This window comes from Hyaena hyaena, unplaced genomic scaffold, assembly GCF_003009895.1.
Source record: "Hyaena hyaena isolate Hyena2069 unplaced genomic scaffold, ASM300989v1 scaffold_304, whole genome shotgun sequence".
Classification (NCBI taxonomy): domain Eukaryota; kingdom Metazoa; phylum Chordata; class Mammalia; order Carnivora; family Hyaenidae; genus Hyaena; species Hyaena hyaena.
This window is the reverse complement of record NW_024080937.1, coordinates 166,778-289,881: the sequence shown is the minus strand read 5'-3', so window position 1 is coordinate 289,881 and position 123,104 is coordinate 166,778. Positions and strand designations below refer to the sequence as shown.

The 123,104-nt window shown below is 40.3% G+C and overlaps 1 protein-coding gene, 2 non-coding genes and 1 pseudogene across 3 annotated transcripts; 3 read left to right on the top strand and 1 right to left on the bottom strand.

Annotated features, from left to right (window-relative positions):
* Positions 1-19,408: 19,408 nt before the first annotated feature.
* FREM3 (FRAS1 related extracellular matrix 3) lies at positions 19,409-106,837 on the bottom strand. Its single transcript, XM_039248211.1, has 8 exons — positions 101,656-106,837; positions 99,529-99,618; positions 52,000-52,146; positions 47,977-48,207; positions 45,146-45,271; positions 34,413-34,664; positions 23,157-23,306; positions 19,409-19,964 (listed from the first exon to the last, which is right to left on the bottom strand). The coding sequence occupies exons 1-8, from the start codon at positions 106,835-106,837 to the stop codon at positions 19,723-19,725; spliced, it is 6,420 nt and encodes a 2,139-aa protein (XP_039104142.1). The 3' UTR covers positions 19,409-19,722.
* Positions 61,480-61,590, top strand: LOC120242444. Its single transcript, XR_005531075.1, has one exon. It is a non-coding gene; the product is annotated as a U6 spliceosomal RNA (small nuclear RNA).
* LOC120242445 lies at positions 65,521-65,617 on the top strand. The gene has a single exon (XR_005531076.1). It is a non-coding gene; the product is annotated as a small nucleolar RNA SNORA15 (small nucleolar RNA).
* Positions 75,040-75,311, top strand: LOC120242426 (annotated as a pseudogene).
* Positions 106,838-123,104: the final 16,267 nt, after the last annotated feature.

Below are 123,104 nucleotides of genomic sequence, written 5' to 3'. Positions count from 1 at the left end.
AAAAAAAAAAAAAAAAAGGCAGGGTTTAAAAGCCTAGGGAATAATGAAGGGTCAACAAGGGCTCTTCTAGACAGTGTGTTTTCTGAGGAGGGTCCATTTAAGCAGAGACGTGAAGGGAGGGAGGGAGCTTTGTGCAAATAACTAGGTGAAGTGTGCAGGCAAAGAGAACAGCAAGTGTAAAGACTGAAGTCAGAGGAAGCTAGAGTTATTGAGAAACAGCAAGCTAGACCTTTGTGGCTAAAAAGAAATAAGCCAGGGGGAGAGCAGAGTTGAGGCTGCAGGTTTGGGGACTAGATAGTGTAGGGTCTTGTAGGACATGGTGGATGTTTTTATTCTGAGTGATAGGAAAAGCAATGGAAGAAGTTTGAAAAGAGCAATATGAATTATCTGTGGTTCTGAAGCCAAGCTTTTTGTTTTAGTCTTCAAAATTCAATTATTCCAAAATAGAGAAAAGTATAGTTTGTATTTTTCTCAAAAAACATTTACACATTCTCAAATTACTAAGATCACTGCAAAGCCTTAAATACTAAAATAGTGATTAAGGATACCTTATAGTGCCGGTAGCTACCATAAATTATGAAATACTGTGTTGGAAACTCTTTGACATACTTAAATTGAATGGATTCTAGGTTATATATACTCTTAAGAGTATGCAAAACACACTAAAAAGCACCACTCTATTGCTAAGTCCTTCATAAAGCTGAGAGATGTGATTCCGAAGCCTGGAGTACTTTGAATGTTAATATAGGCTGGGTACATGAATGGATTTCTACTTGGTTATATAAGTTATCTTTTGCTTAGGTACATTTCTGAGCTTCAGCTTTCTAAAAAAAATATAACTTATTGTCAAGTTGGCTAACATACAGTGTGTACAGTGTGCTCTTGGTTTTGGGGGAAGATTCCTGTGATTCATCACTTATACACAATACCCAGGGCTCATGCCAACAAGTGCTCTCTCCAATGCCCATCACCCATTTTCTCCTCACCCCATCCTCCCCGTCAACCCTTAGTTTGTTCTCTGTATTTAAGAGTCGCTTATGGTTTGCCTCCCTCCTGTTTGTAACTATTTTTCCCCTTCTTTCCCCTCACAGTCTTCTGTAAAGTTTCTCAAGTTCCACATACAGGTGAGAACATAGGAGATCTTCCTCTGACTGACTGACTTCACTTAGCACAATACCCTCCAGTTCCTTCCACATTGTTGCAAATAGCAGGATTTCATTCTTTCTCATGGTCAAATAGTATTCTACTGTATATATAGACTACATCTCGCTTATCCACCCATCAGTTAATGGACATTTGGGCTCTTTCCATAATTTGGCTGTTGTTGGAAGTGCTGCTATAAACATTGGGGTACATGTGCCCCTGTGAATCAGCACTCCTGTATCCTTTGGATACATTGAGCCTCGACTTTTAAAAACATAAAATACCACTTTGGTTTTCTAGAAAAATTGAGTAAAAGGAATAAAAGCATTCATTTATTTTTCTACCCCTTTTTAGCCCAAAACATCTCTTTGAGATCATAGGCTATATGTCAAATCAGTTGGTTTAGTGTAGAACATGTGTGTGGCCAGATACTCCTAAAAATACAGGGATTAAAGGAGGAGATCCAAACAAGTGAATTGATAACCCAATATGAACTGGTAAATCTAAACTAAGGACATGCCAGAAGGCATGTATTAACCTAGCAGAAACCTTGAAACATAGGTCAGAAGAGGCTGTTACTAAAATATCCTTGCCTATTAGAACCTGATGTCAAGTTCAAAGTGAGGAGATCCTTTAGGTAACAGATAATAGGTAAAATGTTCTTGGTGTGGAACAGCGATACATGGAATTAACTTCACTGTATACATACCAGAATAGTCCCGTATCTGTTAAGGTTTCAGGACACAGGCTCTTGCAGCACTAACTTTACCATGATGATCAGAAGAGATTATGTGGTTAGAACCAATATTGTAGGGAGAAAAAGATGAATGGTGGGATTCCAAATGGGAAAATCAGGAAGTGAGGTAATGTATTGGTACACACAGAAGTACAGGAGAACATTGTTTCAGGAGTGGACTGGCATCTCACCTTCTCTGCCCAAGTCAAGACTGGCAACATGGGGATCCCCTGTGTCTGAAGAGGCCCCCCAGCTCTGATGACAGACTCATCTGGGAGTAATGAGGCTATGAGGACCAAGGATCTAGGTGGTCACCTCTAATTCTATGGCATCCTAGATGGATGGCTCTTCTCTCTGGGACATCATCGTTTCATACAGCATAGCCTGGATCTCTAGTACAAAAAGGCTCTTGGAATTTAATTAAAGCTAGTGGCTTTACAGTGACAAAAAGGGCTTTAATTAATGCTTGCAAAGTCCGATCAATTATCCACATGTTTTCCTTGCTAAAGCACATTAGCTTTTTTGAGGTCATATTTTACAAGTTTTTTTTTAAATCAGTTTTCATCACTGAAGAACCCAGGGTGTGAAAGCCATACTTGATGATAGAAACTTTGTTCTTATCCCAGACCAAATCCTGTCCTGAAAATCAAATTCACTGGGAAATCAGAGATAAAGCTCCAGTGCTATGCTGGCCTATGCAAGGTGGAAGGTGGGTCTCCTCTTTAAGAGGCTCAGAGTGAAGGGGATATCAGGATGGTGTGCAGATACCACTGGACAGGACAGAGAGGTGCCAAGTGGTTGGGGAAAGGGTCTATCATAGACAATAGAAGCACCTTTCCAATGCTCGGTTACAGGGGGCATCACTCTTACTCATCAGACATACTCTTATTTCAGAAAGGTTAGAGAAATCCAGCAGAGAATAAGCACTGCTTCTACCAACCACTGGTATTTCTCTATAGTGGATATTTGAATTTTTGCCAAAGCTTCTCATGCAGATTAGCAACTTTAGGTGAGGCGGGTATGTTGCTTAGAAGCAAGACTTACCCTGATTAGACATTCCAGCTGTCCTTGGAAGCAAACCTCTCCCCTTAAGTTTACCACCAGCCTGCTTTTCCCATTGATGCTCATGTTGGTTAGGAATATGGTGTCCAAGTAGAGGGGGAGAAATATGTTGATATAGCTTTACCGTGAAGAGGAAGAGTTCTTCCCCGCTTTTCTTCATGAGAGGGTTGGAGATCAGTAGACTTTCTAACCCTTTTATAGGAGCTGGCTGGGGGTCATTTGGTATCCTGGATTTGCAAGCTGTAACTTAACTCACCTTTTCATTTTAGATTCCCTTTAATCCTAGCACACGAATTGCTTTTTAGCAGGTTTTCTGGTTGTAAAAAAATTTTTCCTCTGGGTACCTTTTCTCCCCCTCCCCATTTCTTTATTAATTTATTTTTTGAGAGAGTATGAGCATGAGCAGGGGAGAGGGCAGGCGGTGGGGGGTCGGGAGGGAGAGAGAATCTCAAGCAGGCTCCATGCTCAGTGTGGAGCCCAATGCGGGACATGATTCCACGACCCTGAGACCATGACTGGAGCTGAAATCAAGATTTGGATGCTCAACTGACTGAGCCACCCATGTGCTCCTCCCCATCCTATTTCTTGCCTCTCTCTTTTCCTGGGAGCCAGTTTAAGGAAATTCACGGCACATGTCCTGCAGGATGCTTCCGCCCATCTGTTTTTAAGTGTTGCAGACGCAGTTTTCCTTCTCACCCTTAATAGTTAAAAGACAAGTGAGAGGGAGTTCCTTCAAAAGTGGACTGAAAAGAGTCTATCCATAGCAGAAATAAGCCTTAAACAAAAGCTGGGGCACCTGGGTGGCTCAGTCGGTTAAGCATCTGACTTCAGCTCAGGTCATGATCTCATGGTTCGTGGGTTCGAGCCCCACATCGGGCCCTGTGCTGACAGCTAGCTCAGAGCCTGGAGCCTGTTTCGGATTCTGTGTCATCCTCTCTCTCTGACTCCCCCCCCCCCCCCCCCGTTGCTCATGCTGTTTCTCTCAGAAGTAAATAAAACATTAAAAATTAAAAAACAAAACCCCCTCCCCCACCCCTGCGAAGCCCTCATTTGCACCTGCATTGTACCTGGGCCCCAGTGCTTGATAGAAGAAACAGTTTAGTAGTTAAAGTAAAATTTCAAATGCCCAGCGAGGTCTCCTAAAGGCTCACCTGGAAGCTCAGACTCTGGGGCTCTGCAGACCCCTGTTCTCCACAGGATGGCCGTGTATCAAACGAAGGGGAGCTGTACCTCTGATTGCTGGCCACCAATGCAGACTGGGGTGTGAAAGATGCTGGAGACCAGAGGGGTGCACACAGTCACGTGGGACTGGAGAGGGTTTCAGATCTGAAAAGGGAGGCTAGAAAGTGAAACTCTCTTAAGTACACATTGGGAACATTTTCGGTTTTCTAGTAGCAAGACTTTTTTTTTTAAGTTTATTTATTTTTGAGAGCAAGACAAAGGGCAAGCAGGGGAGGGGCAGAGAGACACAGAGACACAGAATCCAAAGTAGGCTTCAGGTTCCTAGCTGTCAGCACAGAGCCCGACTCTTGAACCAGCTAGGACATCATGACCTGAGTGGAAGTCGGAAGCTTAACTGACTGAGCCACTCAGGTGCTCCTAGCACCAAGACTTTAAAAACACAAAACAAAAAAAACCCCAGGGAGATAAACCATCCCTTTGGTTACTAAATCTCCTTCAGTTCAGAGCTCTTGATACTTTATTTCTTTTGCTTTTTCCAATGCTTAAGCTTCACATGATGGGTTGAAGGCACCAACGACAGCACTTGCAAATACGTTTTTCTCTTGAGTGGTTGACTCTGCTTGTTTTCAGACTTGTTGCCGATCTCAGTTCTGGATACTTCCCGACAGAAACACATACTCCAAGGAGAAGCACCTTCTTGCCATTTTAGGTGCCAGGCAACCAACAAAGAGTAGGGTTAAAGTATTTCCTGGTTATATTATAAATAAGCTGTATATGGTAATTTGCAAGGCTTTTTGTGTCTGGATGTTAGTGCTCTAGATTGGTCTGACCTGCTGCTTATTTGCCCCAAAGGAGCATATAAGGAAGCTCTGGGCTCGCAATAATGCACAGAGGTCCATCTCAGCAGTGAAGATGCTGGATCAGGTGAGGGTATCTGTTTGGCTTTTACACTTGAGCCCATCAGAACACTGTACAGTTGAGCCTTGAACAACATAGGTTTGAATAGCATGGGTCCAGTTAGATGTAGATTTTTTTTTTAATCTAGTGCAGTACTATAAATGTATTTTCTGATTTTCTTAATTATTTTCCTCTAGCTTACATTATGCATATATAACATATATATATATATATATATGAACATACAAAATGTGTTAATCGACTGTTATCAGTAAGGCTTTGGTTAATTTTTTAATCCCCCAACTTTGGGTCATTCCTCACTTATGAGGAAATTGGGATGATGATCATTATAGTTTAGGGGCCACTCTTACCTGAAGTAGAGCAATTGGCAAGGCTTTTTCCAAAGTTGGTTTCTTGAAAAGCTTTTGCTGAAGATTCTTCCCCCACCCCCATCATTTTTTTGTTTTTGCAGTTTATTGGGCTTTCTGGGAAGCTTTTCATTAATGCCCAAGGCATCAGACACTGTTTGTGTGACCTTTTGCCACAAACGCTACTCTGATTAGCGGCAATCCAAATCAAGCAATAATTTTGCTTAAAGCTGTTCTGACAACTTCTGAGGCCTTCTCTGAAGGTGTGGAAAACCTTCAACCCAACCTGTAAAGGGGTCTGCAAGTACTAGCAAATATTGAAAATTACTATTTTCTTTTTAGTCAAGTCTACCTGCCGGCCTTCTCCAGGTTCGAGCCTCTAAGCTACAGACCTTTCATAACTGGTGGAGATCCTGTCTCAGGACTGTTTTTAGTCTAAAAATGTGACATTTATCCTATCTTTTGAACAGATGGGTGTTTTGGGAAATCTGACTAATTGTTTTTTCCAGAAGATGTTCTGGGTTGAGAATGATCCCTTGTTAATTATATTTCCAGCGGCTTTAATCCCAGCATAGTGTCCAAATCACCATTCTGCAGCTCTTCTTAAGACTTTTGAAGTGGATATTGAGTTAGGTCTAGGTCTGGTACTAAACATCATACAGGGTCTTGTCTTGACACAAGCTGCCAGCTTGGCAGCTTGATTTGCCTGACTGCACAGATCAAACCACCCAATTTCTAGTGTTTTCGGCAATGGACAATAGCTGATGGGTCACCAATGTGCCTAGCTCTTTGTTGTTCTGCATCTATAAAACTACTCTCCTCTGTGACCATTAGAAGATCTGGATTTTTGGGGCTCCTGGGTGGCTCAGTTGGTTAAGCATCCAGCTTCAGCTCAGGTCATGATCTCACGGTTCATGGGTTTGAGCCCCACGTCAGGCTCTGTGCTGATGGCTAGCTCAGAGCCTGGAGCCTGCTTCAGACTCTGTGTCTCCCTCTCTCTCTGATCCTCCCCTGCTCACGTGGTCTCATGCTCTCAGAAATAAACATTAAAAAAAAAAAAAAAAAAGAAGATCTGGATTTTCCCAGTAGCAGATCCCAATGGCTGGGATTGTTGTTCTGAGAGGCCCACACAGCAACAGGCATGAAGATGGTCTTAATATAGGCCAATTGTGGCAATTTTCTATGATCTCGAGTGTCTAGCTTCAGTTTGCAGGACTTCAGGAAAAGGAAGTTTTAGTTGTCAGTTATTCCAAGCCATAGCCAGATAGTCAAGGAAACCAGAAGTCAGCAACCAGCCCAGTTTTACAGGCAAACAAAACACTCAAAGACAGTTACAACGGAAATCTAACCTCCACAAAGGTGTTACTGAAGTAATCACTCTAAAATCACCTCCATTTCCATGAAAGATAGCCAAATTAAGATTATCTTGTTCAGTTTTAACAACCTTGGCCTAATTATTTATAGAAGCACAGCAACAGTGATTGACTATGCAGGTTTTTAAAATATCTGTTTTTAATCTGCTTTACTAGAACGTTTCAGAAGGAATTTCAGATCGAACCTTTGATTGCCTCTCAAGGCTAAGAAGCCAAGCCAAATACCTGCCATCAGACACCACCTGCAATACCTGTAGGTTTTGGTGAATTCCTCTCTTCTCCACATCCTCCAAATATCCTGAAGTTCCTGCACCTGCCAGGAAGTGACCTTCCTTACCCACCTGGTAAGGCTTCTGGAACCCTGTAAGCAAGGTACCCAGGTCATTTTTTCCAAGGGGCTTCATTGGCTCCACAGAGTCAACACTATTAGTTCTTTAAAGTTGGAACCAGACCAGTTGTCTGGTCATATCAGAGTCTCTGCGTATCTTCCTCAAATAGGACATTCTGGTCAAAGCGTTGATAATATAACCAATATTTACAATTGTGTCTTGCCATTAGGAGAATAGATTCTTACTGAACTTATGCAAATAAATACATTGCCATGAAAATGAAGAACATTCCCTGGGAGTTTCTGAATTCTGCAGGGAATCAGGCAGGGAAATCCTTTGTAAACAAATATGAAACATTTATCAAATTTCAGTAAGTCATAAATAGCTTAAGAAGAAAGGTTCCCTTAAACCTGGAAAAGCAAACATTAGAAAACCAGGAAAGCTTCAGATAAAAGCCATAGAATCGCCTGCCTTAATTCATTCAGTCCCATGTTATTAACTCTTGTTCTATTTAAATATAGTTTTTCAATTAGTTCCAGAAATTCTTACTCTGTTTACCTTTATGATCTTAAAGGTATCAGAGACCTGTATTTGTCATTACAGTGCAACTGACAAGGAAATTCTGTGACACACACTTCAATAGTTAGAATTACAAGTAACGACACACCAGGATAGATCAAAGTCTTAGGAATTTTGTATAATTTCTGGAATAGTTCTAACAATCAACCATACTATATAATCTAAGGTTTATCGCTTATTTGACAATGCCTCCCATGTTAATTTGACATCCCAAGTAAACAGGCCTAAGTAGTGAGAGAGATTTCATTTAGGAGTTGAATGTTGTGAAGTCTGTCAGAGAGATCAGGTTTTTAAAAACATGCCCAAGTAGGCTTATAAATCATTGCAAAAATCTAATACTTAATGTATTTAGGCAAGGTGGCAATAAGATTCTAAAGGCAAATGCAGAAGGTTACACAGTTGTTTCAAATTTAGTCAAACACCTGGTAAAGACAAAACAGATTTTTCTAGGCAGATTAGGTTAATGATAAAAAAAAAAAAGCCTGTGTATAATTTAGACTAATCTAAGAAAATTGTCATTTTAAGTGAAAACCCAGATTCCAATCTTATACTGGTGTACTTATGATATTAAGACTCATTCAGTCCAAGGAGATGATTTTTAAAAATGACACAGTCTCTCTTTTTTTCTTACTTGTCACCTCCCATGTTGATGTGGAGACCAGGAGGTCCAGGGCACCCTGTGGATCGGATTCCTGTGGCGGGTGCTGGGATGTGCCGACCCGAATCCCCATCAGGAATGTCGGCCTCTTGGCTTCAGGAACACCACCAACGGTCCCCAACTCTCCAATGCCATCGCCCTGACTGAAGACAGCCGCCTTGCCAAGGGCATGCCCTCCTCCCAGGTGCTCACATCCAATGACTGTTCAATATGAGGGTGTAACAGTCCAGTCCTTTTTTCCCAATTTAGGAGGGTTCTGAAGGGCAATCCTACATTTGGAACTCCTCAGCGAGTCAGCTAAGGCTTCTGTTGATGTGCCACCGCTCAGCTCCAGCTTAACCTTGTTCTTACCCGCTCTTTTCCTCCCCAGGTCCTGATCACTCCCCAGCACACTGGTTTACACACTAATGTCCATAATCTTAGTCCTGACCGTGCACAAAATTCCCTTCCAAAGATAACCTTCTCCAAACCTTCCTTTTACACTCACTCGGGTTTTGTCCTATGCTTTCTCTCTTTAAATAACCAGTCTTGCTCTCTTTGCATACAGAGTTGTTTCTCTTGTTATTTCTAGTCCTCTTTAAAACTTGGCATGGAACCACCTGACTTTCAGTAAACACAGGCAGAAGTTCTATATCGAATGCTAACACCCATGAAGACCTATTCGTTTTCATTAAACAACCTTAAGTTATCCTTTATATCAAATGTCTCCCAGATCACACAACCTTAAACATTTGGCTTTATTTCCATTTTTCTGAGTTTTAGAATGCCCAGTTATCCCAAGGGCTTGCCTTTAAACCAACTAAGCAGAGCACTTTTACAAATTAATTTCCACAGTACCACCTGGAGGTAGAGAAATTACCCCCCCCCCCCATTTACAACATATGTGGACACAGGTACAAATATGCAAACAGGATGCAAACATGATCTTATAGCCTTTGTTTTACTGATATCTAGTGAGAAAGCATTAAGGGCCCTCTTTTCAAATCTCTCCCTTTTACAAATCTAATTACAAGACAGTATTAGGATTTATGGGTATGTTAGTCATTTTTCTTCAGAGTCTAACAAATGTGGCCAAGCAAGGTAACAACAAAACCATCTTATTTTTTTCATGGGTTCATAACTCAACGTTCCCTAGTTTTGGAGGATACAGCCCCAAGGGCCGCATTTGGGAATCAAATGGTCATTTCCTATTTTCCAGTTAGAACACAGCTGGTTTTATCAACAGCTACCCAGAGCTGCAGCAGCAAACAAACTAAATGAAGTCTAGGGTACCTCTGCGAGCATCGTTTCTTACCCAAAGGTCAGGGCTTCACCGATGGAACCAAACAGCTTCCTGGTCACCACTTTCCGAATCGCAAGGAAAAGGAGGGTAAGAAAGCCAAGCCAAACAGGAAGAAGAAATAAACTCGGGTGCTGTTGCACATGAAATACTCACCGAGAGAGGTCTGTGAAACGGAACCCGCACACTGCTCGCTGCAGGAGTTGACGCTGTGGCGCCCAGTAGGGGTGGCCCTGGACGGCCTCTAGAACGCAGAGCAGGGGGGTGGGTGGGGAGGGCTCGCATGACCAGCTGGGGGCTCACAACACGCTAGCAAAAACTCACAGGCAGCTCCGCAGCTTTGCTACCAAACCCGGGTTCTCCCGCCCAGTGCCCAGCAAAGCCAACCACGCAGACATCGAGGGTGCAGCAGAGAAAAGCCTTATCGGAGAGGCAGCCAAACTAGGAGACGGGAGAACAAGCCTCCAGACCCCCTCCCCGGCAAGCAGGAGAGTCGGGGAAATTGAAAGGCGGCTGGAAAGAGGGCTGAGTGCAAAGCTGCAGCTGTGCTTAGTAGGCGCATTAACCCTTTGGTTACCGGCTTTAAGCTCACCGTATGTATCAAAGCACTTTTGCCCATACCTTTCAGTTGAATCAGTGCAAGCCTCCTTGTCCTCGGCTTCCAGGATTCCTTGCTCAATTCCATCCCTACCAGCTACGTGTACATGCTCATCGCTCCTGCTGGCACCTGAATGCATGCCCTGCCTACGATAGGGAGTGAGATGATGTAGGTTCAGGTCTTAATTCCGCCCCTATTACCTGAGTAACGCAGGGTTTCTTTGTTTCTTTTTAATTTTTATTGTAGGGTGTTTTAAAATATTTTGCATGTGACGAAGGATTAAATGAGAGAAAGATTTAAAAAAACATTCTGTCAACTTCAAATAAGGCAACTAGTGATAGTGTATGACGATGGTGTCTGAAGCTCATTTGGGATTTTGGTTCTGGAGCAGCCTCACTAATGAACCAATTTAACCTGGGATCCCCGACACTTAGGATTTCTCCAAGCCTTGCATGGCTTGTCTGTCCTTGGTCACAGGGCCTGGAGTGCTGCCCGGTCCCTTCCCAGCAGAGACTCTCAGAAGCCTACCTGGTCATTAGCACACTCAGCCAGCAATTTGGATGCATCACAGTAATGGCTTATTTCTGGTAGAAGTGGAGGGTGCAGACAGTTCCCAGGGAGGTGCAGTACTGGTAAGGGGTGCTCTGTCCATGCCTGGCAGGTGTTGTGGTGAAGCCACGCTTGGTGAAGCTCACTGTTGCCTACAAGATTGGAGCACTTGTGATTGCCCACACAGGTGCCATGAGGACTGAGCGTGAGCTTGAAGTTGGCCTAAACCCATGTGCGGATAACAGGCAGCATTCACAGAGAGGTAGTCTGCATAGTTCAGGACTCAAGGATGGGCACCTGGGTCCCAGCTCTATCTCTAGCTCTTCCAGTGGCCTGTGGCATGGCCAGGAGGGCCCCCCTTCTCTTCCCAGTGAAAGCAATAATTAAAGGCACTTGGGTGACTCAGTTGCTTAAGCGTCTGACTTTGACTCAGATCATGATTTCATGGCTCTTGAGTTTGAGCCTTTGATTTTATGGGAATGCTTACCATCTGGGTTAAACTTCATCACAATTAGGGGTAATCAGGCCCCATCCCCATATTGAATCTTGGATGTGGAAGTTTCAGTTTCTTCTGTGCCAGCAGATGGGGCTGACAGTGACCTGGAGAAACAGATGCTAATGGAAACATAAGGGACTGGATAGTCCAGGGTTAATAAGAATAAGGAAAGAAATAGTAGTTACAATTTGTCAAGTGCCTAATAGTTACCAGTGTACATACATCATCACATTTATTCCCAACAATCCTACAAAGAAGATACTCTCATTTTGCAGATGAGGAAATAGAGCCACTGGTAATTTTTTTTGGAAAATATTGACTTTTGTATTACAAGGGAAAAAATCTTGGAATAAATTGATTAATAATAATCTTTTAAAGTATTTTTAAAATTTAAAAAAATGTTTGTGTTTGAGAGAGCGAGCGAGCAAGCATGAGTGGGGGAGAGGCAGAGAAAGAAGGAGACACAAAATCTGAAGCCGGCTCCAGGCTCTGAGCTGTCAGCACAGAGCCTGATGTGGGGCTTGGACTCATGGACCAAGAGATCATGACCTGAGCTGAAGTTGAACACTTGACCAACTGAGCTTTCCAGGTACCCATTAATGTATTCTTTTTAAGTTTGTTTATTTTTAAGTAGTTTCTCAACTCAATGTGGAATTCAAACTAATGACCCTGAAATCAAGAGTTGAATGTTCTTTCACTGAGCCAGCCAGATACCCCTCTTTTAATGTATTTTTATCAAATAATTCCTTGTCCAAAAAGGTTTGATTTCTTGTTTCGACAAGATGCAAATATGTGGAACACTTTCCTCTATGGAGGCACTCAGCTGACCCTCCGATTGATTTCTTTTAGTCCTTGAAAGATAGGATTATAGACATAACAAATTATAAATACACATGAACACAAACACCTGCTTAGTGAAATTATTTTTTTATTAGTTGATTTGTATGTAAAACACACAACAGATCAGATTCAGAATGACTGAAGGAGGAGGAAGAAACTCAAGTATACTTGTTGCCTACAATGGCTAGACAGCTGGGGATTTCTTAGGGGGCTGAGGAGCAGGGAGTCTGGACCCAGTGGAAAACCACATTAAGTTTAAAAATTGTTGCATGGAGTTTGCACTGATAGGAGGTCCAGGCTGTTTGTAGAAGCTTCCTCCTCACGGGAAGTCCCACCCACCAGCCCTGATATGGACCACTGACACACATTATCTCACGAATGGGGTGTTCTATCTTAGACAAAGTTGCTGTCCACTTCACACGCTGAGACTGGGCATGCATTCTGTGACCTGAAAGTGGCTATCCCTTTGATTTAACATTCATTTTATGGGTATAAAACCTCTTCCCTCTGACAACCACTAGTTTGTTCTCCATATTTATGATTCTATTTCTGTTTTTTGTTTATTTTGATTTTTAGATTCTACATATAAGTGAAATCATACAGTATTTCAGATATCATTCTCTGTCTGAATTATTCCACTTAGCATAATGCCGGGTGGGTCCATCCATGTTGTTGCAAATGCAAGATCTCATTCTTTTTTATGGGTGGGCAATATTTCACTGTGTATGGAATCTTCTTTTGTCCCTGGATGGAAACCTGGGTTGCTTCCATATCTTGGCTATTGTAAATAATGCTGCAATAAATATAGGGACACATATAGCTTTGAATCAGTGTTTTCATTTCCTTTGCGTCAATACTAGGTAGTGGAATTACTACTGGATTGTATGGTATTTCTATTTTTAATTTGGTGAGGAACCTCCATACTGTGTTCCACAGTGGCTGCACCAATTTATATTCAAACTAACAAGTGCATGGGGGTTTCTTTTCTGGAAAGTTTAAAAAAAATCCATTTATCTTCCATTTGTCTCATTGCAGTATGGAAAAAAAGTGCAAAATGGATGTAAAAAAAATCCCTACCCCCAAACCTGGTTTAATGTGCTCTGAGACATTTTATATATATGAGAAGTCATGTTATTTCATTGGGAAAGAATTAATATGACATGGACCAACTTCCATAGGTTTCAAGCAGTTATAATTTTCTCTTTCCATTATGCAGCCCTTGTGCCAAGCAATTTCCTTTTGGGGTAACTACCACTTCCCATCCTCTTTGTTTACAATGACAACTGGACTTAGAGGTGTAAGCCCCACATCACCACTGGTCCTGACGGCTTAAGTGGTCGCCGTCCCTTTGAGCCGGCTTGGACGGAGATGGGGTCAAGTGTGATGGAGTTTGTGTCAGTGAAGAAAGTATTGCAGTCCGCTTCCTGCAGTCCCCATCACTGCTGCTGGGGGCCCCGGCCACCCAGCCCTACAGGGTTAAGGTGTCATTAATGTTCTCATCTGAGAACAAATCTTGTAATTGGAAGATCTGGGGATTACAGGCTTAAGATGAGACCAAAAAATGGGAGGAAAAGACGCATCCTTTCAGGTTATGTCTGTGTGGATCAAATGTTTCTACTGAGTAGCTCTGACTGCCAAAAGGCCAAATACATGTCATCTTGGGGAGCTGAGCAAGAAGCAGAAGTGAGAAAACAGTTTCAAAATGTGTGGCTTGTCTTAATAAGAACAATTTTCTATTTTAGTCCATACCATATTTGCTTTCATTAAAATAGTTCAAATACATGTCACTAATGCTTGAGGGAGAGGCATCAAATTTCCCATTATGACCTGGTCTGGCACATCATGACACCCAGTCAGGGACCTGTTGGCAAGTACCCATACTCTCAACTGGACAAGAATCATCACCTACAGACTGAAACACCAAAAAATACCAACATCAAGGTTTTAAGGTAATTCGAGCCCTATGGAATTTCAGATTACAGAGAAATAAGAATAAGCTAGAATAGGAGACTCACAGATTTTTGTCTATGGCACGGCTGTGGCATTTGTTAGCTAGGAGGGCAAGTGACCATTTTGAGGGCTCTTGTGTGCTGGATCGAGCAGAGCACTGAAAAGTGTGTCCTACGGTCACATATACAAGTGGGAAACCAGCAGAAGTCTTTCCTTGTTTTTGGTGGCTGATGTGTCATCATCAGTGAGAAGAGACATCACTTGGGCACAGCTGGAAAGGTGACATCTGCAACACTATGCATTTCTTCAATGCACACAATAGCTCTGGCCATCTGAAATAGAGATATACAAATGTCATTTCAAAAGCAGCAAAATGGGTAAGATGAGGTCCCAGGGCACTGCCATATTTTTCATTAGATTATCTCAGTATTCCGCTCTGGGATGTTTACTGACAATCCTAAAGTGACTGTATCAAAGAAACTGTAGTCCTTATTTATTGCATTAATTTGTCGCTTTGTCCTTCAGATTCAGATGTAGAACACCCACCTGGTAATGACAAACTGAGCTTCCTTATGAGTCAGAGGCCCATAAGTCCCAGAGAGGTTGAATGTGTAGTTCACTTGTGAGCTGGTTATAGTCTCTGTCTGTCTCCTCCAGATCCACTGTCCCTGATTCTCTGGTGCCCCGGGAGATGACGCCAGTGGACGACGGCCCCTGAACTCCCTTGTCCTCTGGCTTCCTGTTAGATCTGCTTGATGGGAAGCACGCTCAGGAGAGCAGGGTGGGGGAGCAGAGGGAGCTTAGGATACTGATTCCCTGGCTCTCCCTGCACATATGGCTCCTACTGGGTGGTTCTTCTCTCTGTAGGGTTCCAGCTGCTGTTCTTTCCAGGGTCCGGTACACTGCTCTGTCCTGGTCTCTTCAGGTCCCATGGTGACGACTCCTCATTGTCACTGCTCCGTCAGTGCTTCTACACCCCTTTTGGTTGCCTTAATCCTGACCACACCTTTGCAATATTCCCCTCATTGAACACTCCAGTTAAATGCTTTTTGGTGTGCCATGACTTTCCTGCTGGGACCCTGACCCAATAAAAATTCCTTTAGGAAGAACAGCACTTTATTATTATTTTTAAATGTTTATTTATTTATTTTTGGGAGAGAGAGAGAGAGAGAGAGAAAGAGCAGAAGCAGAGAGAGAGGGAGGGAGATACAGAAGGCTTCAGGCTCTGAGCTGTCATTGCAGATCCCAATGCTGGGCTTGAACTCACAAACCATGAGATCATGGCCTGAACCAAAATTAGGCGCTTAACTGACTGAGCCACCCAGGCACCCCAGAAGAATAGTACTTTAGTCATATACTTAGAGTCATCAATTGATTTGCTCATTTACTTGTAATCTTGAAACATAATCCTCCACATAATGCCAAGTGTGTTAGGTGCTGGACAAAAAAAGAGTAACGTGACATAGACTCAAACTTTCTTTCACTGAAGATGTTTTAGGAATGTCAAATGCATGATCTGCGTTCAGTCATTTATGTGGGTGCTTCAGGCTAGTCACATTATGAGGCCCAATGTAGAATGTCCCAATCTTGTTTCCTTACAGAGCACTATCACATCCACATCTTTTACAGCAGCAAACCGGTTTTTTTTTTCATGCATCCTAACATTTACCAACCAAATAGATCATATTATGAACAGTAAGTAAACTGCTAAATTTCTAGAAAGATGGATTGAGTGGTTCCTGTTAATTAAACTCTTTGGTTAGTAGAGATTACCTCATGAATCACCAATTTTTACAGAATTATAATATTTTTAACACAAAATTATGGTAGACCTTTGTCTTGGTTATAATTTTGAACCCAAATTCCTCATTTAGCCTCATAAATGTGGGGGTGGGGTGGAGAAGGCAAGCTTTTGTGATGATTCCTGGCTGCCTATCATGCTTTTAAAATTGATGTTCCATCGTAGAGTCAAAAGAACAAGGCTTCATAAAAACTACAGCATGTTTGTGTTTGCTCTCATCTGAATCCAGTTGACATATCGGAAGTGTCAAGAAATGCCTTGATACTAAGAATGGAGGGGTCTGAGGCACTGGTCCTTCAAATGACAACATGAACCTCAGATCAAGAGAGGCTGGTGAATGAGTAAAGAGAAAGGAACACAGCTGCATATATGCCCCCTGCTCTGAAAATATTCTTTCAAGGATATGAAGATCACATCATTACTTGCCCTTCATCTGAGCACTATGAACTTGACTTACAGAGGTATACAAGTATGTATTTCATACAAGTATGAAAGTCGGAAATCAGTATCACTGGGACAAAATCCAGGTGATGGCAGGTGGCACAGCTCCCAGGGGCTCTAGAGGAAGAGCCACTTCAGTCTCTCCCAGCTTTGGTGGCTGCCGGCCTCCCTTGGCTTGTGGCCCCATCGCCCAATTTCTTTTCTTCTACGTGTGGTCCCCAGCAACTCTCTCTTATAAGGACCCTTGTGATCACAGTTAGGGCCTACCCAGGAGGGTCTTCCCATCTCAAGATCCTTAATTTAATTTCATGTGCAGAGATCCCTTTTCCATGTGAGGCAAAATTCATGCACTCCAGGCAGGACCGGAATTCCTTGGAGGCCATTTTCAGCCTGCTCCACCTGTCAGATGCTGTCTGTTTTGTTTCCTTGTCTCTGCCTCATCATATTTAGAGACACCTTTGGTGAAACCCAGTTTTGCAACTTGATTTACCTTTTCCTATTCACTTCTATCATATTTAGTTTGGGTGATACCTCTTCGTATCCAGCTCATTTTTCTAAAGTCAGGGGTAATATTCCCAAGGGACCCAATTTGCCTTTGTCATAAATTGTAATAATATAACAGAATGAAGTCATTATAACCTGCTTAAGTTTCTTTTTTAATAAAAATTTTTAATGTTTATTTATTTTTGAGAGAGAGAGAGAGAGACAGACATTGAGCAGGGGAGCATGAGCAGATACAGAGAGGGAGACACAGAATCTGAAACAGGCTCCAGCCTCTGAGCTGTCAGCACAGAGCCTGATGCAGGGCTCGAATTCAGGAACAATGAGATCATGACCTGAGCTGAAGTCAGATGCTTAACTGGCTGAGACACTCAGGTGCCCCTAACCTGCTTAATTTTCTTAATTTCATAAGTAGCAACAATGTGCTCTTGAACACATATATTTACCAATGTAACTATACAGTACGTTTGGGAAAAAAAGGCTGATAATCTCATTAACCTAAAACAAAGTTATTATCCCTTCTAGGCACATCCTTTTTACTCTTTTCATAATTTTAAATGTTGCAATAACAACATGATCACTGGGAATCTAGAATTGATATTATTCTATCAAGTAGATATCCCACAATTCATTTAACAATTTCCTAGTAGGGAACATTTAGGTTGCTTATAATTATTCATTATAATAATAGGATTAGGAGGTGCAACATTGTGGTGTCTCATGGCAAAAAATGTGCAGACTGCTTACCTGGTAGAAAATGGATTGTGGAGTCATCAGTGTTGGGCTGCTCCTCATGGTGCGTCATCACCTGGGCTGAGGCCTGGTGGGTATAGCAGTGCATGGACTTCCAGCTGGTGTGTCTTCTGCTCCTGTAAATGACCGCCCTTGGCTGCCTGCTTTTTTAGGCAGGGCTCCCGTAAATTGGGCTCTGTAAATTGGACTCTGGATACTAGAATAAAATATACAACACTTTTCCACTAATAGTTTAGGCAGTAGCAGCAACATCTTGAATGCATCTGGAATATCTCCATTATGCTTTCTAAATCCCTAAGAAAACTGAAGTATTAATGAGAAAAATATGTATATATTTTTATTCCCTAATAATGTTAGCATGAGGAAAGAATAGGTGAGGAATGAAAATGAGGCCATTTTCCTATAGTGTGTCAGTCCATTCTTGGTAGGAAATTGGGCATTTTTCACTCTTTTAGATGGTTAGATCACTTTCCGTATGTACATTCATTGAGTATTGTATAGAATACACCAGGTTTAATCCTAGAAGCCTAAAAAAAGTCATTTTGCTTCCCTGGCATGTCTTCCTGAGAGGAAATTAGGAATGGAACAGACGGACTTCACAGAAAGCACTGTTGGTAATGTTACCCAAGAGAAAAGATACAGTCATAAACACTGCATTCTTCTCAATGGAGTTCCTTCACAAAAGGCAGAATGAGAGAGAGAAGGGTTGGGGGAAGAGGGAGAGAGATTGTCTGAAAAATACAGAAAGACTGGGATTAATTTCAGGTTCAAAATAGAATCCTCTATGGCTTTCTCTACAAGGCTGACAATGTGGACTCTTCCTGGGCACAGAGGTACTCAGTGGAAAGTTTAGGATGGTTGGGGGATTGTTGGGTATACCTGGCCAATATATAGTTTTTTCATTATTTTTTCAAAAAAAATTATGAAGGGTTCATATCTTTCTGACACATTGGAGAAGCTCCATAAATATCTCTTGAGTTAAATTGAGTTTAAAAGATTTTTGATCCTGGTAACTAGGCAAATTATAAGATGAGGGAGAATGATTTTCTGTTGGTAGATAAGTATTCAGACAGGAATTAGAACTGGAAATCAAGTCCAAGTTTCTAATTTTAAGGAGAAGTGAGGTCAAGAATTATAAGGTAGCTTGGGAAAATCTCCTCTCTGGTTGGAAAAGCTGATGTTGTCTAGCAAGGAAACAAAATCCACACTGATAACAGATAGGGCTTCTTTACCTACATATTTAGACCATATGGCAGCCAAGGGCCTTTTTCTTGCCTTCACTGTCTCTGGGAACAGCTTCTTGAATTTTTTTTTTTGAAATGTTTTTTTATCATGTGCAAATTGTTAAGGTTAAGTCATACCTGAAACACAGATTTAAAAAGGGGTTGTCAAAGAAATGCCTAAAAGATATGACAGGAACAAAGATATGTATTTCAAAATAGTTGGGAAACTTGGATTTATGGGGTATTCACTAAGGTATGCTATCAGTAATTTATATTGCCAACTAAACTTCCTTAAGAACTAATTGGGTATTTTGGGGATAATGCAACTCTTCAACTTTTCTTTCTTCTCTCTTTTAAAACTTGCATTAAAAAATCATTTTATTGTTTTTTTTTTAATCCTCTATAAAAAGGCTTTTGCAAAAGAAGGGAGAGGTGATGAAAGGATTTCTCTACCTAAGTGGCTCTGATAAAAGGACTTGTAGAGGAAAACTGAGGAACTGGCAAAAAAGGAGCTTTCAGCTTATGGGCAAATTTCAGTTAGGGCACTCTTACTTATCACGATAACCTGAAAACATGGAAGACGGTGACAGTATGTATGTGGTTGAAGGGTACTTCACGTCGAGCATCAATTGGCCAAGAGAAGCTGACCCTTTTGTTCTTAACTTTTGATTTAATTGATGACAATGGTTTTCACAAGCTCTAGAAACAAAGTAAAAGAAAATATGAAGAGGAAAACAAGAATACAGTCTAATCTTTTGTGGGCTCAATCCTTTCTCTGTATATGTGCATATCTCTCCATATATCCATACAGTCACATAAACTATATTTGCAAATATCACCATATATATATAACACCAGTAACAGTACAATATCATTGATATTCCAGAGTTGCTAAGCTGTAAATACAGTACAGTTTCATTCTGTTGTTAGGAGACATATTTTGGCTGTTAAAGTCTTTAGTCTTTCAATCAAAGGAGCTACCAGTATTCTGCTTATAGTCAGTGATGGTGTCATTGATGAAAATGGTGGTTTTATTTGGTTCTCCAAGCACTGCACCCACCGGCATCTGGAGTACTAATTCAAACCTCTCTGGACCCTCCAAGATAGGCTGTGCCAGGTCATCAAGGATTGTCACTTGGAATATCTGCATATGCACTCCTGGAGCAAAGTCCAGATTTCGGCTGATTCCAACATAATCTATTCCAGCTAGTGGGAAAGGAGAAGTCAAAAGTGAGACTGTAAGATTCACTGTCCCAAATTTTCCTTCAAAGAAAAATTTCCTTCAGGGAAAAATCACATTCTCCTATGTACGCAGCATCCTCAGAATCATATTTTGTGGCTCAACCCCCAGAAAGAGAAAGCTTCCGTATTCTGTTTAATGCCATGATAGTCTCTCATCCATGAGCATAGGCCATCCTCATTAGTGTTCTCCATGTTGATACCAGACACATCACTTTCTAAGTACTTCCACAAAAATCCCACTGATAGACTGAAGGTTATCTGAAGGCAACTTCAATTTGTAGTGAAGAATTTATCTTTTTAACTTTTAATTGTTAAGGTAACTATCACAAATTTAATTTTCATTAGGTTTCACTCATTCACCTTTGTCAGATATTTGGTTAATCTTATCACATTCTGCTCAATTTTACTAAGGCATGGAGTTTGTGTCACATCCTGCATTATTAATTAGTCAGTTGGTTCACCTGATCATATAGTTTCTTTGCTACTTATTTAAAAAAAAAGTCATCAAATGTAAAGACAGCAATAAATTATAACCAATGGAATGCAATAGAAAACCCTAGGTGATATAAAGACATTAATAAATCAAGGAACAGAATATTTATATTGTCTCAAGGTATCTCTCCATAAAATACTTATTAATTGCAAAGGAAGAAAAATGACTTCATAGGTGGGGAGACCTGGAAGATACCACTTAACCAAGTGATCAAAGTTAATACCACCGTTAATGGGATACATGGAAATGGTGTGACATTGGATTGAATTCAGTGAGAACACAGTGTCATCTCTGCAACTTTCCTGCCAAAGATGCATAGCCTGAATCTAATTATAAGGGAACATCAGACCTGGTGGATCTCGAATGAGGTGTGAGGATTAAACTGAGGTAATTTTATCAAGTTAATTTCCTGATTTTATGTTTGCATTGTAGTCATAGAGGAGAATATCTCTGTTGGAATGGCATTCTAAGTTTTCAGAGAGATGGTTCCAAATTTATTGGCAACCTACCCTCAATGATTCAGGAAAAAAAGTTCTTTGCCTGTACTTGTCACTTTTAAGATTGTTGCAAAGGTATTTTTTAAAAAAGCCATTAAATAATTATACTTAAGAAAGACAAAACAAGATTATGCTGAAAAGTACCAGGGCAGGAGAATAAGGAAAAGAGACCTTTGAATCTTTTGCACTTTTGTTTAGATCTTGAGTCCATTGCTTACTTGTACCAACTATTGAAACTCTCTGAGTATCCATTTCTTTAATTGCAAAATGTGATAATTATTGCTATTTTACAAGGTTGTTGTGAAGATTAGAGATGATATAGCAAATATTCTAGTATGGAGTCTGGCAAATGGAGTACTAGGCATCTAGTACAAAGGGCTTATAATTATTATTTATGTAACAAGTTATAATGAGATAGTATAACTATGTATGCATAATTATTATTGCTAATTACCAAAGCAGATGGTATTCTTTTTTTTAAATGTTTATTTATTTTTGAGAGACAAAGAGAGATAGAACACAAGCAGGGGAGGAGCAGAGAGAGAGGGAGACACAGAATCCAAAGCAGGCTCTAGGCTCTGAGCTGTCAGCATAGAGCCCGATGTGGAGCTCAAACCCATGAACTGTGAGATCATGAGTGGAAAGTTGGACACTCAACCAACTGAGCTACTCAGTTGCCCCACAGATGCTTACTTTGATTAGTCCATCCCTACTTGGGAGCTAGCAGAAGGGTCATTACTTGTATGAAAAGGGATTTATCTAAATGAACTCAAATTTTATTTTCCCAACCACAAGGAAAATAGTCCAATAAGCCATTTAGTCTAGTTATTTTTGTTTCCACAAATGCATAGAGAGTGAAAAATGACCTTCTCTGAAAATGAAGAAAAAGAAAGAAAAGTAAAAGAAGCAAAAAAAAAAACAAAAAACAAAAAAAAAAAAACCAAAAACAAAAACAAAAAACTAAACAAACAAGACAAAACCCCTGTAAAGATCATTACTGGTTTCATGTACCATGTGCTATGATATATTCACTAGAGAGTTATAACATGTGAATTCTTGCAACAGCAAGGACTGTGCTCTAAACCTAATTATCTTTATTTTCCTGAACTGTTTATGGGTATACACTGAAACTGAGTTTACAATTTCAGAGGTAAATATATATTTTATTCTCTTGATGCCTCATTAGTTAGTGTAGACTTTCATATTGCTGGGTTTTATTTGTAGGGTGTGTGTTTTTATTTTAAAATATTCTCATGTGTCTTGGATGTATATGACGCTAGTCCTGAACTAACTGATTGTCCACTACCCAGAAGACTAAGAGGTCCAAGACGACAAATGAGAAAACGTGGGTATCAATGTAGATGGAAATTTCCCTTTCTTTTCCTGTTGAATTATTCTGCGTTTTGGGTTTTTGTTTTATTTTTTTGATAAAGCAGCTGACAGGCTCCCCAGAGGAAGTAGTATTCAGAACTGTCTAGCTCCACTGTCAGCCAGGCCTTGATTGTCCTTATCAAGAAGGACAAAGGTGAGTGGCCATGAGGACATGCTGCTTGACGCCAAGGAAAAAGCCTGAGTTGGAGTGCTAACCTCCTTCCCTTCTAGGGCTCAACAGGTAACTGGGTTTCCCCAGGAGATGGGTCTTGTTCAGCCATTAAAGGGGTATCTTGGTCTGAAATACTGTCATGAGCAGCTTATGGTATTTACAAATATTCTGAACATTGGAAAATTAGTTTGGGTCCATGACAATCCAGTGGGTAACAAATGGATCGTAAAGTCTATTTTGTAAACAGCAAAAGTCATTCCATATGTAGACCATCTATGTGCTCAGGTAGGAGAAACTTAAAATCAGGGCCCATCAACAAAGACCAGGCATACTACACTTAACAGATGAGACTCCACTCTATACATATATCTTGATAATGATATATTTATTATTTTATTTTAAAAATGTTTATTTATTTATTTTTGAAGAGAGAGCACAAGAAGGAAGGGGCAGAGAGAGAGAGAGGGTGACAGAAAATTCCAAGCAGGCTCTGTGCTGTCAGCATAGAGCCTGAGACAGGGCTAGAACTCATGAACCATGAGATATGACCTGAGCCAAAATCAAGACTCAGATGAACTACCCAGGTACCCCATGACACATTAAAAAAAAAAAAGTCCTCTCACCTTCTGCTGATGCTGGCTCTGTCTTCCTGGAGCGCACAGTGACAGATGACACTTGCGAAAGGTCAGTGCCTGTCCTCCAGACAGAGATCTCCACGGAGCCAGCACTTTCATCGACATGGTACTCGGCATTCCCAAAGTGCAGGGTAGGCTCTAAGGAGGCATCAAAGGGCAAATTAAGAATACTTCAGTCCACCATGCCAACTATCTTGTTGGCTCTGTGACCCTGGGTGTTGTCACAGTCATCAGACTAGACAGATCTCACAGGCTGGAGGAGAAAAGATCCCACAGGCTGGAGGAGAAAACACACACACACACACATGTCAGAATCACATGCCACAAATTTGACTCCAGGAGGTGCAGTGAGATAAGATCAGTTAGAATTCTACTCATTTTTCTGTTTCAAGAGATTTCTGTCATATAAAGAAATTTCTCTGTTGGGGAAAATTGGCCAACTAGCTTTAACTCAGGAAAGTCAGCTATTGTTTGGGAAAAGATGGTGGGGAATTTAGAAGACTTTTTCTCAGGAGAAACTCCTCTTTATGTTGAGAGACAGTCTAGCCAGGGTTCTGAATTTGGGGGCTGCTGTTCCTTTCTTCATGACATTTGCTGATCACAGGGATAGGCAGAAATCCTGGGGTGTGGCAGGATTCCATCAGCTGAGATGCCAGAAGCGCTTCCCTGGGGGCAGAGAAGGGGCTCCCTAGAAAAAGACGGTCGAAGGAAGCCAGAGTGGGCCTCAGACTTCGGTGGGGTGTGGGCAGGTGGAAGAGGAGCCTCCATCTCCTGAAGGGAGGAAAAGTTGGACAATGAGAAAGTTAGGACTTTCATGGGTATACCTTGTTATATCTTGTTCTCTGTGTTGTAAAAAGTAGCCTATGAATTTAGCTGGCTATTTAAGGCTTACACAAGGTTTAGCTAGCTGTTATACTAGACAGTTATACTGGCTGTCTTGAAAAGGTTTTGAAAAGGTTTCAAAAAAGTTTTGAAATGAATATTTGTTTAGACTGTGAAACCTGGAGGCAAGAAAAAAAATGTAAACACCAAGAAGCAGTTTCACGATGGAGGAATGACCTCTGAGATAGTAAATGGAAGATTAACATTACAGAGATGAGACCTCTGCAAGCATAATGCAATACAGGAGCATATCTGAATTAAATTTAAAATTTGGAAGGTAGAAATCAAATTTAATAAGCATTATTTACTCAGGATGTATTTTAGTAGATTTCTTAATGCTGAGGAAAGTCTGAAAGTTTTACCATGGTATACAAGACCTCTCCTTCTCTGACTGGAGTCAATTTTTCTGGAATCCCTGGGTTCAACAGGTCCTGTGCCCTGCTGCACCAAACAGTTCACTGTGTACCCAACACACTGTGTGTTTATGGGCCTCCATTGTTGCTGGTGATGTTCTCTTCGCTGGAACTCTCTTCCCAAAGATCTGATTTCACACATTTCTACTCATTCTTTCAGAATGGGAATAAGAGTTACCTGCTCTGGGAAGCCATATATAACTTCCTCAAGAAATTCGGCATTCTTTACCCCATGCTTCCTAATGTTCTGAGTAGTTCTATGCCTGAGATGATGGGGCATACTTGGGAGGCCTGTGCTCCCAAGAGAAGGGGGGGCATCCTCTCTTTTCTTCTTGCCTAGACCTTTCATGCCACCTTCCCATTGCTGCTGCTGAATGTTTTTGATACATCCAAGCTTGGGACAGGAGAGAGGAAGGAGAGGCAAGAAGGGTGGGGAAGTTCTTCCTTAGTGGGTATCATCATGGTGATGTCACGCTCTGGTCTTAGATGACAGAAGAAAACGGATTCTCTTTGTCATGGGCACTTTTGTGTGTTCTCTAGAGAGCCCTCACTCCCATAGTTGGATATTTCTCATTTGTTGTTCCCTTGATGAGGATGATGCATCTCCATTCTTCTGGGTCACTTAATCCTTCATCAATTCATTAGCATTGGCAGTGCTTCTGCTGAGGATCCTTCAACCCTCTAGATGGCGCCTGCAGATAAGACCTAAGACAAGTCCATTCTGTCTCTCCCGAGTGCCTGGCTCACATATATTTTGGCAACCTTTCTGCAACCATTGCCTTGATAAACTCTAGTAATACTGCCTAATCCTGATGCAGCCCCTCTTTTCTGCTCATCCTTCAGAGCAGCCGACCAGCTTTTCTCCTACATTGTGATTTTCCAGGTAGAGCCAAACGTCAATTCACTGTGTCCTCCATATTGTACATGACACACATTACTCCCCAAATAGTCTCCTTAGAACTCCTCTTGTTTTTTTATTTTTATTTTATATTTATTTGTTTTCTTAAATAGCTTATTGTCAAGTTGGTTTCCATATAACACCCAGTGCTCATCCCAACAAGTGCCCTCCTCCATGCACATCACCCCCACCCCCATCAGCCCTCAGTTTGTTCTCAGCATTCAAGAGTCTCTCATGGTTTGCCTCCCTCCCTCTCCCCAACTATTTTTCCCTTCTCCTCCCCAATGGTCCTCTGTTAAGTTTCTCCTGTTCCACATATGAGTGAAAACATATGGTATCTGTCCTTCTCTGACTTATTTCACTTAGCATAACACCATTGAGTTCCATTCACATTGCTACAAATGGCCAGAGTTCATTCTCATTGCCATGTAGTATTCCATTGTATAGATAAACCACATCTTCTTGATCCATTCATCAGCTGATGGACATTTAGGCTCTTTCTATTGTTTGGCTATTGTTGAAAGTGCTGCTATGAACATTGGGGTACATGTGCCCCTATGCATCAGCACTCCTGAATCCCTTGGGTAAATTCCCAGCAGTGCTATTGCTGGGTCATAGGGGAGTTCTATGGTTAATTTTTTGAGGAACCTCCACACTGTTTTCCAGAGGGGCTGTACCAGTTTACATTCTCACCAACAGTGTAGGAGGGTGCCCGTTTCTCCACATCCTCGTCAGCATCTAGAGTTCTCTGATTTGCTCATATTAGCCACTCTGACTGGCGTGAGGTAATATCTCAGTGTGGTTTTGATTTGTATTTCCTTAATGATGAGTGACACTGAGCATCATTCATGTGTCTGTTGGCTATCTGGATGTCCTTTTTGGAGAAGTGTCTATTCATGTCTTCTGACCATTTCTTCACTGGATTATCTGTAGAACTCCTTCTCTCTCTTAAGGTGCCTAGGTGACTCAGTTGGTTAAGTATCCAACTTCAGTTCAAGTCTGGGTCTCACGGTCCATGAATTCAAGCCCTGCATGGAGCTCTGTACTGACAGCTCAGAGCCTGGAGCCTGCTTTGGATTCTGTGTCTCTCTCTCTGCCTCTTCCCTGCTTGCATGCTCTCTCTCTCAAAAATAAATAAATGTAAAAAATATTTAAAAAAGAGAACTTCTCTTGATTTATGACCTCTGTAAAAAGTTAAAATGTTAAAGCTACCAAGCTAACACGCCATTCTGTGTTTTTATTAGAACCTTACATACTTCTCAGGGTCAGGGACTAGAGTCCAAGTGTCTTTGTACCCCAGCAACACAGAGGCTGGTGTATTACAAGTACTGAAGAATCTGTCAAACAGATAATTTTAACTCACTTCTGTTATATTTTGAACTTATTACAAAGGTTTTTTTTTTTTTTGAGTTGGGACAAAGTGATCTGATTTTTTAGCACAGAACTTATTCTGTATTATGTATAGGGAAGGGGAAGAGGTGAGAAAGAAAAAACATATTTGGTCACTTATGCTGCTATGCAGAAGAAAAATGTACCAAGCCTCTAGGAATATAGTCAGATATAAGATGTAAGAGTAGGATTGTGCCTCTTAGAAGAAAAATCATGAAACTCTTCTGAGATGCTCTGTGTATAGAGCATCAGGAGATTTGTTGAAGTAGAGAGAAGACTCCTTTGTTGCCCAGCAGTATCTCCAGTTATCTTTGCTGTAGCTCTGGGGCGGTGGCAGTAATCCTTAGGGTGGGCCATCATGAGAGCACGATGTTGTGACCACGTCATACTTAAGTTAAATTGATTCCACAGCCATTGATGTGTTTTTATCTCCTTTCAAAGAGAATGTTCTTTAAATGGAAATAGGGAAATGGAGTACGACAAGTTGGGAAGTGAAACTCTCAAAAGGGATCTGACCTTCACTCAAGGTGTATTCAATGTTCAGATTCAGAGAAATTTCACGACAAGATCCAGAAAGGACTTTCAGACGAAGCGACAGATGCACTATAGGTAGATTTTGAGAAACCACTCAGAACAGGAGAGATGTCAAAAGATGGGAGGTAGGGAAATATTTTTTCAGTTGCCTCAGCAGAGAAAATAAGATCTAGAGGCAAACTGGTAAGCCTAATCTCTAGAAAAACTCTCTAACAGTTTATTTAAAATGATTCCTGAATTCTTAGAAAAGAAAGAGGCAATGACTATGGGTCACTGTGAGTTCTTTAATATCAGGCTTCAGGAAGTCAAATTCGATTTTTTTTTCTTCAGTTAAGCATCTACTGAGGGTCCTCTCTGTGCTCTAAGTGCCATGGTAGCTACTGGGGATGTAGAGGAATATGGATTCTTTGCTGTCAAGGTGTTTTTGGTGTAAGAGGGCAGCCTCACCAATTTCAATCAGCTGACCCCCGAGTGGTTGGACAAGAGAAGGTCCAACCTCAAGGCTCAAAGGAGGAGTCCTGGGAGAGATAAAGCTGTGCTGGATCTGAAGATGAATCCAGAGAATGGATCAGTGGGAATGCTGGGAGGAATGTTCCAAACAGAGTGGCTAATAGGGAAAAAGGCATATGAGCCTGAAGAAGCCTAGTGCCTGGGGAGAAATACAAGCATTTGATTCCTAGTGACATATGAGATGAGAGAGAGTAAAGGGATGTTGGGAATGAGTTAGAGAGGAAGGTAGAAGCCAGATACTGCAGGGACTTGGGTCAATGTGAAGTAGATGGGTCTTTACTTTTTAGACTCTATAGAACGTGGGAACTGATTTTAAGCAGTAGAAAGGTGGTTGGTTTTTGTTGTTGTTTTCTGTACATCTGTCTAACTTCAGTGTGAGCTACAGATTTAAGGAAGAGTTAAGATTACCAAGTAGGAAGCTACTGCAATTATCCAGGTGACACATGAGTATGATTTGAAGTACATACTAGTATTAAGGTTGAAGGGGGAGATGAACGGGGTAAGTGCCCTGAGCAGCACCCAGTGGTTGGAGGTAGGCAGCTGCTAGAACACCCTGGGGTGTGGGAGTGGAGCTGTCAATCACTTCGTTGGGAATATAGGAAGGGGAATAATCTCAGCTAGGGGTAAGAGAGGGCAAGATGATGACATCTGATGGGATATCCAAGTAGACAGGTCTAGAAAAGTTTAGTCTAGTGTGTGAATCTGGAGTTCAAGAATTAGGGCCCAAGATAAGATTTGAGGGTGTTAGCACACAAGTTTGAGTCCATCCTGTAACATGATATAACCATTCAATATGGATGAATAAAGAGAACTGTAGTGGGGGAATCAAACTTTAGGGTGACCGGCAGAGGGGAAAGAATCCAAAAGAGAGAAAGAAAGAAAGAAAGAAAGAAAGAAAGAAAGAAAGAAAGAAAGAAAGAAAGAAAGAAAGAAAAGAAGGAAGGAAGGAAGGAAGAAAAGAAGGAAGGAAGGAAGATGGACAGATGAACGAACAAATGGATTGATGGCAAGAGGAATAGAACCAGGGGTATCAAGAGCAGAGAGCTGAGAAGAATGAGTGGTCACAATGTCAAATGTATTAAGCATTTCCAGAAAGATATGTGCAGGACAACAGTGGCAATCAGTGTAAAACTTTTTTAAACCGCAAAAAGTGAACAATGGCATCCAAGTTTAAGAATAAGAACTGAGGGGGCACTTGGGTGGCTCAGGTGGTTGAGCACCTGACTCTTGATTTTGGCTCAGGTCGTGATCTCATGGTTCGTGGATTCAAGTGCCATACTGGGCTCCGCACTGACAGTGGGGAGTCTGCTTGGGATTCTTTCTCTCACTCTCTCTCTGCCTGCTTTTCTCCCTCTCTCTCTCTTTCTCTCTCTCTCAAAATAAATAAACTTAAAAAAATAAGAACTGAAATAATTTTTTTCTATTTATGAAGCCTGTGGCAATTGTATTGTAATATGAATAACTTTATACAACATAGTGATACTCTTTCTTCTGAATGGTTTCCTGGATTTACAGCACAGAAAAATGTCTTTCATGTTTTAAAACCATTTATGTGTTGAACTTTATCTTGGTCTTAAAACCATTTATGTGTTGAACTTTATCTTGGTCTTGCAACAGTATTAACCACATTAAAAAAAAAGTAGGATGTGCTTGTTTCACCAAAATGACACTTTATGTATGTGCAATTTCTTTATACAATTTTTCTTTATAATGTTTTCTTAAATCTGTCATCATTCTATTCAATATCCATTTAATGATAAAGATACTAATCTATCTGGCAATCTTTATAGGCAAATTTTATGCATGTTATACAAATCTTATTGCCTTAGGACAAACAAAACTAACAGCTCTCTATGAAATTGGACATCAATTCTTTTTTTTAATGTTTTATTTATTGCTGAGAGAAAGAGAGAGACAGCATGAGCAGGGGAGGGTCAGAGAGAGACGGAGACACAGAATCTGAAACAGGCTCCAGGCTCTGAGCTAGCTGTCAGTACAGAGCCCGATGCAGGGCTCAAACCCACGAACTGTGAAATCATGAACTGAGCCAAAGTCGGACGCTTAACCGACTGAGCCACCCAGACGCCCCATCAATTCTTTTTTTTTTTTTTTGTAGCAGATTACAAGTTTTCAAATCACATCATAAAAACTGAAATAAACATCCTCAGTAGAAAAGCAGGAACCTGCTATAAGTGTTTAAATATAAAACAGACACAATTTGCTAATTAGTAACTGTCCTCAGGGGACACATGGGTGGTTCAGTCAGTTAAGCATCTGACTTTGGCTCAGGTCATGATCTCACAGTTTGTGGGTTTGAGCCCTGCATTGGGCTCTGCGCTGACAGCTCAGAGCCTGGAGCCTGCTTTGGATTCTGTGTCCCTCCCTTTCAAATTTCCGGCAGTTCTCTCTGCTCCTCTGCCCACACTCTGTCTCTCTCTCTCCCTCAAAATAAATAAACATTAAAAAAAAAAAGTGTCTTCAGTTTTCTCTTGCACCTGGTACAGGGCCAGTGGAAGCTAGGTCTGAAGCCCAGTGAATGCATATGGAGCCTACCATATGTTCATTTAGCTAATGTTTATTGGCCATATTCTGTGGTATCTGCCATAATGCAGTCGATGTTTTTTTATAAGGGATTCTGTGGCAGTGCAGGGCCAGGATCTTAGATGTGTCCTGAATGATTTCTTTTCTTCGCATTACTCCATTGTAATTGCCTTCACAAAGGTATTGCTGTAGGTGACCCATCTGACAAGGGGATATTTGACCTCTGTTTAAGGAAGCAAAACATTTCTCAGCTAAATAGAATAATAACATTACTTTCTTGTGATGAGATCAAGAGGCTTTGGCAACCTCTTTGGGATGGCTGGGTCTAGGCCTCAGGACCTGGGTCTCCCCAGTTTACCTGGCAACATTCCTGCATATAGTTACCCCTACAGATTAGTCCAATTTAGTTCATCTTACTAACTCTGTTGTTCACATAATGACTCTGTTGTTCACATAATGCTGTATGAGTAAACTAAGAAAATTCATCTCAGGCACTTCTTACTTTGACTATCATAATTTAAATAGTCTATTATATCAGTGGCCACCATGATTTACAGATAAAAGTTTATTAGTTGAAATATAAATGGGGTGTCTGGGCCGCTCAGTGAGTTGGGTGCCTGACTTCAGCTCAGGTCATGATTTTGTGTTTCATGAGTTCAAGTCCTGTGTCAGGCTCTGTGCTTGGAACCTGGAGCCTGCTTCAGGTTCTCTCTGTGCTTCCCCTGCTCCTGCTCTGTCTCTATCTCTCTCTCAAAAATAAATAAACATTAAAAAAATTAAAAAAAAGAAATATAAAAAACACAGAGAAAAATGTAGCCGAAGTGGATTACCAGGATATACACAGAATTAATGAGTAAACCAGTGATCATCTCTGGTTCCATCATCACATCTTTCTCTCACTGACCCTCCTGCCTCTCTCTTGTAAGCACCTTTATGAGTCTACTGGGCCTATTTGGATATTCCAGGCTAATCTATCCATTTCAAAATTCTTAATGTAATCCCATCTGCAGTTTTTCCCATGTAAGGTAACATACTACAAACTCTAGGGATTAGGACATGGATTTATTTGAGGGCCATTGTTCAGCCTACCCTACTGACCAGTCAACTTGAATGTCCACTCCCTTGACAGCCATTCATTTCTTACTATATAAACAAACACTGAGATTTGGATTAAGAATCTCTGTCTGAGTTCCTCCATGAGGTGGTTCCAAGAGTAAACTCACTTTTGCGTACGTAAAAAAGCCATAGTCCATCCTGAGCACTGTGAGATTTCTTGTTTAGCTTTGACGTCTGATGGATCATTTATGCAAATTTCTGGTGTTTGTAGTTATGCGGGACACTCTGCTTTTTGATAAACTCTTAAAAAGTGTTAGGTAAAGAGGTTGTAAGAAACATACTTCTCACTGGGAAAGAAAAGCGAATCACTGAAGTCTAGACAATCTTATTTTTTACTTCTGCTTTAGTTTTTCAGGATGATTTTTAAGATACATTTCTTCCTAAATGTGTGGGTAGAATTGCAATGTACTTCCTTATCAAAGTGTAACTCATTATATTCTTAGAAAATGTTAAAGCATGAAAATATATAATGTACAGACATATTATTTTGGGGGCGTCTCCTAGCACCCACATAGGAAAGAATAGCATGAGTCTAACAATAGGAATTTATTTATGGGGAAGCCTTGGAGAAACAGAAAACAAAATGGGTGGCCAGAATCAGAAGGCCATTCAAGTTCAGTGATTAGTTCTGTTTTTTACCTGAGTTTTTAGGAGTAAAATTTTAACATGAATTTTTAAGTTCATGACAACATTTTGTTAAAAAAATACTCAAATATTTTATAGGGTATTTCACTGTATAGGTATGAGTAATGGTTAACTAAAGCCTTAAAAGGACTTCAAGAACCACCAGATTCTAGGGGCACCTGGGTGGCTCAGTCGGTTAAGCATCCAACTCTTGATTTTGGCTCAGGTCATGCTCTCATGGGTTTGTGAAATTAAACCCTGCATCAGACTCTGTGTTGAGAGTCTGCTTGAGAGTCTCTTTCTCCCTCTCTCTTTGTTTCCACTCACATGCACTGACATTCTCTCTCTCTCTCTCTCTCTAAACAAACAACAAACAAACAAACACTTTGAAAAAAGAAAGAAACATCAAATTCTAGAGTTGGAAGTGTCCCTAGAGACAACCCACTTAAACCTCTTTACTTTATGGATTGGGAAACTGAGCCCCAGATAGCTTGACCTGACCAAAGTCTTGGGGAGAAATGGTAATGCCCAGGCTCAGAATCCAATCTAACCTTGCCTAGATCTGAACACAGAAACTCACACTCACTCAAATCCCGATAGAAGCCTGTTTGAGAGATGAAGCAGTCTGAGACTAGTAGTAAGAGAGTCTGATCCTGCTCCTGGCTTTATCGACATTTTCTCTTGAAAGTGCTTCTTGTAGAAAGGGCAATTGAGAACGGGCAATTAAGAACTAGGAAAGTAATATCGGGCTTGATATTTTGTATCACATCTGGGGCGTGGGGTGGGTGTTGAGGAATGAGGAGACCCCTTCTACTCTAGCCAAATTTCAGCTGGGATCCCCAGGAACTGGAGCCAAATTCCTTGCCACATATGGTAGGAAGAGAAATCTGGATGCCTAGACATGGGAGCTCCATGGTACCTTTGTACCTTTTGAAGAATCATGCACTTACTGTTATGAGCAAGCCCCCTTGTGCTGCTAAGATGAGGGTCGTTGTGGACAGTCCAGGTTGGAGAATCAGATACTTAACTTTGGTACTTTGCTTGGCTTCTAAGTCTTGGGTCACTTCCTTAGGCTGTTTTTTTTCTTTAAATAAATTCATACACAAATATTTTCTTCCTGAATTCCTCTTTTGTTCTTGGTGTTAGTGATATCTACATATTTGACAAGCCACTCACTGCCTTTGGAGAAAGGAATATCAAATAGATTTGTCTCTCAATTGTCAAAAGACAGTGGAATAAGAAGGCAGTTATTGCCAAGAGTTAACAAAAGTAAAAGGCAGCCTATAAGATGGGACAAGATATTTGTAAACAACATATCTGATAAAGGGATAGTATTCAAAATCTATAAGGTACTTATCAAACTCAACACCTGAAAAACAAACACCCAGTTAAGAAATAGGCAGAAGACATGACTTTTCCAAAAAAGACATCCAGATGGCTAACAGACATGTATAAAAACATTCACATCACTCATCATAAGGGAAATACAAATCAAAACCATGATGAGATACCACCTCACACTTGTCAGACTGGCTAAAATTAACAACACAGGAAACAACGGGTATTGGTGAGGGTGCAGAGAAAGGGGAACCTTCTTGCACTGGTGGTGGAAATGCAAACTGGTGCAGCTGCTCTGGAGAACAGTATGGAGGTTCCTCAAAAAACAAAAAATAGAACTACTCTATGATCCAGCAATTTCATTATTGGGTATTTACTCAAAAATACAAAAATAGAGATTTGAAGGGGAATATGTACCCCGATGTTTATAGCAGTGCTATCAACAATAGTCAAACTATGGGGAGAGCCCAAACGTCCATCGACTGATGAATGTATAAGGAAGATGTGGTACACACACACACACACACACACTAGAATGTTACTAAGCCATCAAAAAGAATGAAATCTTGCCATTTGCAATGACTGGAAGGAGCTAGAACGTATTTATGCTAAGTGAAATAGGTCAGTCAAAGAAAGACAAATACCAAATATTTCACTCATATGTGGAACTTAAAAGACAAAACAGATGAACATATGAGAAGGGGGGATGGGGTGGCAGAGAGAAGAGAGGGAAACAAACCACAAGAGACTCAATGATAGAGAACAAACTGAGGGTCGGCAGAGAGGGGTGGGTGGGAGATGGGCTAGCTGGGTAATGGGTATTAAAAAGGGAACTTATTGTGATGAGCACTGGCTGTGTGTTAGGATGAATCACTGAATTCTACTCTTGAAACCAATACTGCACTATATGTTAATTAGCTAAAGTAAAAAAAAAAAAAAAGAATCAAATGCAGGTTACCTAGAAAAAAAAAAAGAGGTGAAGGCAGGAAATGGACTTACCATCATCAGGATCTGCCAGGATAACCACCTTGGTCGTGGGGAACTGGGCTCCCAGTCGCCCTCCCACTGGCAGGCTCAGTGAAACACTGAAGGATTCCTCCTCTTCATAGAGGGAGTCATCGATGATCAAGACCCGGCAGCTTTTCTCAGCCTCATCCTTGTCAAAGCGGAGGATGCTGGTGCCATCTTCTGGACGTGAGATGTAGTCAGAGAAAGATAACGCCGTTGAAGGAATGGAGCCTGTGGCAGAACCTATGGGAATATGAGATGGAACAGAGAAGAGGAGACGAAATGGAATTCCAAGTAGGAAACCTGTTCCTCACTGGTTCTTCCAACTGTTTTTAGGTAATAGCATGGAGCACAATGCTATATGAATTATAAGTCACACTTACCTCTGACAGTCATAGTTATTAATATTGTAATTAGAAGGCTTTCAGAACAGACCCTGGTATTTCACAGTTGGTGGTCTTTAAACAGGATACATACTGAATAAGGTCTGTTACATTAGGGGCTAAAGAAACTGAAGGATCATAAAATACTAGGCCTGGTTTAGCTTAATTCATTCAAGTTACAGATGGGAAACTGAAACGCAGAGAAATTAGGACCAGAGAGTCCATGCCATGGTCATGGTCCAGATGTCTTCCTGCCTCTCCCCTTCCCACGGCCACAGAACTGCATGCCCTATGTAATCCGACTCTTCACGCCCTGACTAGAGTTCCTTGCACGGCACCAAAATGCAGCCACAAAATTACTTATTATTTCACAAGAAGTACAGGGTTGATTGGAAGATTTCAGTTTAGATGCAGTGTTTTAAATTTTATTATAATGATTTGCATACGTTAACATTCACAAATTTAAATGTCCTATTTGATGAGTTTTGACAAATGTATACAGTCATGTAACCATTACCAGAAGCATAATAGGGAACATTTGTATCCACCCGTAAAAGCCGACATACACCCATGGCAATCCTTCTCCGTCTTCCAGCCCTAGAAACCACTAATCCGTTTTCTGTCTCTACACATTTACTTGCCTTTATGAGAATTTCATACAAGTGAAATAGTTCTTACTCTAGTGTGTTTGATTTCTCTCATGTAGCACATTGTTTTTGAGTTTCATCAGGTTTTTGTTTTTCCTTTTTCTTCCTGAATAGTATTCTCCATTGTATGGCTATACCACAATTTGTTTTCCTCCTTACCAGTTGATAATTTGGGTTGTTTTCAGTTTTTAGCTCTTCTGGATAATGTTGCTATAAATACTCTAGTACAGATCTTTGAATGAATATATATTTTTATTTCTCTTGAGTACATACTTAGGAGTAGGATTTCTGGGAATTAGAACAAATTTTTTTTATTGTGGTAAAATAAACATAACCTAAAATTTTCCATCTTTATCATTTTTAAGTGTACATATAAGTAGTGTTGTTTATTCACATTATTGTGAAATAGATACTTAGAACTTTTTTCATCTTACAAAACTTACACTCTGTACCCATTAAACAACTACTCCCTACTTCCCCTACCCCTCTCAGTCTTTGGCAACCACCATGAATTTTCAACTCTAAGTACTTCATGTCAGTGGAATTACATAGTATTTGTCTCTTTTTTGTGACTCTCTTGTTTTATCTAGCTCAATGTCTTCAAGGTTTTATCTATAATGTAGCAAGTGATAGGATTTTCTTTTTTTTTTTTTAATGTTTATTTATTTTTGAGAGAGAGAGAGAGAGAGAGCATAAGTGGAAGAAGGGCAGAGAGAGAGAGGGAGACACAGAATCTGAAGCAGGCTCCAGGCTCTGAGCTCACAGCACAGAGCCCAACATAGGGCTCAAACCCACAAACTGCAAGATCAAGACCTGAGCCAAAATCAGATGCTTAACCAACTGAGCCACCCAAGTGCTCCAATTTTCTTCTTTTTTAAGGCTGGATAATATTCTATTGTACATACAAATCACATTTAGTCTATCCATCCATTTGAATACTTGGGTTGCTTTACCTTGGCGACTGTGAATAATGTTGCTATGAACAAGTGTGTGCAAATATCTTTTCAACTCCTTTCAACTTCTTTGGCTATATCCCCAGAAATGGGACTGCTGGACCAAATAGCAGTTCTATTTCTAATTCTTTGAGGAACCTCTGTACTGTCTTCCATAGGAGTTTTACCATTTTATAATCCCCACCAAGAGTTCAAGTCAGTGCATTTTTCTGCAGTATTAAAAAAAAAAAAAGCAACATAACAGGTTTAGAGCTAAAAGAGTAAAAGTAGTCACAGTAATTTAAATGACTTAGGCAGACCAGATTTAGGTAGAATAAAGACTGTGTAAAATTACTCAATATATTAAAGAAACACTTTTTGAAAGGAGAAACATTTCCCACCACACATCTCCTTCATAAGAAGCAATGAGGATGAGACAGTGAGCTTCTGAACTGACCACTCTAGTCCTACAAGGGTCTTTCTTGTTTGTGGCTATGGTGTATGGATATGCAGGCTCACACCAATGTCCACTGCCTTTTTGCTAATCTGAATCCATATAAATACAAGTTGATACTTTTTTTAAAAAATTTATTTCTAGGAGAGAGAGAGAGACAGTGTGAGCAGGGGAGGGTCAGAGAGAGAGGGAGTCACAGACTGAAACAGGCTCCAGGCTCTGAGCTGGCAGTCAGCACAGAGCCCGATGCGGGGCTCGAACCCACGAACCGCAAGATCATGACCTAAGCGAAAGTCGGACGCCCAACCGACTAAGCCACCCAGGCGCCCCAATACAAGTTGATACTGATGAATGTGTGTTTCATGTATACACACAGCCTGTTAGAAAATAAAAATGATTCCCAAATTGACCTCATAGGTTTTACTCAGAAGGGCACTAACTCAAAATGTTTCAGGATGATTTTTCAATAGAACAAATTTTAGAATTATCAGGTAGTAATGAATTGACTGTTTTATTATTCTGGGAACCTAAAAAAAAAAAAAGGGTTAGAGCTGGAGGGATTGATGAGAATACATGTTTACAAAGGCAGAGGGCAGTAACTTCTAGGTGTGGATAGCTATCCTGGGGGATTATCATTTGCTGGGGAAGCTAACCAAGCTCCAATTCCAGCCTGTGGTTTGAAATGTATTCCTTCGTGATGTTTCCTTCCACTTCAGTCCTGTGAAACCCATGCTTGGAAGAGCTCTCTGAGCCAAGTTGGGAAGGAGAGGCTTGTTCTTAGGATGCCAGAGATAGGACTATCAAGAAGTGCTAGAGAGAGGCACTCCCCAACTAAACAGAGAGGTAAGTGGCTACTATACAGAAAGTTCACAGGGACACAATGAGACACTCGGTTTATTGGGGAGACCTTTGAGGCTTTAGGATATACACAAAAAAAATTGGGAAAAGTAATAGGCTCTTTCAATAATCAGATTAAATAACAATCTTTGAGATGCTTTTTTGAGCCCAAAGTTTAAAAGGGATTATACGTTGGAGAATACATTTTTTAAAAATTTTCCCTGGTTGTCTGACATGCAGAATGTTGATGTGACAGCTGAAGTGAGAAAACATCCTTACCAGAAGCCCCGCATTTAGCTCCTCAGGATAAATACCAAAAAGCAGATACACACTGGACTTGCACAGTAAGTATCTAATGCTATCTTTATTAAATAGCAACTGTCTTTATTAAATCTCTTTCTCAACATAATTCGTCTAGTGAATAGTCAAATGATTTCTCATAGTTCATAAAACAAAAGTGATTGGGATTTTTTTCCCTTTCTATTCAGTTTTTTCAGCTGACTGATCCACTTGGTGGAATAGGCATTCATGTAATTAGGTAGCTTTCTGGGTTCAATGAAAGATTGAAATATAATTCTATTGAAAATCATTTGGCTGTGAAACTTGACTAAAACCAAAAGTAAAACAATATATTTTAGCATGTTTTTTTTTTAAACAACAAGTATTGATTGAGGAAGCTTGGCTAATTAATATCTCATTTAATAAAAACTCTATTTATTTATTTTTAATTTTTTAACATTTATTCATTTTTTGAGAGACAGAGAGAGACAGAGTGTGAGCAGGGGAGGAGTAGAGAGAGAGGGAGACACAGAATCTGAAGCAGACTCCAGGCTCTGAGCTGTCAGCACAGAACCGGATGCGGGGCTCGAACTCACTGACTGTGAGATTATGACCTGAGCTGAAGTTGGACACTTAACCGACTGAGCCATCCAGGCACTCCAAAATTCAGTTGATTTAAATGGCCCATTCTTCCTAGGATTCTGGAAATTTTACTTTGGAAAACCAATGATCAGTTATGTGTAACAGGCAAGAATAGAGAATACTGGTATTTATTTTAGTTATATAAAATAAAAGCTCCACTTTATTGGTAGCAAGTTTAAAATCCCTAGGAATTAAAAGAGAAAATTCTGTTCTGAAAACATCAAATATAACCTGAGATATAAGATCAGGTTCCTTGGCAATGGTCTGTATGTCTCTCTTATCTAATAATGAAGCATGTCCAAGGAGCACAGATGTAGTTCCAGGTTGTTTTCAAAAAGATGCTTTAGCAATTGAGCTTCAAGTCTTGTTAGGGCCCCTGACCAGTGGTTGTGCTATAGCATTTTTGCAAGGAACATTAGAGAAGGCTCTCCTATACTATGCCCTTGTTTGCAGAAGTAGATTATGAGACAGGATGGACTGTCTTACTGAGTATTGTTTAATCCTCCAAATTAAGATTGGACCAAAGGATTAATTTCCTACTAACGTAAGAATCACCCTCTCTCCTTTGCCCCTTTCCCACACTGATGGTTTGCTGGTAAAGTCTAACACTTGGCTCTCCAAATAAACAAAACTCACAAAAGCCCTGTTCTGTAGTCTTTGCTGATTTTTGTCATGTAAATAGTCCCACTGACCAGTTTCACTATCAATGTGAAGTTAGAGCACAGATTGGGATGGCGGTGTACATAACTGGCTCTTACCAGCAGTTACTACCTAGATGCAGCATGCCACTCCAGCCACAATGATAATGGCACAGATTTTCCCCTGGGCAAGTCCGTTTCAGACATCACTAGGAGTCTGAGAATCTATGAAGTTATTTAAAAAAAATTGTTTCTTTACAGAGACTATATAGCTCAATTTCTGCAGCTACATAGTACATTTGCTTTACAAAAATCAGAGATGGTACTTAAAGTCAGAGAAAGTTCTATCAAGAAACTACACTAAAGGTTAATTGAATCACTATGTTATAGTATATGATAACTTTCTGAAGTGGCTAGGGCACTTTATCGATGAGAAAATTGAGGCAGAGACCGTCCTCATTAGTAAAAGACTCATCTCCTGATGGGGCATCTTTTACTTCCGCACATTATCTTTAGTTATTATAGTATTTAATTATAAATTCTTTAAAACATACAAATTTCATTTAATATGATTTTTAATAGGGCAGCAAGACAGAAAATCACTCCTCTTTAGAAGAGCAGCATTTAACTCCTGGTTGGAACAGGTTATTGTCAGAAGCCCCAGCCACAGTTTATTTCATGCCTGGGAGAGAGTCTGTGATTGGGGGAGGTGGGGGAGCAAGTGGAAAGAAAGGAAGGCTGGGGAAGGCTGGGCTGAAGCAGCACCAGAAGCTCTGTCTAGAAGAGTCTAGACGAGTTACCAGTAGTTTGGCTGACTAGGTCCTCTGGGGTGCTCTCCTGCTATGAAACATCTAGAGGAAATATTATTCTGGCTTTTCTATGCTCATCGGAATAAGGAAAATCATCAAGGGCCAGAATAAAACAAAAGCAATTTCCTAAACCCTCCAGCCCCCAAATACCATAAAGGTAGAGAAGGGAATTCCACGTAGCAGCTGGTGTCATCCTGACAGCAAGTATAGCCTCACACTGCAGGGGACACTGTGCCCCAGGCCTGAGGCCCCATCAGGGAGCAGGATCTAAGACTCTACAGTGAAGCCTGGGGATGCAGAAGAGCAGGAGAATTTCCGGGTCAGCGGTGCTCTTGAATCCTGGAAGAAGCACCACAAATCCTCCTTGGGAGGAAAGAATCCTCAAGTAAAGCCCTCAGATCATTCACAGATACAGCCAAATAAATGTGAGAAGATCTTGAACACATAGAAGAGACAGATCACTGCAAAGATGACTTTAGACCATGGGCAGGCTTTTTAACAACAGCACTGGGAGCTGGAACTTGCTGATGCCTCAAGATGCTGAGAGAAAATAACTGTCGCCTGAGATTTGCAAGACAGAGGCTGAAATGTTCTGATAAACAAAAACCTGAAGGAGTTTACCCCCAGAAAGTCTACAGTCAAGGAACTTCTGAATGATCCAAAGGACCCCTCCAAGATGCAATGTTAACTTCTATAAACTACAAACCTACTTACACCCAAATAAATAGACACAGAATAGTTTTTTTTTTTTTTTTAAAGAAAAACAGGAGAAAATCTTTTGTTTGGCTGTGCTTGGAACCTGCTCAGAATAATGTGCTTTCTACTTCCTCTTTAACATGACCCAGAGAAACAGTCCAATCCAAGAAGTGGGTGGGGCCGTGGCTTACGGCTTACCATACAGGGCCTTACAACTGAAGAAGGCTGATCATTTAAAAACCTCAACATACTTGTCATGAGGCTGACCAAAACCACAGGATGATTCAATACTATTCCTAGACTGTTGGTTTTAGATTCTGTGGTTTGCTCTTCATTGGCCTTTTTTTTTTCTCCTAATAAGAGCAATTTCCTAACAAGGAAGTGACTATTGAGAAGAAAAAGATGGACGACACCTATCTTGACAATAAAACAGGGCCAAGAACTAATTTGCACACATCCTTTCCTAAGGTATCCTTGAGCCTAAAACATTTCACTAGAGAATAACAGTTCTCAGTCGTCGAGGGAGTTTATTCCTCCAGCTCTTCTTCTCCCAAATAATTTTTTAAAATATTTATTTATTTATTTAGCACAAGCAGGGGAGAGGGGCAGAGGGAGAGGAAGAGAGAGAATCCTAAGCAGGCTCCATGGTCAGGGTGGAGTCCCTGGTGGGGCTTGATTCCATGACCCTGGGATCATGACCTAAGCGGAAATCAAGAGTGGGATGCTCAACTGACTGAGCCACCCAGGCACCCCAACAATGTTTTTAAATACAATGCACCCATATTATTGTCTGAGAATACTGATGATGCACATTTCGGGCAGGTAGCAAGTTCAGGCAATGCCATAGCAGACTGAAACTGTAATGGTGGGAACTTGACATCCCCATCAAACTACGACATAAAACTAGTCACTGATTTCATCTACCTGTAAGTGTAATACACTTTTAATCTTTGCGAATTACTACTAATGTACAAAGCATGAGTTTGCTTTCCATTCAGTGGTTTATACAGCTGAATTTTATTCATGAAAATAAGAGTGGGTAAGGATTTATTTTAATGAGACTTCTATAAGGTTTAAAAAACCAAATTAAACTTTCATCGTTTGAGATTTTTAAGTATCTGTGGGGATTAGGTGAAGATAAATACCGCAACGCTGCTCAAATGCACATACAAATTTACAGGTTCTTGCTCTACAAGAATGTGCAAGAGTCAGGATGTGACCATGAACACTGTGGCTTTGTGTTCCAGAGAAGAGCCCTAGCCTTTTTATACTTAATTTTTTTTTTTTTTTACTGAAAGCATGAGAGCTGACTTTTGTGTGGGTCAAGACTCAGGTGCTGAGCAGTCTGAGTTGTGTGCCAGTTAGGTAGAAAGTTTTCTGGGAATATCAGTCTTGAACCTAGAGACCTTATCTAGGGCACCATTGAGGAGTTCTATGGGAAGCTAGATCTGGGTGTAGTTTCTCCCATGGGGGGAGGAGGTGGCCCCTTATCCTAGCTGGCTCACTGCCAAATCTTCTGAACGTCTCAGTTTGTCCTGCTTGTCTTTCTGGAATGTAGCTTGTTCCAGAAGTAGAGGGATAGGCAGACCTTGGCAGTCCCTTCCAACTTAGCAATTGTAATTGAACTTCCAAATTGGGCTATTTACCACCTCATTCCTCCCATTCCACATCTGGGAAACTCTAGAACCATTGCCTTCCAGACAGTATGGGTGTGAACAGAGAATACACCACTGGTACCAGAAGCCACCTGGAAGCCTGAAGCAGAAAATGAGTGCACTTTCTCCGTCAGCTTCTCTGCCCAGCTGCAGCCACTCCCCTGCACACCCAGGTCCTCATTCATTGTAAGACATCAACCAGAGCCCAGTGTGACTTGGGAGAGAAAGAGAAGCATATCTTCCCAGGGATCACCTGACAAGGACCTCAAAGCCTGCCTCACCTTGTTATTTCTTCTCATTGCTTTTCGCTTCTCGCATGGGGAAACAGCTGGTTAAAACTTAAGAGATCCTGAAGTTACATGTAGCTGACAGTGCAGGGGATGCCTTCAAGAAGGCAGTCTTAGTTAAAGAATAGGTGACAGGGCACCTGACTGTCCATCTCTAGACATACATAAACATGAAGATCTTGAAGATGTACTACAGGGGCTTGTCTTTGTACGTGGCTTTCAAAATCTCAAAATAGGGGCGCCTGGGTGGCTCAGTCAGTTAAGTGTCTGACTTCGGCTTAGGTCATGATCTCACAGTTCGTGGGTTCGAGCCCTGCGTCGGGCTCTGTGCTGACAGCGAGCTCAGAGCCTGGAGCCTGTCTTCGGATTCTGTGTCTCCCTCTCTCTCTGACCCTCCCCTGATCACACTGTCTCTATCTCTCTCTCAAAAATAAAAAAAATAAAAATAAAAAAAACAAAAAAATAATAAATTACCTGCTTACTGCCAAATTCCTTGTCCTCAGGGCAGAGGAGAATTTATTCTCGTTCTTCTCCTCAACCTTGGCACTACTAATATTTTGGGTAGATAATTCTTAATTGTGTGGGCTGTGCTGTGCAGTGTTGGATGTTTAGCAGGTGTGAGCACGGATTTGGACAGACTGAACATATGAACAGAGAGTGGTCAGACCATTAATAAAAATAGAAATCTGACCCACCATCTATCTGCAGCGACAAGTCTAGGAAGTGAAATCACTACCTCTGTAATGATTGGCTTCTAATGGTCAGGAGTTAATAACTGCCAGCTTCTCTAATTTTTGCCCTGGCTTCCAATTTAGGACCAACCAGAGAAAGCTAAATATATTTCCTTAATCAACCAGGTAGGTCTCCAGCTTTCTTATGCCAACAGCTTCTAATCAAAGAATACCTTCCTTTTTTTCCATTATAAAGCATTTCAATCCTCTGCCTGCCTTTGAGTCCCTGCCAAATACAAGTGATTGATCCCCTTGCTATAGAGAGCTCTGAATAAATTAGCCTGTGACATAATAAGTAATATATATTTGGTTTCTGTCTTTGTTTCCTGGCACACAAGCTCCTTAAACCTTTAGAATCTTTGAAGTGATGAGTCTTTTTTGCATGCTAAAGAGATGACTAGTGGTGGGGGCTCCTAGGTAGCCTTGAGATGGACGCTGGTTGTCAGGGAAACCAGCCAGTGGTTAGAGGGTTGGGATTTTCAGCCCCACTCCCTAACCTCCAGGGAGGGGAGAGGAGCTGGAAGAAAATTCAATCACCAATGGCCAATGATTTAATCAATAGCGGCTATGTAATGAAGCCTCCATAAAAACTCTAACCAAAGGAGTTAGAGAGTTTCTGGATGGCTGAACACCTCTAGGTGCTGGAAAGGTGACCTAGAGAGGACAAGGAAGCTCTGTGCCCCTTCCCACATACCTTGCCTGTGCCTTTCTTCCATCTGCTGTTCCTGGGTTGTATCCTTAACAACCTGTAATCTAGTAAGTTAATGGTTTCTTGAGTACTGCAAGCTGTTCTAGAAAGTTCTCAAACACAAACAGGGGTAGTGGGAACTTCTAATTGATACCCAGTAGTTCAGAAACACAGATAACAACCATAGCAGCCTAAACTTGACATAGGTATCTGAAATGAAGGCAGTCTTATGGGATGGAGCCCTTACCCTTTGAGGTCTTTGTTATCTCCAGGTAGATGGCATCAGAATTTTAGGATACTCAGCTGGTGTGCGCAGAAATTGGAAAATTGTTTGGTTTGGGAAAAAAAAAACTGCACACATTTGGTGTCACAGGTGAACTACTAGCGTGAGCATAGAACAATGTAGTTTACTTTTACAGCTTATTCTTCTCATTTGCGTGGTATTCTTATAGGTCCATTCTTTTTTGCCTATTACATAGTTTTAATGAGTGAGAAAATATGACTTTGAGGGATTGGACAGAGGGCAACTAATTTTGACTGTATAGAAGGTCAGAAAGAATGGGATGTTATTTTGAGGTGTGAGGAAACCTGGGCCCATGATTAGGGGGTATTTTTCATAGGGGTGGGGAGAGAGAAGAGACTTAATAGGACATATGGACTACTTTATGTTGCTTCTTCAATGCAATGCGAACTATTAAAATTAAGACTCTTTTACTTATATTTTCCACCAGCATATATAAACGATTTCCACATAAAATGTCTCATTTGTCCCTCAAAAAACTTTGAGGTAGTTGCAACATTCACTTTCATCCCAGTTTTGAGTAAAATTTTATCCTTGGTTGAGGAAACCAGCTCCAGAAGAGTTAGGGCACCCACGTGTGGTTGCAAAGTTGTCAAGCAGCAGGACACAGAGCGGGGGGGTGGTCCAGGCTTCTCCATCTTCCCCAAGCACTTGACTCACCACCCCGCTACTCCATGCATCCCCACAATCCTGACTGAGAATCGTATTCCTGGGTATCTTATTAGTACTCCACAAAGCCTCATACCTTCATGTGTAGAACAAATGACCATTAGTTCTTGGCTAGAATCTCCAGACCGCTTTACAGGAATCAAAAGCTCTCCAACATGCTCCTCTATTTTGTATTCTGCCTCTGGAATATAAACTGTAGGTTCTAGAAAAAGATGGTAGAAGGCTCTTTAGCAAGACTGCCATTGAATTGTGGATACTTGTGATATTTTAACCTGAGTAGAAATGTACCATAGCCTTTGCCCCCTATATTTCCCCAGCACAACTGACTATATAAAATATAGTGGGAATAGGAAATGTTCATTATGAAGTGGAGCCGGACAGGCAGTGCAACTGGGTTTAGGAGGCTTTTGAAAGGTTCAAAGAGAAAAGCTAGCACTAAAATGGAAAGGAAAATCTTGCAGAAATTGTATTTTTTTTTTGAGGTCAAATTTTAAGTCTTTTAAATAGAGATCACACACTTCTGTCCTTTATTTTTACTGCTTTTTTTTCCCCCTAATGCTTATAACGGTCAGGGAATCTAATTCATTAACGCAGAAACAATTTTTTCCCTGATTTATTCAACAAACATTTTAGTCACCACTTATTGGGTGGAAGACCCTGGCCAATTAATATTTTGAGAAAATTGAGTTGCTGGTCCTACCCTTAATTTTTTTAATCAAGTTTTTTATTTTAATTATAGTTAATATACTTATACCCTTAATTTTAAAAATAATATTTGCACTGAAATTTACTGAGCTGTGTCCAGTGTGTGTACCTGCACACATGCACATGTCTGTATATTTATGCATGTATCCACCGCATCAGAACTTTCACTGAAATATGAATATGAATATTGGTCATCGCTTGTTGATGGAACTACGTATACTATTTTTCTTTGGGCTTTTCAATGTTTTCCAGGGCTTTTCATCAACTATGCACTGTATAATTAAATATGTGTGTTTGTTTTAAAAAAAAAATAAAGATTTAAAGTGGCTTGTTCCTACTCACAATGTCAAGTGGACAGCTGAAGTCACTATGGATCAAACCACATTTAACTTCTTCAGTTCTTTCTTTCATAACATATGTACACATAGACACTGCCTTTTGGAAGCAAGAAGGAAAAATATTGTACACCATCCTTTTTTCTTTTGAAATTACTACTAAATGTTAACCCAGAATTCAATGTTGAATTGGGTAGTTAATTATGGGTTAATTTTTTTCTTCTTGATTTTGCTGCATAATTTAGTGTCAACAGTTACTGGTATCTACCTCCAAGAAAATATTGGTCCTGAGTTACAGAGGAAGAAGACAAGTGATAAATTTCTTTCTTCCATTTTGCCCTGAGTGGTAGTCTACTGTCTTCATATACCTTGATTCAAAAGCTTGGCATCATGGAAGAAGCTAAAAGTAAGTTAAAGTTATTGATATCATGTGATATTTGGAAAAATATATTAATATTGGGTTATTCAGATATAGTCTTTATTTTCCCATTTTGGAAAGCCTACTTCCCTACCATCCATGAATCCAAATCTCATTTATTGTTTAAGACTCAGCTCAAACCCTGCCTACTCCAGGAGGCTTAACTGCCTAGGATTGTGGTGTTCTCTCTAGTTTCTCTCCTCAGAACTCTTACTGCTTTAGCCATGTATCCTAACATTTGGCTTTCCTAGTTGATTCATGTGTCTAAGTGTTGTCATTGACAAAACTGAGAAGATTGGGTGTTGGGGCAATGTTTTCTACTTGTTCACTGGGTGATGGGGCAATTTTTTCCACTTTTGTCTGACAAAATGCAAAGTGCATAGAATAGTATTTCCCAAATTGTATTTCAAGAAAACTATAACTAAGAGATTTTAAAGAATGTTCCTTAATAATAATAATAATAATAATAATAAGGTCCATGGTCTAGTTTGGGAAAACCGGTTAAACAAAGTTAAACAGATTTCTTTATAGGAGAGTTTCTTAGAAACATTAATATGCCAGCGTGAATTATGATGCTTCAAAGGAAGGAAGGTATTTGAAACAGTATCTAGATTTATTTGGTCCACGGAAAGCTTTCTGACCCTGGTGTGGAAATTCTATTATACTACTGTTCTCTGTTATGCATTTTGGGACATACTAATACAGAGGACTTTCCAAGCATTCTTGTGAATTCAACTCAGACTTATACCCTGATAGTAAGTCATGCAATTCTAGATGATGCCTGAATTCTTTCAACTATTGTGATAATCAATGTGTCTGATTAAAATTCAAAGATGAATTAAAAGCCTTCCTTTAAGGAGTATTTTTCTTTTACAAAAAGGGGCATCAAATAGCACAATTATTAGTTAAAACTTTTTTCCCCTTTCTCTTGGGAGATATTTGTTGTATGAATGAACAAATAAATGAATAAAATCAACCTGTGGATTCAAGGATATGAAGCACAACTATAACAGAACTTTGTGGAACACAGATTAAAACCAAGTTGACTGGTTCCCAGTCTTCTAGAACAAGGGATATCTAAAGTGCCCCCCTGACCTGGTGGGGAGCTCTTAGAAAACTGAGAAGATAGTGGGCCTGGAATGAGTCCTGAGAATTAGCCACCTGGGGGCAAAGGTGAGTGACTGTATAGAAAGTTAACTATAAGTCCTTGTGCATATTTTAGAGGGGTGGTGGTAAAGTCATGTCTATTTCAACCTCCTATATTTCTTTTCAAAAATCCTAAGAGGCAAAGGAAAAATTACTGCCTTAAAGCGATCTACTTAGCTTTAAATCCTAAATGGTATGAACACGTTTAGTGGCTTATGGAGCCCAAGGGAGGAGGTATCAAAGCCTGAAATGGACACAGGAACACGTACTGGTTGATAAATCATATCAAGAGAAACCACGTACCATCTCCAGGGTCTACAATTTCAACAGTTGCCATTTCTGGAAACTCCAGTGCAGCCATGACAGGGCTCAGCAGAATGATCTGGAAGGTCTCTGAAGCCTCATATTTATTGTCAGACATAATTTTCACTCTCCACTTGGCTGTAGTCTGTCCAGGACTGAATTGGATCTGTTTCTGGAACTTTGCTTTAAAATCTTTATCTTTCTTTGCAGTTTCATCTTTGGTTACAATGCCTAAGTAGGAATTGGGAGACCATGAATGTAAAGCCAATGACTGAAGAAATCTTCTTTCAAAGCAGATTCTTTTGTTGATTAAAAACAGATAACATGGACATCACTTCTCTTAATGTTCCCCAAAGGTATTTATAAACTATACTTATTGGCTAAGAGTACATGTAAGTAGAAGTGCAGGGAAGTGAGAGAAAAGCAGGGAAGGAGGAGTGACAAAAAGAAAGAACAGTCTTCAACTTATTTATTTTATAAATATTCACTGGGGGCATCTGATGTGCCAAACTCTACCAGGTGCTTAGGATTTAGAGATGAGTACAAACTGTCTTAGCTTCCAGACATCTTAGAGTCTATAAAGGAAGCCACTAGAATGTGCACCATATGGCGGTGGAGATATTTGGCTGTTTTGTTCACTGATGTGCTGCTGGTGATTATAACAGTGCCTGGCATGTAATGAGTATTTCACAAATATTTATGGAGTGAATATTTTGTATTGAATAATTTCAACAATTTTAATTAATTAAATAATTAATTTTTTTTCTCATGCAGATCTTTACTCATGGTGGCCTGATTCCTTATGTGTCTAGTGATTTATGATTGTAAGAGAATTGTTAGTAATTTTTCACTAATTTCCACCAACATAGAGTGCTGTTGATGAAAATGGAGAGGTGGGGATAGGTCTGAGGTCTGTTAGGAAATAGGAAATCAGTGACTCACTGAAGAAATTGAACAACAGCAACATAGTGTTAAAAGTACTCCATGTGAGATACAAGGGTAAAGGTGCTGCTCTATCCAGGCTGAACAGAGACTCCCCTCACCACATAATGTTCAAGCAGTATTCTAGATTATTTTGGGTTTCTAACATTCCAAAGAAGGCCTAATGCATCAAGAATACCTACACCTCGTCACTTTAGTTCTCATTATAAGGTGAAGACTCTTCATTTGTTCCAGTGTGTGAAATCAAATATTATGACTTGACACTAGCTTCTGTGGGAAGCTTTACATAAAATGAGATGAATAGCTCCTTTCCTCTGTCTCATTCTCAGAGAATCTGGTATCTTTTCAAAGACACCCAAACCCATTAAGTGTGAAAATAATTTTCAAGATAAGAGAGCTTGTGTTGACTTTTAAAAACTGTTCAAGAAATCTTGCATCAATACTAGTTTGGTAACTGAGAATGAATGGTCAGTATTTGGGAAGAGCCTCCCCTGGCCACATGTTGGAATTGGAGAAGATAAGGAAGAGGGAGTGTCTATTGTCCTCAGCCACAGCTTAAGTGCTGCTATATAAATTGAGTAGGCACATGACTATTTAATGTTTGGTGAGCACTCTGTGACATGCTAAGAATGCAATGCTGAGGTACACCACTACCCTTTAAGAGGTTTACAAGAGGTGGGGTGCCTGATGGCTCAGTTAGTTAAGCATCTGCTCTTGATTTTGGCTCAGGTCATGATCTCACAGTTTGTGAGTTTGAGCCCTGCATTGGGCTCTGTACTGACAGTGAGGAGCCTGCTTGGGATTCTTTCTTTCTCCCTTTCTCTGCCCATGCCCACCCCCCCGAGCACCCCCCCAGCTCTCTCTCTCTCTCTCAAAAATAAATAAACAAACTTAAAAAAAGAGGTTACAAGAGAAGATAAACAAGTGATTTCAATTCTGTTTGATTTTGAGTGCCATGATATAATAATGACAGCTAACATTTATGAAGTGTTTAATGTATGCCAGGGACTATGCTAGCTTGAATTACATGCATCATATTTAATCCACAAATCTTGAGATGGATACTTTACAGATAAAGAAATTGAAGGTCATTAGAGTATCACACAAAACAATATGTATCAGAGCAGGAATTTAAACCCCACAGTTGGTTTGGTTTGTTTTGCTTTGCCTTGTTTTCTTCTAGCTCCTTCTCTTTGACTGCCAGCCCCAGCATGGCGTGGGGTGAGGGGATTAGAAGGGCTTCTTGGAGCACTGAGTAAGCTTCCTACTGTGGTGCTGATGTGGTTTTAAGTAGAGTTTTGTAGGACAGAAGAGTTGACTGGATGTAATTTACTTAACAATACATATTGGGTGACTACTATATGCCCCATGCTATTTTCAGAATTGAGCATTACCCAAGATGTTGTACCTGCCCTAGTGGAGCTGGAAATCTACTGAGGAAGACAGACAGTGGACAGATGGACATATGATGCCTGCCAGGGATGGTCTATGTAGAATAAATCAGGACACGGAGATAGCACCTGTAGAGGGGCTAGTTCAGATAAGGAGACTGGGGACAGCTCTCTGAAGAGTTTACTCTACAACCATCCAAATGGTTCTAGGCAGATGGATGACGTTTTTGTTTTCTTATGCAGGATATGAAAATACTTCTTGACATAATAACCCCAAACTTGTGCCAATGAGAAATCCCTGAGATAAGGAATTGGAAAGTCAGAACCCTAAAAGAAAAAGGAGGCGTATTTCACCGGAAGTTCCTGCAGCAAGTTCTACTTTGTGTTGAGAAAGTAACCTGCAGTGTAGACTGAGGCTGAGCACCACCCAGAAATCAGAGTGCTCTTATGCTGACCTCTTTTCCTAGGGGAACAGTCCTATCCCAGAGCCTCGAGCTTGGAGAGAAGACTAGGGAACAGCTTGCCTTTTCTTTTTTTTCTTTTTTTTTTTTTTAATGTTTTATTTATTTCTGACAGAGAGAGAGAGAGAGAGAGGCAGCGTGAGCAGGGAGGGCCAGAGAGAGAGGAAGACACAGGCTCCAGCTTTGAGCCAGCTGTCAGCACAGAGCCTGATGCAGTGCTTGAACCCACGAACCGTGAGATCATGACCTGAGCTGAAGTCGGACGCTTAACCGACTGAGCCACCCAGGTGACCCCAGCTTGCCTTTTCTTAATTGCCTGTTCTCAGCCATCTCCTTCCTGGCTTCTCTCCAACAGTTTTAATATGTTGGCAGGTCTCTGATTGGATTCCGAATGTCTGGGAAACTCAGGATGCTCATTTGTAAAATGAAGATAACCCACTCCTATCTGTCTTGTTAATAGGTAGTGAAAACAAAGACGAAATGATCTCTGAAAGTTTTGGCAGCTACAGATGTTATCAAAATCTAATGCATTATTATAATAATTATTGTTACTTATTAATGATGATAATGACACATATTATGTAGTCATTATATATCCATTTACCTCAAGTTGTAGAACATAGAAAAATTTGATGCTGTACAAATGCTTGTTTTGGAGGAATTTATAACCTAATAGCAGAGTGAAAACAATTATATATAATCAAAAGAAATATCCACAACAAAACATAATAATGTATCATGTACTCACAAATAATTTTTCAAAAGAAATAGCTAGAACTAAGCATAATCATGTATTAGAGGCTTAAAAACAATTTTAAAAGAAACTGAGTGACTTGGGGATTGTAATATGTGGCTATGAAAGGTTTTAATTTTCCTGGCATCTTTTGGGGTGACAAAGAGAAATAATGGAACCTCCCAGGAAGGGCCCAACAGGAAGAGAAGGATGAAAAGTTGGGGTGTATATTCAAGTCTATCACTCACATTGAGTAAAAACTGTGATACAATTTCACACATTTTCTTTAGAAGTTTCCCTGGCCCTGGATGAGCACTGGGTATTATATGGAAACCAACTTGACAATAAACTATTTGTAAAAAAAAAAAAAAAAAAAAAAGAAGTTTCCCCAACCCTGTTGCTGATTCTCTTCCAATCCATTCTCTCATAATTATTTCCCAACTTAGATTTCATGCTCCTGTTACCTATTGCCATCAACCAATCCAAATTTACTTACTGATGAAGGATGTTTCTTCAAGATAACCTCTGCGTGTTAAGGTCACTTCTAAGAATGTGGAATCTTCATCCACAATGTAGTATTCTTTCTCCAAAGAAATCCAAGCCCAGTTCAGATGGAAAGGTTGATGTGTTAGCTTATTTCCTCCTGCAATTGATAGGGGTAAAGGAGAAGTTGGATGACGGTGAGAGAATTAGATAGAAATATCATCAAATGCAGGGTTTGCACTTTGCTTCTAAAGCCAAGGGTTTCAAAATCATACTCCTTTTTTTTTTTTTTATAGAGAAAGAGGTGTTTTTGCTTTTTTAGAGAGTGTTGTGAGCACTATCTGAGGCCCTGTTCTCCCTGCTTAATACAGGATTATTAACCTTAGTCTATTACTAGAAGGCCGTAAACACTAGGGTTCCAAAGAACCAAAGCTTGGTAGTTTTAAATTTCACTCATATTTAACATCCCCATATTTTGCTCACTGCTTCCTTTGTTTGCTTCCTCTCTCTCTCTGCCTCCTTCCCTCATTTTCTTCCTCTGTCCTCTGATTTACTCCTTTGTATTGTTTGTGTATCCATTTGCTCTCACAATAGGCTACAATTTCCCTGAAGACAGTGCCCACATTATATATCCTTATTTTATTACTGTGAGGATCTGGTATGGTATCTTGAACTCAGATTCTTTAAAAAAATTTTTTTTAAATATTTATTTTTTGCAGGGGGAGGGGGGAAGAATGTGTAGGGGAGGGGCAGAGAGATAGAGAGACACAGAATCTGAAGCAGGCTCCAGGCTCTGAGCTGTCAGCACAGAGCCAATGCTGGGCTTGAACTCACAAACCACAAGATCATGAACTGAGCAGAAGTTGGACGCTTAATTGACTGAGCTGCTCAGGCACCCCGAACTCAGAATCTTAATGTTTAAAAGCTGTCCAAGTAGACTGCAAGAGACAAGGATATAGGGGCTCTATCTGACTCTTCTTATCCACACTGGGTCACAGGCTTCTTTGATGATGGTCAAGCTGGCCCCATATTGAGGCTGTGCAAGGTGTGTGGATTGTAAGAAAAAGCAGGTCTCCCCCCACTGGGGAGCCACTATTACAAATAATCACTTGTAAATGGATGTTGAAATAGGACTCTCTGTGCCTCAGTTTCAACTGAGGCACCGATGTAATAGACATAAGCTAACAAAGTGAGTGTAGGCAGACTACCATCTACAAAGTTTACAACAGAAAACTTTACTAACCAGTTCCACAACTACTGAACCCCTAAATCAGATCAAGCATATCATAAAAGGACAAGTAGAACAAGTAGAAGGATTTGTAAAGAAGGTACTTTGGAAAAAGCTGGTGGGCATCTCTACCACCACCCAAGTAGGATGTGGACAAGGAGTAGAGCTACAGTCTTCACCTCCAGCTCAGAGGGAGTGGGCTTCAATGACCCTCTTGGAGAGCTGCCCTTCATGTGATTGATGCATTCCCAAAAAAGTTCATGTGGCTTTGGCAGGATAGGGAGAGTGGAGAGGCCTGCATCTGGGAAGGAATTAAGTACCCACGAAGAGTGGGACAAGGAGAGCATGCATGTGGGCCAGAGGTGCGTCATCTGCCCGACAGAACCTGTTGAGGAGGCAACACGATCTCTGCGGAAGGAAGGTGGAAGCTGACCATCAGATTCCTGCCAACTGCAGAAACGGTGAAAGATGAGGAGCTGCACATCCCATAGTCAGGACTCTTTAAGGAACTCATGAAAAGACCAACTAAAAAAAAGTTGATGTTAAATAGTTGCCGTGCAGGGGCCCCAACATCAGAGGCAACAATACTTGCCACACCAGACTGTAATCTCCCCCATTTCCCTCCCTCTGGGGCCAGCCCAAGGATCAAAGCCTTGTTAGGAAACCAGAAGAGCCAAGAGCTCTAGAAGAGCAGCAGAAGCTGGCCTCTGCCCTGCCCCTTGCCCCAGGCTCTAGCTAATAACACAGAGCAAGTTCTGAGATTTAATTATTGCTTGGGGCTGTGAATTCTAACGACCAGATTGACCCTGTGTTTTTGATTTAATATGACTGTGAGATGTTTTTATCTGAGAGTGATTAGAAAAGTTGTGTGACTGCCCAAATATCCATTGTAGGAGGAGGGGAAGGACCTTTCCTCCAGGCGCCACCACTGAAAAAATGTTGAAAGAACATACAGCTAAAACCATAATTTGATTACATCACCAGTCATGCTTGTTTGGTGTACCAGGAACGCACTGATATATAAATGTAAGGTAAGTGCACCTGCTGAATTTCATGTTCATTCTCCATCTAGCTTCCTTTAAAGAGAACATTTTTGATATTACCATGGATATTCTGATAAATACAGAAAAGTGTAAGACAAATATACCAGAAATCCTTTTATGTTATTAAAAGATATGATACTGGTCTTGTTTCTAGTTTGAAACTACTTAAATTCTTCAAATATGTAGTGTTTTCTTTTTTTACTTTGAAATCATGAGTCAAAATAATAGTTTATGTTTATTTATTCTTTTCTGAAGTTCTGTCACATAAACTTTATTTTATTCTGACACTACAGAGTAGGGCAAATATTAGTCTCATTGGATATCTAGGCAAGAAGTTTCAGGACAATAAAGTAACTGGGCCAGGTCCATGCAGGGTAGTGGCAAGATCTTGTCTGTGCTCTGGTTCTGACTCTGAATGTCACTCCTATGATTAATGCTCCTGGATCAATGCAACTCAAATACTTCAAAAGGGAAATGGGCAAGGGACACCTGGGTGTCTCAGTTAGTTCAGCATCCAACTTCAGCTTGGGTCAAGATCTCACAGTTTATGAGTTCGAACCCTGAGTTGGCCTCTCTGCTGTCAGCACAGAGCCTACTTCAGATCCGCTGTCTCCCTCTCTCTCTCTGTCTTTTCCCCACTTGCTCTCTATCTCTCTCAAAAATAATAAACACACATTTTTAAAAAAGGAAAATGCGCAAAATTGATTGCAAACATCCATGATGAAAAAGGCTCAACTACTATTATTTTCACTTACCAAATGCATATGATATGGATTTCTCAAAAAAGTGGGTCTGAAAATCTTTAGACCCTAGCAGCTACCCTAAGTCTTTGCCCCCTAGATCCATATGGCTTCTTGTTAAGACTTCTCTCTGAATGTTTGCTTCATTCTGTATTCTCTGAAGACCAGCTTGCTTTCTCCACTTGTCCTTGTATGTGGCCCCATACACCCTGAGTTTGCTTATCTTTATTTCACATGACCAAAAGAGACAGATTAGCCTCTTGGCATTTCAATGGCCAAACGTGGGTCTAGGTAGCTGTGGTGTTATTAGCTGTGGCCTGGCTGCAGTGTGAGGTTGAGGAGGAAGCCAGTTCTTAGAGAAGAGAGCTTAGAAATTTAGATATCTAAATGGTATTTGTCTTTAATACTAGGACACAAATACTAGGTGAAAATAGTAGAAGGCCCTCTTACATTCTTGCCTCCAGTAATTTTTCTGCACTCAGATTCCTAAAATAAAATGTACAAATAATACTAAGAAGCAGCTAGGTGGCACAGAATAGCTTTGGATATAGCATTGTGACCATTGTGCTACTAATTAGCTATATGGACTCATTAAAGTTACCAAGTACCTGTGAACTGTAGATTCCTTGATTGTTACATGAACACAATAACAATTACGATGACAGGAATAATTTCTTCCTCAGAGTTGTAAGGATGGTGAAGATAAAAATGACTGGTATGATGCCTGGCACACAGTAGGCATTCAAAGAAACTGGTCACACTAAGTTTATACTGACATTGATGCACATAATTTAATGGAGAGGCAGGAGAAAATAAGCACAAATCAGTATTTTTAAATGTATAAGTAAGTTAGGTATAGAAGACCATATATTTGCTCATTTACACATCCTATAAATAATCACTTTAAATTCCAACAAATCAGCAGACGCAGGGCTAAGATTTGTGCTGAGTGTTGTGGATCAAAAGACATGCAAGTGATAAAGTTAATTTGTACATCAGGTCCCACAAAATGGAGGCCCCTCAGTGGCCCAGTCCATGTCACAAAATCTAAACCTAAGTCAGCCTCCACTTACCGGAAATGCCTGTCAGCAAAACCCAGCATACACCAATTGTAAGCCTCCAACTCAACTTTAACTAGTTTACCTTATTCTAGACCTGCTAGCCTTATAAGGAAATCCCCAACCTCTCAGCCAACCATGCTCTATTTCTGACTTGCCTCTTCTAATGTCCCTTGGGAACAGCGTTCCACTGCTTGTGAGGCACTGACTCCCCCAGTCCATGAATTGCTTTCTCTTGAATAAAGGATATCAAACTGATTGCTCAATGTATTATTTTTGTCATTTGACACAAGGTACAGTTTTTTCAGAGAGGATGTGGACAGATTTCATGAGACGGTAAGGGCTGAAGCACTGGGCAGTGAGAGTGGAGAGGAAAAGGACAGCTTAGAGAGAATAAAGGAGAATTGACAGGGTTGGGGGATGAGAAGCCAGAACGTGTGGGGAAAGCTGTCAGAGAGGACTCCAAGCTTAAATCGGGCAGCTGGAGGAATTGTGTAATGTGAGCAGATATAGAGAAGTTAGGAGGGAAAGACAGCTTGGGAGTTTAATTTCAGATTTGGCTTTGAAGGGATGATAAGAAGTCCAAAGGAAAAGTTCATCAGCTATTTTGGATACCTGAATATATGGGAAAAGTTTCAGGGAGGGACAAAGGCAAGAAATGTATATTTGGGTGTACTGTGATACAGGGGGTCTCTGAGAGGGAGTTTTAAAGTCCAGTTTTTGAAAATAACAATAAAGAGCTAAACGTATAATTTTTAAAGTTTGTTTTTTTGAGAGAGACAGAGAGAGAGAGCCCAAGCTGGGGAGGGGCAGAGGAGAGGAGAGAGAGAAGCAAAGCAAGCTCTGAAGAGTCAGGTTGGAGCCTGATGTGGGGCTTGAACTCATGAAACCATCAGATCATAACCTGGGCTGAAATCAAGAGTCAGATGCTTAAGTGACTGAGCCACCCAGGTGCTCCTATACTATACAATTTTTGTATTTTGTCACACACTGCCTCTTAGATACTGTCTTTATACTAGTAGGATCCTGGCTGAGCACCTGACATAAGACATCTTGGGGCCCTGAAGCTGATTCAGGCCTTGCCCTTTTCTACTCTCAGACCGGATGGTCCCTGGACTTTGAAACACCAAGCCAGGAGCAACATGGAGGAAAGGACTTGGTGTGTACCAGTCACCTTGCCTTGCATGTGTGGCTCTGACTTAGTCTCTCCTACTGGTTGACTATGAACCATCACTTGCTGGGGAAAGGGTTGGGAGTGGGGGTAGAAGGGATTGGAATATAAGAAAGAGGAGGTGGTTGGAATGGCCAGGGAGCTCCTGCTAAGATGGAGGCCCCACCTGTAAGATCAGTTACAGGGCCCTTGGCTTTTGACGTCAGGGAATTCTGGGTAGGAATACTGGGGAGGTGGGGGATGTGACTTTGGTCCCTCCCAGTGGGGGCCAGAGGAGATGGTTGTCTACACCTCGGCTGCACCTCCCAGGCTTCAGTTGGGAGCAGTCTTCACAGATGCCACTTCTTCCCCTGGACCCAGAAGCAGGCAGCTAGCCAGCTGGTGCATTAACAATTATATCCTAAATAATGAGAGGTGGTTTTGCTGCTGTAAACATTGGGGTGCATATATCCCCTCGAATAAGTATTTTTTTTTTTTGTATCCTTTGGGTAAATACCTAGTAGAGGAATTGCTGGATCATTATAAGCAGTTTTGGACCAGAAGTAGAAAATACATTTTTGCCATTCTAATATGCTAATAGTAAACTTTTTGTCTATTTTGGAATTTCTTCTGTAGCATTTAGGATACTATAGTTTGTCTATGATATTTATTTGTTCTTTTGGTATTGATAAAATTTTATTTTTCTGATGGCAGAAGAGATTGTGGTTTATGAATTGTGATTATCAAGACTTTGTTGAATTCTTATGTTGATGGTAGAGGCAATCCTAGAATGGGTGTACTATGATTCCAAAGTTGTGTTTTCTTTAACATTGGATAACCTTATTCTCCTATACTCAGATTATTTCTATAATTTAAGCTTTACATCTTGAAAACTATCTTGTCAGATGGAAAAGCCAATCATATTAATTCATTGAAAGAATTATATGGAAAATTTTATCTTTGGCATTACCCTTATCAAAACTTTCTTATAAAAAAATTCCCATTAGAGTCCACCCATATATATGTTAGTATCCATGACAAATTAAAATACTAGTGTTTTCTGCATGTTTTAAACTTTATTAAATTTGATCAAATAATTTAGCAAAAAAAAAATAATGAGAGGTGGTTTAATGTATAATGAATGAGAGTGCAGATATTGGATTGCACAGAAGTCCAAATTATGTCAGACTTTGCGTACACGATGTCATGTACTTCAATGAGGAAGTAATTGCAAAAAATAAAAAAAGATGGAGAACTAAACACTGGGGACGGTTGCCTTTGGAGCCAGTGAAGGAAAATAAGTAACAGAATGGGAAATAAGAAGCCTTTGAGTTACTTTCATCACAATATGGAAGTCTGATATAAAACTACCATCCAGAAGTAAAAAAGAATGGTTTCAAGCATAACCATAATCTTCTTATTAAGGGATGATACTTTGTTATTTGCTGTATCAAACAATCACAGCTACATATCTAGTTATACTCTAGGGCAGTGTTTTTCAGCCTCAATACTACTAACATTTACGGTGGATAATTCTTTGTTGTGAGGGGCTGTCCTGTGGATTGTAGGATGTTCAGCAGCATCCTTGACATCTACCTAATGACACCAATGGCAGTCTCTCACCCACCCCTGTCCTCCAATTGTAACAATAAAAAAATAAATTGTCTCCAGACATTGCCAAATATCCACTAGTGAGAAAAATAATCTCTCATTGCGAACCACTGGTACAGATGAAAGTAAAGGATTTTATTGCATCTCTGATGAAAAATGTTCCTATGTTTCATACTCCTGTTTTGGGAGAATGACAAATGAAACATTTCAGATTTGAATTTGGCATTGATAATCAAACATTCCCCGTTGACTTCAGAAGGTAGCCTGAATCTAAGTGAATCTCAGGAAAATTAGAAGGATACAATATCCATGGATGGACCTTGAGGGTGTTATGCTGAGCGAAATAAGTCAGGCAGAGAAGGACAAATATCATATGTTTGCACGTATAGGAGGATTAGGAGGAACTTGACGGAGGAACAAGGGGGAGAAGAAGGGCGGAAATGGTGGGGGAAAGGGAGAGAGGCAAACCATGAGAGACTCTTGAATGCTGACAAAAACTGAGGACTGATGGATGTGGGGGGGAGGGGGGATGGGCATGGAGGAGGGCACTTTGGGGATGAGCACTGAGTGTTATGTGGAAACTAATTTGACAATAAACTATTTGTAAAAAAAAAAATAAATAACTAAATAAAATAAAATAAAATTTTAAAAAAGAAGGATACAATATCAAGCACATTAAAATTATTTTTCCTGTGGAAGAATCAGAGTTTAAAGTTGGGGACAAGAGTGGTATTTGTGGGATCTGATTTACCACCACACTTTTTTTCTGGGCAGCTGTTGAAGTGGAAGCATCAGGTCGTTAGGTTTAGGTGGGAAGACCGGAGGCAGCCCCCTCGCCTGTGATCTCTGTGCCCTAGGCAGCTACCTTCATCCCTGCTCCCCCATCTGAAAGACTGAGATAAAGACAGGGCATAGGAGGCAGTGGGTGGGAGAGACCGTGTAGGCAGGGAAGTGTGGGCATGTCATTTTTATGGTTTGAGCTACTATTATTTTTTTTTTTGCAAATTAAACACATTTTGTTTATTAAATATACTTCCGTATGTGTTTTTTTTTTACAAATAGTTTATTGTCAAATTAGTTTCCACATAACACTCTGTGCTCATCCCCAAAGTGCCCTCCTCCATGCCCATCCCCCCCTCCCCCCCACATCCATCAGTCCTCAGTTTTTGTCAGCCTTCAAGAGTCTCTCATGGTTTGCCTCTCTCCCTTTCCCCCACCATTTCCCCCCTTCTTCTCCCCCTTGTTCCTCCGTCAAGTTCCTCCTAATCCTCCTATACGTGCAAACATATGATATTTGTCCTTCTCTGCCTGACTTATTTCGCTCAGCATAACACCCTCAAGGTCCATCCATGTTGCTACACATGGCCAGATTTCATTGTTTCTCATTGCCATGTAGTATTCCATGGTATAGATAAACCACATCTTCTTGATTCATTCATCTGTTGATGGACACTTAGGTTCTTTCCATGTTATAGCTATTGTGGAGAGTGCTGCTATGAACATTGGGGTACACGTGCTCTTATGCCTCAGCATTTCTGTATCCCTTGGGTAAATTCCTAGCAGTGCTATTGCTGGGTCCTAGCGGAGTTCTATTGTTAGTTTCCTGAGGAACCTCCACACCGTTTTCCAGAGGGGCTGTACCAGTTTACATTCCCACCAACAGTGTAGGAGGGTGCCCGTTTCTCCACATCCACGCCAGCATCTAGAGTTCTCTGATTTGCTCATTTTAGCCACTCTGACTGGCGTGAGGTGGTATCTCAGTGTGGTTTTGATGTGTATTTCCCTGATGAGGAGGGATGCTGAGCATCGTTTCATGTGTCTGTTGGCCATCTGGATGTCCTCTTTGGAGAAGTGTCTGTTCATGTCTTCTGCCCATTTCTTCACTGGGTTGTTTGTTTTTTGGGCGTGTAGTTTGTTGAGTTCCTTATAGATTCTGGATATTAACCCTTTATCTGATATGTCATTTGCAACTATTTGAGCTACTATTATTAAGTTCTTTTTCTCCTTCATGAGTCAGGAGAATGAATTATTAAGAAAAGAACTATGTAGAACAAAATTAATGCTCTAATGTTTTAAACAGAATATATAATACATGATGGGGGATGTAGGGTTCAGGTAAACAGGACCAACATGTCCCCAAGTGCCTGATATGTGTGGAGCTCTGGTGTAGGAAGTGTGGAATCTGCCAGTGAAAAAGAGGAAGGAAAACAAGAGACAAACAAGATGGAAGAGATGGGAGTCAGAGAATAGGAACTGACAGGACCAGTATGGACGAGGAAACGGTCTGAGTACACAGTGAGCTGAAGAGAAGTAGAAAAGTGACTTTCGGAATGGCAATGGCTTAGAAAGCAATTGGAAGTAACAGTGGAGAAAAATACCCAACTACAGAATATCTAGCTTCTTGAATTGAAGGGCATAGTGCATTTACATTTTCATAATTATCTCCCGTTGAGTTAAAACAAAGGAAATATATTCTAAGTATTTTACCCAAATACTATATTCAGGAAGGTCTAATTTTGATGTAACTTATATACCAATTCTAGTTTCTGATATAATCTCTTTTCAAAAGCATTAATTGGAAAAAACCTTAAAATGAAAAATAGATTATGTATTTCCAAAGACAATTTTGAAAATATATCTAAAATAAATGCTGACTCTCATGCTTGCTTCAGCAGCACGTATACTAAATATACTAAAGTTGGAGCAATACAGAGAACATTAGCATGGCCCTGCGTGAGAATGACACAGAAATTCATGAAGCATTCCATATTGAGAAAAAATAAAAATAAAAAACAAATAAATGCTGACTCTCAAATGAGTCAAATCAAGTACTAAATGATAAGGTGGCAACCATTGTCAAATGTTAACAGCTTATGGCCTTGAGCTTCAAAAAAATTTAATTGAATAGGATATTTGATCTTAAATGTTTAATAATTACCCAATGAAAATCTAATCTTATACTCATGTTTTTTAATACTCTATGACATTTTCAAATAGCTTCATTGTCATAAGCATTTAACTTCTACAGCTACCAACTTTAAAAGGTATCTGACTCCCATAAGCACCTCTTCATCATAATACCTATCATTATCAATTGTCACGTAGTGTCAGTTAATATCATTTGTGTTTGGAAAATGCTTCACAGTGCCTCATTGTGATGAAATGTGTTTGAAGCTTGAGGTGTGCAGCTAAGTTGCACGTCTACAGAACAGAAGTATAATAAATACAATGTGCTCTTCCCCAGTCGAGTTATAATTTCAGGTAAAAGAAAGTAACTTGAGAGAGAAGAATTAACCAAATTAGGTAAGAGAAAAAGTCAAACAGCATGTCAGGAGGATTTCCATTTTCTTCCCCTAGCTGTCTTCAGTGTTCCCGGAGCTGTGGGTAGCAATTTAAAAAATGTGCTTTGTTGGGTGTACGCCACATTCACTTCCTGCACAAGGATATGATTCCACCCCCTTTTCTTTTGCATAAGTCATTTCTATTCAGTAATTCCATGGGCCTGCCTGAGTCTTCCTTCAGTGATTCTGGATGCAACCACCCACGACCCAAAGCAGGGAAGGAGAGGTGGCCTTCCTCGTGGAGTCTCCAACACACAGGTGCATGTCCATTCTCTTCCTGAGGAACAAGTTGTTTTGTGCAACCACATATCAGGTCTTTCAGAAAAGGAGGGAGGAAACTAAAGAGCAAACAGATGAGCCATCTGCAGTCATTTCTTTCATTGTGGTCTTCTAAGCTACAGCAACGTTACCTTCCAGACCATGTTTCTATATCCACTTATGCAGTCTTCAGGAATATGGGGGCAGGTGATGGAGAGAGAAATCTTTGTGCTCACCCAGTGGGTGGGAGCGGCCGCAGGGGTGGCAGGTGTAATACAGTGCGACAGAGGTGGTTTGGTATTCTTTTTGGGATGTTCCCCAAACTGTCCTGAGGATAAATTTGGCTCTCCATTTTAAAGAATAAAAACCCAACACTTCACTGCTATGTATAACAATATAGGTTATCTGTGCCCTTTTTCACCTTCTTAAAATAGAGTTTTCAATATTCGTGCAGCAGAAGCAGTGGGAAAAAATAAAGACCGGAAGCTTTTCTTAGATTCTTTTGCATGCCTCAATAGGGGCACCACATCCTGCTCTCGACACAAAACAAACTACCCAAAGTACTCTCAAAGCAGGACTTTAGAATATTAGAAAAAGACTGTATTAGTAGAACTTTCCAACTAGTAGGAAGTAAAATTACACCAATTGCATGATCACATGCAATGGCCACTTCTCTTTGGGAGCTGGGGCTCCACATGGCATAACTGGAAGGGAGAAAACATTGTGTCTTCTTCATCCTCAAGACTGTTTGGGATTCAAGGAGGAAGTTGAAGCAAATTCTTCCTTCCAGAGAATGTAATGTGTGTGATGTGATGTGATGTGATGTAACACAGTGCAATGCAATGCAATGCAATACATGTAGCAAATTCCTCTCTGGAGGTCAGAATAATCATTCTCATTTTTGGATACAATCTAGATAGAGCCAGAGAAAGCAACTGGATCTCTCTCAGAACCTCATTATTTTTCTCTCCAAGAGGGATGGAATTAAAACCTTTCTGAATTCCTTCCAGGTTTAACATTCCATAATTCTTTCTGTCCTTTTTGGTAGGTGGCACTGTCACAGCAATAAAGAAGACATATTAATTTATTATATCCCAGTTTGGAAAAATGGTGTTACTCAGCATAAGTTGGTGCAACCTGATAAATCAGATGCAAACTTTAAGCTCTCAGGAGGCCTATACATATGTAAGGAGGATGAGTTCTTGGGAAGGCGCACATACTTTCTGGGTACAGAGGTGCACTGGCACATCCAGAGGTGTGATCTTAATCCCACTGGCATATTACAACCGAGTCCTTTCATATCTGTGATCTCATGTGAAAATCCAATGCTTACCATCACCGTGAAGAAAGGGAGTGGGCATACTTGACATTCCACAAGTGAAGTGCCTGTGGTTCAGTAACTGTGCCTCACTCAAGGTCACAAAGCTAGTCAATAAATTTAAAAGTACGCAAAACCCTCCATGATCTGGATCCTTTCCACCGCATCCCCCGCCCACTGCCTCCATCATCTCCTACCTCTCTGGCTGCCTTTGGAGTCCATGAGTTAGCTTAGTCTAAGTTATGTGCAATTTGTGAAGCTAACAGTATGTCTTCATGGGTCTAAAAATTCTTAGTCACCCTTCAAGGCTCAGTTGGAGCATCGCTCCTTGGAAGAACTTCCCTGGGTGATGGCTCATCTCTGCCACTCATGCACGTATCTCCTTGCTAGTATTGGAGGAGTGAATTGTCTCTAGGTCTGGTTTTCTTTCCATATCAGTAGCTTATTTTTATCATAGAGTCCCTAGCACTTGGCACAGATCCTAGAACTTACAGGGTCTCAATAAATACCTGTTGAATGACTGCCTGCCTCCTGGAGAAAAGCTGACCTAAACATAGATTTAAAGAATAGAATGAGCACTGCCAATGATTTGACCTAGGTGCAGCGTAAATATATTACTTTGCTTCATAAAAATGTAGATAATGGTTTTTTAAAAAATCTAGTGATACCATTGTATGGACCTGTGGTTTTATTCTAGTTAGAAAGAGAGCCAGAATGTGCACTCCAGGTTGTTATACTCTTAGCTTAAAGCTACTTCTACAAAATACTGTGTGTACAGGCTGGGAACTGATCTTTAAGCTTGAGGGTCTAGTTCTAGAGGCATCTTTTTTTTAATATAAGCAAAATATACACTTTTAATATACATATATATTTGTGTGTATACATGTATAATATATATACATATATGTTCATGTCTCCCCTTTCGTACACAAAAGGTAGTATATTAAATAAGAAACTATTCTGGTAATCATTTCATATTAGTACTTAAAGATCCTTCCTTGTTACTTTTTGGAGCTGATTAATACTCTATGAATAGAGCACAGTCCATTCAATAAAGACCCTACTGTCAGTCACTGGTGTTTTCTCCATCTTTTGCTATAGGCTAAAGTAGAGTAGCCCTTCTTAAGTCAGTTGCTTTTAGCATTCTGTTTTCTTTTCTTTTGTTTTTTGTCTTTTTCTTTATATCATTTTTAAATGATTTTTTTTTTTACAAATAGTTTATTGTCAAGTTGGTTTCCATATAACACCCAGTGCTCATCCCCACAAGTGCCCTCCTCCATGCCCATCCCCCCCTCCCCCCTACATCCATCAGTCCTCAGTTTTTGTCAGCATTCAAGAGTCTCTCATGGTTTGCCTCTCCCCCTTGTTCCTCCGTCAAGTTCCTCCTAATCCTCCACTAGCAAACATATGATATTTGTCCTTCTCTGCCTGACTTATTTCGCTCAGCATAACACCCTCAAGGTCCATCCATGTTGCTACACATGGCCAGATTTCATTGTTGCTCATTGCCACGTAGTATTCCACTGTATAGATAAACCACATCTTCTTGATCCATTCGTCTGTTGATGGCCAAAACAAACTTTCCATGTTTTGGCTATTGTTGAGAGTGCTAGAGACATCTTTTAAAAAATAATAAAAATACTGTTTGACATTTCCATAGTATATATTATTCAACTCCTCCCACCCCTTGCCCCATCCAGTATTCTACTCATGTTCTAGCAACTGATCACATAACACTGAACATAGAGGTTTGTGCTTAATTGGCATTAGAAATGAGATAGTATAAGGTATGGCTGAGTACTGTGTTCTTTTTCTCAGTGATTTACATAGCCAGACACCATGCAAAAGTAAAGTCATCCCTTTGAAATGCCTGTGATGACTGATGAATGGATAAAGAAGCTGTGGTGTGTATGTACAATGGAATACTATCTGGCAATGAGAAGGAATGAAATCTTGCCATTTGTAACAACATGGATAGAACTGGAGAGAGTGAAATAAGCCAGAGAAAGAGAGATGCCATATGTTTTCACTCATACGTGGAATCTGAGAAACTTAATAGAATATCACAGGGGAAAGGAAGGAGAAAAAAATAGTTTCAAACAGAGAAGGAGCAAACCACAAGAGACTCTTCGATACAGAGAACAAACTGAGAGCTGATGGGGGGCAGGGGGAAGGGAAAAATGGGTGATGGGCAATGAGAAGGACAATTGTTGGATGAACACTGGGTGTTGTATGTAAGTAGTGAATCATGGGAATCTACTCCCGAAGCCAAGAGCACACTGTATGCACTGTATGTTAGCTAACTTGACAATAAATTATATTTAAATAAATGAATAAATAAATAATTTGTGAATTAATGAAAAAAACATTTAAAAAATAAATAAAATGCCTGTAATGGTATGCTAAGCTTTTTAATAGCACATTATTTTTAAAAGTGTATACAAATAAATGAACTAATGCTAGGAACTTGTAAAAGGTTCCAAATACTAGTTAAATTGGGCTACTTTGCTATTTGACATGTTGCTTGTACTGCTTTCAAGTGTAATATTAACATTGTGGTGGTTATACTGAATTCTCAAAAATGGATGGCTTTTATATATGTCTTTTAATTTTCTTAAAAATGATTCTACAGTTTTATTTGCTTTGTAGCTTAGCATTTCTGTCCTTCCCCCAACCCAACAGAAAAAAAAAAAAGGAGATAGTATAATAAAAATTGTTATGTATATGTAATGAAAGTAATATTTCCTGAAGAGCCATAATACACTCTATACCTTAGGAAGATGTGATTTCAAGCAAACCAAGCCCCCACAGGTTGATTTTTTTTTTAATCAATGTTCAACACAGGACACATTCCTCCCCCCATTCCCCCTCAGAGCACTTACTCTAATATCAGCAACAAGCAGCTCTGAAATAGTGGGTGTGAAAACCAGAATCACTTATTCTCCTACAAAGAAAGAGATAAATGTCGCATCCCCATCACAGCTTATGCCCACAGTTAGCCCAAATGAGATATGAGGGTTTCAAGAACAATTTGATTTGGAAGTATTGGGAAGGGAGGAGCCATGCGAAAAAAGGGTCAAAAGGCAGCTTTGTGGAGACATAAGAATAAAATCCTACTCATCACAGCCCAGACTGTAGAGCCAGTGTATTGATATAATCTTGTAAATGGGTTTGGTCCAACCTTGGAACCATCTAACTAGGCTCTAAATGAATGGGGAATGAACTCTGGCTGAGTTCTTCTTATGGCCTGACAAGACAATAATCAGGGAAGAAAGGTTGGAAGATAAAGTAGACCACAGCCGATCTCTTTGTCATCTCCATTGTTAGTCCAGGCATTACAAAAGTGGGCAAGCCAGAGAGCCAACAGATGTCATTAGCCTAGTTCTTGGCAAGTACTTTTCAGGCAAAGAATATACACAGAGCTTTTTTTTTTTCCCCAGGGGAAGCATTTGGTTTGTCAGCAATTCCTATCTGCCAGACCACAAGTCAACAATTGCTAGATAAATGAAAAGCTTCCACTCAACTTACAAACTCTTGGGTAAAGTATTTATTTTCTAGAAATAAAAATGTCTTTTTTTAACAGCACAAGCCATAAATGGTCCCAGTAGTGTCCATTAAGCAATCAAATGCCAAATCCATAAGTCTTATAGACCCTTATGGAAAATGGAAGTGGCTCTACACATCGTGTTGAATGAGGCTATAGATTCACAGAATAAAAAATGGCAGAATAGGTCATAGTTAATAGGTCAGTGACATACTGAACCCATTGTTGTAGTAATGGTAAGGGAAGTTCAGTATAACAATCACTTACGGTATGCTTTATGAAGACAAAACTTGTTTTGAAGACTTTGGATTATATATTTTATGAATTATGCTCCTGCATAATTTGACATTGGCTACTATTATATATAATGATCAGGAGACATTCAAATGTGGAGAGAAATGTTGTGGGTGGGGTTTAACACACACAGAATAGTCTAGGCTTTCTGTCTGTCTGTGTCTTCCCTTCATGCTTATTCCTTCCTGCTGTGTGTGTGTGTGTGTGTGCTTGCTTTGTCAAAGCCCTTCTCTGTTTCCTTCATCTTGCTCTTCCAATATTATCTGCCTGTGCTGAATTTCCACTTCGTCTTTGTGTTTACATGAACTCTTTCCAGCTTCTAGAAGACTAGTTAGTATTTGTATATGCTATCTTTTTAAAATTTAAAACATAAGCAGCATCCATAAGCAGCATCTACCAAGAAGCATCTCAGTTTATTCTTTGCCTGGACTATACCAAAGGGAATCCAAACTAGTAACTCCCTTGAAGATTACAATACAATCTCAGCGTAATGCTTTACTCCCATGGCTTTTACCAAACACACTGAAACATGAAAATGGGTACAACCTCGGAGGTCATTTCTGGTCTTCAGGTATATGATTCTAAGTGGGCATAATAACAGCACTGATAATAGTTTTTTATAATTTTGCTCTTTTTAAAATAATAAGATGAAAGCTCAATCCATAAGGCATATGATTTCTTTAAAAAAGTGTTCTTTGGGGTTTATAAGGAAAAGTATTTTCCTACTAAGAGCATATGAATTTTATGGCACCAACAATAGAACAAAAATATGATGGCTCCTTAAGCCCAGGTCCTTTCCCCAGCATGGAGTTTCCACAGTTATATTAGACTCGACTGACTTTGGTTTTCCTAGGCAGGCCCACGCAGAAGTCATGAGTCAAGGATCAAAATATGCTATTTCTATCAAGATTACCCTTCCCAAAACTATTATTTCCATAAATTTCCAGATTCTGGACTTCTTTCTATGTATTAATACTGGCTGACACAACAGCCTGGGAGTAAGTAGGGAACAGAGGAGAAACACTTCTTAAGACACACGTGGCTGCTTTTCTCATACAGCATGTGCACGAGATTCCAGTGGTGTTGAAGGTGGATGTATAGTCTGCTTCAAGAGGAGAGCAACCCAACACGCACCCCAATGCTTATAGCAGCACTATCGACAACAGCCAAAGTATGGAAAGAGCCCAATTGTCCACTGACTGATGAATGGGTAAAGATGTGATATATCTATATCTATCTATATCTATATAGATACATCACACACACACACACACACACACACACACACACACACACACACACACTATGGAATATTATTCAGCCATCAAAAAGAATGGAATCTTGCCATGTGCAACAACATGGATGCAATTAGAGTGTAGTATGCTAATGAAATACGTCAGTCAGAGGAAGATAAATGTCATATGATTTCACTTATACGTGGAATTTAAGAAACGCAACAGACGATCATAGGGGAAGGGAAGGAAAAATAATATAAAAACAGAGAGGGAGGCAAACTATAAGTGATGCTTAACTGTAGAGAACAAACTGAGGGTTGCTGGAGGGGCTTTGGGTGGGGGGATGGGCCAAATGGGTGATGGGCATTAAGGAGGACACTAGTTGGGATGAGACTGCATGTCATATATAAGTGATGAATCACTGGGTTCTACTCCTGAAGCCAATACTACACTGTAAGCTAAGTTGAATTTATATTTTATTTTATTTTAAATATATTTTATTGATATTTTTATTTATTTATATTTGAGAGAGAGAGAGAACACAAGCAGAAGAAGGGCAGAGAGAGGGAGAGAGAGACACAGAATCTGAAACAGGCTCCAGGCTTTGGGCTGTCAGCTCAGAGCCTGACGCGGGGCTTAAACTCACCGTGAGATTATGACCTGAGTCATATGCTTAACCTACTGAGCCACACAGGTGCCCCATTGAATTTAAATATATAAATAAATAAATAACTTTTTGGCAAAACTGTTGCTGTGATATAAGTTAATTTTATGCGTCCACTTGGCTAGATGATAGCGCCCAGCGTTTTTGTCAAACCCTAGTCTAGACATTGCTGTGAAGGAGTTCTTTAGCATAATTCACATTTACAATCAGTTGAATTTAAGTAATGCAGAATGTGGGGGTGCCCCTCATCTAATCAGCTGAAGGTCTTAAGAGCAATGACAGGTTTTCCCAAGAAGAAGCAATTCTAACTCAGACTGCAACATAAAGACCTGCCTCAGTTGCCCACTTGCTGGCCCACCCTGCAGATTTCAGATTTGCCAGAGCCACAACTGTGTGACCCAATACCTCCCTGTCTGACTCTGTCTCTGTCTGTCACACACACACACACACACATACACATACACACCCCTCCCACTCCTACTGTTCTGTGTTTCTAGAGAACAGTGACTAATATAGTCACCATAATACCTGCTCCCCCCCCCCACTTTTCCTCTGAAATATTAAGCTTGTCTGAAACCATTCTAGATGCAAGCATTTCCCAACATGTCCTTTTAATCATATTTAGATGTTTGGACCCTGACTCCCTGTTTTGTTTGCTTGTTTTAATCCAATCAGACACAGCACACAGCCATCACAACATGAATTCTCTAGGAAGAATTTTTCCCTTTCCCCAGTGACCGAGATGAACCATTTTAATCAATCTACTTTGCTCAAAGAGCTTTTACGAAACTTTAAACTCAGTTCCTTCAAAAAAGACATCAGATGGAAAAGAAAAATCTATGTTTATAAAGCTGACCAAACCTGTACAACTGCTTGAAAAAGCTAGAAAAGTTTAGAGATATAACACAAAGGTTGAAAAGTGTTTTTATATAAAATATACCTAATATCCATTCAAAAATCCTCCAGGGAAAAACTTGAGTTGTAGAAGGGATGCATTCGCAATCATTCCTTAAAGTGTTAGGCTATATCCTCATATATTTTCTGGAGCTGAGGGTCAGGACTTTTTTTTTTTAAACCTAAATTCTGTGGCTTACAAATCTTCATTTTACAAAATGGAGTTAATTTCACATTTTAATTAGGATAGTAAAACAAGAGAATGTCATTGACAAAAAAGTGTATCAAAACAAGATTCTATGACTGTTAAGTTTCCCTGAAAGTTCTAAACGCATTGGATTGCAGTTGTAGGTTCGGCCTCACCGGTGTGAAAAAATTAGCTGTATCTGAGCTTCAGAGCAAAGCCTCATCATAACTAAGGTTTCTTTAGTTATACTCCTGTTCCACATCCCAGGCTGCATGTAATTCCTCTTCGTCTGTTCATCCTCTTTACCAGGCAGCCTCGGATCAGCCCCGCAGCCTTTGGAAAAACTCTGCATTCCTCCTGAGGCCATACATGGGTATACAGGCTCTTGTTTATTTCTCCTTTGTGGAAGTTAAAGTAATGCTAACCCAGGGAACGAGAAATGTCAACCGGGAGTGTTAACAAGACCCTTCACAAGATTTAAATTCTCATTATCCATCCTTCCCGCCCCTCTTCCTGCTCAGTTTAATTGAGAAAAGTTTAAGGTATACACCCTGATGGTTTGATTTACATAGATTGTGAAATGATTACCACAATAGGTTCAGCTAACATCTATTTCCTCATATAGGTACAATAAAAAGAAAAGGAAGAAGACAAGAAAAAAAGGAAAAAAATTCTTCTTGTGATGAGAACTGTTAGGATCCATCTATTCTCATGGCAACTTTCCTGTATATTGTACAGCAGTGTTAACTATGGTTATCATGTACATTATATCCCTAGTGCTTATTTGTCTTATAACTAGAAGCTAGTACTTTGTGACCACCTTCCTCCAAGTCCCCCTCCCCCAACAATCTACCTCTGATAACCACAAATCTAATCTCTTTTTTCTTCCTTAGATTCCACGTTTAAGTGAGATCATACAGTATTTGTCTTTCTCTGTCAGGCTTATTTCAGTTAGCATAATGCCTTAAAGATCAATCCATTTTCTTGCAAATGGTAGGATTTCCATGTTTTATGGCTAAATAATATTCCATTGTGTATCCATGCCACAACTTCTTTATCCTTTCGTCCACTGATGGACACTAAGGTTGTTTCCATGTCTTGGCCATTGTAAATAATGGTGCTGTCAATGTGGAGATGCACAGTGTTTTTTTTTTTTTTTATTAGTGGTTTTGTTTCCTTTGAATATATATATTCCCAGAAGTGGAATTGCTGGATCAAATGTTATTTTTAGGTTTTTTGAGGAACTTCCATACAGTTTTCCTTTGTGACTGTCTCACAATCCCCCCAGCAGCACGCAGGAGTTCCCGTTTGCCACATCCACGCCAGCATCTGTTATCTCTTGCGTTTGTGATGATAGTCATTCTAACAGGCATAAGGCAATGTCATTGTCATTTTGATTTGCATTTCCCTAAGGACCAGTGATGTTGACCATCTTTTCATGTGCTTGTTGGCCTTTTGTATATTTTCTTTGGAGAAATGTCTGTATGGGTCCTTTGTCCACTTTTTAAAATTGGGTTCCTTTTTCTTTCTTGCTTGCTTGCTTGCTATTGAGTTGTATGAGTTCTTTATGTACTTTGGATATTAACTCCTTATGAAATCTATGATTAGCACCGCCCCCCATTTTGTAGGTTATCTTTTCACTTTCTTGATAGTTCTTTTCAATTTTGTGGCTTGTGCTTTAGATGTCATATCTGAAAAATCATTACCAGTACTCATGTCAAGAACTTTGTTCCTATGTCTTCTTGTAGAGTTTCATGGTCTCAGGGGTTACATTTAAGTCTATAATCCATTTCTTAAAGTTTATTTATGTATTTTGAGTGAGAGAGAATTGAGAGTACACACATATGTATGCACAAAAGCAGGGAAGGGGAAGAGGGAGGGAGAGAGAGAATCCCAAGCAGGCTCTGTACTGTCAGCGTGGAGCCAGTCATGGGGCTCTATTTCACAACCGTGAGATCATTACCAGAGCCCATGTCAAGAGTTGGATGCTTAACTGCTTAACTGACTAAGGCCTTGTAATCCATTTTGAGAAATTTTTATAAGTGGTTTAAAGTATGGATCCAGATATGGGTCTCATGGTGTTGAGATCGAGCTCTACAATAGGCTTCATGCTGGGTGTGGAACCTAGTTAAGATTTTCTCTCTCCCTCTCCCTTTGTCCTTCCTTTGCTCACACATACTCACTCTCTCTCTCCCAAAGAAAAATAAATAAATAAAAAAGAGAGCTGTATACCAATCTTTCTCTCACCTTGTTTGTTATTGCATATGAAACTACATATGCAATTGTTGATACATGAGCCTCTGTGTACTTGTTACGAGAATGCTAGATAACAGAATTGCTCCAGTTTGTTTAATGGCAAATCAAGATCCTGTTTTCACACTGGTTAACATCTTTTGTTGCTTCCTGGTGAAAGTTCTGGGACCAGTCCATGGGACTTGCATAAAACTTAGAATAACACAACTGGTCATTGAAGTTGAACAAACCAATCTATGGCATCTACTTTCATGGCTTGGGCTTGGCAAAACAGAAAGCTAGTTGGGGGTATTCTATACATATTAGTTATGCTCTTTCTCTTCTTGTTCCTAATTATCACTGTTGTCATGTCAAGTGTTAACACAATAATATTTGTTGCATATATTCCAACCATCTGATGATTCTGTAACAAAAGGAGTCTGAAGGGTCTCTGATAAAGACAGTGATATTATATAAAGTTACCCCCCTTATCAAAATCGTGGTGTAGACCTGAAAGATAGGATAATTTGTCCATCCTTCTGTAATCATGGTGTTTTGTCTAGATAGATGAAAATCAATAGGAGGGACTGTAAATGAACTTTGTACCTGCGGCAGCTCTTGCCTAGGAAATATCAAAAGTGTTCGTTGTATCTGCTACAGTTGGTTCTAAACAGCCTTAGCTGAAACTGCTATGAATCTAAGGCGCCCACCAGCTAAAGATGAACAACAATTGGTATGCTAGATCCTTACCAGACCCAAAGGAAGAGTCTTCCGCGGTCAATGGACAATGGGACTTGTTTTAATCAGTACTATGGAATCATTTCACCCTCTCCTGTATGTCCGCTTTGGCCTTTAATTAGCATAAACACAGTGAACTTCCCCTTTCTGGGATACATGTGTCCCTGATTCCTCCTCTTTAGTGAACCTCCCTGAATTTCCTCATTGATGTGTATTTCCTTGTCAGGCAAGTCAGGAAACTCAGTGCTCCTTTATTTGACCACTGTAGTGGTCTCAGTATTTCTTTTAAAAACATTCATATGTCTCTACACTACTCTTTAAATAGGAGATAGCCCTATCTAGTTTTTTGTTTGTTTTTGTGGGGTTTGTGTGTGTTTCCAGAAGCACAGATAACAATATATCTCCACAGTGTTAAAAAAAAAAAATTCTTGAATGGTTTTTAAAACATGTCCCACTCCCACCCCCCTCTTTAAAATATTGCTAGTTTTATTCCAATCATCACAGACTCTGGAAGCAAAGAGTTATGTTCATAAGACAGTTTCTCATTCAGTAAATTTCTTCAAGCATTTGGCTCACTGTACATGAATCAAGCAAGATAGAATCTTTTGATTTCCTATGAATTCAATAGGAGCTCACAGGATGGGTGAAAACACATTACAAAAGACCCACTTCCCAATTCTCAAATACCAAATACTTCAGGTAAGATGGCTCAGAGTTGTACTGGTCAGCACCCTGGTGCCCGTGACAGATGTGCACGTTTGAAGGCACAGCATGGGAGGCTGGAATCTGGAGAGTCCTAGAGTTCATTTAGTAACAGAGAGTAACTGTTTTCATTTCAGTGGGTACTGATTAGTAAATGACCAACTAAAATGTTATATATTTCTTTTATTAACGAGTTCATTGGACCTTAGAAAGTCCTGGTTTCTATATTAATTGGAATCGTGAGAACCCAATAAGGACATCAGAAAATCCTCTGACCTGTGAGAAATAAAGACCACCCTAACGCCAAGTCTATTTCTCTCTACACCTCTAAGAAGATAAAGGAAGAGAGGGAGGGACAGAGAGACCCTATAGGGCAAGAGAATCCGTTAAGCACTGAATGGAAATATGGACTCGATTCAATATTATTATATTTTCATTTCAATGGACCAGTTCTTGGCACCACATTTACTTTAGTCTCTGAAGAACTAACAGTTTAAATTTTTTCTCCTGTATTTTGTATTTTTGTATTAGTCCCCAGCTGTGAATAGCATCTCACCATTTTGTGCTTCGTATTAAACCAGTGCAAAGTGCCAGTTTCCTCCCTGTTTATTTGGTTTTCTTGGTGTGCTCTAAAGACATGATTTTAAAAATAAACTACTCATTCAAATGGACTTTTTCCTGCCTTTAGAAGGAAAGAATAATACATAAGAGTTTTAGAGGCCATAACAAACAATAGAAAATAGAGTGGGCAAAAGTAATGGGATATGGAAATAAATCTCATTCGGCTCTCTGAACTCAGACCGAGTTTGTGATGTCATGGCTAAATACACCAAGAAGGTTGGAATCATCAGTAAACATGGAACCCATTATGGGGCCTCCCTCAGGAAAATGGTGAAGAAAATTAAAATTAATCAGCACGCCAAGCACATTTGCTCCTTCTCAGGCTAGACTAAGATGAAAAGACAAGCTTTCGGGATCTGGTACTGTGGTTCCTGCATGAAAACAGGTCATTCCAGACCTACAACACCACCTCTGCCATCACAGTAACATCTGCCATCAGAAGGCTGAAGGACTTGAAAGACCAGTAGAACTCCACAATTTGAAACATTGCTAGTCTATAATAAATGAGTTAATTTATATAACAACAACAACAACAAAAGAAAAAAGAAGAAAAGAAAGAAGGAAGAAAAGAAAGGAAAGGAAAGGAAAGGGAAGGGAAGGGAAGGGAAGGGAAGGGAAGGGAAGGGAAGGAAAAAGAAAGACATCACATTCAGTCCCTCTGGATGTTGTGAGTTGGGTAGGTTGAGGTGAAAACCATGTATGTTTGGTATGATGCTGACACCAATTCCAACATGTAATTTTCCGATACTACCAAGCAATTCTCCGACACCAGCTGGGTATTCTACAATTCAAGTTATTTCCGACACTATCTACCCCAAGATAGCATCAGATCCCACAGGCTAAGGACTCTTAACCCACAAGACTGCCCTCACTTCAGATGACAATTGCAAGTCTAGACTGTCACCTGTGCTTCTGACCAACTGGCTATAGATGGGAGATTCCAATGACTCCCCCTCCGGGTTCAACTAATTTGCTAGAGTGGCTCACAGAACCCAGAGAAACATCTTACTTACTAGATTACTGGCTTATTATAAAAGGGTATGACTCAGAAACAGCCATATGGAAGAGATGTGATGGACAAGGTATGTTGGAGGAGGTGCAGAGCTTTCTTGCCTTCTCTGAGGGTGCCACTCTCCCAGTACCTTTACAGGTTCACCAACCTGGAAGCTCCCCTAACAGGCCTCTTGGGTTTTTATGGAAGCTTTATTACATAGACATGGTTGATTCAATTGTTGGTCACTGATAATTAATTCAGCCTGTCTTCCCTCCCTAGAGCTTATGAGGGGGTTGAAAGGGTAGAACTGAAAATTCTAATGCTCTAAACACAAGGTTGGCTCCCCAGTTAATCAGCTCCCATGCTTAGGTGCTTTCTAGAGTCACCTCATTAACACAACAAAACATACCTGTTTTGTTCTCATCACAGGAATTCAAAGGGGTTTAGAAGCTCAGTTCCAGAAATGGGGAGAAGATCAAGTAAATACTCTTTTTCTTTTTTCTTTTTTTAATTGAAAAAAATTTTTAATGTTTACTTGTTTTTGAGACAGAAAGAGACAGCGTAGCAGGAGAGGGGCAGAGAGAGATGGAGACACAGAATCTGAAACAGGCTTCGAGCTCTGAGCTGTCAGCACAGAGTCCAAAGCAGGGCTCGATCTCACGGTTCTTGAGATCGTGACCTGAGCTTAAGTTGGACGCTTAACTCACTGAGCCACCCAGGTGCCCCTCTTTATCCTTTTAAAATGCTTATTTACTTACTTTGAAAGAGAGAGAGAGGCAGAGAGAAAGGACGGAGAGAATCCCAAGCACACTCTGTACTGTCAGCGCAAAGCCTGAAATGGGGCTCCATCTTGTGAATCAATTAGACCTGAGCCAAATTCAAGAGTCAGACACTTAACTGACTGAGCCACCCAGGCACCCCATGTAATCTTTTCTTTTTTTTAAGTTTATTTATTTATTGTGTGTGAGAGAGAGAGATGGAGAGAGAGAGCGCACAGGCATGCAAACAGGTGGGGGATGGAGACAAAGAATTAGAAGCAGGCTCCAGGTTCTGAGTTGTCAATACAGAGTACGACACAGGACTCAAACCCACAAACCATGAGATCATGACCTGAGCCAAAAGTTGGATGCTTAATGGACTGAGCCACCCAGGAGCCTCACCCTTTTGTATTCTTATTATAAATCACAATATCATACTTGCCTGCTTGTTCTCAATGACATGAAAAGCTTGGAGAAAAAAGCTGCATAATTGATCCTGGCATCCAGCAAATAAGAAGGTTACCTCTATTCTTTTATATTCTAGGCAAACCTTATAAGGCATAGCTAGCAAAACTGAAACACAAATGGCTCTGACATAATTATTAGAGAGTGGTTCCTGTGTTACTATTCTACTGTCATGTAAAAATTGCCACAAAGGTAGAGGCTGAGTAAAGCATGCATTATTTTGCAGCTTCAGTGGCCCAGGAATACAGACATGGCTTAGCTGGGTCCCTGGCTCAGGGTCACAAGACAGTAAGCACAGTGTTAGGTGGACTGCATCCTTGTCCAGAGCCTTGTGTAGGAAGGATCTGCTTCCAAGCTCATTCAGATTATTGACAGAATTTATTTTTCTGTTGTTGTGTGTCTAACAGTCCCAGCTTCTTACCGCTATTGGCTGGATGCTTCTCTCAGCCTCTAGAGGCTTCTTGAAGTTTCCTGCTGATAAGGGACCACAAGACAGGCTGAGTGCAAAGTACAAAGTAGCACACCAGGTGAGATATGTATGATATTCCTTGGATACTCCCAGTTACCCCAAAACAGGAAGAGACAAAACAAAAACAAAAATAGAAACAAAAAACAAAAAGAAAACCCAAAAAACCCCAAATGCTTAAACTAATGAGTCTTCATGAGTTTTTGAGAAAAAAGGCAATCCCATCAGTAGCCTTAAGTCCAGGAAGTCCCTACTGTCTTAATGTTAATGCTTTGCTAGAGGGAAAAACAACCTTAGCTTGACCAGAGCCAGCAATCTGTGAGTCTTTGGCATATGAAAATCTCTTTGGAAACTTCCCTTTTGACTTTACCTCCCCCAGCCCCGTAGTATATAAGGATCCACTCTTCACAACCCCAGTGCAGCTCTTTCTGCCCCCAGGTCCTGCCCCGTGCTTTAATAAAATCACCAGTTTGCACCAAAGACATCTTCAAGAATTGTTTCCTGGTTGTCAGCTCCAAACTGCACGAATTCACCATCACTCCAAAACCCCATCACTGCCATGCGGGTCTTTCAACATGTAGTTTGCAACATGGCTGTTTGCTTCTTCAAGGCCAGCAGATAATCTCTCCAGTATGTGTACTAGCAAGATAGATACTGACTTAAATTCAGCTTTAGAACACCAAATTAAAGAACCTTTTGTCTACAAATTAACATTAGTAACTTTGAGTGAAATGGATAAGTAATAACATGATTGTTGGTAAGAATAAAAGGAAGAGATAAAGGAGAATGAATGCAATTCTTTCCAATCTTCTAGCTGCACTTGTTTTCCATTAAATGTGGCTTCTATGTTTTGCCATATGATTTATAACTGGCTGCTTCCTAAACAACTGTGACTACAGCAGTGATATCCACTAATCTGGAAGGACCCCGTTTTCCTCAGCATTTGGAACTACTGTCGAAAGAAAGAGAAGATTTAACTTTCCTGAATTTGCCATACAATGACTCTAGAAACAGTATTTCCAAACTGCATTAGGATTTACTACTTGGCAGTGAGCCGTGCCAAGGATGCTGGGCTTAGTGATGATACAGGTCAGAGTTAAAGAGATACGTAAGTGAAGGAATCGGAAACGGTGGGGGAAATGGCTGGTAGGAGTAGCCACAGGGGAGCTGTTCCTTTCATTTCGACGTCAGGTGGTCCAGGCAGGGAACTGAGTTCTGAGGGCACAGACTGTAGCTGGTATGACAGGAAAAGATAGGAAAAAATAAGCGGACAGGGAAAGGTTAGGACCTGAGGTCCCTGGGTGGGGACAAACACTTATTTTGAAACAATACCGGGAGTGTCTAACCACAGAAAACCCCCTCAGGCATGAGGTTCTTCTTAAGAATGTAACAGGCACCAGCTACTCCCCCACAAGTTTTCCTCAGGAATTTGACCAAAGATCTAACCAAAAATAAGTAGTAGACCGTAAAACGTATGACCCTCAAGGAACCTAAGGCCACAGACCACCCCTCATACAATAGAAATGAGCCTATTAGTAATGGACTACCCAGCACCTAGAGCTATGAAGCCAAAGAGGGTAGAACCTGAGAAGGAATGAGCGGAGAGGGAAGGGAAGGCCCGCCAGACCCTTATAAAACAAGGTCCCTTACCTATAGTCGTGGGCATTCACTTTCCAATGTCACCTCTCTGTAAAGAGAGCTTTCGTACTATTCCTTTTTGATCCTATACTCGAATAAACTTTAGCCTGTTGCTCATTTTGTATCCATCTCTTCGTTCTTCGAAGCGGCGAGACAACGAATCCCATGTGTTGTGGTAAAAAATGCTGCAACACTAGGACCTAAGGACTCTGTGGAAACCTCTGTCAGAGATCCCTTCCAAATATCCCTGTTATACTGTACACCAGCAGGTTCCTATTTAGGGCTCTTTTTCCTAACAAGTGAGTTCACAGGAGAGAAAAATTGGAGCTGCAAAGGAAAATCAGTTTAAAGCTTGAAAGGTGAAATTGTGTAGAAAAAAATCACCCTTTCATGCTTAATTAATCATGGAAAATGTGTCTGCCAGCATGAAGCCATTTTATCAGAAAACAGGCCAGGTGAAACAGTTAAGGAAATGGCATTACCAATCCCAACACTGTCATACATGAGAAAACTAGGGAAGACAAGCATTGCAGGTAGACAAAACTGTACTCAGTGGTTCGTAAAATTGGAGTGTTTTACATCTAGACAGTACTTTCTCATGAATATCTCCTCAATGCTCTAAAATTAAAATTTGGGATGATTTCTAATTACTGTAATTGTTTTGGTCAACTTTTTTTTTTTTAATGTTTTATTTATTTCTGAGAGAGAGAGAGAGAGACAGCGTGAGCAGGGGAGGGTCAGAGAGAGAGGGAGACACAGAATCTGAAGCAGGCTCCAGGCTCTGAGCTAGCCGTCAGCACAGAGCCCGACGCGGGGCTCGAACCCACAAACCATGAGATCATGACCTGAGCTGAAGTCGGATGCTCAACCGACTGAGCCACCCAGGCGCCCCTGGTCAACTTTTAAAATGAAGGGCAAATGTGTAGCCACATGGATGGACCTTGAGGGTGTTATGCTGAGCGAAATAAGTCAGGCAGAGAAGGACAAATATCATATGTTTGCACGTATAGGAGGATTAGGAGGAACTTGACGGAGGACCAAGGGGGAGAAGAAGGGCAGAAATGGTGGGGGAAAGGGAGAGAGGCAAACCACGAGAGACTCTTGAATGCTGACAAAAACTGAGGACTGATGGATGGGGGGGGATGGGCATGGAGGAGGGCACTTTGGGGATGAGCACTGAGTGTTATGTGGAAACTAATTTGACAATAAACTATTTGTAAAAAAAATAAAATAAAATAAAAATGAAGTAATTTCCTTAAAAAAAAAAAACCTCTAAAAAAAAAAAATGAAGGGCAAATGTTTAACTTCTGTGTCATGCTCTACGGGTCTAATTTTGAAGGTTGTAGCAGGTAGTTCTAGGTCTTTCATCCTGAGCAGAGATAAGAGAACACTCTGGCAGCTGAGAAGTTTTAAATTAAAGGAACTATAAAATTTTTAAGACCATTATTTCTCAAACTTATTTAAACACAGGATTTTTTTTTTCTTTTACACAACACCTTCTTAACAACTAGTTCCATGGCACTCCATTCAGGAAATACCATTTAAATTGTTTTGAAGTCATGTCACAGCCATGTGAAAAAAAAATTAATTCTATCAGTGCTTCTGAAACCTCACACCAAAATAATCCTAAGGACATATAAGAGTGAATTTGTCCTGAGGAGGGCCAAGAACCAGGGACCTGGGGCAAACAGCTATAGGCTATAAGCTGTGAAGTCTTAAAGATGTCTTAAAAATTCCCTGTGAAGCTTCATAATAGAAAAGGTTGTGTTAATAGGAAAGTAAAACTCTGCTCTGGGGATTTGTGCCAAATTTACTGTCTTCTCACTGCCCCTCCCCCCATGGACATAAACCCTGTGTTAATGACTGGCATTATTTGCAATAAGCATTATTGAAGTGATAGAGTCTCTAAAGAAAACAGACTACAATCTTAGGTTACTAAGCCTCTCTAAAATGTACTTACTGCACTACAGATCCCTCGCCGTGTTGTGATTATAAACTTGAAAACTGGCTTGTGCACACTTAAAGAATGCCCAGCCCTAAAATGTGTTTTCAAAAGAAATTCAATCGATTTCCTATTAGCTGACAGTCATTACTAGTCTTCCAACTGTAATACAGGGTTCCTGACAGCATCCGTGGGAGCACATATTAAGCTCTGGGTTCCTAAAACTTAGGGGAAGTCTTCTACTCCTAGGTGTACACTCGAGAGAAATGAAAACATACATCCACACAAACACTGGCTTGTGGCTGCTCCTAACAACGTTATTCAGAATATTCAAAAAGTGGAAACAAGCCAAATGACCATCAGTTGATGAAGGATAAAAAGTGGTATATCCATACAGTAGAATATTACTCATCCCTAAAAGGAATGATGTATTGCTATATGCTACAATGTGAATGAACTTTGAAAACACTACGCTAAGAGACAGCAACCAGACAAAAGACCACACATTCCATAATTCCATTTATATGAAAAGTCCACGATAGGCAAATCTATGGAGACAGGAAGTAAGTTAGTGGTCGGCAAGGCCTACAGTTGGGAGGCAGGTCATGGGAAATGAGAGTGATTGCTAATAGGTATGGGTTTCTTTCTGGGGGAATGAAATGTTAGCAGACTAGATTGTGGTGATGGTTGTATAATCCTGGGAATGTATTAATACCTTTGAATTGTGTACTTTATTTTTTTAAGTTTATTTTATTTGAGAGTGAGAAAGAGCGAGAGAGTGGGGGAAGGCAGAGAGAAACAGAGAATCCCTAGCAGGCTCCGCACCGTCAGTGCAGAGCCTGGCCTGGGACTCAAACCCATGAACCACAATCATGACCTGAACTGAAATCAAGAGTTGGACACTTAACCAACTTAGCCATCCAGATGTCCCACCATTGGATTGTGTACTTTAAATGGGAGAGTTGTATAGTATATGAGTTATACCTCAATAAAGGTATTAACATATTGTGTTTACATTTCATGTAATTGTATGTACTTAAATTTGATGTGAATAAATAGATCTTGCAATAAAACAAAACAAAACAAAACAAAAACTAAGGGGCAGGGGAAGCCCCAGGAATGATTGCTTATATTTAGCAATGCAGAACATAAAATAATCTAACAGAAAATTGTTTAGGGCTTTACAGATTTTCTGCTGTTTGCAATAAAGGTACAAGGGAAAACCAAGCTTTATGTATTCAGTTCACAAAATGAAATCCAACAGGAGATACTAGAATTATTTCATACCCTTCTTGACTCTTCATTGCATCAAATGAATCACATTTTGCCATCTACTAGTCATATTCAATTATAGTTTCTGCAACACATTCACATTTATCAAGTAACATAGTATCACATATGTACTTGTTTGTGTAATAATAGTTTCTCAGAAAACCTAAGCCTTCTTTCCTCCATAAAGTAGGCTAATGGTGACTGAAAATTCTTGAACTGCTTTCCATAAGAATAATCCCCTTAGACCTAGTAAGATGATTGTGGAGATCCAATAGATTTAAAGACAACAGTTAACAATATTCTTATAATTTTAGGGCCAGAATGGTCCTTGGGGATGAAGGGCTCATATTTTGAAGTAAATATGAACTTCATATTTCAAAGGAGGACCAGTCCTCCATTATGGAGCTAGCAGACACTAGGTCTCCTGATTCCCAGGCTTGTACTCTCCAGCTAAGCCTGTCTCTGAATGGTAATTCATGAATAAGGTTTTAGTTACTGAAGTAATCACACCTCAATCACAGCATTCTTCAGTTGTATAGTTTCTAAAGGGCTTTCACAAGCATCATTTATGAGAGCCTCATCATATCCTGTGAACTAGACAGAAATCAGCGTCTCTATTTTAGACAGAGGTTCATAAAGGTCATAAGATTTGCCCATAGCCATAGGGCTGGTAAGTACTGGCTCTAGAATGAGAACTTGACACTCAACATTTTCCAAGCAGAACTCCTTATTCCTTGCCAACATGTCCCCCAGGTTCCCATGTTAGAAACCTGGCCAGCACTTCTGTTTGTTTGTTTTAGATGACATAAACAAATTTCATTTAACACTTCATGAAGGGAACAGTTTCCTTTCGGAGAACTGGAAAATGGGGTAGAAGGCAAGGAAATTTTATACAATAAGGAATAAAGACCAAGGAAGAAACAAATAGAGAACATCTGATTGGTTGGGGCCACACAGTCAACCCTGATTGGGATGAGAAGGCCCAGAGTTGGCTTGGTATTTAGAGATTCTATGACTGGGCATACCGCAGTTCTGGTCAAGTGGAGCATTGACAGGGACACAAAAGTTATCTAAGTTTCATTCTAGGCAGAAGCAGTTCCCTCTTTGGTCTAGGAATTTATTTCAACAGTCCTCCCCCCCCCCCTTTTTTTAAATGTTTTATTTATTTCTAGGAGAGAGAGAGAGACAGCGTGAGGAGGGGAGGGTCAGAGAGAGAGAGCGAGTCAGACTGAAACAGGCTCCAGGCTCTGAGCTGGCAGTCAGCACAGAGCCCGACGCGGGGCTCGAACCCATGAACCGTGAGATTGTGACCTAAGCGAAAGTCGGACGCTTAACTGACTAAGCCACCCAGGCGCCCCAACAGTCCCCCTTTTTGATTACTCTCTTGCCCAATCAAGAGGTTTGATGAAAAGTATCAATCTTAGCATGACTCTCTCAGCTCCAATGCCTTTTCCAATCTCCGTGTAGTTTGTACAAAAGGCAATATCGGGCTTGTATTTTTAGAGCTGGTTACGTTTTTCTGTTCTCTTTTGTTGTTCTAGTGCCCACTTGCATTTAAAACTTTGGGAGAACACAGTATATTAGGGAGACAATAATAATGTTAGAAAAAAGACACTAGGCATCACTCTTGACTTCCTCTCTCTGCTCCCTCAAATTCAAGAATGGTCAATTCTAGCTACTACAAATTAAAAAAAAACCTATCCACTTCTCTCCACACTTATTGCTACCACTTAAGCTTATACCAACATTCTTTTTTTTTTTTTTTTTACCAACATTATTTCTCACTTATTTTACTCCAATCTCCCTCTTTCGACTTTTGCCTCTGCTTGTGATCTAATCTCTATAATGCAGTTATGTGCACATAGCACCTGGTAATCATGTCACTGCTTTGTCTGAACTTTAATGTTTCTTCTTCACCTTCAAGATAAAGGCCACTGACACATTGAGAGAACATCCTTCTGGGGCTGGAGCCTACTCACTGCTTTAGCTCCTGCCACAGACTCTGTTCTCTGATCCATGCAGTTAGATTGAGCTCACAGCAGCCCCCAGATTTCCTCTGCTCTTTTCTGTTTTGCCTTTCCACTCTTCTTTTTCTTTTTCCCTCACTTGGCTACATCCCACCCATTCAGGTCTTAGCTTAGATTGTCTTTTTCCTCGGAAGCCTTTTTTGAGTCCTGGATAAGATGCCTTGCACATTTGCTCTCATGACAATCTAATCTGACTGTCAATGTAGCACTCACCCTGCCTTTTAATTTATCCCCCATGAGACTGTACGTTCCTTCACAGGAAGGACTATGCCTTTTTCCTGTCATATCCCATGAGCCTGGCATATAGCAGGTACTCAATAAATATTTGCTAATTAAATAAGCGATACTTAAGTCAGAACAGTACCATGCCATTTCTGAAATTCGAGACAAGTTCTTCCTCTGTGTTTCTTTTCATAGCTGATGACAATTACATTCCAAATTTTAAACACTGAGGTTGAGTAAGTGGCTACAATATATTTTTCATTGTAAAACACAGAATTTAAGTGAACATCTGCATAAATGACACAGTAATGCTAACAGGTACTGTTTAATGGTTATCTGGCTTCTGTTTGGAGTGATAAAAGCTTTGAAAATATATAGTGATGATGGTTGCACAAGACTGTGAATGAATGTATTTCATGATGTTTTAAATTGACTATAGTTCTACGGGAGGGATGTAAATTGTGGAAGCATTCATATTTTTTATTTTCTCTTTTCAGAACTTCACTGTAACTGATTGATAAATCAGCTACATTTCAGGAACTATCAGGCTTTTCAACGTATACTCATCCAACCAGCCCTTATGCTCTAGAATACTGAAGACCTGAACTTGTGCTTACCCATTGAAGTGCATATTATGGTTTCTCAACATATTTGTTAGTAAAGATGCCTATGATGTTATCGACCAAGAAAATTTGATTCTGAAAGCATTTTTAAAGGTTAGTCATTAGTCTAGCTCAGCTGAACTGAATTTCCAAGATAATGCAAAATCATTATTTTTATAATGATGGACAATTTTAGTTCTAGATATCAAACACCTGCCAGGATTTTACAGATTTAAATTAGTTTGCTTAGACAGAAGAGAAGCCAGTGTGCAGGGGTTCTTGACATTTTTTGTGTGTGTCATGGAAGCCCTTTGACAGCCTGGGGACTGTTCTTCAGACAATGTTTCTGAATATATATAAGAAAATGCATATGATTAAGTAAAACTCAATTATATTAAAACACAGTTATTAGAATAAAAAATTGTCCTGAAGCTGCTATGGAAAACAGTATGTCAGTTACCAAAAGAGCTAAGCATAGAGTTAGCCCATGAGACCTATCAATTCTACTCTTAGGTATATACCCAAAGGAATGAAAAGCTGGGACTGGAGTAGACATTCATATGCTCGTGTTCATTATGGCATTATTCACAACAGCCAAAAGGTGGACACGACCCAAGTGTCTATCAATGGGTGAAGGGATAAGCAAAATGTAGCATATGCATACAATGGAATATTATTCAGCCACAAAAATGAAGTACTTAGGGATGCCTGGGTAGCTGAGTTGCTTAGGCATCTGACTCTGGATTTCAGTTCAGGTCATGATCTCATGGTTTGTGAGTTCAAGTCCTGCATTAGGCTCTCTGACAGGACAGAGCCCACTTCAGATTCTCTTTCCTTCTCTCTGTCCCTCCTCTCTCTCTCTCTTTCTCAAAAATAAATCAACATTTGTTAAAAAATGAAGTACTGATACATGTGATACTGATACATGATGAACCTCTAACACATCATGTTCAGTGAAATAAGCTAGACACAAAAGGACAAATATATGATTCCACTTACGTGAAATATACAGAAAGACAAATATACAGAGACAGAAAGTGGATTAGAAGTTACAAGGGGCTGGGGGAAGAGGGGTAGGGAATTACTGTGTAATGCTTAGAGCATTTCTGTTTGGGTTTGGGGTATATAAAAATTTTTGAAAATTGTGGTGATGGTTGTATGACACTGTGAATGCAATTAGTACCACTGAATTATATGTATGAACTGGCTAAAATGGCAAAATTTATGCTATATATATATGACTGCAATTAAAAAAAATTAATAACATAGTATACTCAAACCCATTGAATTGTACACTTTCAATGGATGAATATGAATTATTATGGTATGTGAATTACCTCATAAGGCTATTAAAAAAAGAAATTTCCAATAGTAATTAGCACCGAAATTTCAAAGTAATGATGAATATAAAGGATAGTTTGACATCTCTACAATTCCCATAATTTGATATTAAAATACCTGTTATTTCTACTGGTTAGTTACAAAGCCACAAATACTGCTGGTAGTATTGTCATTTGTCACCTACATTTATAGTTGGGGGGAAAGCTATATTTTAGGTGGAGGTTAGTAATTATAAAGATAGTTTTTTTTTTTTTTTTTGTCATTCAAGTTCCCTGACCCTCTGAATTCTATCTACAGCTCTCCTGGGTTAAGATTTACAGATTTATTTTGTTGAAAATAAACTATGCAGGAGAAAAATTGGATTTGCCTTTGATGTCTTTAATTCATCTACACATACAATTTTGGCCACTGAGACTCTGAAGCGAGGCAGCATTTATTAATTTAACAGAGCACTTAAGATCAAACTGCCTTTAGAAAAAAAAAAAAGAAAAAAGGAAATAGGAAATCCGTTACAGGTCTTCCCCCAAACAATCATTTAATTCTAGCTTATTTCAGTGTACATGATGTCTCCAACAGCTCTATGCAGTCACTTAAAAAGACCAAAAAGTCATTGTCTCAAGAAACCCATTTTCTTTTCTCCTAATGCTGTGCCAGAGGTTGCATATTCCATTTTTCTTTCATCACAGGAAGCAAGAGACCACAGCCATTTTCAGGCGATCATAATCGGTTTGGTTTCGCTGAGGAACTCCACGGGCTCTCTAGAACAAAGATGCTTCCAGCTGTAGCACGGGCAACTTTGCCAAAGGGCCTGTCCTGAGCACAGTTTAGTGCCAGCCCTGATGATTAAAGACGGGACATCTAGCTCCTGGAAGCGCTTCTTGTGAAGGAAACATTTTACATAGCTGAGCTCAAAGGGATTCAATTTCCCTCCTTTCAGTAGGACTTTATTTTCTAGTGGATGTTTCTCATGTTCTTGGCTCTCTTTGGGTCACCATCATAACATGTCATTCTGTTTCAGAGAATTTTTACTAACAAACTGCATGCCTTCCTCAGCACCTTTGTTCGATATAACTAAGGTCAGGTATGAAGAAAGTTGCTTATTATAAGATGCTTTAATAATAGTATTGGCTCCCTTTGTCAAGCAGTTTTTAATACATACACCAAGATATGTTCTATTTTCTGAAAACTGTCTTGGAGACTGGGAAAGAATGCATCAGTAGGACTAAGAACTGTGAATAAAGTCATAGGTGAAGTACATTGCAGGGCTGGAAAGACACCAAGGACTAGGGAACAAGAGGAATACAATGAGCATCCAGAGCTCATTCTCTAAGTTGTGCAGAAGAAATTAAAAGCAAATGAGGAAGAAAGTGGGGACAGAAGGTGAAAGGAGAGGTAGAAAGAAGAAGAAAGTAAAAGCCGTAAAGCAGAATACCGAAGGCATCGCCTAACAATGATTTGGAGGCTCCAAGTCTCCCTCTGCTTACATCACACTAAAGAACAGTACATTCCTGTGTTCACTTTTTAAAACTCTTGTCAAAAAAGAAAAGCAAAAGCCAAACATTCTACTTACAAATTCTATTTCTTTTTTTAAAATGTGTATTTATTTACTTCTGAGAGAGAGAGAGAGAGAGAGAGAGAGAGAGCATAAGCAGCTGGGGGGAGGTGTGGAGGGACAGAGAGAGAGAGAGGGAGACACAGAATCCAAAGTGGGCTCCAGGCTCTCAGCTGTGAGCACAGAGCCCGATGCGGTGCTCAAATCCATGAACTGTGAGATCATGACCTGAGCCGAAGGAAGTCAGAAGCTTAACCAACTGAGCCACCCAGATGCTCCCACACTCTATTTCTAATAACTAATGTAATGAACAAAACACTGTGATCCTTGATCATTTTCTCAGTTAACCCCATGCCCTTAATGTTGGCTTGAGATTTTAAGAGGCTGACATCACATTGCTGCTGACTTTCTGGCTTTCTGCTACTGCTAGGGCACAGCCCCTGGAAACCTGACCAGGTTAACACGAGGTATGTTTAGCACACTTTGCGACATGGTCTCCTGCTAGTGAGGCCAGTGTTTGATATTCATTCTGTGCCTCTTACGTATGTTTTGTTTCTCTGTCAGTTTCTCATATATTTAGGCTGAAAGGGCACAGATGGATATATGCATATTCATTCCCATTTTTTTTTTGCAAATTACTTTAGGAAAGTCTGAATCATTATCATACATGGAGACAAGCCAGTGTGTCTGTGGCCTGACAGAGAACGATGAGCAAAATGCCCAGCAGCCCAACTTATTTGAAGCTCAGTCAGAATGCCATCTGTAGATAATTTTTCTATTAAAAATATTGTTTTCAGTGATTCCAGTCATTTAAAACTACAGATGAATCATCCAACCTAAGTTGAAATAGTGATTTCTGCTCTGTAAAAGTCACAATGGCATCATTCAGTCATTTGTGCTTCTCACCTTGCTCACCCTGAAGGCTTGCCTTTATGCAGGTGCAGTATATGAACATCAGCTTCCAAATAGTTGCCTATAATTTCTGTTTTAAGTTTCTTCTACATTCCAGAGCAACATGTGATTCATGAGAAAAGAGTAGATTAATATATTTAAGGATAATTTTAATACTGACTTAATTTCATAAGAATTAGGATTTTGTGATTGTCTAATCCTTCCACATGCGCCTCTAGAACGTTCAAGTGCTAAAGACATTATTAGTAATAATCATTTCACCCAATGTCACAAAGATATAGCTTTTTTCCTATAAAATGGGGGATAATATCTATCTCATGATGGTACTGTGGAGATTAAATGAGAGGTAAGGTATTTAAATGTCTAGTACAATACTTGGGACAAGATAGATGTTCAATAAATGTTGAACCTGAATTTGAAACCAAACTATTTTGCTTCATTATCAAGAAGATGGATACATATTAACTAGCCATTCCAAATATGTCAAAATATTTTTCTCATTTTAGAGAGCTCTGTGTGTCCATATATACCCCATAAACAAATATACATATGTATGTGTGTATATACAGATATACACTTGTTTATTTATAATTATTAGGCACATGTGTTATGTTCAAGAATTTAGGACTTAATCCTGAGGTTGTCAAGTTCTGTTTTATTTTAATTTTTAATGTTTATTTTGAGAGAGAAAGAGAAAGCTTGGGCATGTGAGTGGGGCAGGGACAGGGAGAGGGAGAGAGAATTCCAAGCACGCACCTTGCTGTCATCACAGAGCCCAATGTAGGGATTGAACTCATAACCCTGGGAGATCAAGGCCTGAGCTGAAATCAAGAGCTGGAACTTAACCAACTGAGCCACCCAGGTACCCCTGTCAAGTTGTATTTTAAATTCATCTCTGAAGTGATTACTTAAGAACCTACTTACCTAATGCAACAAAAACAGATTTGCTTTATTTTAAGCAATAAACTCTCTTTTCAAGCAATGAAATGTTTCCTAAATTGATGTATGTTGTAATGAGGATATTTAGCAACTGGAAAATGAAAAGCAAGAGATACACAATAATGTGGTCTAAATGAGACACTCCTTGAATATAGTGGGTATTGACTTACTAGTGGAGAAGGCTAAACAGCATCATTCATAAGATTTCTTAGCTTTCAAAAATGTTTTCTCCTCTCATTAATAATTTTTGCAAAGAGTGATTATTTTTCTTGTACCAGAGCTTTCCTAGGTTACTGCACGCTCAGCCTGGCTTTCAACTTTCATACATGGAATTGCATGGTTTAAAAAGATAGATTATGGTAAAATAATAAGCTTGTGTTTTATTTTATGGGGAGAAAACTATGAACAAAATGCTTTCGTGCTCACAGATAAAGTGACCAAGGGCATTTTTCTTTGGGATTATTTATCATAAACTTCAAAATACATTTATTTTTTATTTCAAAAATCTTCTCCCAAATTATCCATAATTATGATCAATATTATTTTTTAAATCACAGCTATGGCTAAGGATACCATCTCTACAAATTATAAAATGAATTTGTATTTATACTTTTGTTCAACCAATTTGATTTGAGCATTAGCATTAGTATACACCAGGTATTGTCAGGGAGTCATTTCAATTCTAACACAGATTATGATCAGGATTATATGATTTGATTGAGCACATCAATTTAATCAGCCAGATTATCTCTTCTTCTTTACCTGGTATACTTCTTTACCTGGTATAAATGTTGAACCTGAATTTGAAACCAAACTATTTTGCTTCATTATCAAGAAGATGGATACATATTAACTAGCCATTCCAAATATGTCAAAATATTTTTCTCATTTTAGAGAGCTCTGTGTGTCCATATATACCCCATAAACAAATATACATATGTATGTGTGTATATACAGATATACACTTGTTTATTTATAATTATTAGGCACACTGTTGTTAGGCACAACAGCCCAAACAACAGTTCTAAATGGCTTCCTTTTACATAAAGATTAAAAATCAGACAATAAGTAAATAAAATTTAAGTTATCTGCTATCTCCCAGACCTCTAGGACTTCAAAAAGTAATGGAAGACATAATTACAGCAAGAGGTACGTGTGTGTGCTAACTCTTTTGGACTATTTGAATATATTATGTTTGTACATATATTATTTTTAGTTTTAAACAATATGGCTGAAAACATTAGCACTAGCAGAATAAAATGGAGAACTGAGAAAATTATCTGGAAATCATCTCACTTCCACCTCATCATCTGAAGAACTTTTATCTCAAAACCCCACTTAATTTTCTACGTGGAAGCCAAGAGTTTCTCGGTTCTATTTGTTATTAAGTATATTTTAAAAAGGAGCTAGGTTTATCAAGCATGGACTAGCTGATGTCACAGAAAATAGGATGTGGGAATGATCTAGAATTATCTAGAATTAAAAGTACTACCACACTACAAATAAGGTGTGGTAGCCAAGCACACTGATATACAATATTTTATAAAATGCTGTGACTTAGACTCTACCATGGGACATGTAAATGGAGGAGGTCACCCTGTCTCTCTCATTGTCACTGCACAGTGGTCCTCATGACCCCACTGATGAATGAGCTAGAAATTAGCAAAACTTGTTTTGACCTCTACTCAGAGCAGCTGTCCATCCTGGTCAGTTCACTGCACCTGCAGATTTCAGACTTCATTCTAAATTGGAGACTCAGGCCTTGAAAGTTCAGCATGACAGACCTTAAAAACACCAAAAAAAACCTCCTCCAAGTCGGCCCTAGCAGAGCCAAGAACTAAGAACTGACTGGGTATAAAACATTGGGGGTTTCTGGAAGCACCTCGCAGCAGCAAAGGGTTTGTGTGATTTTTTTTCTTTGCTGATGCTTTTTAACTTCCAAGGAGTAATAGTTAAATTTTGGAATAAACTGTTTTCACATTTTCTGTCTGAACTACATGTCTGTCTTGGTACCCTAGTGTGAAAAAGTCTTGCGTGTCTGAAGCAACTATGAATTTAGGGAAAAGCTAGAATGTTTTAGACATGTTTTAGACATGCAAATATCCAGGTTAAATCAGCATTTTTTACTGCTAAGAAAACGTATGCATTCCCAAGAGTAAGTTCATAGCATCACTGAAAATGAGAGAGAAAAAAAATACTGTGGGTTACATAATCAGTTAATTAGGCTACAATAGAGCCAAAAGTAAAATATTGCATAGCTGTTTAAAATGAATAAAGCAGATAAGGTTAATCTGTTTTTACTAGTTCAATATATGTCTGGATATAATATAGACATACATTAAACACAGGAAGGCAAGGCTCAGAGCCAAGCATAAAAAATAATCCCTTTTCTGTAAATAAAAAGGACATACATATATTTTCTGCTATGTGATTAATTTTCTTTTTGTAAGAAAACAGGAAGAACAATTCCTCTTTTGGGAAAGGGATCAGGTATCAATGCACAGCCCATTATTATTCTTTAACCAAGTACATGCATTTATTTTTTTAAAATGTTTACAGCAAGTTATCTGGTAGGGGAATTGTTGTCCGTTTAAGACATTTTAGACTATGTTAAAAATACCTGGGCAGTCAGGTATTTTTATGCAGAATTGAAGACTTAAAGTTTTCAGCCAGAAGTATAATTAGCTATGCTAAAGACAAGGCTTAAATAGGGTGCCATTAAGGTACTTTTCAATATTGTTCCTTACCATTCTCCCATTCATTGAATGCTCTCCTAAAAATGACTCCATACTGAATGCTGTGGGAAAATGTTGCCGTTTCTAAAAGAATTAATTTATAGCAAATTATTGCTGCAGGACAGTTAAATTACGGGTGTGGCCTCCAAACAGAGAGGGAATATGGCTGAGGTGACTGTCTAGACAGCATGCAAGGTGATCCAAACAGAAGTACCTCTTGCATCTTTCTATAAAGAATCAATGGCTTCAGTATAAAACTGAAAAAATCAAATCAAATCACAAGGAGAGGGGATGACAAAGTTTTGCTTCGTACAGTATCGGCACATCTAACCCTCTAGCTATTTCCTAACACTTTGTGGCTCTGAACTAATGCTTCCAGAGATTGGTACCTGTCCCTCTAGCTGTCTGCTCCATTGCCTTTGGACCTGCCTTGCTTATGGCTTGCCCAAGAGCTAACACTGCATTTCTGCTCACAGTAGGAAGGCATAAAAGATAGAAGCAGGTAGGACTCATGAAGGAAAGAGTCAGCAACAATTATTAACAATTGATTCTTTCCTGCCTGAAAAGAATCCACCTTGATTCTCCTTTGTTTGGATTTTTGAATCCATTACATTCTTAAGAGAGACATTTTTGAATTATTTATAAGCCAGAATAACATGGTTAGCCATTTAAATCAATAGTATCGAACCAAGTTGATTGTGATGTATTCAAGTGTTCTTTTTTCCTAAATGGAAATTGCTTTTTTTCCCCCTGATAATAGTGGTCACTGTAAGGTATTTACACAAGAAAATGTAAAGAAAAGTCAAAAGAAGTAAAAACAACTTAAAATCCATCACTGCCATTACAAACCATTTGTAACATCTTACTACATATACTTTAGACTTTTTGTTAGACATGTACATATGGATGTATACATGAAAATGTAATCATCCTTTACATCCTTTATAGCTTTCTACTTGGTTTTCTTTATTTAAGAATACATTGTGAACCTCTTTCCATATTAAATATACGTTTATTATGACATCAACCTGAAAGCTGGAAAAATATTTTACAGTCTTACTGCAGTTACACTTATGCGGTATCATAGTCATAGAAATACATGGAACATTTTGTCTCTTCACTACATTGCCTCTTGGTTTCTCCTGAACTTGAATTCTTCAGTTTCTCATTTTTATATATCACTTCTGCTTTCTGTAACTTTTACCCTCACTCTTACTATTGTTTTTATTTAAAATAAAATTAGAATTATTTGGGAAATAAGAGTAATTGGACTCCAAGTAAGGTCTTCTTTGAGTCAAGTGTGAAAATACTGGGCCATGGATTTTGATTGGATAAGTCAGAGACATTTTCTGCCTTGCTCTTAAGTTCACAGATGTGTTCTAGGGAGTTTAAAGTTCTAAATAAACAAGTGTGATACTACCTTAACTGCAGGGGCAGACTCACTGGACTTATGGTTAGTTCTATCTGAAAACAACCTTTTTATTGTTCATTACTTTATTTTCATAACTTGCTTGAATAAGACAGTTCACCTAAACAGAAAACGGGTATTCATATGGACCATGAGGCAAGTATCAGGTCAAATGCAAATATCAAAATGCACAGTATTAATCAAATTGGTTTTAGACACTGAATGATTTAAGGGAAAATAAAACAATTTGTGTCTGGTCTTAACGACATATCTACAGTACATCCTCAAACTAAAATTCTCTCGCACCTATATAACCATTCAGTGTGGCATATTAGAAAGAATGGACTTGATGTTTCTGATGGTTCCTTTCTATGGATCATTCTAATTCTTCAAGCCCATTTTTTCATCTTAAAATTTGAGATAATAATTTATATATTATAGATTATAGTAAGGATCCATTGAAATTGCATCTCCAAAACACTTTGTAGAAATATTAAGTGCTATATACTATTAAGTTAATATTATTATATGTAAGTAGAACAGACCCATTCAGTGTTACATATAGTAGAGATAACCAAAATCAAGACAAAGCTAGGAGTATAATGACTTAAGAAAGGAAGATGAATGCACTTGATAGTCTGCTTAACTGGTACAGTTCAGAACTTTAAAAATCTAAAAGATATTCTCCATTTCACCAGGGGCTTTCATGAGAACCTTGAACATAATGAAATTTACCACCAATGTTCTAAAACAGTCTGAGATCTTTTTTAGAGCATTGGCCTTAGTCTTGCAATGACCTTAGTCTTGGTTACTCAAAATTGATGATGCAGAAACTGATGCAACATACAAGCCAGGTACATTGACAAAAATTTCCGTTTGAATTTCCATTTGAATTCCCAGTTCAGCTGTTTACACAAGCATAGGTATGTTCATAACTATTTGAGAGGAAAGAAGAAAACTCATTTATTGGGGAATTGATATATGCTGAGTAACCTATTACATTTTTGGCATGTGTGACTTCATTCAACTATAGCAGAGTAGAAAGATAAGGGCGCTATTGATACAGGAAGTAGGATGTGGATAGACAAGCCATTCCTCTGTGCAGAGACTCAACAGACAGGGAGAAAACCTGTACAGTGGATTTGAGCTACTTCCTCTTCTTTCTTTGGCTCCTTATCAAACTTCTAACAAACATGCAATCAGTTTATGAGTAGGCAGAGAAAAGGATGAGGAACCGAGAGGTCCAGGCAACGTCCCAATAAAACAATTCACCATAATAGTTTAAATTGACCATTTTTAATAATCAACCTATATAATTATAGATTTTCAGGAATGCATTGTTAAACTTCTTTTTATCTAAATGAAGGAAAATAAAAATTTGGTATCTCAGCTAAAAATTCGGGGGTTTTTTTGCATTTTATTTTATTTTGTTATTATTATTTTTTTTACAAATAGTTTATTGTCAAATTAGTTTCCACATAACACCCAGTGCTTATCCCCACAAGTGTACAGCTAAAAATTCTAAAGGCATTAACATCGACTGTGTGCTTGCTTTGTGCCAGGCACACTTCATTCCTTGTGTGGGTTGTTTCTTTAGTACTTGTGCTACTTAGAATAATGACCCTATAAAGACGTCCACTTCTTAATTCCAGAACCTGTATATATGTTATATTACAGAGCAAAAGGGACTCTGCAGATGTGAGTAAAGATTCTGAGATGGCAATAGTATCCTGGATTATCCAGGTAAGCTGAATGCAGTCACAGGGGTTCTTTTGGGGAAAGAGCGAGGCAGGAGAGTTGGTGCCTTAGTAAAGCAACACAAGAAAGACTTGGACACTTCTGGTTTTGAATATGGAATGGGACAGTTTCTAAAGCTAGAAAGGCAAGGACATGGGTTCTTCCCTGGAGTGTTCATAAAGAAAGTCAGCCTTGTCTAATCCTTGATTTTAGCACAGTAAGAACCATTTTGCTGTGTCTTCATCTCTCTCTCTCTCTCTCTGCCTCTTCCTGGCTTGAACTCTGTCTCTCTTTGTCTCTCAAAAATAAATAAATGTTAAAATTTATAAAAAGGGAGGGGCACCTGGGTGGCTCAGTGGGTTAAGCCTCTGACTTTGACTCAGGTCATGATCTCATGGTCTGTGAGTTCTAGCCCTGCACTGGGCTCTGTGCTGACAGCTCAGAGCCTAGAGCCTGCTTCGGATTCTGTGTCTTCATCTCTTTCTCTTTGCCCCTCCCCTGCTCACACTCTGTCTCTCTCTGTCTCTCAAAAATAAATAAATGTTAAAGTTAAAAAAAAAAAGAACCATTTTGGACTTTTGACAAACTTGTAAGTCTGTGTTGTTCTAAGCCACTAAATTTATGATAATTCACTATAGCAGCAATGGGAAACCAATAAAATTCTCATAATAATTCTATTAGTTGCACACTATAACTGTCTCCAATTCGCAGATGAGCAAATGGAAACACAGTTTCTCAAAGATACACAACCACTAAATGGTGGACCTGGGATTTGAGTGCAGGGAGCCTGGTTTCAGAGCCTATGAACTGGAAGCCTTCCTGCTGTCAAGCTTTAGGGTTTTAATAAATTGCAGCTCTAGAATCATACTGGCAATGCTTTCACCTTTACGGCCTGAGGATGTGCCTAATGCACAATCCTAGAGGTAGGGCACAGTCTTCTTTTAATGCCTCCAAAGTCAGTACCACCACCACCACCACCACCACCACCACCAAATTCTACTTCAGCCCATTGGTAAAATAATGTGTCCCTAGAAGTTTGCCCAATTCCAAAAGCTTAAGTAACTGGAAGCAGTACCTTCTGCTAGTGCTATGTGCTGTCAAGATAAAAGCTATTCATAAGTTGTAAGTTTTATTAAACATTCCATTTGGGAAATATTTTTTAAAAACTGGGATATTTTAAAAGAAAAGATCAAGCTGGCTATGGGAATAAAATTTATAAAATTTTAAATTTTATATATTTATATATTTATATTATAAATTTATATTTATAAATTTAAATTTTTAAATTTATAAAATTTAAAAATACCTGATACAAAAATGTTTAAGTGAGTCCTTTAGCAGTTGTAAGCGATTCCAAGAATGCTTACAATGGGTAAATATGGATCTCAGCTCCATATATGGCATTCAGGACACAATAAAAAAAATCCAGGGAACAAATAAATACATAAATATTTTTTAAAAGTTTACTTATTTATTTCATTTTATTTTTTACTTTCATTTTTTTAAAAGTTTACTTATTTGTTTTGAGAGGGAGAAAGAGAACATGTGCCAGAGGGAAAAGGTTGGGGTGGGGGAGGGGCAGAGAGAGAGAGAGAAGAGAAAAAGAATCTCAAGCAGGCTCTGTGCTCTCAGCACACAGAGCCCAATGCGGGGCTTAATCTCATGAATCATGAGATTGTGACCTGCAGTGAAATCAGGAGTTGGACACTTATTCAACCGAGCCACCCAGGCATCCCAAATAAATGTATAAATATTTAATCAGCATATGGACATACATCTGTTTTTTAGAATCCAACTATGTGTAAATGTTTATTCTTATCACTTTAATTTACTAGGGTTTCCTTTGTTAGGTGAGGAAGTTCTGTCTTTGCCTTATTCTCTGATTTCTATTCATGGTTTTACCTTCCTGAACAGAAGTGATGTAGTGATAGTGGTTAAGAACCTTGGGCTTTGAAACCTGCAATACCTGAGTTTATTCTAGTTCACCTTATTACCTGTATGACATCAATCCAGTTAGTCAACCTTGGTGTCTTCATTTTAAAATGGGCATCATAACATCTACCTCTTATTTTATAGTGAAGACTCAAAGTCATAATGTATAATATAAGCATTGCCTAGTCCATAGAAAATACATACTCAAAAATGGTAGCAATGTAAAATTCACATTTATCATTACAGACTGACTGTTTCTGATGTTGCCCAGAAAGTATAGTGTCCAAATCAGATATACATCTTTTTAGAATATCATCCTATTCAAAAACAGAAAGAAAAATAGTCACTATAAACTATTTGGGTCTCAAATGTGCTTTACATTAGTGAATCCATTTAGAAGACTTAAATTCATCTTCATTTTTTAAGTGACTTTCATCCTTGGGAACTTAGGGAATGAAGGAAAGATCTGCTTTTACACTTTATGGGAGGGGTGCCTCGGTGGCTCACTCAGGTGAGCATCTGACTTCTGCTTAGGGCGTGATCTCACAGTTCATGAGTTCCAGCCCCACATGGGGCTCGCTGCTGTCAGGGCAGAGTCTGCTTCAGACCCTCTGTCCTCCTCCCTCTTTGGCCCTCCTCCATTTGTGCACATGCTCACTCTCTCTGTCTTCCCACCAAATAAATAAACATTTATACTTTAAGTGAGAAGATGGAGATAAGGGGTCAGGGGTTTCCGCTGTAGTTAGTCTCATTAGAAGTGGAGAAGGTAACTCATTATTATTAATGAGCATCTACTCTGTGCCAAATGCTTTACAGATATTCTCTCGCTTAATCCTCTTGGCAGCCCTTTGGAAGTGGTATGAAAACCACCATTTTACAGATGAGTGAAACAAATCACAGAGAGGACAAGGTAACTTCTTCAAGGGCACATGGGGTAAGTTGGGATTTAAGCTCAGTATACCCCATGGCCTTCGTGTAGGACTGCTTTCCAAACAGCCCTGAATGATTACACAAGACTGAGGAAGAAAATGCATGTTACTTATTGGGAATGAGTAATAATTTATACTGAGAGAGGTTATTGAGTGGCAAGCAGTGCATGGACATAATTTTTGCAATTATCCTGTCATACTGCAAAATAATTTTTCTTTGACAACATAATCAGCATATTCCTAGCTGTGTAAAGAGAGTGCCTGCTGTTAGCTAGTTGCTTTCCATTATGCTACTTTGAAGACAGAGTAAACCGATATAGGTGCAGCACACACAGGTGATTTTTAAAGCAGGTTTTCATCTGTGCCAGTCAATATATTTTTCTCCGCACCTAGGAAGATTACAATTCTGAGAAGGAGCCACCACATTCAGATCTGGAGCTGAAAATCCTAACAAAATCTAAGGTTGGATTTTCTAATTTGCTCCAGAATGATGGAAGCCACCAGTCAGATTCTCAAAATCTTGTAAAGAGAAGATTTACCTGCCTATGGGATGTCACACAAAATCTAGGTCAGGTAAAATACTTCATATCTCATTATTCAAATTCCTCATTGCCTTCCCTTCCAAAAAAAAAAAAACAAAAATGTGATTTGTCAAGAACCATTTGACATGGGATCGCAAATAAAGCAAAAAGAACTCATTTGTATTATGACATACACTGATGGTGATTACTATGCAAATGATTTAATTTTTTTCAATTTCATATTGATTTCAAATAATCAAGACTCCCTTTTAAGGTTTCAATACTGACTTACCGTTGTCTTCAACAGAGAAGTAGAAGATGTCCTTTGTTGCTTTGCTGCCTTCATTCAACACATAGCAGATCCTGTTCTCATCAATGTCAGCTGATAAAAGAGCAAGTATCACTCATCATATTGGCACAATATGAAATTGAGGATGTTAAGAAAGTCAACATTTTGGGGCACCTGAATGGCTCAGTTGGTTAAGTGAACAACTTCTGATTTTGGGCCCAGGTCATGATCTCACAGGTTTGTGAGATCGAGCCCCATGACAGGCCGTGTGCTGGCAGCACTGTGTCTGCTTGGGATTTTCTCTCCCTCTCTCCGCTCCTCCCCTGCTTGCTTTCCCCCTGTTCTCTCTCTCTCAAAAATGAATAAGTAAACATAAAAAAAGAACATCAATATTTTAAGGCATGAAAATACTATAATAAAGTTTTTAAATGATGAAATGAACACAAATCTAACTTTTTAAACATGATTGAGTGAACATGAATCTAAATTTTTCTTAATGTTACACCAGCAAAAATAGAATTTAGTTTCAAATTAAGTTACTGGGTTATGTGTATCATCTGTAGGATAATCCCCCCCCAAAAGGACATTCTAGTTATGCACATTTCATAACATCTGGGCCCTCGGTGGAGAGCTGAGTCTGTCTGGTTTGAGGTCTTCTGCAAAAGCATGTGTGAGCTTCGTGTGATGGTGGTTATTTATTAACTATTTGTCAAAATGAATTTAAACAAGAACAATGGCTACATTCTAAGGAAAAAGAAAATGAGAATCAAATCATGACTTTTTATTATTGCCTATTCTCTTAGATTTTTAAAAATTTGTCCCTTGGGTCTATTATTATGTTTTTGTATTGGTAACTATTAGTATTTTAAAAACAATTTGCATCTTGGGAGTATTTATTTATAAAGATAATTCTTATAGGGGTGCCTGGGTGGCTCAGTCGGTTAAGTGGCTGACTCTTGGTTTTGGCTCATGTCATGGTCTCGTGGTTCGTGAGTTTGAGCCCCTAATCAGGCTCCCCTGGCATTGTGGAGTCTGCTTGGGATTCTCTATCTCTCCTCTTTCTCTTATAAAACCATATATGATTTCATTGGCTTTAGAGGCAATTCTGAAAATGTAACTAAACTATTTTTTATTTTTTTGTTTGATTTATTTATTTTGAGAGAGAAAGACAGAGAAAGAGAGAGAGAATGATGAGTTGAGGGACAGAGAGGGAGAATCCCAAGCAGGCTTCACATTCAGCATGAGCCCGACATAGGGCTCAATCCCATGGCTGTGAGATAACAACCTGAGCCTATATCAAGAGTCAGATGCTTGACTGAGCCACCCAGGTGTCCCAATAATTAAACTATTTTTTAAACAGCCTTCGTGAGTTTTACTCTATGACTGCATTTAGATTTAAATGTATTGTATGTAGAAAATTCCACTAATCTCTTCACTTCTCATGCACACAGAGCTGCATGATAAAGAGTTAAGACAATGTAAAGAACTGCCAAAAAGACCAGGTGTCACATCACCTGGGAAAACAGAGAAACCTGCTTCAAGTTCACCATTAGTAGTAACAACAAATACATTTAGAAAAAAGAATTGTTAAAACATATCCCTCTGCACACTAAGGAAAATTTAGTTCCATGCTTTTTTTTAGATGCAGAAATTACTTGGAAATTATTTGAATGCAATAAAATGTTCAGTGTAATATTTGCCTTCAAAATCTGAATATAAAATATCATCTTCAGAAAACTGAACTTACTAGTAAGCTATGAAAACAATTCCTAGGTAGGTTTCTTTACTTAAAATTTAGAATTAAATGGATATTATCAAAATTAATATAATCATATCTTATGATGGTATTTCAGAAGCAGAAACTGTCCACCCGCAGTCTGCAATTTAAGGCATAACTAAAAGCCTTACTGGCTGGCTAAGGGTTCCTATTAAATGGGCTTCCTGAGAAAATAGCTGAAGAAGGACTAGTTGCCTTTTTTGTTATCTGAATAACCTCACATTCTATTGTATTTCTTTAGAATCAGAATTTTCCTGCAAATGGGCTGAGGTTGGGACAATTTTAAACAGAAACTGGGAGATCTGATCTGCTCCAGGAGAAGGAAAGAGGCATCGGGAACATGGTTTACTAACCTTGTGTAAACACCCGCGTGCTCTTGTTTCCAAGGCGAGTGTTGATAATGAAGCCATGCTCTGGTCCTCTGGTCACTGTATACTTAAGGAGCCCATGGACTCTGTTCTGATCCTCTGCCCTCAGAGACCTGCTGGTAATCAGGAAGCTCATGTGTCCAGTGTGAAGGCGCTTCAAGGCTGCTGTTCTTCTGTTAATAGCAACCTGGGGGAGCCTGTTGTCTAGGGAACTTATATGGATCCTCATTACCTGAGGTTTCTGTGTCTCTAGGACAGTGTCTGGGAAGACATAGAAGTCAGCATGAGTGCCATCTGTCACAGTCAAAGAGAAACAGTCTTCAGTCGCCTCACTGCCATCATGCCAATAACTAATCAGGTTCTCATTCAGGTCTCGCTTGGTGAAGGTGGTCACAGGATGGCTGCCATTATATAAAATCCTGCCATGGAAGGGGAGTTGGGTGATGGTAAAGAGGAGAAGATCATCTGGAGTATCCTTATCTTCTGCCGTTAACTCAAAGGGAGTGATCTGTTTGCTCTCCCCTTCCCGCAGTATTAGTTTGCGGATGGTCAAGATAGGTTTCTTATCATCCACATCTGTGATGTAGATCCTGAAGGTTCGGAACACAGGGTTGTGTCCATCAGTCACTTGAAACTCAAAGCTGTCCATCTTTATCTCATCATTTGAAGTGTGGACATAGAATATTTTGTTGCTAGCCAACTGCAGCTGAGTGAAAGAGGCAATGGGCTTCCCAGAATGGTCAGAGCTCTCCAAGTGCCCCAGTCTAGGAGCCCTTGTGACCCTGAAGTGAAGCTCCTCATTAGGGGCGCTGATGTTGCTGGTGCTAAGCAGATTGGTGGTAAGGGTCACTCTGCCATCCTCTGTCAGGGTAATCCCTTTACTAACCACCTCAGGTGAGACTCTGTCTACACTGCCAATAGTGATGTGGAAGGAGCGGTCTATCAAAGAGTTAATCCCATCAGTCACATCAAATCTGATAATGTCAAGAACTCCTTCTTGGCCTGTGTGAGTGTAACAGATGAGGCTTCTGTTAATCTCATCCTGGGTAAAGTTCATCCCAAGGGTGAGGTTGTTCCTAACCTCCCCTCTGGGTTTTCTCAGTCGCTGTAGAAGCCCCTGTTGAGGCCCTGAACGGAGAACAAAACTGAGGCTCTTCTCATCAGAGTCAAGATCTGTGGCTTTGAGGACCCAATCTGTGATGACCTTGGTGTGTCTGGTCTCTACTTCCAGCCCATTGTTAATAGTCAGCTGAGGGGTTTCATCATCTACCAGGATCACCACAATGGGTACCTTCCTGTGGGTGATGTGCTTGCCGTCACTCAGCCAGACCTCAAAACTGTCCTCTGTGGTCTCAGAGTCATCATGCTCATATACAATGGTGGAGGCCTCCTGGATTTCCTGTAAAGTGAAGCTGTGGATGGGCTGGCTGCCTGTGGCCAGCTGCTGTACAATTTGCCCATGCTGCGGGAGGGCTGTGAGCTGAAAGTGAAGCTCATTCTGTGGCAAATCAGCATCTGCTCCATTGAGTAGCGGGGTATCTATGACCAGACTCATCCCCTCTAATACCACAAACTCACCGGCAAAAAGTTCAGGCTGCTCATCATTGGTAGGTAAAATGATTATGGGGAAGACGACATTTGGGGAGAAGTTGATGCCATCAGAACAATAAAAGGTGAATTGATCTTTTTGTGGCTCTATCCCCTTGTGAATACTCTGTACATAATTGATATGGCTCGCTTGGACATCCCTGATGGAGAAAGCACTGATGGGACTACCAGCCCGTGATTTTTTTGAGCCAGGAGCTGGTGCAATGTTTTCCAGGTAGCCAGAGGCTGGCTGACTGGTCACTGTGCATAGGATCTCATCTTGGGGTGTGTCCACATCTTCAATACTGAGATGTTGTAAGGTCAAGGGACTCTTCCCACCTTCATCAACAATATAAGACTCCGCCACCAAGACTTTGGGTGCCACGTTGTCCACAGGCAGCACAACCACTTGCACCTGTACTCTCTCCAATATGCTGTTCCCCACCATCCACTGAAAAGAACCCTTGGAGAGGGTGAGGCTGAAGGCATCATGTTGTTTCTGGAAACCAACTTCACCCCCAGTGTGGACATAGACTACTGCCCCACTGATGAGGTCTTCTTGAGTGAATCGTTCTGCAGGTAAACCATTCACGAGAATAGTACCCAAGTTTGGGCTATCTTCCAAAATGAAAGATAGCATCAAGTCACCTGTGCCCTTCTTTTTGCCATGTATGATGTCCATGGTGATCTCAGTGGCTCTGTTCTCTAGTACATCTAGGGAAACATCTAACAATGGACTACCTGTAATAGAGATCCTGGGAGTTTTGTCAGCTGTAGTGGGATGCACAGAAATCTGGACGGTGATGGGAATGTGGTGAACCCCGTCACTTACCTCCAGATGGAAAGTGTCATTGGTAGTCTGGTCTCTGTTGTGCTGGTAAGAGACACTCCCATTAATAATATCTGGTTGCATGAAAAGTTCTCCTGGGATCATATGTTTGTTTAAGTAGTACAAGTGTCCATGTTGGGGACCCCAGACTAATATGAAGACAATCTGGTCAACATCTGTGTCAGGATCTATGACACCCAGTTTATTACTGCTGAGGATAAAACTTCCTCCCTCTAAGACAGTAAAGCCTCTGTTGGTGACTTCTGGAGGCTGATTGTCCACAGGCTTTAGGAATAATGTGAATGTGCCAGGTACACTATTGCCTGCGGCATCCTCCACTTGGTAGGCGAATTGCACAACTCGTTGTACAACACCCAGCATCTTCTGTGGGGGCTGGTAGGCAACTTGATGGAGATTCACCTGGGCCTGGGTGAAGCGCATGACGGGCATGTCTGGTGAATCAGTGAGCACAATTTCTCCAGCCTGGACTTGGTGGTTGTCATCTGTGTCGGTCGGGGGTGTCAGTAGGGTGTACCACAGGTTCTGGTCATCTGAGTCCTCATCAGTATATTGGAGGAATTTCTTCTGGAAGTGAGTGAGTTGGTATTGCTGCACAGTCATTTTTAGGGTAGTTCCTGGAAATAGTTCTGGACTCTTCAGATCCATTGGTTGGACCCTGACAGTGAAGAAGTGCTGGTTGGATAGATTGGGTGGGTCATGGTCATCCTGCACATGGAAAGTCAGCTGGGCCATTACAGGTTGAGGGCTATGGGGTCCACGATAGCGATAGAAGAGCTTCCCTCCCATTATGTCTTGCTGAAGCCATTCAGTCACCACCTTCTCATATAGTCCTTCTTTTTCCACATAAGTCCAGTCTTCATCTTCAGGGCACAGAGGTGGTTCAGTCTGCCGCAGCAGCATCTCCCCCTGGTACTGACCGGCGTAGGGGGAACCAGGGGCCAGATCCCACCCTCTTTCTTCCTTTTTCTCTTCTAGAGGCTGGTCCTCCAGCACAAAGTGGATGGTTGAGTCCTCAGAGTCAATATCAGTAGCACTCAGGACAAAGGGGGAAATCTGGACCACCTGTCCTTCTGTAACAGAGAGCCCAGTGTTGGCCTTGACCTTTGGTGGTTCATCATCAACAGGTATGATGGTGACAGGGAAGAGGAATTCCACCTGGTGGTGTCCATCCTCCATCCGGAAGATGATATTGTCACTGTAGGTGTTGCTGCCATCATGCTGGTACACCACTCGCCCTGCTGCCAGGTCCACGGGTGTGAAATGCTTGCACCCAGCAGGTGCCCCAAGCACCATCAGCTGCCCATGTCTTAAGCCCCTAACTGCAGTTACTGTCACCTCTTCCAGGTTATCATTATCACTAATCTGAAGGCTGTGGGCACTGGACAGGGTTTTTGACCGACCTTCAAATAGCAGTAGTCCCCGGTTGTATCTAGCCACTGGGGCCAGAGTGTTCATGGGCTTCATTATCACTGTGAAGGCAAAGGGGTCTGAGGTGGCGCCATCTCCATCCACCACCTCCAGCTCCAGCTGGAAGAGGTGCTCTGAATCCAATTTCTTTGTAGGGGGCTGATAGGCAATTTTCAGTTCCCGAAGCTCCCGCTGGGTGAAGAAGGAGACTGGAAGGCCCAGGGGGTCGTCAGTGCTGACCACGTACCCCTGGTGCCCTGGTGCGGTTGTGGGGGCATTGCGAATGTTGAAGACCAGGTCATCAGGGTCAGACTCCGCGTCCTCCGCAGCCAGTGCATCAGGGGTCAAGGCTGTCAGCAAGAACTGACTGACCTCCATCATCATCAGGGCCACAAAACTGGGCCTAGGCGCAGTGTTCTCTACTCCGTCGCGGATGCTCACCAGCAGCTGGAAGTGCTCGCGGAAGAGCACCTCCACTGACCCGGCGCCTCTGTCTTCTGGACCTAGCAGCTCTGCCATCAAGGGCACATAGTCCCGACTGGGCGACAGGGTGGTGGCGGTATGCTGGTAGCGCACCCCAGCTCTGACAAAAGCCTCACAGTCTACGCCCTTGCCCCTGGGGAGAGGGGCCCCCATGGCGTCCATCAAACGCCCATACCTGGGCAGTGGGCCGCCCTGGGGAGGAAGAAGGGTGAGGCGGCACCTGCTGGTGGTAGAGGCTGCGGACCCCAGGGAGGCAAAGTCCAGCACTCTCTTGTCGATGGCGTGGCTCCAGCCCCGCAGCTTCTCCACCGCCAAAGGCCAGTTGCGCGTCACTAGCTCTGGCTGGGGAAGGATCACGTCCACAGCCAGCGTGAAGGGCAGTGCTAGCGTGTAAGTCCGGGCGTCGTAGCGCAGCAGCAGCCTCACCCGAGCGCGCCCAGGGCTTCGGGAGCCGAAGTGAGTGTATTGGACCTGGCGCGGCCCGAAGGCGCAGGGGAAGCGGCGGGGGGAGAGCTTGCCGTGGCTCAGCGGCAGGGTTTCCAGCACCGTCACCTCGCACCAGTCGCCTGGCTGCACTCGAATCACCAGGTCCCGGAACGGGTCCAGCCAAAGCGAGCGGCCCGCAGGAACCCGGAGTCCGGGGTTGGCGACCAGGACGCTAGGGCCGTCGGGGCTACTGCGGCCTGGTGCGCCCCAGGTGGGCAGGTAGAGCGCAGGGTGGGCTTCAGTCCCAGGCGTGGGAGCCTGTCCATGCAGCACGGGGCAGCTCAGGAGCACGTAGGCGAGCGCCGCGGCAAGCTGCCAGGGCGTCCCAGCGGGGCGCCGGGAAGTCTCAGCCATGGGACCCTGGTGCTGGGGTATCCGGAGAGTGCCCAATCCGAAGAGGGCCGGCTCAGCGGCAGGTGCAGGCTGGGGAGGGAGTGGCTGCTGTCCGGTCGGGAGCCGATGCGCGGACTCAGCAAAAGCCGGTGGCTGCGCTTCAGCTGTGGCAGGTAAAAACGGGGGGGGGGGGGGGGGGGGGGGGGCGGGGGGGGGAGGGAGGGGGAAGGGGCTCTGCCCACCTTCTGCCCTGCTTGTGTCCGAAGTCTCTCCTCGGCTGGCTCCGGGAACCGCTCTCTCTGCGCCAACGCCCCGAGACCTAAGCGAAGGTGCCGGAGTTCGCCCCTCCGCTCTTTTGTGCCGTTAACCTGGCTACCTTACTGACCTTCGTGCCCGGAGGTTCGGGGCCGCTGTGCAGCCCCGGCTGCCGGCTTCTCCCCGGGCGCCTCAAAGAGAGTGTCCTTTAGTACTGGAGACTGACAGCGACTGTACCCGGGTCAGTTCTGCGCGTGGAAGACACAGCGCTCCCGCGGTCCATTCATCCAGGCAACGGTGTTTCTGATGGGGGCGGGGGTGGGGTGGGGAAGAGCCACCGTACCTCTTCCTTACCGCTGACAGGCATGCATTTTCTAGCCAAAATTGAGTCTCACTTCGGACATAAAAGAAGCTAGTGGGAGCTATTTTGCGAATAGGATTTTCTAGCTGCCTGTCTGATGAAGCTGCTTATTCCAGATCTTGTAATTCGGTGCTTCCAAAATAACCCTGGCATTTTTCTCCTGCTTAGTTCTTGAGGAAAAAGAGGAGCATCCAGGCTGGCGAACTTGAATAGCTTTTAAAATTTGTTTCTAGTCAGTGGGTCTTACATACCACAACAAGGTCTGCAGGTTGGCTTCCTTTTTTTTTTGAGAATGTGGTTTCCATATCTGATCAACAGTGACGCCCTCTGAGTTTATTAGACATGCTGTTTTCCTACTTTCTTTGTAGAAAAATAGATAGTAGCCAGAGGCGAGAATGTCAAGAGAAACAGTAGCAGAGAGAACACCCCAGGCTCTTGGATCAATTTCTGTGAATTAATCTATTTAACACTTGGAATGCCATCAGGCTCTTTCTTCCTGGCTTTTAGTTAAGGATGCCTGCCTTCTGTGAGTATAGTGTTAGTTACTTAGCTTCCAATTCTTCTTTTTAAATATTAGAGGTGTCCTTTTAGCACAGGGAAGACTAATCTGTTTCTGTAAATAAAATGGTAGTTTATGTGCTTTCTTATGCAATTAATGTAAATTTGAGACTTGTTGATGTACATGAAAGTAGAGGCATTCCAAAACTCAGTAAAAACGACTTCAAGGGGACTATAAACATGTAGAATGTTATCCTCAAAGTATTTTGTTTTACTGTGTTAGCAGATGCCGGGTTGATTCATTTCAGCCGCAGCAGCACTGACTCCCAGAGTAGAAATAATCTGCTATTGCCTTAAAAGAGTTAATTTTCTCTCTAAATATTTTATTTAATCAGGCTGTGAAATGCCATGGGTCTACATAATCCACTAAAGTGGAATGTTAGCACACTCATTAGCATAGATTTGTTCATATAACAGACTATTAAGAGATATTAAATTTAAAACAAAATGTTGAGCCTAATTATGCTAGTCCAGTGTGTCCAGAAATTAAAAAAATATCTTGAATTGAAACAGGTAGAAATCCCATTGTAAATGAAAGAGGTATTATGGTTCATAAAGCTACTGCCTTGTCCAAAGGATGGTTTTTCTATAATTGAACTTTTTTGCCTATATTAAACTTTACCAAATGAATGTTCCTGTGTGAGTATAATTTTGGTTCCTGTCCCCAAGCACCACTCACTCTGGGCAACTATGTGGTCCACATGCTATTTTCATTATAGGCAGAGATGGGTATAGACAGCTGAGATGACAGAAGACTAAACTACTAGGTTTTTATTTTTGTCCTCAGACCCTCCAGCTAGCATTCTCTCTGCTCTGTTCTTCCCTACCAAAACTCTTGAAAGTGGGGTTTTGTTTTTGTTTTTCCTGCTGTCTAAATTCCTTATCCTCCCGCGCGCCCCCCCCCCGCCCCGCCCCGAACACTATTGTCTGGCTTCTACGTTAGAAACATCAACAAAATTCTGAGGTCATCAGTAAATTCCATGTGGCAAAATCCCATGATTATTTTTCATATTGTCCATTGGCCACACCCTTCTGGCTTTCCTCCTTCTTCTCAGTTCATGTCCATCTTCAGGAACCCTTTTTCCTATGCTCCCCAAGCCACATTAAGTCTGTTTGTAAATATGCACTTGTGGATAACTTGATGAAGCTGCATGAGAGCAGGGAGCATGCAATGTTGACCCCTGATAGCCAGTACTTATGCCAAGGACTGCCACACAGTAGGTGCATAATAGCTATTTGTTGATTGAATGAATCAAAGATTGAGAAGTTGTAATCGATGTACTATGAAGTCTAGGTGTCAGGCAAGACAAACGAAAACAGTGCAAGTATAGGAGAACTTGTTTTGTAACCAGACCCAAGTCCATCTGCCCAATGCACAGCAGAGACCATCTCTGGGACACGGAGCATGTAGCACGGAAAGCGGCCAAAGGACGAGATGAACAGACAGGAGGGCAAGCCTCCAGTCCACCTCCCTGAAGGAGAAGAGTTGTGAGATTTAAGGGCAAATGAACAGGGTCCGGGTAAAAGCTGCATCTGTGCTTATTAGTCCTTTTAACGCTTTGGTTACCAGTCTCCATCCCCTGTCTTTTGATCCTTTCTCATTCTTGAGGGAATCGGGACAATGACCATTGTAGTCATTTCCTGCTAAAATGGGGCAGAGATCAGGATGAGAGGAATGACAGCTTTCTGCATTCTTTCAGCAGTCTTTAGCTCTACGCTGAAACCCAACATTGTACATTACCTGGATTTTTATACTTCCTATAATAGTTCTTGTACTATATTTTATCTAGGGCCTTAGAGGAGATTTGTTGTAACCAAGTAGCTTACAGCACTTATCCATGGATTTCTTTGAACTGGCTTTCCCAAAGAGTAGTTACAGGTCCTTCAGAGGCTTGCTGGTCCACCCGGGGTTCTTTCTGATGTTCTCCTTGCTGACAGGATGCAAGGAACCTGTGGATCCTTGTAATTTGATGTCATGAATTCATGACTTAATTCCCTTTAGTTTCACTGAGGAATGGGTGGTCAACAGCATTGCACAGGGTCTTGTACAAGGAGGTTGGAGTTGGTGCTTTGGGTGTTCGGTCTTTCAGTCTTCAGTCACAAGAAGTCCAGGATTCGGGTGCTGTAAGGGCACACCTGTGGGGTTCTTCACCCTGCCGGAAGCAAATGCACGTACTGAACATACCTGATAGAGTTCCTGAAAGGACTGGTGATAGGAAATCGGATGCTTTTTTTTTCATGTTTATTTATTTTGAGAGAGAAAGAGAGAGAATAAGCAAGAGATGGGCAGAGAGAGAGAGAGAGAGAGAGAGAGAATCCCAAGCGGGCTCTGTGCTGGCAGAGGGGTTCAGTCTCACGAACCATGAGATCATGACCCAAGCCGAAATCAAGAGCCAGATGCTTAACTGACTAAGCCACTCAGGTGCCCCAGAACTCTGAAGTTATGAAAAAAAAGTGTAAAGTCTTCCCTAACATTTCACAAGGACTTAAACAAAGCCTGCTTTTAAGGAGCCGCTCTTACCCAAAGCAGGACACCTGGTAAGGCTTTTTCCTAATTTGGTTTCTTGGCATATCCTAGCCGAAGTTCATTTATTCTGTTTTTCCAGTTTATTCCAGTCTCCAGGAAGTTTAATTTCTGTTAATTCTCAAGGCTTTGGACACTGCTTGTGCGGTGTTTGCCACAAATGCAGCTCTACCGTCGCGCTGAACTATTAGTGGCAATCCAAACCAAGGAATGATTTTGCTTAAAAGTGTTTGGTCAGTTTCTGAGGACCTCTCTGAATAGCATGGAAAAGCTTCAACCCAGTTTGTAAAGTTGCCTACAAGTACTAGCAAATGTCACAATTATCTGTTGTTTTTGGTATCATGGTAAAATCTACCTGCCAGTCTTCTTCTGGTTTGGTGCCCCTATGTTGCATACCTTTTAGCACTGGAACTGGCCCAGTATTAGGACTGTTTTTGCAATCTTTTTTAGAGCTGTCATGTCTTTTGATAGTTCTCTAAAGACTAGGACCTGCAATATACTTCCCGGATCCATTGAAGAGTAGCATCTCACCCATAATATAGTGAGTTTGGTGAATGCTTTGGTGAATATAGTTAATTATTTCTCCCATAAGAGATTCTGGAATAAGAATTCATTATATTTCCAGCCAGCTTTAATGTCATCATGGTGTTTAAATCTGTATTCCTTAGCTTTTTTTTTTTTTGATCCTCCAAGGAATATTGGCACTGATACTTTAGTTAAATCTATGTCTGGTACTAAAGCCTATAATTATAGAGGGTTTTGGATGTTAGTATAGGCTGACAGCCTGGTAGCTTGATCTGCCCAATTGTTCCTTTGGGCAATCAGTCTAATTTCTGGTGTCCTCAGCAGTGGACAAGAGCTGATGAGTCACCACTGCAACCAGCTCTTAATGTCTTTGATCCATACAATTGTTCTTGTCCATAAATATCTCAAAGTCTGGATTTTCCAATGGCAAATCTATCAAATCAGGATGGCTGGAATAAACTTGCTCAATTATCTGCAGGTCTCTGGTGATCTTTGAATGGTTGATGTAGCAACAGGCATGAAGATGGTCTAAACATGAGGCATTGTGGCAGTGTTTCTTGAAGTTTACCTCCAGTTGTCTAGTTTCAGTTTGCAGGGCTTCAGGAAAAAGATCAGTTTTATTTCTCAGTGATTGCATGTTAAAAGAATGGGAGAAAATAGGAAATACTAGTTTGGAGAGTCATAGCCAGATATTGCAGGAAACCAGAAGAATTCAGAATCTAGCTCAGTTTTATAGGCAAGCAGCAAACACTCAAAAGACAGTTAATCAGAGCTAGAATCTAACTTCCACAAAGGTGTGTGACTGAAATAGAATTTCTCTAAAGTCACCCTCATTTCCAAAGATAATTAAATTAGCACTGATTTGTAAAATAGGTCCAGTTATGACAAACTTGGCCCAATTATTTACCCAAGTGCAGCAAAATAGTGATTGGCCATATAGGTTTTTGTTGGTTTGCTTGTGTTCTAAGCCTGCTTTCCTGGAACCTTTCATGAGGAATTTCAGATTGAACCATTGATTGCCTCTCAAGGCTCTGAAGCCAAGCCAAATCACTGCCATCAGATTTCACCTGCAATACTTATAGGTTTGGGTGAATTCCTCTCTCCTTGAGGTTCCCCAGATATCCTGAGGTTCTTGCACCTGCCAGGAAGTGACCTTCTTTACTCACCCGAGAATGCTGCTGGAACCCTGTAAGCAAGTTATCAGGCTGATTTTTTCAAAGGGACTTCATTGGCTTCATGAAGTCAACCTTAGTTCCTTAAAGCTGTCTGGTCATAGCTGAGTCTACAAATACTAGCAAATATTAGAACTAAATTAGGACATTCCTGCCAAAGTCTTGGGTAATATAATCAATGTTTCCAATTGATTGGAATGGAATGATTGATTCCAATGATTCTAATTGACATCAGGAGAACAGATTTGTATTAAACCTATGCAAATAAATACACAGCCATGAAAACAGAAGAGTATTCACTGGAAGTTTCTGAACTCTGGAGGGATCAGGTAGGGAGGTAAAGATAAATGTAAATATTTGTTTACAGAAGAATGTTTTATGAAATTTCTAAAATCATAGATAGCTTTAAATCTGGAATAGCAAACATTAGAGAACCAGCAATGTTTTTAACAAGAGTGTTTGTGGTTTTCCCATTAGTACCAGAAATTCTTAGTTTAGTTTTATGACCTTAAAGATACCAGAGACCTGTATTTGTCATCACAATGCAATTGATAAGAAAATTCTGTGGCACACAACACTTTAATAATTAGAATTACAAGTGACTGCATTATACCAGTACATATCAAACCTTAGGAATTTTATATAATTTCTGAACAGTTCTAGGATTCAACCATGTAACATAACCTAAGGAGGTTTCTCATCGCTTACTTGATAATCCTTCCCGTGTGATTTGACATAACAAAGAGGCCTAATTAGTCAAAAAGATTTAATTGAGACACTGAATTTTGGGAAGTTTTTATAAAATATCAAGGTTTTAAAGCACATGCCTAAATAGAATTACGGATCATTATAAAATTATAAATTTAGCCAAGGTGGCAATAAGATTCTAAAGGTAAATGCAGAGGGTTACTCAGTTGTTTACAAAACTTAGTTCTTTTAATATTGAGAAGATTCAGTGTTAAGTAATCAAAGACCCAATAAAGACAAAACATAGAAGCTTTGTTTTTCTAGGCAGATTAAAGTTAAAAAATCTTTGTTCATAATTTAGACCAATAATCCAAGAAAAATCTCATTTTAAGAGAGAGAAAAACCAAATTCTAATCTTTTACTGGTGTACTTATGATATTAAGACTCATTCATTCCAATAAGATGAATTTAAAAAAATGACACAGTCTCTCTTTTTTTCTTACCTGTCACCTCCCATGTTGATGTGGAGACCAGGAGGTCCAGGGCACCCTGTGGATCGGATTCCTGTGGCGGGTGCTGGGATGTGCCGACCCGAATCCCCATCAGGAATGTCGGCCTCTTGGCTACAGGAACACCACCAACGGTCCCCAACTCTCCAATGCCATCGCCCTGACTGAAGACAGCGGCCTTGCCAAGGGCATGCCCTCCTCCCAGGTGCTCACATCCAATGACTGTTCAATATGAGAGTGTAACAGTCCAGTCCTTTTTTCCCAATTTAGGAGGGTTCTGAAGGGCAATCCTACATTTGGAACTCCTCAGCGAGTCAGCTAAGGCTTCTGTTGATGTGCCACCGCTCAGCTCCAGCTTAACCTTGTTCTTACCCGCTCTTTTCCTCCCCAGGTCCTGATCACTCCCCAGCACACTGGTTTACACACTAATGTCCATAATCTTAGTCCTGACCGTGCACAAAATTCCTTTCCAAAGATCCCCTTCTCACAAACCTTCTCCAAACCTTCCTTTTACACTCACTCGGGTTTTGTCCTATGCTTTCTCTCTGTAAATAACCAGTCTTGCTTTCCTTGCATACAGAGTTGTTTCCCTTGTTTTCAGTGCTCTTAATTACATTTATTAAAGTTGTTTATATCTATTTGTTCCTAGATTACCTACAAAACTTCCTAAGGCATTGACAAAGTTCTCAGGTTTTTTTTTTTTTCCTGACAAATTTTGCAATGGAGATAACATGAACTTATTTGACTTTCAGAAAACACAAATAGAAAAAGAGTTTTACATTTAATGCTGATAATTCTAAAGACATGTCCATTTTAATTAAACCAACAACCTTCAGTTAGTTTTACTACTGAGTATTTTCCAAGATTGTATGGATTTGAAATACATTTGGGTTAGTTTCTATCTTTCTGAGTTTTAGAATGTCCAATTCTTATAAGTGCTTGCCTTTAAACCAACTAAATAGGGATCTTTTACAAATTTATTTTAGCAACACCATCAAAGGTAGAGAAAGTATCTCACAACATACAACGTACATGAACACATACAAATGTACAAACAAGATGCAAACATAATCTTAAAGGCCTAATTTCCAAGTTTCTCTCTTTCACAAAATTAATTTGATCGCAGGATAGTAGTATAAGTCATGGATCTATAAATTGGTCATTTTTCTGAATATTGTGGCCGAGCAGTGTTTCAAAAAGAAAAAAAAAGATTGCTCTATTTTGGATAATACAGCTCAAAGGGCTGCATCTGGGAATCAAATTGTCATTTCCCATTTTCCAATTAGAACATGGTCATTTCCATTAGAACATGGTTTTTATCAAAACCTACCCAAAGCTGCAGCAGTAAACAAACCAAATGAAGCCCAGAGTACCTCTGCGAGTGTTGGTTCTTCCCCAAAAGTTAAGGCTTTGCCAACTGAACCAAATAACTTTCTACTTCCTCCCTAACGTCCGGAGCATCATTGACTGAACCAAATGGCTTCCTTATCAGCTTTTTAAGCTGGAAAAGGAGGCAAAGAGAAGCCACACTGCCTATATGGAGACAACGGAATGGGAGGAAGAAATCTAAGAGAGGGAGAACCCAGCCAGACAGGAGGAAGAAATATACCCAGGTGCTGTTCCCCACGAAGTACTCACCAAGAGGTGTCTGTCTGTGCAATCCAAACCCCAAAACCATTTTCTTGCAGCAAGAGTTCAACTGGGTGCCAAAGTTAGCGGCACCCAGGTGGGGGAGGGGTGCCCAGGGAAGTCCCTAGGAAGGAGAGCCTAGGCAGCTGCTTGGACTTATCCCTGGACTCCCACTACACACCGGGGGAACCCATGGACCACAGGCAAAAAAGCTGTTGGCTGGCTTGCCTAATTCACATGCTTGACGGGCAGCAAAGAGGATTGTTGAGACATCAAGGGCTGCAGCGAGGAAAGGGCTTGAGAGGTGACAAAATGGAGGAGATGTGAAGACAAGCCTCTGACCCACCTCCCTCAAGGAGGAGACTCCAGGAAATTTAAGGCCAAATAAACAAGGTCTGAGTAAGAAGCTGCAGCTGTGCTTATTGGCCCCATTAACCCTTTGGTTACTGGCTTTACTTGCTTCCATCCTCAGACTTTGTCAGTTCCTAAAAGGCTGGTGACAGCTCTGCTTAGAGAATGCAAATTTGATTTCCTGCTAACTATTTATTTTGTCAAAGTTCCCCCCCCCAGAGCAATTTCACTTATCCATATTGCATGCCTTTTATTTCTCATCATTCCAAATGTATTCTTTAAATCTGAGCTGCATTTTACCTTCCACATTAATTTAACTTTCACTAAAAGTACATCCTGCAGGGAAAGACTCCTCATATGTCCCTGTCACTCCAGGGAAGGTTCTGTCAAGTCCCACTCCATTAATAATGGTCTCTGCCCTGAAGTACATAAGTGACATTTAATAGGTCACAGAAAGGAGACAATGTGTCCAAATATCCCGCCTGTGCTTTGGCAGGGAGGCAGTCCATCTGCAGGAAAGTCGCATCCAGCTTTCAGGGGAAGTGACTGAGAACAAGTAGCAGGTGCCTGTCCTGTGAACCGAGAGGTTCCACAACACTGTCTCTGCTCCCCACCAGGGCTAAGCCATTCAATTGGTCTTTGTGGTTTCTTCTCTACCAGCTGGGGGATAAAAGGGCCTAAATCCTAAATATCACGAGATGAATGTCTTGAATCAGATTGCTTGCAAATATTTAACGTGATAAAGCAGTAAAACCCAGCTGGAGGCTTCACTCTAACTGGCCTCGGGGCCGGCAATGGTCTCTTAGACATTGAAGAACATGTTCTAGGGAGGCTATTGGTCATAAAATCAAATAAGCATCCCCCTCAAAACAAAAAAGAAAGAAAGAAAGAAAATGGCATCCATTGTCTGTGTAGGTCATTTGTCATCTGTCAGGACAGCAACTTTAGGAGAGGTTAAGTCAGTTACAAACACAGCCCATCAGTGGCCAAGTCAGTTTTGTCCCCACAGAGTTAGTGGGTCATCTCTGTTTCTCATTGGTCCCTCCATCCTGAAGAAGGTAGTGGTTGTCATTCCATCTCAACGATTGTATCCCAGGACCGTATCTTCCTTGGTGTGGATCTGGACAAGGGTCTCCATGCCCGGGGATGGACGCCATTGTTCTCTGTGCCTCCACACACCGCAGGGTGTTAAATGCCAGCTGCACCCAATGGGACAAAGAGATCATCATGCTCAATGGGACTGGCCATGCAGCTTGTATCAGAGATATGGCACTGCATTAACTTCTAAAATTTTCCCAGCAACGACTTCTAGTTATCATGTTCATGTAAAGTACACTGTTATTGTCAGAGCATTCGGGAACTAGGGGGTGTGGGGCAGGAGAGGGAGGAGAGGGATCAGAATGTTTTGTCTGCTCTTCTGAGATTTCAACTGACACCTGGAAAAGAGCAGGTAGTTCTAGCTATCTCATGCCAGAAAGACCCATCCTTCAGGCTGTTGGGTGCATGACCCCTGACTTCCAGGGCTCCTGTTGAGGCTGCCGCTGTTCAGAGAAGATGATGGGCGGCAAGGAGTCAAGGGCAAGGGAGCCTGTGGGAGGTGGATGAAGAACTCTCTTCTTTGCACCAGTACAAGGGGTTGATTCAAATTCCCTCTTTCCTTTATTGAAAATAAAACCTTGGAAGAACAAAAGACAATATTCAGCAATAATTTGTGACATGTTAGGTGATCATGTTAGTTTATTTACTTATTTTAAAAAATTTTTTAATGTTTATTTATTTTTGAGAGAGAGAATGAGCAGGAGAGGAACAGAGAGAGAGGGAGACGCAGAATCCGAAGCAGGCTCTAGGCTCTAAGCTGTCAGCACAGAGCCTGACAAGGGGCTCGAACACACAGACCCTGAGATCATGACCTGAGCCCAAGTTGGATGCTTAACCAGCTGGCTCCTCTGATCATGTTACTTTAAATTATACAACACATAAAAGAAATAACTATTTTTTATTTCAAAGGAAGGTATGAAGAACACATGTAAGAAAAAGCATCAAATTAAAAGATTGAATGTTTTTCCAATCAACTTGGTATTCTTTATTCATTTGTAGTATGCATATGTTCATGTCTATTTAGCAGAGATTTACTTTAAAGAAATTCCAAATGTTAGAAGTAAGAGCTCTCATGAGTGTTTTTACTTAATTTGCAGTGTTTTCTTGGAGAAATCTCAGTTGAATCTGATGTTAGAATGACTTAAGGATGCTATTTTGTTCATTATTTGCATTTTTCATTAATTTAATTTGAATGAGTTAAGAAGAAGTGTGACTTTGAGACATAGTTTTATTTATTTGTATACAAGTTTTATCTCGTGGGGAATTATGCATTTTTAAGAAATCAACTTTTCATTCTCTTAAGAATTGATTTGTTGAATATTACAATCATGGTCTCAGCTCTGGAATGTAAAGCTCAGCCAAATTCTGAAAATGACTTGGTAGCATATTTATCAAGTACATGTAACTACTATTACTTTTAATTTTTTCTTTTGCACATGCTGTCAGAGTGTTCTGTTTTGACTTTTTCCCTTTAAACCAATTACACAAGTGCAAATATGTGTAGTAAATACATGACTTTTAAGATATAATTCTACCTTTATTAAATATGTCTTATAAGGAAACTAAAGCTTTATCAATCTCATTGCAACATATAATTTGTAGCATTGAATAGATGTTCAAATATCACATAAACAATGATTTAAATACCAACATATTTTCTATGTTAATTTATTAGTATTAAATGGTGTTGTGTTAGTTTGCTAGGGCTGGTATAGCAAAGTACCACACACTGTGTGGCTTAAACAACAGAAATTTACATTCTCACCACTCTGGGGGCTAGAAATCTGAAATCAAGGTTCAGTAGGCTCAGTTCCTTCTTAGGTCTCTAAGGAGAGGCTCTGTTTCAGGCCTTTCTCTTTGGCTTGTAGATGGCCATCTCCTCCCTCTGTGTCTTCATATCATCTTCCCTCTATGCAAATCTCTGTGCCCAAATTTCCCTTTTTTTTTTTTAAATGTTTATTCATTTTTGAGAGAGAGAGAGAGAGCACAGGCACGGAGGGGCAGAGACAGATGGAGACACAGAATCCAAAGCAGGCTCTAGGCTCTATTGAGCTGTCAGCAAAGACCCAACATGAGGCTCAAACCAGTGAACTGTGAGATCATGACCTGAGCCAAAGTCAGACGCTCAACTGACTGAGCCAGTGAGGTGTCCCCTCATATTTCCCTTTTCTTTTTTTAAAAAAAATTTTTTTTAATGTTTATTTCTGAGAGAGAGAGACAGCATGAGCAGGGGAGGGTCAGAGAGAGAGGGAGACGCAGAATCTGAAGCAGGCTCCAGGCTGTGAGCTAGCTGTCAGCACAGAGCCCAACGTGGGGCTCGAACCTACAAACCATGAGATCATGACCTGAGCCGAAGTCGGACGCTTAACCGACTGAGCCACCCAGGAGCCCCTATATTTCCCTTTTCTAAGGAAACCAATTATAGTGGATTAGGTCCCACTGTAATGGCCTCATTTAAACTTTATTATCTTTTTAAACATGCTGTCTCCAAATAAGATCACACTGTGAGGTAATGAGGGTCAGGACTACAATGTATGGATCTTGGAGACATGGTTTAACCCATGGCACTCTTGCTTTGTTCCCCAAGATTTCTACCCTTTTCACATACAAAACACATTCACCCAATCCCAACATCTCCAAATGTCTTAACCCATTCCAGCATCAACTCTAAGTCTGAAATAGCCAAATATCATCTAAATCAGTTATGGGTGACACTTGGGACATGATTCATCCTGGGACAAAAGTTCTCTCCATCTGCAAACCTATGAAGCCAGAAAACAAAGTTACCTGCTTCCAAAATTCAATGGCAGAGTAGGCATAGGCTAGATATTTCCACTCCAGTGGAAAGAAAGGAAGAAAGAGGGACACATGGGCGGCTCAGTGGGTTGAGTATCTTGACTCTTGATTTCGGCTCAGGGCACAATCCCAGTTTGGAGCCTGCTTAAGATTCTCTTTCCTTCTCTCCCTCTCTCTGCCTGTCTCTCTCTCCCCCAACTCTGTCCCTTTCCTGTATGTGCATTCTTTCTCACTCTCTCTAAAGTAAAAAAAAAGAAGAAAGAAAGAGTAATGGGTCCCAAGCAAGTCTGACACTGGCAGGACTAATGCCATCAGACCTTAAAAAAATTTTTAATGTTTATTTATTTTTGAGAGAGAGAGAGAGCGCGCACACACGCGAGTGAGCACAAGTGGGGGAGGGGCAGAGATAGAGGGAGACACAGAGTCGGAAGCAGGGTCCAGGCTCTGAGCTGTCAGCACAGAGCCCAGCATAGGGCTTGAACTCACGACTGTGAGACCATGACCTGAGTGGAAGTCAGACACTCAACCACCCAAGTGCCCCAGTCCCATTAGATTTTAAGTCTTGAGAATAACCCTCTTCAGCTGCATGCTCTGACCACTCTGTCCTTTGGAATCACCTGAGTAGCAGCCCCACCCCAACCAAGGGTGGGTATGTAACAATATTATGAATAACCTGTAAAGATTGCTAACTTGGTAGGTACACATTTACCAGGCAAGCTGAAGGGGGGAAATCTAGTTTGAATTCTACCTCATTAATAAGGGACTGATTATTCACATTTAGAGTTAATGCAATGCTCCATGTAAATTCATGTGTGGGTGAGTAGGTAGGAAATCAATCCTGGAAGCTCTTATGAAGAAGAGCAAATCATCACTTTATTATTAGTTTTTCCCCCCCCGAAATAATGACAATAAAGAATACCAACAATATATCATGTAGCCACATTTATTCCTACCATGATTTTTTAGAGCTAAGTGTTTGCAGACCAATACCAACGTGACAAATGAGAAATCCTCAGGTTCTAGATGTGTGTATTTCCATCAGTTTGGACTAAAAAGTAGTGCAACTTTCCCATTTAAAGTGATCTGGGAATGAAGACAGAGTGGATGCTATGTAAATATTGCTTCACTAATTGATCTGCTGATGTTGAAATATCATTCAGAATAATTGCAAGGAAGTTTTAATTATGATGTTTAATATTTTTAAAGTGAAATTATTTAATTTTGACTTTCAAGGGCATTTCTAATACATTCAATAAACTCAAACAGGCTTTACTAAACTATTAGGGATTCCAAAGGAAACTGACTTAATCATTTACTGAAGAGTAACTTATAACTGGCATATCTAAAGTATTTTAAAAGAAGATTCTAAAAATTTGCATGTGTGGATGCATAGACATGCTCTCCCAGCATGAGAGAAACACACTGGACGTGCTGAGAGCAGCCTCAGACCAGTGTATAGGGCTTCCTGAAATCACATCAAGTAGCACAAGCTATCATTTTTCCCCTCCCAAATAAAGGATAGGTGTGGGCACTTTGGAGTCACTGAAAAAATTTTGCTTGGAGAGAAAACCTAATTTCTGAATCATTAATGCTAAATGTCATTATTATTTTGGAGAGTTGGCAAGGTTAACAGCTGTGATCATACTGTGTTCAGAGAATGTGAAGGAGCTCTAACCGCAAATACTTAAAGGATAGACAGAAAACATGAATTAATTAAGACATAGAAGAAAATAGAGGAGAAAGACTATGTCTTCATCTCTGCTGGGAAAACAAAGTGCATGCTTTACACTCAAGCATGGTTGTCATCTATAAAGGACACAATGTTGTTTCACAAAATGTCTTTTGTTGGCTAAGAAATTAGCAAATTTTGGAAGATGTCCATCTTTTTGGCACTACGGAAATATTTAGCAATGCAGGGTATATAGCATAGCATGGGCCAGGGAGAAAGGACCTTCACATATATTTAGTTTCATTTTAAATGGGGATTATGAGAAATGACCATTGGTATAGAGCTGTGTCCATTGACCCCATAGTAGAGAAGAAAGCTGTATTTCAAGAAAGCTTCCTGGAGACACAGCAGTTGACCTTAGGGGGCTGGAATGCAGTAGGGATGTTGAAGCCAAGAGTGGATTCCACAGTGGTTGTAAACTGTGAATTGATCTTAAATTTTCTACACAGGCCATCTTTTGGACCAATATCTTCTAGGGCCTCATGATTCTATTCTGGAGGATTTATGGCAGGGGGTGCAATAAAGACAGAGGAAAGGAAAGGAGTGGTGGGTAATTGTAGGGGAAGACACAACAGAAGGGGAGAGAAGGCTCACAGGGAGAGAAAGAATGAGGTGATAGGACATCCTCTCAGAGTGACCTTTAAAGAAGATGACCCAGAAACTACCTGGCATGGAGTCACCCAGGCATCCCAGCATCTGTGGTTTCCTTGCTAATTCCTTCCCTTTGGGGGCAAAAATTGTTGTCATTTATTTGTGCCCCCAGGACCCAACACATAGTAGGTGTCCAGTAAGATTTTTTCATTGGATCATTCCAAAGTGTATGTCCAGGTGTCATATGTCATATCATCACGTGGTCTGTTATGTATAGACCTTTTTAGATTTGGCCTTAGTACCTATATAATATTCAGAGGAATACACAGTCTGTATGTTGACGATTGTGTCTATTTTCCTATACAGGTCTTCTTGAAATTAAAAGCTTATAAACAGGTGCCAATACACAGCAGATGAAGCTTATTAAGATTTGACCCCATCCATTCATATATTTGAGCATGTAGACCCATTGCAATAGGGGGATTGACATTTATGGTTTTAAGTTTAAAAAGCTATATTTTGGGGGCACCTGGGTGGCTCAGTCGGTTAAACGTCTGACTTCAGCTCAGGTCATGATCTCATGGTTTGTGAGCTCGAGACCCATGTCAGGCTCTGTGCTGACAGCTCAGAGCCTGGAACCTGCTTTGGATTCTGTGTCTCCCTCTCTCTCTGCCCCTCCCCAGCTCGTTCTCTGTCTCTCTCAAAAATAAATAAACATTAGAAAAATCTTTTTAAGTTATATTCTTGGGGTCTGAGAGAAAAAATTTTTAAGTAGCTCAAATGAATATAGCATTTGAAAAAGTCGAGATTGCTTTTGTGTCAGTTGCAAAATGTAAAAATTTAATAATATAAAACAGCTGCGGTAGGAGAGTGCACACACCAGCTGCTCTCTTTGCTTTTGTTTGTGTTGTTGAGTGATTTTATTTTTAGCAATGTAACATGTTTATTATTCATTTAAAGTGATTGTAAAAGCAAATTTTGAATGGATGCTTTAAGCATATATATAAATCCTCTATGAGTTTTCTTACTGCATGCATTATCTTGAGTAATATTTTTATTGGTTTATTTGTTATTGAGACATTTATGGTGTTCAGTACCATTACTTTTATTTCTATGCCTTATACTGTCAGATGCTCTAAATTAAAGATGTGGTGGGTAATTACACAGTTATTTGAATTTGCGAGCTAAGTTTGCAAACTGCCATCTTTATGAGGAAGAATTGGATAACATTTTCAGACTTGGCAGAAATAGAGAATGTCCTTTTATATAAAAAGGCCCACAGAAGCACTGATTTAAAAAATGATGAACAAGTGAGAGAATAAGTCCAACTAAATAATCTGTTTTGAGGACTGAATTTTTTCCTCCCGGTCTTAATATAGCTAACTCCGTGAGCAGTGCTCATTAGGTAACAGTTCACCCACTTGCGTACCTGTGATACAGGCCAAGTCATGCCAGGTGTATTTCACGTTTGGGGTCATGACTGGTTCTTGGGATCTGAGGTCT

What these genes read in the sequence shown, in the direction of transcription:
- FREM3 (XM_039248211.1), bottom strand. Translation starts at nt 106,837, where the DNA reads ATGGCTGAGACTTCCCGGCGCCCCGCTGGGACGCCCTGGCAGCTTGCC. An exon ending in CTTCTCTGTTGAAGACAACG is followed by an intron (nt 52,147 to 99,528) that starts GTAAGTCAGTAT and finishes TATCAATTGCAG; the next exon opens with GAGGAAATAAGCTAACACAT. An exon ending in CATTTGTTCTACACATGAAG is followed by an intron (nt 34,665 to 45,145) that starts GTATGAGGCTTT and finishes ATATTCCCATAG; the next exon opens with GTTCTGCCACAGGCTCCATT.